The sequence below is a fragment of the Oryctolagus cuniculus genome, chromosome 4 (genome assembly GCF_964237555.1).
Source record: "Oryctolagus cuniculus chromosome 4, mOryCun1.1, whole genome shotgun sequence".
NCBI lineage: Eukaryota > Metazoa > Chordata > Mammalia > Lagomorpha > Leporidae > Oryctolagus > Oryctolagus cuniculus.
This window is the reverse complement of record NC_091435.1, coordinates 163036254-163180432: the sequence shown is the minus strand read 5'-3', so window position 1 is coordinate 163180432 and position 144179 is coordinate 163036254.

Below are 144179 nucleotides of genomic sequence, written 5' to 3'. Positions count from 1 at the left end.
TGGTTTCCAAAGGTTTTTACTATTTGTTTTTTATTATAAGAATAGACCCCTTATTTTGGAGAAAATCTCTTATGGAATTCAATATAAGAAATATGAGATAAGGCTATGGCATCCAAAGTATATCTATTTTGGTTACTTCTTGGGACCCTGCTGAGACTGAAAATCTTGGGGACCCAGCCCGAATCCCATGAACTTGGATATAATTCAAAGCCTTCCTTCCACTAACATGACACTAAGTTCCCAATTCTGATTTAAATTGCCCAGTGGGTCCTCCCTCTCTCTTCCTAAGGTACCAATTTTATGCTCTTCCTTTGGTCTCAATTCCCCGCCAGACAACAATAGTTTGCTGGCTTTGTCTACCCCTGCTGTCTGTCTTCCTTATTACTGACTGCACCTAGTAGTACAATCCTCATTTACCAAATTATTCTTAGGCTCCCTATTCATTTGTATGACTGCAGTTTATTGCTTTGCTTGTTAAATAGCAAATGGAATTGTGCTTCCAAGACTGTGTCCCTCATTAGGCATTGTTGGTAAATTTGCTTTTCTTGCATTTGTTTCCTCCTACATCTTTTTTTTTTTTCTACCCATCATAAATTTTTCAGTGGCTGGACACCTAACGAGACAGAGTCAGAAGATGTCTCCAAGCGACCTGGCTTCCCAGGCTGTGACAAGCCTGCCTTGGAGTTTCAATTAAAAGAAAGTTGAAAGAGAGAGGAGAGCAAGCAAGTAATTAAGCAGCAACAGGGTCTTGGCAGAAGTTGTTAAATGAATTATTTAATGAAACAGTTTGGTGCAAGGAGACCTGGCTCCCTCTGGCTCTCACTTCCTGAAAAAGCCCAGGTGGTTGCTTTGTGCCCTCTTTGTCATGCTCTGACAAAAAGGGCCCGGTGGGGCTGTGGGACCTGGGCAAAGCAGAGAATTGCGTGTGATAAATCCTTAACAGCAAGTTGTCAGCCAGATGAGAGTTCTGTCATCGAAAGGATTGCTGGGAAGGGGCTTTGTTTGGAATTCCCAACGCCCGAATGAGGGTTTCTAAGGAGGAGTAGCTCTCTTTCAGCAGCAGTCTGATATGACACCAGGATTTCAAGGTCCCAAGAATCCTGGGGCCAGGAGGGTTGACTGGGGAGAGAATCTGGAATTTCAGATCTCATATTTAATCTCTCTTTTTAGCAATTATCCCAAACACATTATTATACCCTTCTAGCCATCTGCTCACTAGTTTTACCATCTGAGCCACCAGTTCAGTTTGCAACCTTTGGGCTCAATCATGTGAATAAGGAGGGAATTCTAAAAAGAAAAAGGAATGGAAGTGAGGGAGGGCACATGTTGCTGAGCCTTAGCTTTCACTCCACTGGGCACCAGTGATTGAACGTTGCAACCTCCACCTCAGGAGGACCTCACGTGATGGCAGTTCTACTCCAGTGTCAAATGCTGGTGTCAGAGTAAAGGCTGCTCCTGGGCACATCTGAAACTGACATGAGACCCTGAGAGGTGAGAGTGATACTGTGATAAGTGTTCATCAGCAAAGCTTCATACTGGGGATAACAATCTGTAGACACTGCTTTGTGGTTTATGTGTGCATGTGTGTGTGTGTACAGCACAATCTTCCAGAGGAAACAAAAACATGGCTGAGTCATGAAGGAAAATAATGGGGCACTGGAAGATATGTGAGTGGCTTAGAGAGACCTCAGCTTTCCATAGGGAAGCCTCCATGTGCCAGCTTGGAGGCAGGTTCCCTGCACATAACAGGTACCCAAGAAATGTGTATCGGTTGTCCATGAAGGACTACTACTAAGTTCAATGCTAGCAGTGTGGTTGAGGTTACAGATGTCCATGTGAGACTTGAAACAGGGGAACCTATCTTAAAAAAGGTAGAAATATTAAAAAGACTGAGTATTTGGAAGAAAAAGAGAGTGTGAACACGGTGGGGGGGTCACTAGGAGAGCAAGCAGCCGTATCATGGGTGACAAGGGAATGTTGAGAGATGTTTGAAAGATGCTCTCAGGGACTGTTCACTTCTAGGTGGTGAGGTGCTATGAAGGCAGAGATCAACTCCTGAGCTGCTAATGAATAAGAAGCAATACCCTGGAGACTATGCATAGTTGATTCCAAGGCTGGACGCACCTGTGCTTACATGTGTCCAAAGAACACTATAGGTAATGATGGTAGGGTTGCAGCAGACAAAAACTGACATGTAAAAGGAGCCATATGCCGGCCCCAGTAATAATGGCTTCTCTTTCTTCTAGTGATCCCTAAAATGCAACAAGGAATTTTCCTGTATTTGCTCATTCCATTTCTGTGGTACAATACAAAAGCACTATTTTCCTTATTTTGAAGATGAAAAGAGATGGTCTCAGATAAGTTAGTTTCTAGTCCAAAATCACTCAACCTGCGAGTGGCAGAGCTCCATTTTCTTTGACTCCAAAGGCAATAATGGATAATAAACTATGATTTTATTATACTATCTTTGTCAAAGGCATGTATGGGTGTGGTTAGCAAGAAAGGATGGAGATTTTCTGTTATCAAAAAAAGAAAGGGGGAGGGAGGAAAGGAGAGAGGGAGAGGGAGAGAGGGAGAGAGGGAGGGAGAGAGAAATGAAGATCCACTGGAGCTTGTAAGTCCAGGAGAGCTCACCCAAGATTTCGTGCTGCCTGACCAATAGGAAGAAGTAGGTGATGGGCGAGCAGAGAGGGTGTTCAAGGAAACTATGGTTTCAGCCCACTTACTTCAATCATTATGATTACAGTTGGTAGCTGAGAGAACAATACAGAGGCACAAGGAACAAAGCTGTAAAAGCCCTGCGGAAAGTATCAGTCTCCCAGTTTACCCTTTGCTTGGTTTTTTTTTTTTTTTTTTTTGACAGGCAGAGTGGACAGTGAGAGAGAGAGACAGGTCTTCCTTTTCCGTTGGTTCACCCTGCAATGGCTGCTGTGGCCGGCACACTGTGCTGATCCGAAGCCAGGAGCCAGGTGCTTCTCCTTGTCTCCCATGCGGGTGCAGAGCCCAAGCCCTGGGCCATCCTCCACTGCCTTCCCAGGCCACAGCAGAGAGCTGGCCTGGAAGAGGGGCAACGGGGACAGAATCCGGCGCCCTGACCGGGACTAGAACCCGGTGTGCCAGCGCCGCAGGCGGAGGATTAGCCTAGTGAGCCGCGACACCGGCCGCCCTTTGCTTTCTAACTCTTCCCCTTTCTTCCTTTTTTCTGTCTTGTTCCCCAACACAATGAACTTCCGCTGCCTTATAAATTGCAAGGCTTATATAAGAACAGTTCTTGAAAAATGCTGTTGTTTTTCAAGGTAGCCTGTGAAGAAGCATAAAGCCAGAAATAACCACCTTAAAACTCGAAGTTTTGGTTAAAGCTAACTGCTGCTTTTGCCTCAGTAGTAAGGACAGCTGCTCAGTTCTTCTTTCCTTGTCCCATAAAACCCTGCCCCTACTCCAGTTGAGAGATGTCCTGGCAGCAGGTGTAACCTGACGTGTATCATCTGAATTGAGCATTAACCTCAATTGACTCACTTAAATAATCTTTTTTAATAAAGATTGTGAGTGCCCTGTTTTCTGTGTGTTTCCAGGTTATAGATGGTCACTAACTCTCTGCTCTTCTTCCTTCCTCACAAAACACACTCCTCATCCCTGCTTACCAGGTTCTCCTTGTTCTCTTGAGTCTCCCTTTTGGTTTCTTCCTACATGTTCCCCCTCCACCCATTACCTTTCCTTTCCAAATGGCTTTTCTGTTACCTGCTGTGTTACTTCATCCCCTCAGCCTTCAGCACAGTACTGCCATGCTCTCCACTCTCCATACATTTCTATCACATTTTCCACAAAATCATTTTGTAATAGTCATCATTCAAGAACACTGATCACATGACATGTAGCAATGCCACGTGCTGTCAAAGTTTTTCCACAGTTAATCTCAGATTCTTTATATTCCTCATCAGTGACAAGTGAAAAAACACTGCCCAGACTGGTTTGGATCTGTATACCACAATGCAAGGTTCAGTGTCTCAGGCTAGCATATTCATCACTCATGTACAATTGATCAGCATATATTCAGATATATGTATATAGGCCCTATGTTCCCTAGTGGATAAATAATCTGAGATGATATGGACTAGATCACACATACATTTATAAAATCTTATTTGTTTATAAAATCAGTTTATAAAATTTATTTATAAGATTTTGAAGGACAGAGAGATCAACAGGGACATAGAGAATCTTACATCTGCTGCCTCACTTCCCATATATCTGCAACGTCCTGGGTTGGGCCAGGAACTCAATCCCTCCATGGATGACAGGGACTCAAATTCCTGAACTATCACTCACTGCTTTCCAAGATTTACACCAGCAGGAAGCTGGAATCAAGAGCCAGAGCCAGGACTCAAACCCACGCACTCCATTATTGGATGTAAGCAGCTCAGGCCATGTCTTAACTGCCTCAAGCACATTTTTATATTCTACCCAACTCAGCAAAATGGTCTGCCACAAATCTTTCTAGAGTGATAGCTTAACTGGATAATTGAAAGTCTGAAACATGCACTAACTAATAGTTCTTGTTATTTGATATAAAGAACAAATGACTTCATGTTCTGTCCCTAGAAGGCATTTTAAATTTAGACATGAGCTGTGAACTATGTTATAATTTCTCTTTGCTTCTTGCTTCTGCTTTTCCCCCTTCTTTGTTTAAATTAGGTTCTTGACCTTTCTTTATTGCTACCACTCCCAGCCACTGATAATAATCATTGAAAAAGCGAATTTTAGTAAGTGAAGTCTAATTTCTTTTAAAACTGGCATGTGGTAAATATTGATATTAAACAAGAAATGATCTTTGCTTGATCTTGAGTCTTTTATATTAATTTTTATTATTTTGCCTTATTACTCTTTTTTTTTTTTTTTTTTTTTTTTGACAGGCAGAGTGGACAGTGAGAGAGAGAGACAGAGAGAGAAAGGTCTTCCTTTGCCGTTGGTTCACCCTCCAATGGCCGCCGCTGCAGCCGGCGCACCGCGCTGATCCTGGCAGGAGCCAGGAGCCAGGTGCTTTTCCTGGTCTCCCATGGGGTGCAGGGCCCAAGCACCTGGGCCATCCTCCACTGCACTCCCTGGCCATAGCAGAGAGCTGGCCTGGAAGAGGGGCAACCGGGACAGAATCCGGCGCCCCAACCGGGACTAGAACCCGGTGTGCCGGCGCCGCTAGGTGGAGGATTAGCCTATTGAGCCACGGCGCCGGCCCGCCTTATTACTCTTAATGTAGGTATACTGTAAACTTATAGGTGGGCATCCTTATATATTAAGCAAACACTGAATTTTGCAATAAAACATTTCTTGTAGGATAAAAGAGTGTTTGGAAACCAGGTGTACTGCCTTGTTTAGTGTTGCTGCTATAAAAGAGGAATACAATTAAGCAATGTTTAGCACAACACTAAATCTAGTTTAAAAATATAAATGAGGCAGAAAATATTTTTGATTTTTAACTCCTGTCCCAAGAGGACCTCAGAATGTAAGGAAATGACTCACATTAATACCCTTCCCCAGGTATCCAAAAATCAAACATTGTAGGATAACATCATTTTTGGAGACTTTAGTTGGCCCTTGGAGTAGATAAAATACCAGAAGTCCTAAAAATCATAGTAATGGAGACCTGTGGACCCCAAGGGCATAACTACCTGCTAGTGGAGAACTACATGGGCTTATGTTGGAATATGTTGGTCCTTGAATGATATTCCTACCTTAAAGATTTTCTGCTAATGAGATTCCCAAGCTCATTTGCCACTGGTCATAGTATTGAAGAGAAAATGGCCTCCAGGAATAAAAAGTATAAAGTAAAAAACAACAACAACAACAACAACCAAACTTTTCCTAGTTTTTTTTTCTTTTAAATAGAAGTTATCTTTAAGAGAAGTTTTAGATTCCTAACAAAATCAAATAGATAGTACAGAGTTCCTACATTTCTCCTGTCCCTACCCACAGCCACCTCATACCCCACCTTTTATCAAAATTCACACTAGAGTGATACATTTGTTAAAATTGGTGGATCTACATTGATGCATCATTCCCCAGAGTCCATGGGTTACGTTGGGGTTCACTCTTGGTGCTGTACAGTTTATGACTTAGGACACATGTATAGTGTCGTGCATCTATCATTATAGTGTCATACAGAATAGTTTCTCTGTCCAAATGTGTTTCATCTATTCAGCCCTTTTGCTCCCTAGCTCCTGGCAATCACGATTCTTTTTAATGTCTCCATAGTTTTGCCTTTTTCAATACCATATACTCAGGATCATACAGGATGTAGCTTTTTCAGACTGTCTTCTTTCACTTATTACTATGCATTTAAGTGTTCTCTCATTTCTTCTTAACTCTGAGTAATATTCCATTGTCTGAATGTACCACAGTTTTGGTTGACAATTACGAATAAAGCTAAAATGCTAAAAGCACTGAGTGTAAAGAGGAAAAAAAAATCTCTTATTCATAGGTTCACTCTTTAAATGCCCACAATTGTCAGGGCTGGATCAGGCTAAATCTAGGAGCCAGAACTCCATCAAGGTCTCCAGTGTGGGTGGCAATGATCCAGGTATCTGAGCTGTCACCTGTTGTCTCCCAGCCAAGGTGCACATTAGCAGGAAGCTGGATAAGAAGTAAAGTAGCCAGGACTTGAATCCAGCGTTTCAATGCATGATGTGGAGCATCCCAAGTAGTGTCTTTAAATGCTGTGCCAAACACCCACTTCTCTTTGTGCAGACTTTCTGTAGATGTAAGTTTTCATCTCATTTGGATAAGTAACAAGAAGCACAATTACTGGGTAATATTATGTTTAATTTTATAAGAAATTGTCAAACTGCTTCCAAAGCAACATTTTGTGTTCTCACCAGGAATAAATGAGAGTTCTTTTGGCTTCATATCCTCTCAGCATTTCGTGTTGCCAGTTTTCTGGATTGTGGACATTCTAATCGATGTGTGTATGTATCATATTGTTGATTTTATACTATTCCTTTATTTGACATGGGACGTGGGTCATCTTTTCATTTGGAATTTTCAGTGTGACAAACTTGGAGGAGGGGCTCTCTCCTGAGGGTATGGCTCATGTTGGCCGAAACCACTTGGGGATTCTGCCTTCTGAACTCTCACTTTATGAGATGCAAGAGAAATCTAAATTAGCTTCAGTGTTCAATTTTGAAACTTCTATGTTAACAATAATTTTTGAATTTGCTTGACTCTGCCAGTGAGGAGATTTCCATAAACCTGAATGGACTAATCTAATCATATCCAGACAAGCAGAATGGTAGGAAGGAGAAGGCTTATTTGTCCTGTTCTTCTCTCAGCTCCATCAATGACAGAGCAGCCTTGGCTTTCCTGGTTCCCTATGGTGACTGGTAGTCCCGAGAATGAGAGGAAGTGGCAGGGAAAAAAATCTTAAATAAAAGACAAGGAAATGCAAAAAAAAAAAAAAAAAAAAAAAAAAAAAGGACTTTAAACCAGTAAAGTTTTATAGAATGCAATGAATTTTTGTGAAAATAATTTTTAAGTAGAAATATGTTAAACTATAAATCTTTGATATAAAAGGAGTGATTTAAGAAAAAATATTTAAGAGTTTAAGGAAACAAACTAATGATATTTTTAATACTATCTAGTAGAACAAATAGTAGATTGCTTAGCGTTTGCCTGGGATACAGCAGGAAGTGTGTCATTTATATTCAGAGAGATATGAACTCAAAATCAGCTTCTATTCTTACAGATTATGTGAAATTGTATTCTCTTCATTTCTGTTTCAAGTGAAATTAAAAGACACATGAAGGAGATAGTTCATGTCAATCAATACACCAGCTGTCTGCATGGTATAAGAATTGATATTAAGCTTAGGGTCAGTGTTGGTATTAAAATTTATAATAGATTTGGCATTGGTGTTCTTATTGTAGATATTCACACTTAGCTCTTTTTTTTTGTTTTTAGGATTTACTTATAATTTTGAAAGACAGAAAGAGAGAGAGAGAGAGAGGGAGAACATTTCCATCCTCATGTTCACTTCCCAAATGGCTACAATGGCAGCAGCTGAGCCAGCCTGAAGCTAGGAGCTTGAAATTCCATCTGGCTCCCCACTTGGGTGCTAGGGGCCCAAGTACTTGGGCTATCTTCTGCTGTTTTCCCAGGCATATCAACAGGGAGCCGGATTGCAAGCGGAGCACCCAGGACTTGAACCAGCTGGTGGCTTAGCCCACTGTGCCACAATACCAGCCCCCTCTTAAGCCTTTCTGAATATTTTAAGGCAAGTGGAGATACATGAGGGGGTCTTCAAAAAGTTCATGGAAAATAGGTATTATGAAAGAACTATGTATAGAGTTCAAGATTTTGGGCCAAAATAAACTTATCTTTTAATTCCATTTCCTACGAACTTTAAAAAATAAACTTTGTATACATATTTGTATTGTTTGTAAGGAATACAGATTAGAACGTATCCTGAGATATAAATTTATATTACATGGGAAGTTGACAACACCAGTTCTATTGTTATTCTATGTGAGTGAGAACTAAATTGTATAAAATTTTGTTAAAATATACCTCAATATAGAGTTATAAAAATAAAGGAAAAAGCAGGGCAGTGTTCAGTTATTGATATGGTTTGGATGAATATTAGTCCCATTAGCAAAAAAGATGAAATCATTTTAGCATTTAAAACAAAGTAGAGCCCTCAATTGAGACATGAACATGTGTTTAATTTATTGACTATATCTTTTTAGATTAAGCTGGAAAATGAAAATAGTTTTCATACATCAAATTTTAGTGTATCATTTAATGGATATTTTCTAAAGACATATTTGACAATTGGTAAACATTATGCATAACAATGATGTTGCCAAAATTCAACAGTTTAAACAAAATGCTTTTCTTTTTTCAAAATGCTTTTCTTTTCATATTTTGCACAGATGGATTTGAAAAATACCCCAACTACAATTATAAAAATTTATCATATACAAATATAAAACTAACAAGTGTATTCTTACATTATACTTGTGCAGGTATTTTGAGTTGTACTTATTCTGAAGGATAAATGGTGCTCTTTGGGTCATGAAACTCTTGGTATTAATATAATTAATATAATTACTATTTCTCTGAGCATCTCAGGATCTCTGGAGAGTTCATTTTCATTCACTTTTCCTTAGCTTCCACTCTGTGTCCCATATTCGTTACATACCTAACATGTACATTTTTTTGACCTTGCAAACTTTAGTTATAAATAATCTTGTGAAATGAAACAATCATATAATTTGGGGAGTAATTATGCAGTTCCCAGTCAAATAGTGAGCATTAGCCATTATGTACATAATTTTTACTGTGGCAAAAATGTAGAATATAAATTTACAACATGTTGATGAGTTGCCCAGGACATCCTACACAGGAGCAATTGCATAAAATGTGAATTATATATTCAGTTCTTAGACAAAAGTTGAACATTAGCAATGATACTTATTTTTACTGCTGTGAAAGTTTTATGAAAAGATAAAATTACTGTACATTGATAAAATAGACTTATATCTTGAGGAAATTAATTTAACTCTGACCAATAGTCTCATCTTATTTCTGGAAGTTATTTTTGACACTGGCCTATAATAAGTACATACCATGATCAATTATTTAACAATTTCAGAATTAGATCATTGTTCAACTCTTTCATCAGTTCCTACTCCACTCATCTTCAGTCTTCATGTGTCATTTCTAATGACAATGAAAATGAATATATCTTCTTTTGTGAAAAGATGCTAATTTAAAAGAAAACTTGCAAGGTCTACAATCTTATGGTGGCCTTGAGCTTCTAAAATACTGCATCAGGAAAGAATAAGGTAGAAATTTGAAAGAAAACTGTCACATTTCATTTTCTTTTATGTTTAAGAATAATGTAGGGGAGTCTTTTAAATGAATGGTATAGCGGATACATTACAAATGAGGATGATTATCATATCACTGTTTACAAGATTTAGTAGCTCATAGGCATGAGCTCCCCTTTTATTTTGCATATGAAAAAGAAATGCTAGGCCGGCACTGCGGCTCACTAGGCTAATCCTCCGCCTAGCAGCGCCAGCACACCCGGTTCTAGTCCCTGTCGGGGCGCCGGATTCTGTCCTGGTTGCCCCTCTTCCAGGCCAGCTCTCTGCTGTGGCCAGGGAGTGCAGTGGAGGATGGCCCAAGTGCTTGGGCCCTGCACCCCATGGGAGACCAGGAAAAGCACTTGGCTCCTGGCTCCTGCCATCGGATCGGCGCGGTACGCCGGCCGCAGCGCGCCAGCCGCGGCGGCCATTGGAGGGTGAACCAACGGCAAAGGAAGACCTTTCTCTCTGTCTCTCTCTCTCACTGTCCACTCTGCCTGTAAAAAAAAAAAAAAAGAAAGAAAAAAAAAGAAAAAGAAAAAGAAATGCTATGTAGCTGCAAGGGTTAGAAATGAAATTTTGAAATTAATAACCTTAATAATTTTTGATATATATTCTATATCTTTATTATTAAGTACAGGATATAGGACCTAAGTGCAGGGAATGAGGAAGAAGATTCTACTATGTCCTAAAATTACTAAAAGGATATTGTCAAGTCTTTGTTCTAATACTTGACAAAATTATGTAGCTGACATGGCATTTCAGATTATACCAGTGTTCAATGCTCAATTTTTAAGTCAGAAAAATGGAATCTCTTAATACTTCTAAGCCTAATTTTCCTTAATGCTACAATAGCAATGATTATTTTCTCTGTCATGGGAAGAAATAATTGAGAATCAAATGATGATATTTGAAGCACATAATACTTGATTGATGATAGCATAAGTACAGTCAAGTTCAGAAATATTTTCAACTCCATTACCCATTCTCCATTTGCTCCAAATAAGTTAACGTTTAGTTGAGAGAAATTCTAGAATAGTATCAAATTGAAAATCAAGACTCAAGAAGGCAATACATTGTAGGTAAATAAAACACAATGGACTATAACAATTTGAACCACTTACTAGCAAATGACAGGGAATGAAAGAACATGCTTTTGAAAATTCAGAAATAATAGCAAATCAAATCTAGGTTTTGATTCAGCATAGCGATATAATTAAAATTAATTTTTGCCTAAATTAGTTTCTATAACTAATTTCTTCTATAACTTCTATAACTCAGTGATAATATGTTGATACTCAGGGTTATACAATGTGTTTCACATTTTTATTGCAAAAGCTTTTAATTTAGGTAAATGAAAAAATCATACTGGATACCTTTGTATTATTTCAAAATATCCTAAGATGGGCAGTGAGATATTAAGCATTCAATCTAGTTACATTTTCAGCATTGTCAGCCCTTAAAGAATAATTTGGCCCTAAGACTTATTAGTGCTAGCATTTTTATCAGAAAATCCATACTCAGACTTTCAGCTATTTTTATTTCTGATTAATGTCAGAAGCACTACTAGCTAGCATATGATTGTTAGAAATGGGTTTCCACTCAAGAAATTAATTAGTGTAATTAATTAGCCTATTAATTAGTATCATGTGTGTTACAAATGAGCTTTCATTGGTGAAATGGTTGGAATTCACAATGCATGGAAAGGCTAAAACATTTGTAACAGAGTCTACACATAGTGTGAATTGGGGGTCAAAACTAGAAAACCATGGTCTTTATTTTTCTGTATTTTCTCTCCCTCCCTCCCTAACCCCTTTCTCTCTCTCCTCCACTTTCCCCCTTCCCTCCTTCCCTCCTCACCTCCCGCCCCTCCCCTCCCCCTCCCCTCCCCTCCCCCTCCTCTCCTATCCCCTCCTCTCCGCCCCGCCCCTCCCCTCCCCCCTCCCCTCCCCTCCCCTCTCCTCCCCTCTCCTCTCCTTCTCTCTTTACCCTCTTCATACCTCCCTCCATCCCTTCCTCTTTCTTCGTTCTCATAGTCTTTCTTTTTTTTTCCACTTAATTTTCAGTCAGTTTAAGAATTATTTTCAAACATGACAATTCTGTAAGAAATATCCAACAGGTTTGTGGGGTAAATTTTTCCAAGTGTTTCATTTTTTAAAATTTTTTTTTTATTTTTTGACAGGCAGAGTGGACTGATATGTCATTCACATGGTTCCTGTGCTAATTGAGATAGATTAGATAAAGTTCCTACATATTGGCTTTTAAATAAATGCTGACTTGTTTCTGTCCCTTATGTGTTACTAAAATTAACTCTTGCTGGTTAATTTTATGTGTCTAAGGCTGCCTGGCTAGCTGGTAAAGCACCATTTGTGAGTGCATCTGTGAGATTGTTTCCAGAAGAGTTCAACATTTCATTTGTGAGTTGAGTAAAACAAATGGCCTTGCCCTAATGGATGGGTATCAGCAAATCTGCTGAGGACCCAAGTCATGCCAAAAGAGGGAGGAGGGGTGAACTCACTCTCTGAGTGACACGAGACGTCCCCACTCTCCTGCCCTTGGAGTAGGCATTCTTGGTTCCCAGGCTTTGAAACTCAGACTGGAACTTACGTCATTGCCCCCGCCTCCCAGGATTGATTGGCCTTGAGACATGAACTGAATTATAGCATCAGCTTTCTTGGATGGCTTGCACACAGCAGATGATGGGAATTGGGGGCCTTGTAATCTCATGAGCTGATTCCTATAATTAATATCCTCTCACAATTATATATTTACATATGTGCCATTGGTTTTATTTCTAGTATATTTTCTTTGAGAATATAAATTATATCCATGCACATACACACATATACATATGTATATATGTGTATATACTCAAATGTTCAGATTAGTTGAAGGCTAATTTCGCATATGTAAAGTTTACAACTCTGAGTTTCAGCACATTCACACATCTGTGACAACTTCTTGCCCTTACAAACTACAAGCCTTTCCATCTACAATCCTTTCTACAAATTGTGATTAGCTCAACTTTTTTCCCCATCTTTTATTATAGCTGTTTAAATGGTCCCCAGGGTTTATAGAGTCTGATCTGAACCTGACTTTGTTCTGGGATTTGGAGTTTGCCTTCTTCTCCAGCTTTCTCTCCTTAGCGCTCTTTATTTTAGCAATGAGTCTATTTACTCTTCACACCTTGTAGAAGGGTCATATTCTTCTCTCTAGAATCTTGCCCTTCCCTATGACAACTTCACCTGTTAAAATCTTACCCTTCATTAAAACATCATGTGTAATCTCACATCATTTATAAAAGACTGTGGGTGTCTTCTTGGAACTGTCCACATGGAATCCATAAAATCTTTCCCTTTATATTAATACACAATTTAAAAAACAATAAATACAGTGTGCTACTGTATAATAATAGTGACTTTTTGAGAAGAAATGCTGATCATGAAAATGTGTTGCAGCAAACCTTGGTAAAAAAAGGTAGTAAAATTAACTGGCTATCTGGTAAATGAGTTTTAAGACCTTAATGAAATAGCACAGTACATCTACCAACATGACTAAAATAAAAACAAAGAAGATATCAGGGTTTGTGATGTGAGAAAATCTACATTTTATATTCTGCTACTGGGCATGGAAATTTGTGCAGCTACCTTGAAAAGCTATTTCTCACTATCTGCTGAAATCTGACCTACCTTCAAACTCCAGGAGGTGATAATTCCATTCCTACATATATACTCAGTAATATATATATATATACACACACACACACACACACACACACACACAATTTGGTAAAAACAACAAAAAACATATACCAAAAATAGTCACAGTTCCAATAGAAATAATATTATGAAATAATCCTAAGAGCCCCCAAAAGGAAACTATTCAATTACTCATCAGTAGTGAGATGGATAATTAAAATGTGATGTACACATACTACTACTAACCATCAATGAAAGTGAATAAACTTGAACTATTATCTGCAATAGTATGAATGATTACCACAAACATAGTATTATATGAAAAAAAACCAGAAGTACACAAAAATATAACTGTTTCTTTCTATAAAAAAAGATGAATTAATCTATATTATTGGAAGTTAAGATAATATTGGTTAGCCTTAGATTAGCATTGGAAGGAGGTACAAATGGGGCTTTTTTTATTTAGTAAATATAAATTTCCAAAGTACAGTTAATGGTATACAATGGCTTCCCCCCCATAATTTCCCTCCCACTCACACCCCTTCCATCTCCCGCTCCCTCTCCCATTCACAAATGGGGCTTTTTAACATGATTTGTTTCTTGATCTGAGTACTGGTTAAATGTTTGTGTTCAGTTGAAAAAAAAAAAAAAACCTGTGGGCGGCGCTTCGGCTCAATAGGCTAATCCTCTGCCTGCGGCGCCGGCACCCCGGGTTTCTGGTCCCCGTCGGGGCGCCGGATTCTGTGCCGGTTGCCCCTCTTCCAGGCCAGCTCTCTGCTGTGGCCGGGAAGGCAGTGGAGGATGGCCCAAGTGCTTGGACCCTGCACCCCATGGGAGATCAGGAAAAGCACCTGGCTCCTGCCTTCGGATCAGCGCGGTGCGCTGGCTGCGGCGGCCATTGCGGGGTGAACCAACGGAAAAAGGAAGACCTTTCTCTCTGTCTCTCTCTCACTGTCCACTCTGCCTGTCAAAAAAAAAAAAAAAAACAAAACCTGAAAATATTTTTAAAAAGAAAACAATGAGTGAGGACAGGAGAGGCTTCTGCTTGAATTCAGCTGCACCTGCTCGTTGCTACGTGGGAGATAAGGCTTTCCCAATGTTGTCAGATTTGATTTTTCAAGTAGAACTAGAAATTTGCGTTTTTGAACATGCTCTCATTTTACAATGTAGGATCAAGCTTCTTAAACATGATTTTGGCCAAACGAAATGTATCTGAGGCAATGAGTCCATCCTTCAGGACATCAGTTTTATGAATTTTGCTTTGCTGTCTCAGACAGTGTAATGCCTACTCACCTGTGGAGAGAAGGGGCCTTCCCTTGCTCACTGAAGGAGCATGTGTGACATAGCTGAGAACCTCTTTCTGGTCAACTTCCCTCTTCCTTGCTACACTCACCCTCTAGTGTCAGAGCTTCTCAGGCTTCCACAGTCCACGTGGGGTCAGGGGTGAAATTCTATTTAACACCATTTTTTCCTTATTTAGACAAAATGGGTTTCAGAATGTAACTGTATATTATATGTATGAGATACAGTCAAACATAAAGGTTGGAAAATTGGAGAATTACATCTACACCAGGGAAATACAAACACAAAGAAATTAGGGGTGGATATACCAATGTGACATATTATGGAAATCAAGATAAAATCATAAAATGAGGAGAGCATATTATTAAGTAATGGATATCATCCAACAAAGACAATATTTATAAATATCCATATACCAAGTAATGTGATATCTGTATTTTTTATTATGCACAAATAGTAAACAAATAAGTTGTGTGTAGGGGGAGAGGGTATGTGTATTTAATTTCCACCATATGAGAGAAAACTTGTGGCATTTTTCACTCTGTCTGGCTACTTTCACTTGGCACAATGATCTCCAGTTCTACTAATTTCATTGCAAATGTCAGGATTTCATCCTTTTATATGGCTGAAGAATTTTCCATTGTTTGTGAATACCATGTTTTTTTTTAATCTTTTCATTCATTGGTGGATATCTGGGTTGACTCCATGACCGTGCTATTGTAAATAGTGCTACAGATAAGGTGGGTGCATCTTAGAGAATGGTCAGCAATATTTGGACATCTTAGCCTTAAGAGATTTTGAGAAATGTAGTTTTAAGAAAACACAATTTCATTTAATTGTATTTTGTATTATTTAAATTTGCCTTTAACATATAATTTTATATAATATCATATTGTTTACTTAAAATGAACATATGGCTGTGATATTGCACAATGTACTGAAAGCACCTACCTTCCATATTGGTCACTTTATCATCACAATAAGCCCTAATGCCATATGTAAACGTAATACCTGACAAATGCTTGTTGCAACCAACATGTTTCATATCCTCCAATTACAGGATTAGTGCAGATTTGCTCTAGTAAGTAGACTACACTTTGAACACCAATGGTAACTGGAGTCGCCACTGAATTAATCTATGATAGCAATACACATTTTTTCCAAAGAATACATAATAAATGACCATAAAGTATATGAAAAGAGATTCAACATCTCTAAGCATCAGGGAAATGCGTGTAAAAACCACAACTCATTTGTATCTGTTAGAAAGGCTATTATGAAAAATAGAAAACCAAAAAGAACAAGAGATAAATGTTGGGAAATACTTGTACACTGTGATGTGAATGTGTTTTGATTTGATCACTGTAGGAAATAGTATAGAGGTTACTTAAAAAATTAAAAATATAATGATTGTATGACTCAATAATCTCTGCCGATTATATTTCAAAAAAATGAAATCCAGGTGTTTAAATGATTACTATACTTTCATGTTCATTGCTGTGTCATTCACAATTGCCAAGATATGAAACCACTTATGTGTCCATTGATGGATGAATTGATTAAAAAATTGTGAGATTCAAGAGAATATTATTCTGCCTTAAAACAGGAGATCTCTCCACTTATGACAACACAGATGAACATGAAGGGCATTATGCTAAGTGAAAGAAGCCAGACACAGAAAGAGACATACTGCATGATATCATTATGTTGAAATTTAGAAAAATGCCCAGATTCGAATATGCAGAAACTGAATAGAATGATAGTTACCAGGGGTGGAGAGGGAGAGGCAAATGGTGAGATGTGGATCAAAGGGTAAAAAGTTGTAGTTACATGGGATGAATAAGTCTAGAGATCTAATATACTGCATAGGAACTATAGTTAATGGTTATTGTATTGTGTATTGGAAATTTGCTAAGAGAGTCGTTTCAGTTCTCTTACACACCCAGAAAAGATAACTGTATGAGGTGATTGCTAAGTTAATTTGACTATACTAGTCATTTGTGTGTGTTTGTGTGTGTGCGTTTAATGTTTATTTATTTTTCATTTACTTGGAAGGTAGAGAAACAGAGGGGGAAAGAGGGAGGGAAGGAGTGAGGGAGAGAGGGTGGATGGGAGAGAAAGAGAGAGAGATCTTCCTTGTACTGGTTCTCTTCCAATTCCCTGCAATAGTCAGGGTTGGGCCAGTCCAAAGTCAGGAGCCAATAACTCCATCAAGATCTCTTGTATGAGTGGTAGGGGTCCAAGCACTTGATTCACCACCTGCTGCCTCCCAGGATGCGCTGGAAGGAAGCTGGATTTTAGGTAGAGCAGCCGGGACATTAGTGGACACTCCTATATGGGATATGGGTGTCCCAAGTGGTGGATCAAGTCATCGTGTCACAGAGCTCACCTTTATACTAGTCACTTGGATATGCATAACAAAACACCTTGTTATTAACCCTACATATATGCAATACAAGAAAATAATTGATGAAAAATTAGAATTATTAAATTTTTAGAAGATAATAGCAATAAATATTTATGACCTTGGTTTTCTTAGATATAATATCAAAAAAGGGACAAAATAAATAGTAGAAACAGTATACTTCAAAACTAAAAAGTTTTGTGCTTAAAATGGTATCACTAAGAAAATGTAAAGACAATGGATAAAATGGAATAAATATTTTCAAATTATATATTGATAAAGACTTGAATCTGGCATGAATAAAAATTCTTGAAACTCAATGGTAAAAATACTAAACCAGCAAAAGTTTTGAATAGACACCAATAACATACACTAACAGCCAAAAAGCACATAACAAGGCACTTAATATTATTAGTCATCAGGAAAATGCAAATCAAAACCACATTGAAGTGCTCCTTCACATCCACTGTGATAACTCAAATGAAAAAGACTAATAAAAATATGGGTAACGATGTAGAGATTTGAACCTTCATATATCATGGATGAGAACTTAAAATTACATAGCTGCTTTAGAAAAATGTCTGGCAGTTCTTCAGAAGATTAAACATGTAGTAATCAAGGGACATGTGTTTGATCTAGCAGTTAAAACACCAGTTAAGACATCTGTGTTCTGTTGTCAGAAGCCTGGTTTTGCATCCCAGCTCAGCTCCTGCTTCCTGCTTCCTGATAGTGTAGACCCTGGGAGGCAGTGGGTAGGCAGCTCAAGTATTTGAGTTCATACCACACAGAACTGGATGGAGTTTTTGGCCTATCCCAGGCCCTTGAAGATATTTGAGGAATGAATCAGTGAATGGTAAATCTTTCTCACATTCTGTACTCCTCTTGAATAAATTTTTAAAAAAGTATCAAGTTGTTGAGACACATGGTTTCACTCTTATTTGTATAGGATTTATATAGACTGAAAACATAAATCCACCCAAAACTATGTACAAATACTCACAGCTATATTATTAGTAATAATCAAAAGTAGAGACAATCCAAAAAGTCAGTTACTAAAGACTATATATCATATGATTCTATTTGTATAAAGCATCCGGAATAGGCAACCTCACCAGCATATGAAGCATATTAATGGCCATCAGTGTCTGGATATAGGAAGAATTGGGATAAAATGGGCAGTGAATTGTAATGGGTATAGTGTTTCTTTTCAAGGTAATGACAATATTTTGAAATTGATTCTGATGATGGCTGTGCAAACTTGTGAATATAATAAAAAATCATTGGATTGCTTGGTATTCAAATTATATCTCAATAAAGTTGCTATTTATTTTAAAGACCCAGGTTGGGCTTGTACACCTCTTACTCACCTTATAACCTTGGATTCAGCCTATTTCAATCTGTTTTCTTATCCATAGAATAAGAAAAGTAAAACATCCACTTTCAAGAGTTCACAAGAGCTAAATGAGGGATCTTACGTAAAGCACGTGATCAATCAGCAGATAATATATAATGTGAACTTAAATTATTAGCTGTTGTCTTGTTCCATGTAAATAAGCATTTATCTATATTATTTTTCAATGATTTAGTATTTGTCAGAGTTATATGGGAATATTTCAAAAGATTTACAGGAAACTGAATTCAGAGGTAGATTTGTTTTTTGTGGTGCAGAAAGTATTTTGAGATCCATGCACAAAACTGGTCTTCAAAAAGCTCATGGAAAATGCTTATTCTGAAAATACTATACATGGATTTCAATTTTTTTTTTACAAAGTAAACTGACCTTTTAATTCTATGTTTCCATGAATTTTTCAAAGTGCCCTCATATACCTTGATTTAACTAGCCAATAGAGTAGATGCTTTAATTTTATCTCCATGTTTTGCTCTTCTAAATAAAAATTATATACATAATTCCTCACATATATAAAATAATAAATGCATGTATAATTAATACACTATGAAAAGGAATGCATAATTAATAAATATTATGGGCACCTTTCAATAATTAGTTAGGATGAAATTCCAGAAGTAGAATGTACGGTTATTCTGAGGTTTATTTATATGAACTGGATGACTGCCACAGAAAAATTTACCAATTTCCATTCCCTGTAGCTGACCAGTCCTGTCTGCTTCCCTGCATAGGGGATAAAGTCTCCTTATCCTCTGTAGCAGAAACATACGTGTTAGCTGAAATAACCATGACACATTATTGAAGATAATAATTTAAAGACCTTCTCTTTGGCTTCCATTACATTGTTTTATTACTGCCCCGAATCGCTGTCATATCTTCCAGTCCATTGGGATTTTCTCAAGCATTATGAGACCCAGGGGAAATTGGTTGTGCTATCAGATGTTCACCTTCTCCAGGTCTGGGAAGTCTTCACTGAGTATGGCTAGGTCTCTTGTGGCTTCCAGTTACACAAGGAGAACTTGCACACATGAGTGACAAAAGCTGTGACATCTGAAGGAGGGATATTCATCTACTTTGAAGGAAACTAATTGGTTGATTTTTGTCTATTTGTATGATCCTGAGAATTTATCAGTGTCTCAGTTCACAAAAACTTGTAACCACCACCTATTTTTAACAGCTGGGAATATGAATAAAGGTTATTTCACAGAAGTTCTAAATTTTGGCACTTTGTTAGCATCATGGTAATTGTGATGATGACGTGGGAGTGGGCTTAGCAGTTAATTTCAGCCACTATGAGACTGTTTTTTTTTGCTTAATTACCTTGCTTCATTACCATAAGGGTGAGTCATGGGGCAGCTGACAAGGGGTAAGTGTTTTCAGAAATTCAAGGATGAAAACAAGTAGCCAGTGAATGGCCCTGATATACCAAAAGTCATATGAATACAAAGGTTATCTTCAAGGTGTGTTTGGTTTTTAGAGCAGAATATCCTATTTTGTAGAGAGTTTTGCTCAACTACAGAGAGACTTTTGTATGAACAATGAAAGAGACATAGTACCAAATGGGAGAGGCATGTAATACCTTTTCAAATAGGAAACGCAGATATATTGCTTTTTGCTTGTTGCTGCCTATGAGATAAAATGGTAGATGCTTCCATAGCCTTGGAAACTCATGACTAGAGCCTAGGGAGATTTCTGACGCCATAAACAAGAGTGTCAAATTGTTAAGTCAACAACAGGAGTCACTGTGTACTTACTCCTTATGTGGGATCTCTGTCCTTAATGTGTTGTCCAATGTAAATTAATGCTATAACTAGTACTCAAACAGTATTTTACACTATGTTCTGTGTGGTGCAAACTGATGAAATCTTTACTTAATATATACTAAATTGATCTTCTGTATATAAAGATAATTGAAAGTAAATCTTGATGTGAATGGGATGGGAGAGGGAGCAGGAGATGGGAGGCGTGCAAGTGGGAGGGGAAGTTATGGGGGGGGAGCCATTGTAATCTATAAACTGTACTTTGGAAAATTATATTTACTAGGTAAAAGTTAATAAAAAAGGAAAAAAATGGTAGATGCAACATTGTGGACAAAGAACTTAAAAAGTGAGAGAAGGAAACAAGGAGGTGAGGAAGCCCATCCAGATCAGTTGTGTCTGCAGAACATTCCACACAAAATACATCTCTGAAAACACTAATTCGTGTTATTTTATTAGATTCACATAAAAGCATTGTAGAATACCAAATAATAAGATGATTCATTCTTTAAAGAACAGGCAGTGTAAGTAGGCAGAAGGAATGAATATGGGAAAACTAAAATTCTGTAAGAGTTATAAAAAGAGGGCTTACTTACAGTAATATCTTTGTCCAAATATTCATGCCTTTCTGTGGGGAGGATTCTCTTCTTTTAATTGAGTATAGCACCTGTAGTGGAATTATGTAGAAAGCAGAAGAGAGTAAAAACAAAGTTCCTCTATGAATACCATACATGCATCTTTAAATTAAATATTTAAAGAGCATATTGTAAACATAATAAACACAGCTTCAGTTTTCTTTGCACATTTTGAAGAGTAAACGCCAACTGATGAGCTTGTGACTAATTAGAGTGTGTAATTCAAGAGATAAACAGTGTTTGCTTGTGAGTTCCAGAAACAGGCTTCAAGATAGCCAGCTGAGGTTGCAATATGATCTTGATATGGGACTGGTCAGAGAGAGATTAGGTTCCTAACCTAGAGGCCACACCCGTCCCACCCCCATGTAATCTCACCTGTATCCACCCGCCTGTCAATCAGACTAGGTAACCACTGCCCTTTTGGATGTGAATAAGAGGCCTGGAGAGTGCTGGGCCTGGCCCTCTTGCTGGCCTGCTTGCCTGCACTCTCGCTTGCCCACTCTTGCTCCCTGGACTTCTCCCTCTCTCCTTGTGGACCCCTGGAATGACTGATGTAGATATCCCTAGTTACCCTTCTTGGCCCACTCGCCGTTAACAAATCCCCCATGCTCCTATGTATTCTTCTCACTTTCTAAATGAATTTTAAACTTTACCACACTGAATGTCATGTTTGAACCTGTGCTTACAATTCTCTAAGTAAAAAGAAAGAGCCTGAGATATTAGTTTTGAGGCTAATTTAGCCTACAACATGTTGGCAACCATGAGGGGACACTTTACCTGTTTAAAAAATGGTATGGTAAGTGGTTTTCTAACAGTTTCTGTCTCAGCATCACATGGTTTCTAAATCTTGCAAGGTTTTCTGTCTCCCTGTCTCCCTTCTTTCAGTGCTTGTGGATTCAGAAGGTCAGCTAAAATGCAAAGGTTAATGCCTCTTGTGTTTCTGTTTTGATAGTTTTTGCAGAGGAAAGACCAATACAGGCTGTTAGCGTTAATGGAATTTGGGCAGAAAGGTGGGAGAAAGAGAGGCCAATTTGTGAGTGTTTGTCAATATATAGCTGTATCCAAGTTGTTTGTAACTTCTTTTTAAGGATAATTTATATATTTGCAAAGGATAAAACTTAAGTTTCACAGATTTTTTGTTTTTTAAAGATTCTTATTTATTTATTTGAGAGGTAGAGTTACAGAGAGAGACAGAGAAAAGGTCTTCCTTCTGTTGGTTCATCCCCAAATGGCCACAATGACCAGGCTTCACTGATCCAAAGCCAGGAGCCAGGTGCTTCTTCCTGGTCTCCCATGTAGGTGCAGGGGCCCAAGCTCTTGGGTCATCCTCCACTGCTTTCCCAGACCACAGCCAAGAATGGAATTGGAAGAGGAGCAGCTGGGACTAGAACCAGCACCTATATGGGATGCCAGCACAGCAGACGGAGGATTAACCTACTGTGCCACAGCTCCGGCCCTCACAGATGGTTTAAGCTTACTAACAATTGCTTTGATTTTAGGTTTTTGATTGTAAAATCAGGAATACTAGAGAACTTTTCAATTGCTAATTTCTGGTGGGGAACAGTTTCCATTGCCTAGTAACTATGATAGCATCAAGAAGGAGGGACTCCAAACATGATAGATGTTTCACTTCCTACTGCAGAGGGTGGGACTTTCACCCCAATATGGTGGTCTTCATTAAAACACATATTTGCCAATATGGCAGCCTCCATTAGAAACATGTGGTTGCTAAGATGATGGCCCCCATGGGGATTTCCACCCTTACCTGAAGATGGGCAACAGACACCACCCCCAACACCCCCAAGATGGTGGCCCCCATGGCCAGTCACATGCTGCATTCCTGGTTAGCAGAGTGACTTTTTTATTTTGGCCTTTTTTTTTTTTTAAAAAAAATGATTTATTTATTTGAAAGGCAGAGTTACAGAGAGGCAGAGGTAGAGTGAGAGAGAGAGGTTTTCCTTCCACTGCTTCACTCCCCAGATGGCTGCAACAGCTGGAGCTGCACCAATCCGAAGCCAGGAGCCAAGAGCTTCTTCCAGGTCTCCTACGTGGATGCAGGGGGCCCAAGCAATTGGGCCATCTTCTAATACTTTCCCAGGCCATAGCAGAGAGTTGGATTGGAGGCAGAGCAGCTGGGACTTGAGCTAGCCCCCATATGGTATGTCGACTCTGTAGGTGGTGGTTTTACCTGCTATACCACAGTGTGGCCCCATATCTTGGGCTTTGTAATTTTAGCTTTATGCTGGTTCTCTATGCCTCCTGGGGTTCCATACTCCAGGAACAGCAGTGGCTTCCTGGTTCGGTATTCCTCAGGCACGGCAGTCCTTCCAAGATTTCATCTCAGACCTGTTGGTTTTCTCTTTGGCCTTCTGGGGATCTATGTTCCCAGCCATGGTGGGCCTTCTAAGATCTCATCTCAGACTAGGTGGCTTTCTTCAGCCTTCTGGATGGCATTTCCCAGAGCAGATGATGTTTTCTGTTTATTTTGGTGGGATGTTTTGACTTCATGCTGGCTAAAAATGAAAAAAAGAGAAAGAAAAAATATTTGGAAGCCCCCTCAATGGGCTGGGTAAAACAATGAACCCCATTTTATTTACAAATGGAGACCTTAAGGTGTCAGAATTACAGCTAATGCAATGTATCCAGTCACATGCCTAAGGATAATTAGGCTTGTAGAAAGCCATGTCTGTTTTTATCTTCTCAGGCCCTACAAAGAGACTGTTCAGCTATATAGTTATGCATATATTTCTATGGACTTACTGCTAAGGGTATAGTTTGAAAACTTGCCATGATATCTCATATCTCCATGAGCTGGATGGTAAAAGTAGAATTTTAAGTGTTTAGTGGTGATATAGATAGGATTAAAGAAGAGAGAATTCCTCAACATGGGAAGTAGTCCATACAGCAGACTCATAGAATGGTGATGGCTGTAAGTAGCACTCAGGGACCTCAGAGTCAGCCCATACTGCAGTCTGGTCTGGATGAAAAGCCCAGGAGAGCATTTCGAGTGTGGAAAGCCAGCACACTGTCACAAAGAGTGTTCCTAGATGAATGGCCTCTGTAGTTGAAACCCCAATGGAAAAAAGTGATCATTGAAGAACGGTGTACTCTTCTCTGAAGGGATAAGAGAACTTCTGATTTGATCATGGGATTTGTGGCTTCAAGAGGCTTCCACTAGGCATCTCAGGACAAGAGCCTCGGGTGATCACTGATGTCATACATGAAAGTATTAATTGTTAAAATAACAACAGGAGCCACTATGTACTAATTTCCCATGCAAGACCTCTATCCTCAAGGAGTTTTATTGTTAGAGTTAATGGTAAAATTTGCTCTCAAAGATTTACTTTTTTTAGTGTGATAAGTAGAGAATGTTCTAATGTCTTATAAGTTTTAGTTATTTTTAAGTGTCCATCTCCATTGCTTGTAAGAGATTCCTTATCATCCTTAGGTGCTTCTTTAAAGTTAATTAAGTTTCTGAAACATGGACTCTTGGATCCATGTCTCCCTGTAATACTCCTATCTTGTATGTTTTAAGGCCAAATGGAGAGTACACAATGGTTCAAGGCCTCAGGACTATCAATGAGGTAGTTGTTTCAAAGCATCCTATTGTGTTAAACCCTTACCTGAAGGATGTTTTCTTATGTATCCTATTAAACTTAGCATCTAGCAAAATAAGGATACAGAGTTTCCCCAACAAAAGCTCAGGTTTCTAAACAAGAAGTAGATTATCTGCAATATATTCTGGCCCAAAGAAAGCATGCTCTTTTAGTCAAGAGAAAAGAAGCTATTCTGTGTATAGGGTCACTGAAGATGAAAAAGCAGCTAAGGACATTTCTGGGAATGGCAGGATTCTGTAGAATATAGATACCAGGATTTGGATTAATAGCCTAGCCTTTGTATAAAGCTTTAAATGACCCTCACACAGTCCCACGTTGTTAGACAGGGGAGTTATGAAAAGCATTCCCAAGAATTAAAGAGCTTTTAACAGAAACTCTAGCATTAGGAATTCCTAACCTGAGTAAGCCATTCACCTCGTTTATCATAAGGTTGTGCTTCCAGTGGCCTCTCAATGGAAAGTTATTAAGAAAATACACAACTGTAACCATCTGGGAAAAGGAACTTTATTGCAAATAGTCTCTGAGTGTTTGGACGAAAAGGACCGAGCACTGTCATAAAGGAAGTAACTTGTTCTTGACCATTTTGTTTACAAAATAACTCTGGTGGGCATGTAAAGCCACCTTCTTTATTGACTCCTGTGCAAAGCAGAGGAACATAGACAGGTGAAGATTGGAAGATTGGCTTCAATAATAATATGCCCCCAACAAATAATTATAAATATCTTCTAGTTTTTATTGATACTTTTACAAGATGGATAGAAGCTTCCACAACTCGAACATAAAAGGCACAATAGGTATCCAAAGCCTCACTGAAGGACTTTGTGCCATGCTTTGGACTCCCATGGTCACTCCAAGGTGACAATGGACCTTCATTTTTATCTAAAATAGCTCAACAGGTAGCTTCTGCTCCAGGAGTAGGTAATCATCTCTGACTCTTGGAGACCTCAGTCATCAGGTAAAGCTGAAAAGGCTAATCCTCGTCTTAAGGAAATTCTGGCTAAGCTTTGCCAGGAGACCTCAGAAATGTGGCCTAAACTATTGCCTATTGCCCTTCTCAGGATGAGAATTGCACCCAAGACTGTGTTAAAGCTTAGTCCATATGAGATGCCATGTGGAAGGCCCTTCCTCACCTCTGACACACTCTTTGATTTAGATTCAAGATCGGATAAAGTATATATCAATTTATGCTAGATACAAAATTCGCTGATAGAGTATGATAATAAAGTTCTCCCAAGCCAGATCCTAAGATTCATGAGCAACCTATTTCCCCAGATTTGGTTTTATTAAAAACTTGGAAGGAAGGATCTACAGAGCAGTTGCAGCCTAAGTGGAAGGGACCTTGCCAGGTGCTCCTGAGCAGGCCTACCTCAGTGAAATTACAGGGCAACCCGAGTTGGGCACCTTTGTCAAGGATTAAACTTTTACCTCGTGAGGGGCCAGAGCAGTGGCGCACTCGGTTGATCTTCCACCTGCAGTGCCGGCATCCCATATGGGGGCTGGCTTCTAGTCCCAGTTGCTCCTCTTCCAGTCCAGCTCTCTGCTGTGGCCCGGGAGGGCAGTGGAGGACGGCCCAAGTGCTTGGGCCCTGCACCCGCATGGGAGACCAGGAGGAAGCACCTGGCTCCTGGCTTTGGATCGGCGTAGGGCCGGCCATAGAAGCCATTTGGGGAGTGAACCAACGGAAGGAAGACCTTTCTCTCTGTCTCTCTCTTTCTCACACTGTCTGTAACTACCTTTCAAATAAATACATAAAATTAAAAAAAAAAAAAAACTTTACCTCTTGAGTCTTCTCAGGTGAACTCAAAAGATAAGTCTGCCTATTCCTTTGAACAAATAGAAGATCTTAAATATCTCTTCAAAAAGCAGAACAATAAGTAAAGATTTTGGTTTTATCATATCAAGACTGCTGAACTTTAAGGTAGACATGTTGTACCTACCTCTTCTTTTGATTCTTTCTGGGAGCTGTTACTGGCAGAAAAACTCTTTAGTGAGTTTTTCTATTATAATACTAAAAGATCCTGGAAATTCACATGAAGCTGATTTTAAAAACCTGACTATTGCTTTAGGCAATCTGGCTTACACTTCAGGCCAACTTTTACAGCAAGTACTTATGTACTTGGACACTCTGTCCAAAGTAGTTTTGGAAAATAGACAGGCTTTGCAATATATATTAGTGGAACAAGGAGGAACATGTGCAGTGATTGATGGAATATGCCGCCTTTATTCGAACAGTAGTATGTTCACTGAAAAAGACATTAAAAATCTCTAAATGGCTAAACGGTTTTATAACTTGCATAGGATAACCTATCAGCACCCACTATCTGGAAGTTTATAAAATATATTTTCCATCGTAAAGGGCACTCCGCTTGCAATTTGTTTTGTTCCAGTTTTGCTCTTGCTGATTGATAAATGTGTGTCTTTCAGAACTCAACAAATTCTAAGAGTATCGATGACAATGTGGGGGACACAGCCATTGGTGCTGACTGAAAAGTGTCCAGCTCATGAAATGGATTCATTAGGTGAGATAGGAAGAAATCTGCAGACCTGGGACTGGCAGGGGCTACATTCATGATCAGCAGGAAGCAGATACAGAAGATATGATGAGTCTACACCATTTAGCATCCCCTTTAGATTAAGGGTCAGGAATCTCTGAGGGGGGAATGATATGGGACTATTCAGAGGGATAGATAAGGTACATGAGCTGGAGGCTACACCTCTTACCCATGTAATCGCACGTGTATCCACTCACCTGTCAATCAATATAACCACTCATGTTTTGGAAGTGAACAAGAGGCCTAGGGAGCACTGGGCCCAGCCTTCTCTCTTGCCTGCTCGCTTGCACTCTCGCTTGCCTGTTTGTGCTGTCTGGCTTGCTCTTTCTTGCCTCATGGGCCCCTGGAATGACTGGTATAGAGATTTCTGTTTACTCTTCTTGACCTACTCTCCATTAATAAAGCCCTCAAGTTCCTGTGTATTGTTCTCACTTTCTAAATAAATTCTGAACTTTATCATGCTACATATTGTGGATGCACCTGTGCTTAGAATTTTTCTCTAAATAAAAAGGAAGAGCCCAAGATACTAATTTTGAGGCTAATTTAGTCCACAACACTCTGGCCCTCCTTGGTCAGCATGGCCATAGGATTGGATTTATTATTATAGAATATAAAGGGGTACAAATAAGCATAGACTCCAGGCAGAGTGGGTCTCATCCTCGTTAATGAAGCAAATTTCTTAACACAATACTTCACCTCTTTCAGATTCCAGTCAAATAATATTTTACAGCTGCTTAGTGTGCAGAACATCATGTTATGCCTTTCTCATGATAAGGTCAAGTCATCAGGAAGTTTTGCAAGGAACTGCATTGATATCCACGTTTGAGAACATAACTGGTTATCAAACCTGCCACTGGCCACAGCACCTATCTACTGCTAACCCCCCTACCTCCAATTTATGCCATGCCATTAGCCATGGTTTCAGCCCTTCAATCTCCATTTTGCTTTCCTTAAAAACCCCAAACATTGCTCTTTGAGGAAGATGACATTTCTTGAAACGTCAGTGTGCTACTTTCTTCATCCAATGGTGGATTATGAAGTTTTCTGTTTCCTTTATCCTAAAACCTTGTCCTCATTATTCCAATTCAACACTGTTAACAAGGACTGGGCTTTAAGTAACAGTATCAGGTGTATTATGAAGAAGAAAATATGTGAAAAAGGTTTGAGATTCTTTTCTAAAACTTGTTCTCAAATAATATATGTTTGTGTGTGTGTGTGTGCAAATTGTTTAACTCTGTACTCAGCATAGAATTGGTCCTCTGTATACAAAGTTAAACTAAAAATGAACCACAATGAAGAAGGGGATGGGAGAGGGAGTAAGAGGTGGGATGGGAGCCAGGGTGGGAGGGTGGGTATGGAGGAAAGAACCACTATATTCCTAAAGTTGTACCTATGAAAAGTGCATTCATTAAATAAAAGCTTTAAAAATAAAAAAATGTTTATTAGTTTATTTGAAAGGTAGAGACAGAGAGGAAGAAGAAAGAGCACTAGAGGGAGAGGAGGAAAGAAAGAAAGAGGTCTGAAGTCAAGAGCCAGGCAATTCATCCCAATCTGCCACATGAATGGCAGTGACCCAACCACTTGAGCCATTGCCTGCTGACTTATAGGTGCATCAGCAGGAAGATGGATCAGATGCGCAGAGTAGCTGGGATTTGAAGTACGTTGTGGGTGTCCCAAGTAGTGGCTTATTCAACTGTGTCACAACACCTGCCCTGTTATGAGATTCTTTTAAACTCCCAGTATAAAGAAAGTAAAAGAAACTTTTCCTTTGGATCTTGGAGCATGTTTTGGGGCTTGTATTAAAAGGAAAAATAGAGAACACTCTTCAGGTGAAGGAAGTGTTGTGTAGAATTGTTCATTTGCAGAAGGCAATGAGTTATAGGATGTACCATCAATTTAATAATTTCTTCTGATGGGTTGGTTGGGGAAGAAACTGTAAATGCAATGTTTATACAAATGTTTAATAACTATCCAAATTTAGGAAACCTTGAATAAACTGTGAAGAAGCAGACACACACGTCTTGGAATTTCATGGCATTTCTTATTATAGATTAGGTAATTATGCAGTTACAACACTCTCCAAATCAAGTGAGTTAAAACAACCACAAACATAACAAAAATGAATTAATTTACTGAAAGGTCACTTCTGTTTTGCATGTTAGTGAAGGCTTTGCTTTACACTTCCACACCCAGATATCCCAACTAATGAGATTTCATTTTCTGGAATGTCTTGGTCATCTCAGTGTGGTCAACTGAAGGTCAGAATTGACACATATTATTTTATGCATGATTCACTGGCTAAGGCAAGGAAGTCAAGTTGGCCAGGTTGCCCAACTTTAAGGGAGCTGAAGAAATATAAGCCTTTTGCTGATGTAGAATCAGAATTATCGCTTGATACTGATGAATAAAAATCATAGCGACCAGATTAGCAAGTATGAAGAATAGATCTTCTGAGAAAAATTTGCAGTGAAAAACAATGTTTTTGGTGAATCTACCTTTGACTGTGTTACATTCCTTGAAATAATTATGTGTTACAGATTCATTAGATTTAAGGTGGTTATCCTTAAGATGTAAGTTCCCTATAAAATTAAAGACTTAGTGTGGAGGATTATATGTTGCTTTTCCTCAGATACCTGCTTTAGGCAGCTTTGGAGTAGAATGGAAGAGTTCATTTGAGATAAGTGTTGTGTTATGGGAAATCCAGCAGGGCATGGTAGGGCAGTGGGAGCCTGGAGAAGCGTGACGCGCAGGTGCCATTTCTACAAGTTGGGGTAATATGGCTCACAAACAAAAGTAAGATGCTCTCAAGGTATGGTGTTCATCTGGACAGTCATGAAGCAGAGTATGTCAAATTACAGACACTTACCAGTGATGAACTGAGAGAGACTGGCTGTTTTCCAAAAATATTTTAATACTATTTTAAAATTCAAGTGTAAGTGCTTTTAAATATAGCCTTCTTATTTCTTTTTCCATATATGAAAAAAGAAATGTATACATGTATATAAGGTCATGAATTTCATCTATTATAATATGTAACTTTTTCTATTTACATATAACATCATTGAAAAATTAGCTTCTTATTGTATTATCTATCCTACTCTAGGTTGTAAACAAAGTTATTTAGGAAACATTTGGAAAGCAGTTTAATTTTTGTTGAGAACCTTATTCAGTAATTTAGATTAAGTAAACCTGACCTCAGATCTATGTTTTATTAGCTGCATGATTATTAGAAAACTATTTAAACTGTTCAAAATTTATTTATATTATTTGTGAAATAGAGAGATAATTAAAGATGCCTACCTGGGGGCCAGCACTGTGCCATAGTAGGTAAAGCTGCCGCCTGCAGTGCTGGCTTCCCATATGGGTGCCGGTTCAAGTCCCAGCTGCTTCACTTCTGATCCAGCTCTCTGCTATGGCCTGGGAAAGCAGTAGAAGATGGCCCAAGTCCTTGGGCCCCTGCACCCATGTTGGGGACCCGGAAGAAGTTCCTGGCTTTTGGCTTCAGATTAGTGCAGCTCCGGCCGTTGAGGCCATCTAGGGAGTGAACCAGTGGATGGAAGACCTCTTTCTCTCTCTCTCTGCCTCTTCTTCTCCTCTGTGTGTAACTCTGACTTTCAAGTAAATAAATAAATCTTTTTTAAAAAAAAAGATGCCTACCTGATTGGATTATTGGAAGGCTTAAATGAGAACCTTTATGTAGATATGATGTATAAAAATCTTTATTATAAATGCCATGATTACTTAAAATGATCCCCATGTCCCCTCTTTCTCTGGAAATCAAACAGTGAGATAATTTACATGTAATAACTCATCATTTTTTAATATGCTTCAAATTATTTATTTATATATTTATTTTCATTTTGTTTGAAAGGAGTGGGGAGGGTGCAGAAAGTCAGAGAGATTTTTCATCCATTGGCTCACTTCCCAAATGGCCACAATGGCCAGAGCTGGGCCCTGTGATTCCATCTAGTAGCAGAGTCTCAAGTTCTTTGTAATATTGTATGCTGCTTTCCTTCCCAGGTGATTTGGCAGAATGCTGGATTTGTAGCACAGCAACTGGGACTCAGTCCAGCATTGTGATATGGGATGCTGTTGTCATAAGCAGCAGCTCATCCCCCTGCACCCCAGGCCAAGTTAGGTTAGTTGTGCTTGTTTAAAATTTCACATGGCAGGAATCACAGTGTTCACCTGCTTGAATCTGGCCCAATTTGTTCAATGTAATATTTTTGAGACTCACTCATGTTACTGCACATATCAGTGGTTCATTCTTATTTTTATTGCTTTTGTATGCAATCTGTTTATCAGCTCACCAGCTGAAGAATATTATTTCAAGTTTGGAGTTTATTGATAATTTCTTGAGTTCATTAACAGTTTAGGACTGTTATTAATAAAGCTATTCTGGACATTCTTTTGCGAGACTTTTGGTGAACATATTTTCATTTCTCATAGATGAATATTTAGGAATGGAATTTATAAGTGAATTTCAGGATGTATTTACTCCTTAAAGAAATTGCCAAATTGTTTTCTGATGTAGCTGTACTATTTATACCAGAAGCGTAAGAGAGTTTCAGTTACTCGATGTCATGGAAAACATTTGGTGCTCTCTTTTTTTCTGTTACACTGTATCATTCCAGTAAGTTATATCTTGCTGTGGTTTTGGTTGACATCTCCCTAATGATACCAATGTTGAGCATTTCATGTTTCTTTGCTTTTATTCTATTGCCTTTTGTGAATTTTCTGTAAAATCTTTTGCACATTTCTTCTATCATGTTTGTCTACTTATTCAGTTTTAAAAGTTCTTTATATATTCTGGATAAAAGTTACTGGTCAAATATGTGTACTGACAAAAGCCTAAGCCATTTCTTTTTCATTTTCTCAGCAGTATTAAAGTTTAATGAAATACAATTTAACAATCCTTTTCTTCTATGGTTTTTTTTTTAGTGTTTTTTCTAATAAATCTTTGCTTTCATCTGATTACAAGGATTTTCAGTAGTTTCTTCTAGCCGTTTCATACTTTTCCACTTATGTTTAAGTTTGTGATCTTGTTCTAGTTAATTTTTATATATCATGTGAAATAAAATTTAATGTTCATTTTTTCTAGTTGTTTCAGCACATTTTCAACAATGAAAAGACAATCCTTTTGTTGAATTATATTGGTACCTTTGTTGAAAATAAATTGTATGCACATAAAAAGCTTTGTTTCTGAATTTTATTCTTTTCACTGATCTAATTGTCTATTATTATGTCATTACCACATGTTATTAATTACTGTAGTTTTATATTGAGTCCTCCAATTGGTTACTTTAAGTACCTAACTTTTACACAATTGTTCTGCAATGGAGATGGAACTTAATGATTTCTGATGTTATTTCCAATGCTAACATCAAACAATTAATTGACATAAAGAGAGAAAATTGAGTAAGCATACTATTTAAATTTGTCAAAGTAACTTCTACCAGAACTGGAACTGGTAGTGTTTTATTTATTTAAAATGCATAGTTACAGAAAAGGACACACACACACACACACACACACACACAGAGAGAGAGAGAGAGAGAGAGATTTTCTACCTGCCGGTTCACTTCTCCAGTGGCTGCAATGCCAGGGCTGAGCCAGATTGAAGCCTCCCAGTCTCCCATGTGAGTAGCAGGGGCCCAAACACTTGGGCCATCTTCCATTGCTCTCCCAGGCTCATTAGGAGAGAGCTGAACCACATTCATATGGGATGCCAGCAGCGCAGGCAGTGGCTTTACCTACTATGCCACAACACTGCCCCCCGCCCTCTCAGCAGTATTAATTTTTGATCTGTGTGTATCAGTCACTGCCAGGGAATGGAGTAGAAAATGAGGGCCAAACAAGTATGCATTGGTCATGGTAGCCAGATGGGATCCATGTAATCTAAACATTGATCCACATCTACAAAATATGAAGCTTAGGGGCCAGCGCTGTGGCATAGTCAGCTAAGCCTCTGCCTGTGGCACCAGCCTGTGTCCCGGCTTCTCCTCTTCCAAGCTAGCTCTTGGTCATGGTACGAAATCAGCGGAAGATTGCCCAAGTGCTTGGGCCTCTACACCCATACGGGAGATCTGGAAGAAGCTCCTGATTCCTGGCTTAGGGTCAGCTCCTGCCATTGCAGTTATTTGGGGAGTGGATGGAAGAACTTTCTCTTGCTCCTTGTCTCTGTCTGTAACTCTACTTTTCAAGTAAATAAATACAATCTTTTAAAATGAATCTTAGCCTCATTTCTCATGTTTCTGCTGCAAGGTCAGTGTTTAGGAGTATGCCTGATGTAATAGACACTTAGCAAATATTTGTTTAATCAATTCGATTATTGATTTAATAACAGCTAGAGAAGTATGAAAAAAAAAACAACCTCATTGTGACATGGGGAAGCTCCCTTCCAGGTTTGGGTTTGGGTATCAAACTAATGACAGCAACCCTTTGGGGAGAGCACAGAAGTAGTTCTTACTCCCAAATGGGGAGCTTTCAGACAAGGAGTAGAAAAGCTCCCCTGGAATGGAGATACTGGAGTAGAATGAACACCCACAGGTCTTTATGAAGGGACAGTTCCCCAGATGGTGGGAGATTTGAAGAAAACTCCTGCCTCAAGCTCAATTTTAAAAAGGCAACCAAAGGACAGATGTAACTTGTCTGTGCGTCCATGTTTGTGTGTCTGTGTGTGTGTGTGCATGCATGTGTATATGTGTGTGTGTGTGTAGAGGAATCTAATATTTCTTTTAGTAGAAAAGATAATTTCCAGATTAGCATTAAGTGAACATATTTATATTTCTCCATCCCCACTTCCTTAGCTCCTGTTATCGAGTGTCATGGCACTCAATCTTTTTCATCTCATGGTGCCTTTTGATCAAAGAAAACATGCCTTAATATTAACTGACATTGAAAAGTACAATAAATAATGACTAAAAGTAAATGAAAATGGCTTTATCCCATTGCTTATGAAATGTAGGACAATTTTTTTCCAGATAAAAGTGACTCAGTGTGGCTGTCATCCTCATTCTACAGGGGGCTGGTTTAGGAATTTGGGGATGGTGACCCTGTGAAGCTGTCCCCATGTTCCATGACCTACGAGTGATTAGGACTGCAGTCCATCTTTCCAATCTTGAGTTTGAGTTTAATTGCTTGGAGGATGAAAGCTTATAAACCATGAAGGTATCTTTCCAAGATATTCAGAGCTAGTCAGTTATCTACCTTTGTGATGTATGTATACAGATAGAACTTCTAAGATAACCATTTATGTACATAAAATTCTGGGAGGTGATTTAGAGGTCATGAGATCCAGCCAATTACTGTTCCCCTGGGACTTGAACTACGTCCTTGCTCTGTCCCTCCTTTTTCTACCCACACTGATTTTGTGATAACTTTAAGTTGGCCACCCCAGGCTGACCAAGATAAATCCAGAAAAGAGTCTCTAAGCCTGGGTGCAAGACATTAAGCTTTTACAGATCTACAAAGGCCTTTGAATATTCAATTAATATCCCTGGCAGATGGAAGGGAGGGACAGAAGGGCTATTTTCTCTATAGAAAGCAACCTTTCAAACTCCATCCAAGTTCCTCATGGAAAGATTCATATTTTATATCTCTTAGATATATGATGTTGAAGTTAAATTCTGCTAAGTGGTTGGATTTGTAAAAAATGCCATTCATTCAGTGGAACTCCAGACATTTAGTGATAGGAACTAAATTTTCTTACAAGATCTGAGTTACTCTCAACTCTATACACTGAAAAATGTGTACCTAAAAATGTGCCTTTCTATTTCAATGCATTGCATTGAGAATAGAGTTCAATGTCAAATATTGTTATGAGTAACTGACTGCTGGTTGGCATCAATTTTGTGAATGTGATCAGCATATAATAAAGGAACTACAGAATTCTGATTATGTGAAGTTCTTTGCTATATAATTGCTCAAATACCAGTCAGGCTACACATTCTAGAATATCTAAAGCTAAAATAATTGCCCTTGTGGTAAAGTTATGTTTTATACATATTATTGTTTTGTTATGTAACAAAAATAGTCTTTATTTTATTCGGGTTAATATTGACAACATGCAGTTCAATAGACTCTGTAGATAAAAAAAAAATCCTAAAACATGGATGTTCTAAAAAGTGCCTGAGAAATAGAAACATTTTAATGAATGCATAAATCTAATGTGACACATTTGTGTAATTGAATACCACTTAGTAATAAAAAGCTATGGAACACTGATAACATGCAACAACATGGATGAATGTCAAAAACATTATGCTAAGTGAAATAAATCAGGCAAAAGAGATAACATAATAATGATTCCACTTACATGAAGTTTAAAGGCAAAAATTAATGTGATGGGTTAAAATAACCATAGATTCCTTTTTTCTTTTCAAAAATGTATTTTATTTAATTGAAAACAAATGGAGATGGAGAAGGGGAGAGAGAGATTGATTTCCAATAAGTTGATTCACTCCCCAAATGCCCACAAGAGCTGGCGCTAGGGCTGGGACTGGGGCTGGGGCTGGGGCTGGGGCTGGGTCAGCCTGAAGCCAAGCGCCAGGAACTCAGTCCAGATCTCCCATGTGAGTGTCATAGGTCCAAGTACTTGAATCATCACCTGCTTCCTCCCAAAATGTGTGTTAATAGGAAGATGGAGTTGGAGACAGAGCCAGGACTAGAATCAGAGTCTCTCATAGGAGAAGCAGGTGATCCAAATGGTGTCCTCACCATTAGGAAAAATGCACTCCTCATCCCCCACCCCAATTGTTTAATTACCTTCCTTTCAAGTTATTGTTTATAGCCCTTGTCTACAATCTTGAGGAACAGGGGTCTTTCTGCTAACTACCTGTTGAATTCCTTATTTTGTGGAGGGTTAAGTTTGTGACTATAAAATAAACTGAAAGTATGTCATTGTAAAAATGAAAATAAAAAGTAATAAAGGTAGGAGGAGGGAGTGTGGGAGCGTGGACAGGAAATAGGATGTGGTGGGAAGTATCACTCTGCTCCTTAATCTGTACATGTGAAATACGTTAAATTTGTTCACCTTATGTAAACAAATTAAAATATTGCCAAGTAAATACCTTTTTTAAGTTTAAAAAAGACACAGAAACTGTTTGTCTCTTCACTGAATGTGGGCTGAACTTGATAACTCCCTGTTAATAAACAGGAATAGCAGAGATGTCAGTGTGCTACTTGGGAGGCTAGGTCACAAAGGGCCCCACAGCTTCCTTCCTGTGTGTGCCCTGTTACAGAACAGGTTCCAGAGGAAGCCAGGTGCCCTGGCATCAGAACACCAGGGCAGCCATGTGGAAAACCAATGTGCTGAGGGAGCGAGGCCTTCTGCCAACAGTCAGGGGAGTGAGCCGTCTTGTTGGTGGATCCTGAGGGCCTGGTAGTGTCTTCACTGGCTGAATCCATGCCCCCCACCCTCCTCACAAGAGAATCCCAGCCTGAACTTCCAGTCAAGCGGCTCCCTGGTATCACTCTCAGAATCCATTAGAGATCATATGTTTCTTGTTTTAAAGTGCTGAGTTTGGGGGATAGATTGTGACACAGTAAAACATAACTAAGACTTAGAGTGAAAGAAAACTGCTTTGTAGTTGCCTAGGGCCAGAAGTGTTTAAAGGTTAGAAATTGACTGCAAAGAGATAAAAGACAACTTCTTGGGGCAACAGAAATAGTCAAAGCTTATATTGTCATGGTCGCAAGAATGTAGACATTTGCCAAAATTTGTCAAAGTGTCCACTACAAATGGCTACATTTTATCAAAAGTGTACCTCAATAAAGCTATTAAAACTTTTAAAATATGAAGAGCACATCTGTATTCTTGATACTAACTCATATAAAATGCAAATAAATGAAGCAGGAACATGTTTTAGTCAATGACTGAATGTCTAGAGATTTTTTAATTATGTGCTGGTGGTATTTAATGTAGACCAACTTGAGGCTCCTGGTCTACCAGGGCCCTTGAGAAAATTTTCTCAGGATATGGAAGATATTTCTTTACTCTCTGGATTATCTTCTGTTGCCAGGGGATGTTTACAGAAAACTGCCTTTTTACCTTCCTTACCCAGATCAGATAGATAGTGAATAGACCTGAAAGTGTAAGCAAGGGTAATTATAATATAATTAGAACACAAAAAATATCAGATCAATTATGTTGAGGTCTCTGAAATTGAGATCACTTTGCACCCAGAAGTGGCTGCGATGAAGGTCAAAAAATAGCAACAACTGGCCAGTGCCACGGCTCAATAGGCTAATCCTCCGCCTTGTGGCACTGGCACACCAGGTTCTAGTCCCGGTCGGGGTGCTGGATTCTGTCCCGGTTGCCCCTCTTCCAGGACAGCTCTCTGCTGTGGCCTGGGAGTGCAGTGGAGGATGGCCCAAGTGCTTGGGCCCTGCACCCCATGGGAGACCAGGATAAGCACTTGGCTCCTGCCATCGGATCAGTGCGGTGCGCCGGCCGCAGCACGCTGGCCACGGCGGCCATTGGAGGGTGAACCAACGGCAAAGGAAGATCTTTCTTTCTGTCTCTCTCTCTCACTGTCCACTCTGCCTGTCAAAAAAACAAAACAAAACAAAACAAAACAAAAAAACTGATACCTGGAGAATCTGTGTCAGATGTGGGACTTAAGATGCTCGAATGGGAGAAATAGATCTGTCTGAACATCAAAATTTCAAGAGAAAGCAAAATTGTAAGTGGCTATAGTGAATGACTATCATAGTTTTCAGAAAGTATGAGCACATCAAAACACCTATGGGAAAATAGAATTGAAAGATAAATTTATTTGGGTGCCAAAAATCTTTGAAATTTATGTGTAGATTTTTTCATATTACTCATTTTAAATGAAATTTTTGAAGTTATCTTACATGTATGGGTTTTAAAAATGTTTTCAGCAAAATAGGCTTATCCTTTACTTTCATTTCCACAATTTTTTTTGATGTACCTCATATTAGAGCCTCCATTTCCTTGCATAAGTCTCAAGGAGGCAAAAATCCACATGTTGTTTTGGAAGGAATTTTCAGCCAGACGTCATGGTAGACAGGTTTTATGACTACTGAAAAGAAAATTTATAGATATTATGAATGGGATTTCTTTCTTGATTTCACTTTCCAGGAGTTGATCACTAGGGTATTAAAAAAAAACTATTATTTATATATGCTTATTATGTGACCTGAAACTTCACTGAATTGGTTTATCAGTTCTGCTAACATTTTTGGTGGAATGTTTAGATTTTTCTACATATAACATCCTGTCATCTGCAAACAGGGATATTTTTATTTTCTCCTTTCCAATTTTGAGGCTCTTTATTTCTTTCTCTTCTCTAATTGCTCTTGCTAATACTTCCAGTATTATATTGAATCTGAGAAGTGAAAGCGGATATCCTTGTCTTGTTCCAGATCTAAGAAGAAATATTTTCAGCTTTTCCCTGTTCAGTGTGATATTGGCTGTTGGTTTGTCATAGATAGCTTTTACAATTTTGAGGTGTGTTCCTTCTACACCTAATTTGTGGAGGGCTTTTATCATGAAGGGATGCTGGCTATTATCAAATGTTTTCTCTGCATCTATTGAGATGACCATATGGTTTTTGTTCTTCATTCTGTTGATGTGATTTATGACATTTATTGACTTGTTGATGTTGAGCCATAGATCCCACTTGATCATTATATATTATTCTTTTAATGTGGTTTTGGATCTGGTTTGCTAATGTTTAGCTGAGAATTTTTGCAACTATATTCATTAAGGATACAGGTCTATAGTTTCTGTTCATGTTGTATCTTTGTTCAACTTTGGTAACAGTGAGTGATGCTGGCCTCATAAAGAGTTTGGAGGAACTCCGTCACATTTAATATTTCCAAATAGTTTGATAACTATTGGAGTTACTTCCTCTTTGGATATTTTTTAGAATTCAGCAGTAAAACCATGAAATCCTGGACTTTTCCTTGAAGCAAGACTCTTAATTACTGCTTCAATTTGCTTGCTTGTTGTGGGTATATTTAGGTTGTCTATATCTTCTTGATTTTATCATGGTAGTGTGCAGGCATCCTAGAATTTATCCATTTTTTGAGGTTTCCTGGTTAGTTAGCATATAGTTTTTAATAGTGTTTTCCTATGATCTTTCATATTTCAGTAGTGGTGTCAATTGCAATATCTCCTTTATCATTTCTAATTTTGTTTATTTGAGTTTTCTATCTTTTTTGTCCTTGTTAATGTGGCTATATATATTTTAGTTTCCATTTCATTTATTTCTGTTCTGGTCATTATTGGTTTTCACCTTTTGTAGATTTTGGGTTTGGTTTGTTCTTGTTCTTCTAAGTCTTTGAGATACACTATTAGGTCATGTATTCAAGACACTTCTCTTTTTTTAATGTAAGCACTTAATGCTATACACTTCCCTCCTAATACTGCTTTGGCTGTGTTCCATAGGTTTTGATTTTCATTAATTATCTATTTTTAAAAACGATTTACTTACTTATTTGAAAGTCAGAGTTACAGAGAGAGATGGAGAGAATCACAGAGAGACAGAGCTCTTCAACCTGTTGATTCACTCTCAAAATGCAAGGCCTTAGCCAGGCCAAAACCAGGTGCCAGGAGCTTCATTTGGGTTTACCATGCAGATAGCAGGGGCCCAAACTTTTCCTGGGTGTATTAGCAGAGAGCTGAATCAGAAATGGGGCATTCAGGACATGAAGTTATGCCTATATGGGAAGTTGGCATCACAAGTCAGCTGCACTACAATACTGTCCCTTATATATTTCAAAAACAGTTTTTGACTTTTTTTTTCAATTTCTTCAATGACCCATTGGTCATTCTGTAGCAGGTTGGTTAATTTCCATATATTTGTGAATTTTTATTGTCCTTGTTGATTTCTAATTTTATTCTTTTGTAGTCTGAGGAGACCACAATTCATTTGAATTTCATCTTCAGAAAATGCCGGTTCATGAGCTTTGCCTACTTCTTATCTGGATTGTTTGTTTTGTTGTTGTTGAAGTTCTTGAGTCTTTATAGATTTTGGATATTAATCATTTATCAATTGCATAGTTTTCAAATATATTCTCCCATTCAATAGATTGCCTCTTCACATTGTGAAGTATTTCATTGGCAGTGCAGAAGCTTCTTAGCTCCAGGTAATTCCATTCGTCTATTTTTGTTTTGGTTGCCTGCACTTCTGGGGTCATTTGTAAGAAATTTTTGCCTATGAGAATGTATTGCAGAGTTTCCCCAATGTTCTCTAGTAATTTGATGATATCATATTGAATATTTAGATTCTTGATCCATTTTGAGTTGATTTTTGTATAAGGTGTAAAGTAGGCATCTTGTTTTGTACTTCCATACGTGGAAATCCAATTTACCCAGGAGCCTTTGTTGAAGAGTCTGCCCTTGCTCCAGGGATTTGATTTTAGCTCCTTTTCAAAGATTAGTTTATTGTAGGTTTTTGGATTGATTTTTAGGGATTTTATTCTGCTCCATTGATCTTCATGTTTGTTTTTATTTATTTATTTTTTGCCAGTATCAGTCTGTTTTGATTACAACTGCCCTGTAGTATGTCTTGAATTGTGGTATTGTGATGCCTCAGGCTTTGTTTTTGTTGTATAAGGTCACTTTAGCTATTTGGGGTCTCTTATGTTTCCATATGAAATTTAGCATTATTTTTTATAGACTTGTGAAGAGTGTTGCTGGTATTTTAATTGGGATTTCATTGAATCTGTAAATTGCTTTCAGCCCAAAGACATTTTGATGATATTATTTTTTCCAATCCATGAACATGCAAGATTTTTACATTTTTTGGTGTTTTCTACTATTTCTTTTTTAAATGTTTTATAATTTTCACTGTAGAGATCTTTTACCTCTTTGGTTAAATTTATTCCAAGGTATTTGAATTTTTGGATCTATTGTGAATGGGATTGATCTTAGAACTTCTTTTTTTCAGCCATGACATTGTCTGTATATACAAAAGCTATTATTTTTGTGCATTAATTTTATACCCTGCAAATTTACCAAACTCTTATGAGTTCCAAGAGTATATTAGTGGAGACTTTTGGTTCACCTATACATAGAATTGTATCAGCTGCAAACAGGGATAATTTGAAGCCCTCCTTTCCAATTTGTATCACTTTGATTTCTTTCTCTTGCCTAACTACTTTGGCTAAAACTTCCAGGACTATATTAAATAGCAGTGGTGAAAGCGGGCATCCTTGTCTAGTTCCAAATCTTTGAGGAAGTGCTTCCAATTTTTTCCCATTCAATATGATGATGGTTGTGGGTTTGTTGTACATTGCCTTGATTGTGTTAAGGAATGTTCATTCTATATCCAATTTGCTTAAGATTTTTATCATGGCAAGATGCTTTACTTTATCCAATGCTTTTTCTGCATCTATTGAGATAATCACTTTTTTCCTAAATTTTATTTAAGGTATACAAATTTCATGTATTTCACATATACAGATTCATTAAAGTAGTGATACTTTGTACCCTACTTTCCCTCCTGTCCATGCCCCCACCTCTCTTCCTCCAATCTCCTATTCTCATTCTTATTTTTATAAAGATCTATTTTCAGCTAACTTTATACTCCTAAAGTTAACCCTACACTAAGTAAAGAGTTCAGCAAATAGTATGAAGAAAAAATACCACTGTTCCTCAACAGTTGAGACAAATGCTGTTACAAATCATCACATCTCAAGTATCATTTTAACAACAATGAGGTTTCACCTCACCCCAAGTAGAATGGCTCTCATAAAGAAATCAAGAAACAACAAATGCTGATGAGGATGTGGGGAAAATATGTGAGCTTTATTCTTCAATTTTTATTGTGATGTATCACACTTACTGATTTGTATATGTTGAACCATCCCTGCATACCAGGGTTAAATCTCACTTGGCCTGGGTGAATTATCTTTCTGAGATGTTGCTGGAATTATCTAGTATTTTGTTGGAAATTTTTACATCAATGTTCATCAGTAATACTGATCTATAGTCCTCTTACTTTGTTGTATCTCTTTCTGGTTTTGGAATTAAGGTGATGCTGGCCCCTAAGAAGGAGTTTGGGAGGATTCCTTTCCTTTCAATTATTTTGAATACTTTGAGAAGAATTATAATTAGTTCTTCTTTAAAAGTCTGGTAGAATTCAGCAGAGCAGCCATCCACTCCTGTGCTTTTCTTTTTTTTTTTTTTTTTTGACAGGCAGAGTGGACAGTGAGAGAGAGAGAGAGACAGAGAGAGAAAGGTCTTCCTTTTGCCGTTGGTTCACCCTCCAATGGCCGCCGCTGCAGCCGGCGCACCGCGCTGATCCGATGGCAGGAGCCAAGATCCAGGTGCTTTTCCTGGTCTCCCATGGGGTGCAGGGCCCAAGCACCTGGGCCATCCTCCACTGCACTCCCTGGCCATAGCAGAGAGCTGGCCTGGAAGAGGGGCAACCAGGACAGAATCCGGCGCCCCGACCGGGACTAGAACCCGGTGTGCCGGCGCCGCAAGGTGGAGGATTAGCCTATTGAGCCACGGCGCCGGCTCCTGTGCTTTTCTTTGTTGGGAGGCTATTACTGACACAACCTCCATCTTGGTTATTGGTCTATTTAACTTTTCAGTGTCTTTGTGCCTCAATTTTGGTAGATTGTATGTGTCCAGAAATCTATGCATTTTTTCTAGGTTTTCCAATGTGTTGGCATATAGCTGTTTGGCGATTCTTTCCCATTCCACTCCCCATTAATATTCATTGTTCTGTTTCCTTTTTTATCTCTGATTTTATTGATTTGGGTCTTCTCATTTTTTTTGTTAGTTGGGCCAATAGTGTATCAATTTTGTTTATTTTTTAAAAAACATATCTTCATTTCACTGATTTTTTGTATTTTTTATTTCAATTTTGTTCATTTCTTATCTAATTTTTATTATATGTTTGTTTCTTCCTAGTAATTTTGGGTTTGGTTTGTTTCAATGGATCAGGAATCTTGGATTCTTTTTTTAAAATTTTTATAAATTAAGTAATTTATTTATTTGCATGCATTTCATAAATATAACTTTAGGAACATAGTAATTTACCGGATGATTCCAGCTCAAGGCATTTCCTTGACTGTGGTTAAGACATTAGACAAGGCTGTAGTCATCTGAACATTGCTGAGGCTCAGGATCCACCCTCATGATGGCTTACCTACATGAATGATCCACCCTCATGATGGCTCACATACACGGATGATCCAACCTCTTGATGGCTTACCTACACGGATGATCCAACCTCATGATGGCTTACCTACACGGATGATCCACCCTCATGATGGTACCTACATGGATGATCCACCCTCATGATGGCTCACCTACACGGATGTTGCCTGGCGTTAATCCCTGCATGCAAAGCTCTCCATGGTGCAGTTTAACCATTTTTGCAATGTGGTAATTAATCGCTCTCAGAGTATGTGATGAGAGAGACACACACATTGAGAGAAACAACATATTTCATGATCTAGTCTTAGAAGTCATGCATGGTTCCTCCAGCCATATTTTCTCCTTTAGAGGCCAATCATAAAGTCCAGTCCACAGTCAAGGGGAGGGAAATGTGTTCCCAACTTTTCCACACCCTGATAAACCTATTTTCTTGCCTGTGGGCAAGGTAAGAAAGAAGAGCTTTGCAAGTAGATCCAGAATAACTGAGCTAGAGATCAAGCTGAATGGACTTAAGCAAGTCACTGACTGGCCTAGGCGTCAACTTTCCTAATTTGTAAAATATAGAGTGGAAGGGGCCATATTAGATAACCCAGAGGTTCTCTTCCAGGTCTAATGTTTGTATAATTTTTAATCTAAACTTCAAGGAATTTCTACTCTAATCAGAGTTAAATATACCATACAAATGACCTTAAGAGGTCAAACATTATTAAATGTTGCTAGAGATACGTAAGTAAATGCTCTGTAAGGGAACCTGGAGGAAGAGGAAGTAGCTGGTAGCTAGTGAAGTGAAGACTGCCTTCTTCACTTTCACCTAGGCAAACATGGAATCAGATTCCTGGACTCCGCTATCCTCTCAGTCAGGGGAGCTTGGGGTCACGCGTGTCCCCTTCAGCACCCTGGCCCTCATCAAAATGCCCAGTGTATGGTGTACATTTATAACTTTATTGAATGAACCAATCAATCAGTGCTTATGAAATTAAGCACTCTGGTAAATGAATTCATGTTGAGGTGCTAAAGAAAAACAGGACTACTTTTGCCAAGGGACTAAAGTGTTGGTATTCCACAGACATAAATTCCATACCTCAGTGAGCTGGTGAGGGTTTTTCTAGACCAGAAGTACTTTTTGTATCTCAGAAATACTAAATCTTATTTATCCGCATAACTCCTTTTGAAGCTATAGAAAGGTTATTAGCATTTGCAAACTTGCATTCTGCCATGAATTTCTTTGTTTCTTCTTAAAGCCCTAGCATAATTCTTCCTAACAGAGTGACATTGGCACAATACTTGCAAGATGTGATTGACATCTGAACTGTAGAGCACAAAAAAAGAGAAAGGAGGGTGTTTTTTTGCCTACTGTGTTGCTGTTATAGTACAGTAGACTTCCTCTTTTCTTGGGAACTCAAGCTATTTCCTTCTCTTCTTGTCCATTCCCTAGTAGTTCCTCAGACTACCTCCACCTTCCACCTCCTCCACCTGTTTTCAGGCCCTGAGCCACTCTCTCATTCAAATTCCAAGCAGAGTTATGAGTTTCGAGATATTCTGACCTTTCCATCTATTTTTCTCTTCTTTCATAGCTCCTATTATATCAGCTGCAGACAATCTGATCAGGCTTTGTGACACCAGAAAAAGAAGTGTATTGGATACTTTTTACCTGTGTATTCAGTGTGTGAGCATTTTTAGATGGCCAACAATTATAAAACCTCATGATGTTATTCAGTTCTGCCTAAGTGCTTGCTGTCCATATGCTAACTATACATTCAGGAGAGGGGAAAATCAATTAACATTTGCTTTGGAAAAGTGCCAGAATCCATTTACACAAAATGAAACACCTGAGGCTCACTGCCAGCATACCTCAGTTGAGCATTTAGCTTTGTATGTAAGTGTGTATAGATTTGGCTTGTTTGATTTTTCGTTGGAGGAGTAGAAATTCTATCCATCAATATACACCAGTATCTTATTATTTAGAGATCTCATTAACCTGGCAGAACAGGAGCAAAGCAGGGCTGGTACTTGAAGGAATAAAATAAACACTGAAGCCAGTTCTAGTTCTTCCTGTACATGCTGTTAGTTTTCTTTAACTAAGCTGAATGCTGTGTTTTTTGTGCTAATTTGTGTGAATACCACCTCTGCTTCTTGGGGTGTGCTTCCTATCACCATGTCTGGGTATGAGATTCTTTCTTCCTTTATGCTCCAAATCAATTGTTTTCTCCGTGAAGCCATAACCATGAGCCATTATCATGATGTCCAGATGTTTGCCCTCTCCTCTCTGATCTACACGTCTGTGTTCTTTTCTTTATGCCCTTTTAAAGTCTTGCTTTGGAGTATATTTATCTGCAAACATGTTATTTTCTCTGCCAGGTATTAAGTTCCTTGAGAATAGATCCTATGCCTTATTTATCCACATAACCCCTTTTGAAACTATAAAAAGTTTATTAGCATTTGTAGTCTTCCATTCTGCACGAGTTTCTTTGTTCATAAAACTGTCACATAACACTTTGAAATACTGCTGCATTGGTATAATCTTTGGGAGATACTATGCATATCTAAACTAGGGAGCACAAAAAAAGAGGAGAAAGGAGGATGTTCGTAGCTTGTTATATTCTCATAAACTAATCAACTTGAGCATTAGGCTGATGACGGAAGAGTACTTACAGCCAACATTTATGTAACTCTTGTCAAATGTTAGACTCTGTTCTAAGTCTTTTATCAGTATTTTTCTACCCTTGTTATTTAAGAATAAACTGACAAAGGAAGAAGACAGAGCTTGTTGGAGATTCCCACCCCGACACATGGTGGAGATGTGCTCCCAAAACCTTGCTTTCTAAATTTTTAAAAAATTTATTTAAGGCCGGTGCCATGGCTCACTAGGCTAATCCTCCGCCTGCAGCACCAGCACCCCAGGTTCTAGTCCTGGTTTGTCGCGAGTGCCTACTGTCGCGTAGCTCAACAGTAGCAAGTGCGATGTACGACTTATCAGTCACAGGGAAGAAAGGTACACATGGACACAACACTGTCTTTTCCAACTTTACTATTCACACAGTGGGGACACACCAGGGGGTTTTATATCATACTATTCATCAGCATGCTCATTGAGGTCAATACACTTATCAGTACCAATATACTTATCAATCCATCCTCTTTAATACACTTATCACTAAACTTAACACTACTATTTAAGGTGACTTAAATGGTTAACTACTTAACTACATAACTTAACCACTTCACTACCTGACTTAACCACTTAACTACTTAACTACATCTACCCAATCTTAACAATATCACTTGTCTGCCAGGCAATCAATATTATACCACAAGTCATAACAAACACTATTAAAATAATCTTAAGTGCTATCACAATGAACACTACAAGCACAGCAAAAGATTCTTAACATTGGTTTGCTACGTATCTAGGCTCGCATCACTGTCATGAATGTGCTTCTCCTGTGGGGAGTGTCCAGTGTCCAGAGTTCAGTGTCCCAGCAGGGACAGAACTCGGACCAGTCACTTACAGGAGGGAAGTCGTGGTGAGGTTATCACTCTGGGCAGTAGGCTCGAGGTTCCAGGTGGACAGCAGGTGAGAAGTTGGAGAGGTCCCCTGCTGAGAGGCCTGGTCCGGCTCTGTGGGCTCTGTGGTCAACTCTAGCAGCAGGCTGATAAGGACTCCAGGCGAGGGGGTGAGGCGGCAGCTCCACTGGTCAGACAGCAGCTGGGCAGCAACGCAGCAGCTCCAGATGGCCTCTTGATCCCGTCGTCACCTTGTGCCTCGTAGCAAAAGCTAGCAGGCTGGCTCTTTGACTCCACGTGCGAGGAGACCCAGAGGTTCACTCGCACTGGGCCGCACACACACACACACACACACACACACTCAGACAGTGGGGTTATAGCTCAGGGACAGCTCTGCAGGTCGGCTTGTGCTGCTACCTGCTCTGTGCAGAGTAGCAGGCTGCCACTTCAGCTCCGGATGTGTGGAGATTCAGAGGTTCACACACACCGGGCCATGATCCCCGAGAGGATGAAGAGTGGTGCAAGGGCTCCCTTTTTATCCTCATTTTCGGCAGTTCTCCAGCTTGCCATCCTCCAACTTGTCCAATCACTGCTGGTTCCTCCTTGCTTATGTTTGAACTGTCCAGTCAGTGTGGGTAGGAGGGTATTGTCCATAGCACACTGTTATCTGACTGAGCAGAGATGTCTGCTTGGTATGATTAGGAGTGTCTCCCTAATGGCCGTTAGGCATTGCCTTAGCTCCTGACTTATAACTCCACTTTACTTTTATTTTGTGGCTAGTGGTAACTTCTTAACTCAATGTTTTACTGTGTTTCCACACTTCATCTCCTTTTCAGGTAAGCGGTAATCTGTGACTCTTTTTGAGATTCCTGTGGGATTCCCCACACGGTTGGGCGCCGGATTCTGTCCCGGTTGCCCCTCTTCCAGGCCAGCCCTCTGCTGTGGCCCGGGAGTGCAGTGGAGGATGGCCCAGGTCCTTGGGCCCTGCACCCGCATGGGAGACCAGGAGAAGCACATGGCTCCTGGCTTTGGATCAGAGTGGTGTGCTGGCCACAGCGGCCATTGCGGGGTGAACCAGTGGAAAAGGAAGACCTTTCTCTCTCTCTCTCTCTCTCACTGTCTAACTATGCCTGTCAAAAAAAAATCTATTTAAGCTATACAAGTTTCATATATTTCATGTTCACAGATTTAGGAACATAGTGATACTTTGCCCCCTCCCATCCATACTCCAACCCTTTTCCTGCTCCCTTTCCCATTCCCACTCTCAATTTTCGCAGAGATCTACTTTTAGTTTCCTTAGTGATTGTAAGGTCAATTCTACACTAAATAAGAGTTCAACAAATGTTATGAATTAAAAAACAAACTGCTGTTCAATGGAAGAGGCAAGGGCTATAAACAATCATCAAATCTCAAAATGTCCATTTCACTACAATACATTACATTTTAGGTACTCTATTAGTTACTCATGGTTGGGGAAATCATATGAGATCTGTATTTTGGGGACTGACTTATTTAACTAAGTATAATGATTTCCAGTTGCATCCATTTTGTTGCACAAGTTAGAATTTCACTTTTTTTATAGCTGAGTAGTACTTCATAGTGTATATATACACCAGAATTTCTTTATTCAATCAACAGTTGATAGACATTTGGGTTGATTCCATACATTAGCTATTGTGAACTGAGTTGCAATGAACTTGGAGGTACATATAACTCATATGCTGATTTCTTCTCGGTTCTGGTAAATTCTCAGGAGTAGGATGGCTGGATCACATGGTAGGTCTAAATTCAGATTTCTGAGGTTTCTCCTTATTGTCTCCACAGTGGCTGGACCACTTTACATTCCCACCAACAGTGGGTTAGAGGACCTTTTGCTCCACATCTTCACCAGCAATTGTTGTTGATTTCCGTATGAGAGACATTCTTTTTTTTAAGGATTTATTTGAAAGGCACAGTTACAGAGAGGCAGTGGCAGAGAGAGAGAGAGAGAGAGAGAGAGAGGTCTTCCATCTTCTAGTTCACTTCCCAGAGAGCTGCAATAGCCAGAGCTGAGCCAAATTAAAACCAGGAGCCAGGGACTTTTCCCGGTTCTCCCACGTGGGTTCAGGGGTCCAACGACTTGGGCTGTCTACCACTACATCCCAGGCCATAGCAGAGAGCTGGATCTGAAGTAGAACAGCCAGGACTTGAACTGGTGCCCATATGCCATGCTGGCACTCCAGGCAGCGGCTTTACCTGCTATGCCACAGTTCCAGCCACAGAGAGCCATTCTAACTGGGGTGAGGAAAAAACTCATTGTGGTTTTGATTCATGTTTCCCTGATGGCTAGTGATTGAGAGCATTTTTTCATGTGTCTGTTAGCCATTTGAACTTCCTCTATTGAAAAATGCTTGTTTAGGTCCTTTGCCCATTTCTTAACTGGATTGTTTTGTTGTTGAATTTCTTGAGCTCTTTATAAATTCTGGACATTAACCATTTTTAAAGAGATTTTGTTTATTTTATTTGAAAGTTAGAGTTACAACAGTGAGAGGGAGAGACAGAGAGAAAGGTCTTCCTTCCATTGGTTCACTCCCCAAATGGCCGCAATGGCCAGAGCTGTGCCAATCTGGAGCCAGGAGCCAGGTGCTTCTTCCTGGAATCCCACATGGGTGCAGGGTGGACTTGGGCCATCTTTTACTGCTTTCCCAGGCCATAGCAGAGAGCTGGACTGGAAGAGGGACAGCTGGGACTAGAACTGGTGCCCTCATGGGATGCTGGCGCCACAGGTGGAGGATTAACCTACTGCGCCACCATGCTGGCCCCGGATATTAACCCTTTATCAGTTGCATGGTCTGCAAGTATTGTCTCCCATTCTGGCAGTTGCCTCTTCACTTTGCTGAGTGCTTCTTTTTCAGTACGGAAGCTTCTCAGCTTGATGCAATCCCATCTGTCAATTTTGACTTTGATTTCCTGTGCTTCTGGGTTTTTTTCCAAGAAGCCTTTGCCTATGTCAATGTCTTTCAGAGTTTCCCCAATGTTCTCCAATAACTTAATGGTATCATTTATAGATTTAGGTCTTTGATCCATTTTGAGTGGATTTTTGTGTAAGGTGTAAGGTAGGAATCTTGTTTCATACTTCTACATGCAGAGATCCAGTTTCCCCAGCACCATTAGTTGAAGAGACTGTCCTTGCTCCAGGGATTGATTTTGGCTCCTTTGTCAAAAATAAGTTGCTTGTAGATGCACAGCAAATCCTTGTCATTAACCTCTGCACTGTGTGCCCATGACAAGCAGAGCACTCCCAGATATTTTGTTACTTGGAAATTCTTCAAGAAGTGAAGCCTGAACAGTCAACTGTCCCTTACAAGTTCTTATCCTCACCCTTTTCTGGGAAGAAAGTGTACTTTAATGAATAGATTTATAGGAAAGGCATATTTTCTGGCAAGATAAATAAATACAAATAAGTTTAAATTCTCCAGTGTACTGATTCCAGAAACCTGGTCCCTGAGCAGTAGCATCCACATCACCCATGAACTTGTTAAAAGTGCAGCTCTTAGGGCTCTCCCTCAGATTTAACTGTGTTAGAAACTCCAGGGTAAGGCCTAATGATCTGTGCTTTTACAGACTCTGTAGGTGTTTTTGATGCAGTTAGACTCATGGGACTGTTGCTGTAGGCAACTGATTCTTAAACGTGCTTGCACATTGTGATCACCTGACTTTTTACCCAGATTTTCAGATTTCACTGGTAGGGTGTGGCCCTAGTACTGAAAATTGTAAAACCTCCTGCAGTGACTCAGATATTACACCCTGAGTGACAGCTACTGCTCTAGTCTAATATTTATGGTAATTTTGGTTTCTGGCTTATCACAGGCACCATTTATAAACTCAATTAGTGAGAGGCCTGCTCTGTCTTCCTCTGACTGTAACTTCAGAACCTAGAATAGCACTTGGCACTTAACAGAAGCTCAGTAAACACCTGTAGAATTAGGGGATGTTGCATAACATTGTCATGCTTTGTAATATATGTAAAATAAGAAATAATAATGTAGAGTTTATATTTTCAAAGAATATTCAGCAGCCGGTTTTGTGGCTCAGCTGATTAAGCTGCTTCCTATGATACTAGCATCCCCAGCTGAGCACCAGTTCAAGGCCCAGGTGCTCCACTTCTTTTTTCAAAGATTTATTTATTTATTTTGAAAGTCAGAGTTACACAGAGAGAGGAGAGGCGGGGTGGGGGGAGAGGGAGAGGGAGAGGGAGAGGGAGAGGGAGAGAAAGAGGTCTTCCATCTGATGGTTCACTCCTCAATCGCTGCAACAGCCGGAGCTGTGCCAATCCAAATCCAGGAGCCAGGAGCCTCTTTCCAGTCTCCCACATGGGTGCAGGGGTCCCAGGGCTTGGGCCATTTTCTACTGCTTTCCCAGGCCGCAGCAGAGAGCTGGATAGGAAGTGGAGCAGCTGGGTCTCAAACCAGTGCCCATATGGGATGCTGGCACTTCAGGCCAGGGCGTTAACCTGCTGCACCATAGTGCTGGCCCCTGGTGCTGTACTTCTGATCTAGCTCCCTGATAATGCACTTGGGAAGGCAGTGGAAGGTGTCCCAAGTGCTCAGGTCCTTGCCACCCACATGCGAGACCCAGATGGAATCCCAGGCTCCTGGTTTTAACCTGACCCAGCCCCAACCATTGCAGCCTTTTGGGGAATGAACCATTAGATGGAAATCTGGAAATCTCTCTCTCCCTCTCTCTCTCTCTCTCTCTCTCTGTCCTTCTCTGTAACTATGCATTGTAATTAAATAAAACAAATCTTTAAAAAACTTAAAAGATATTCAAATACTTTGTCCCCAGTGAACCTACCCAGATAAAGCCATGCTCAGATATTTCATTGTTAGTTTAAGTCTTGGCAAAACAGTGGCCTCTGCTTACAATAATTTTTGTTTCCCCTTCCAAACATTTCCCCCTAACTTCTACCCAATCTCCTGTTCTCAGACTCTCAGCGCCTCCCCTGGGAAGGAGGCTTTGATTTAGAAGTGCTACTTAGGAGATAGCCCTTCTGGTCTCCACCTGTATTATCTGGTCTCTTCCCTATTATCCTTTTAAGAAGATGAAGCAAAATTCCCCTTCCACTTGCTATTTGTCCTCCCTGGCCCATAGCCTTCTTAATGGCAGGTACTGTCTCTCCTTCACTTGGAATGTCCAACGAGGGGCTAGGTGCCTGGCACATGATAGTTGCTCGATACATGATTCTCAACGTTTGGGTGAATGATTTCTTCTTGCAGGATTGTTCTGTATTAGGCAGTCATCTTGTCATCGAATCAGGTGTTTCCTTTGATGAGGTGGAGCAACCTGCTCTGTTGGATGAACACTGGCATTGGCAAGAGGTGCTACTTTAGTTGCTGGCCATTTGAGGGATCAATATCAACCCTGCGAAATAGATGAGTTGAAGTTTTTCCTTTATCTGAGCCTGCCCTTGTACAGATGAGGTGTTTGGAAGTTTCAATCTCAAAACCAACTTGTTAACCCTGACCATCTGTTGAGGAGGATGTTATTTTAGATGAGAGCATCAGGGTCCCCATTTACATTTGCTGAGGTTAATAGATCTGACAGCTTTTCTCTGTTCTCAGCAGGGAGTACATCCGGGACTGCTTGGCAGGAGGCAGCTGAACTTTTCTCTGGTTGTTCTCAAGTGCACTCTCCCCACCTGAAGTTTCTATTTGTATTCCTTCTTAGTACTCTTAGTTCTTAAAGTCACAGCTTTCTAGTCCATGGATGGCACCTAACTGAAAAGTTGTCAGTTAATTTTAGGTTTAATGCCAATCACTACCACGTAGTAACTAGCTGGGTGACTTGGGCTCTCCCTCCAAAAATGACCTCTTTGAACTATGGTCTTCTCACTTAAAAATAGCATATCTATCCTTCAATTTCAGCATGAGAATTAAATAATATTTACTAAATGCCTAACACAGTGCTCAATGGTAGCCATCAATATTTTTACCATTCAATTGTTTTGTCCTCAAGATTCCACAGTACTTTCATATTCATTTAATTTGCTTCTCATAATAACCTGATACATGTTGAATTGTGTGGGAGTAGATCTGAGATAGTTTAGAGGGTAGGATGTTTATTATGGAATATTGGTAGGAATCAATACTTATAGAAGAGGGGGAATGAAATAATGGGGCAGAAGGAGAGGTTGAACAGCTATGCAGGACCAGTGAAAGCACTGGTGAACTCCATGGGAACTCTGGAGCTGGGATTGCATTATGAAGAATCATTCTGAGTTAGCTGTGTAACACTGCACCTGATAGTTATCGTGGGAGGGCACTTTGCCACATTTGATGGAAAAAGGGTCTTGAGCAAGGGCACTCTCTGCTTTGAGGCCATTGCTGAAGAGGCTGATAACTGAAGCCTATTCATTGACCATCCCCCAATCTCTGTCTAGGGGATCTGGTTATTGGCAATGTCCCAGGCTGCAGTGTCTCTCCTAAATAAATCAGAAAGGCACATAATTCTTTTAAATGAGATAGATAGATTTTGTGCATGTGTGTTTCAGAAGAAGGTAGAAGAAAGAAGAGCAGAAAGAAGACAGAGAGAGTACAGAATGGAACGCAACAGCATTCTATTAACTGGAAGCTTTGGGAGAGCGAAGGAAACTTGTTCTAAAAAGCACAACTTGCTTTAGACAAGACCCCTTTGAGTATGCACTTCAGTGACCATCTCAGCTTTCTAGGGAGATGAGGGAGTCAACTGGGAATCCTATTTGCATTTGCTTAAAAAATACTGATTCATAAAGAATTAAGCCCAGAAAGAAGCTGGAAGATGTCGAAGTAAGAATTGATGTTGAAAAAGTTGAACAGGAAGACTTTGTTTAAAAATATGGTACCAGGGGAGGGAAATTGATCACAATTGGAAGGTTATCACAGGTATCCAACATGAATTCACAAACCTTTCTCAATGAGAGGTTTTTGAGGACTGATAGAGAAATTATAGGCTGCATGTATTTACTAATGGGATTTACCCACAGGACAAGCAAACTTTCTGTGTCTTTATGTCAGGAATTAGTTTTACCACTTGGAGCAAGGGGCCCACGGGGGTTGGGCTCCTCTTGCCCCACAGAGATTGGCAGATAGGGGTCTCTTAAAATGTTTGCATTTTGAAGAAATGATTCCAAAGACTTAAGAAAGGCGTTTCCTGGATCTTAAAACTGCCCAGCTTCTAAGGAGATTGATTTCAAAGGAGCAGGGAAAGAATTTGCAATTACGAGTTTTGAATAGTGAATTCTCTAAAGAAAAGGAGGTCAGGGACCTATAGTCAGACAGAAACCCATCTAAAGTCCAGGCAAGCAGCGAGAGAAACATTAAAGCCATTCTGCTCAGAGATTTTCCTTTGGTTAAATGTCTTCAGAGGAGCTCGAGTCAAAGTGACTGCTTTTGACAAGGCAGGCCAATTAAATCTGCTCACAGTTAGCAGTGTTCTGGAAGTGAGTCCTTGTTGAGCTGCCTTCAGATAGATGATCAGATGCTCGCTACCTAGATAGATCTTCCTGAGCCTTGTTACATAACAACTTTTAACTACCATGTTTAGTAGGCTTTTTTTGTCTTTTCAAACATATAATTAACATGTTTTGAGCTACCTCAGGGCTCAGACACTTGAGAAAATAATCTAGATTTTCATAGTAAAGAATGCATATGCAACCTTGGAATCAAAATACCATTATATATGTGGAAGAACCCTTTATGACTTACCAGGTAAGTTCAGACAAGCATTTGTAGAGGTGTTATCTATCATCAATATCTATAATTACGTATTTATTGTGCCTGCTATATATCCAGAATTGCTTTCTATATGACATTGTAATAGCAGATTATATAAATAAATAAATAATCTTCAAATTAAATGTTTGCTTTATGCTTTGGCCAATTCACTGGATAAACTATTGCGGGAACAATGCACAAGAAGACTGTATTTTTCACATAACACCAACAAAACTGGTCAAGTTCATGAAGATATTAAAGTAAATCCAGATACAGTAGTCCTTCTTTATCATCAGTTCCAAATACCTGCATTCAACTGTGACTCAAAAATGTTAAATGGAAAATTCTAGAAATAAGCAGTAAATTTCAAATTGTGCACTGTTCTGAGTGGTGTGATGAAATCTAATGCCATTTCATACCCCGCCTGGGATGTTACTCATCATTTGGCCAGGTATCCACACCGTATGTGCTACCTACTTATTAGTCACTTAGTAGTCATTTAAGTTGTCTAATTGCCTATTGAGCTATCAGTGCTGTGTTTGTGTTAAGTAACCCTTATTTTACATAATATGACTCCAAAGCAGATGATTAGTGGTGTTCACAATATGGTTATGTGAAAGAAAAACCCAACAATGTTTCCTTTAAGTTAATAGGTTGAAGTTTTGGATTTAATAGGGGAATAAACAACATATGCTAAGGTTGCTAAGATCTATGGTAAAAACAAAGCTTTCATGCATGAAATTATGAAGAAGGAAAATGAAATTTTTGCTCGTTTTTCTGTAGCACTTCAAACTGCAAAATTTATGGCTAAAATGAATGATAAATGCCTAGTTAACATGGGAAAATCATTAAATTATAGTGTTCAGAGCTGTGTGTTGTGTCAGGCACCCACTGAGGCTATCAGAACATATTCCCTGTAGATAAGAAGGGACTACTGTACAAGTCAGTTACCATCTCTGAATTTCATTTTACCTGATAAATTAGAGTAATTTTAGCTAACCTGGTGACTAACAGAATTAGTTCAACATATATGGAAACAGTGAAACATGATCATGATCAGAGTGGTAAGGATTAAATTAGATTCTATTTCACATCTGTTAATATTGTGGTATCACAAGGAAAGTAGCTATTTGATATGTTTAATTATGCTTAAGTTATGCTGTTTAATTATGCTTTCTGCTATGAAATTTACTGTTGAAAGTTCCTTCCCCTCAAAATGATCCATAACACTCATTGGGCAACAGTTGCATGTGAACATTTAAATGAGGTAAGCATCTGACAATTCCTTGTTAAATACACTTCTAGCATCCTGACTTTGACTAGACCAACACCTACTAAGAATTCTGTTACCTTAGCTGGGGAACACATGCAAAAATAACATTTTAGCAGAACTTTCACTCTTTATTGATTTAGTCTGAAATCTTCATCTAAATCTTGCTGATATGAACTTTAAGAGGTAAAATGCACAGATTTCTATGGAAGTTCTGTGTTCTCTATATTCTAGAATCTTCCTCCCCCTCTTTTTTTCTCCTCCATCTCCTTCTCCTTGTCTTTCTTCTACTGTTGTTCTTGTCCTCTCTCCCTCTCCCTCTCCCTCCCTCTCCCTCTCCCTCTCCCTCTCCCTCTCCCTCTCCCTCTCCCTCTCCCTCTCCCTCTCTTTTTGCCTATGTGAACCAGAGGCAGGTAGATGCATCTGGCACCAGGAGACTCCCTCAAACCACCTTATCTTACTCACTTCACTGAAGAGGGGAGAAAATACAGACATCAATTCTGAGAAGAGAATCATGGTTAAATGTTGTTCTACTTAGAATCCTTTATAGCTCCCATATACATATATCTTAAAAAGTAGCAACAGAACATGCTCTCTTCTTTTTTATGATGACCCATTATCTGTATTTCATAATTGATTTTCCACTTATGGGGGGTAATGCTAGCCAACAGGGGGAAGAATAGAAGGCTTTAGTGGCTTATAGAGGATATGGACTTTTAATTTGGAAAATAAAGTTCCAAGTATGGAAATGATGATTGAAATGAACAAAAGTGAACTGAAATTTTTCTTTAGTTTTGAGACAGTCTATGCAGATTTTGTGGTTAACAATGTCCTAGGGAATGAGTGGGAAAGTACATAAATGATTATGCCTGCAAAACTGGGAGCTCTCTGGGATCCATGCTGTGGGCATGTGGGTAAATAAAGTTCTCCATGCCTGGAAGCCTGTGTGCATGTTGTATATAGCAGGAGGGAAGCAGGCTGGTGGGAGGAGGCTCATTTACAGGCCAAGTTGTGTGGGCAGAACCATTTTGAGGAAACTCCCATAACATTCACGAGTTGCAGAACTCCGTGTATTCAAGAAGGGCCAAATTTACACCCCATTAAAATAAAATTAACAGAATCAATGAGAGAGTTTTCAAATGAAACCCTTCCTACATCAACAGTCTATATATCCAAACCAATCTAGGCTCAGACGAGGGGACAAAATGTTCCAGTAGCTAATACCCAGATAAATCATGCATGGAAACCATTGTTGTCAATTCATTGAATAACAAAGATTCATAACAAGTGATCAGAAAATGCTGTTTCCAAGAATCCGCCCTGTGTTCAGTCCTGCTTTTAGGTGGAAACTTAGCTGGAACTTCAGGATTTTTCTAGTCACTCTTATAAAAATGTTCTGGTTAAATTAAACCACAATTGGCCAGCGCCGCAGCTCACTAGGCTAATCCTCTGCCTTGCGGCGCCGGCACACCGGGTTCTAGTCCCGGTCGGGGTGCTGGATTCTGTCCCGGTTGCCCCTCTTCCAGGCCAGCTCTCTGCTGTGGCCTGGGAGTGCAGTGGAGGATGGTCCAAGTGCTTGGGCCCTGTACCCCATGGGAGACCAGGAGAAGCACCTGGCTCCTGCCATCGGATCAGCGCGGTGTCCCGGCCGCAGCGCGCTGGCCGCAGCGGCCATTGGAGGGTGAACCAATGGCAAAGAAAGACCTTTCTCTCTGTCTCTCTCTCTCACTGTCCACTTTGCCTGTAAAAAAATAAAAAAAAAATTAAACCACAACTGCCACTCCATGTTAATAAATGAAAACCTGGGGTTGGTGCCGTGACGTGGTAGGTTAAGCCTCTGCCTGTGGGTACTGGCACCCAATATAGGCACCAGTTCTTATCCTGGCTGCTCCTCTTCCAATCCAGCTCTCTGCTGAGGCCTGGGAAAGCAGTGGAAGAGGTCCAAGTCTTTGAGCCACTGCACCAACATGGGAGACCCGGAAAAAGCTCCTGGATCTTGGCTTCAGATTGGCACAGATATGGCCATTACGACCATTTTGGTAGTGAACCCGCAGGTGGAAGACCCCTCTTTCTCTGTCTCTCCCTCTCTCTGTCTATAGATCTACCTTTTAAATAAAATCTTAAAAAATCTAGGTGCAGAAGTTAACCGAAGTTTAGATCATCTTCCCTACCCCAGAAGAAAGACTGCAATGGACGTGGAGCACATTTTTTTTCCCTCTTTCCACTTTTACTTTCTCTTCCATTCTATCTCAGTCTTGAAGGATCAGTAAGCATTTACCTGGCTCCCAAGGTGCAAAGCTATCCTGGATTTCCTTGGGTTTCTGTGATATTTCCAGTGAACTCTTCTCACTGGTGCTTTGCTGAACCTTCAGGAGTCTTCTATTCTGGGCCTCACTAATTTGGGTAGTGTTTCCCCTACTGGCCGTTCCTTATCTCCCAGTAGCTTCTTCCTGGGGTTGGGGTGGGTGGCCACTACCCTTCCTGTGGAGAGATGTTGTGAGCCTCCCCTTGCCTTTTCAGGTCACCTTCTTGAGTGATTCCTGCAAATGTCTTGCTCCTGCAGTGATGTCATACTTTCAACATGAGAAAAGGGAACAGTAGATTCACTATTAATCAGCAATTTCAAAGTAGAATAGGTAAAACCAAGGGTAGGAGAGAAAAGGCAATAGTAAAACAAAGAGGTGAGATATTATAAAAGAATGATGGTGATTACTTTGCCTTCTTTCCTCTTAGGTGGCTTTGAACTTACTTCCTTATAATAGAGCTGTTGTTGTGGATATTTGGTAGTGCTGATGGTGTAGAGCCATGGATAAACAAAGATGGGGATGATGGAAGGGCTTTCCAAAGGTAAAGGGGTTAAGGTAGGTTTCTTTGCCTTTTCACCCTGAGCCAGGGGGAGAAAAGAAGTGAGATAAAGGTGAAGTGTTGAAGGTGGGTTCTCATTTCACAATATGGGATGGATCCCTCAAACAAGAATTGTGAGGTCAGGGCAGACCTAGGAGGAGAAATGAAAAACGAACATAACATTGAAAACACTTCACCCTGGAGTGGAGGAGGGACGAAACACAGCAGGCAGGGAAATAACTGGAAATGCAGAAAGAACAAGTCTGGATTCTCATCTCTAAAATCTTTAGAGTATAATAATCTGCCTTCTTCCCAGGGACTTCTCACTCTCCAAGTTAGCTATGTTCCTCTCTTGGTCACCACCTGGCTTTGGGACAGTGGCCACTGTGACTTAGAGCTGTTGGTGGTAGGCATGGCATAAAACCCAACTTTTTGGAAATTTATCTTGAGACTAGGTAGAAAAACAGAAGGCCGCAGGCTCCAGAAGGAAATACAAGGTTCCCAAGATCATGATCCCTTTCAATGCAATCCAATTCTATATTTTTTCATGATTTTCCTTGTCTGCTGTTCTGGTATTGAGTACATTTGATCTATGCACAAATGAAGTGTAAGCTTTAGATGCAGCCTGAACTCAGCTGCCATAGGTATCCTCAACTTTCTCAGGTCCAGTCCCCTAAGTCCCCTGTTTCAAGGATGCCTATAAAGCACTCCCAGGATCACGTGAAAGCTCCCTCACAAAGCATAGGGTTGTGAGGTTCCAGGCTCACTTCCTTATTGGAATATGGCTACAAGGTTCAGACAACTCTCAATCCAAATAAATCCTCCTAAATCTATTGTCTCTCCTGTTACATCCTCCTTGGGCTGGTCCTTATTGAAGACAGTTCCATTGATTTTCTTCATGTCTTATCTAGAGCTGAGTTACATTATCTAAGTTCTGCGTTAGCTTTGTCCAGTTCCCCAAGACATTGACTTGGCCCTGAAAATCCATCTTAGTGTGTAGGTGGAGGGCAGGTTGAATTTAATCCAGTCTATCTAATCCCCTTAAACCACACAGAAAAGAAATACTTGTTCAGACTCAGTACTTCTTGTATTTGTGTCTGATTGAGGTGACTCATATTTCCTCATCTCAGTTGAACTTGGCAAAGGAAGTCAACGGCCCTCTTTCCTGAGTCAGAGGTTGTCACTAATAAGGTGGTCTTAGATCTGTTGCTAGGCACCAATGAGCCTGATTCCATTGCTTTTTCTCATTTCTCCTGCAGGGAAGTCAGCTCAGTTTCCATTATTGAAGGCCCCAATCACTCAAAGCAAACATGTCCCTTCCAGCACTGAATTCACCTCTTTAGCAATTACAGAAGTGTTCAGGGAGTTCTTTGTTGACACAGTTTCTGAAAGCTCTCTCCTGTGACCCGCTAGATATTTACCAGTATTTATTAATGCTTTGCCAAGTTAGAGTCTAAACTTCTCCTAACTATATTAGGATCAGATTTTTAAGCTACTGAGTATAATGTTGCTCAAAGAGGAGAAACCATCAAAGTGCAATGGGACATTAGCGCCATGTCTTTGAGCCCTGTAGACATTTCTCATTGAACCCTTTTGTCTTATCATAGAACACTGAAACCTCAACTCAAAGCCTCTCTGAGGGTTAACTTAGCTCCTTTTATGTTTTATTAGCACATTCTCATGCATTTATCCTCATTCTAAGTTTCAATCTTCTCCTTTTGTAAATGTCTTAAGGAACAAAGAAAACATTTTCTTTTTTTTAAAGATTTATTTATTTATTTTGAAAGTCAGAATTGAAGAGAGAGAGGGAGAGACAGAGAGACATCTTCCATCTACTGGTTCACTCCCAGATGACTGCAAAAATCAGAGCTGGGCCATGCTGAAGCTGAGCCAGAAATTTCATCTAGGTCTACCATACAAGTGGAGCTAAACACTTAGGCCATCTTCTGCTGTTTTTCCCAGGTCTGTAGCAGCAAGCTGGATCAGAAGTGAAGTGGCTGGGACATGAAACAGCACCTATATGGGATGTTGACATCTCAGGCAGTGGCTTTATATGCCATACCACAATGCTGGCACCTGAAAACATTGTCTTAAAATAAACCGCTTCTGAATTCTTCTACTTTCTGGCAATGTTGATGTTCCTTACTGTTTCTTAGCCTCAGCTTCCTCTCTGTAAAATGTAAATAATTTTGACTGACTTATGGTTGCCTATCCATGTATGACAGATGCAATTTTGGGCCATTTTGGAAAGCATCATCTTGGCAGCCTAGGGCCAGCAGGTTGTACCCTGCAGCTATACCTCAGCCTCTTGTAAAGACAGATGTTCCAGATGGGACCTGGCAGGACAAGGCCATGCAGCAAGACTGGGGTGGAGAAAAGCTCTCACCCATTCTTCTTGCCTTACACGCAATGCACTTATTGTTCCTATTTGTTAAACACCATGGTTTCAAGATATTGTTACTTTTCATCTTATCTCGCAAATTTGTAGAATATCCTCTGGAGGAATGTTACAACTAACTTAATACATTTAAAATTTTGTGAAATATATTTTTATTGAAAATTTCAAAAGGGAAAAATTCCCCTAACCTTTTTTTTATTTTTTTTAACTTTTATTTAATGAATATAAATTTCCAAAGTACGGCTTATGGATTACAATGGCTTCCCCCCGATAACGTCCCTCCCACCCGCAACCCTCCCCTCTCCCACTCCCTCTCCCCTTCCATTCACATCAAGATTCATTTTCGATTCTCTTCATATACAGAAGATCAGTTTAGCACACATTAAGTAAAGATTTCAACAGTTTGCTCCCACACAGAAACATAAAGTGAAAAATAATAGATGATTTTTTAAATGATGATGGAATCAGATCAGACCTATTGTCATGTTTAATCCCAGCGAGAGTCAAGTTGGGAATTGATAATTTCTTCTTTTTTTTTTTTTTTTTTTTTTTTACAGAAGATCAGTTTAGTATACATTAAGTAAAGCTTTCAACAGTTTGCACACCCATAGAAACACAAAGTGAAATATACTGTTTGAGTACTCATTATAGCATTAAGTCTCAATGTACAGCACATTAAGGACAGAGATCCTACATGAGGAGTAAGTGCACAGTGACTCCTGTTGTTGACTTAACAAATTGACACTCCTGTTTATGGCATCAGTAATCTCTCTATGCACCAGTTATGAGTCTCCAAGGCTATGGAAGCCCCTTGAGTTCTCTGGCTCTTATCTTGTTTAGACAAGGTCATAGTCAAAGTGGAGGTTCTCTCCTCCCTTCAGAGAAAGGTACCTCCTTCTTTGAAGACCTGTTCTTTCCACTGGGATCTCACTCACAGAGATCTTTCATTTAGGTGTTTGTTTTTTTTTTTTTTTTCCAGAGTGTCTTGGCTTTCCATGCCTGAAATACTCTCATGGGCTTTTCAGCCAGATCCGAATGCCTTTAGGGCTGATTCTGAGGCCAGAGTGCTGTTTAGGACATCTGCCATTCTATGAGTCTGCTGAGTATCTCACTTCCCATGTTGGATCACTCTCCCCTTTATTTACTCCATCAGTTAGCGTTAGCAGGTACTAGACTTGTCTATGTGCTCCCGTTGACTCCCAGTCCCTCCACCATGACCAACTGTGAACTGAAATTGATCACCTGGAAAAGTGAGATGGCATTGGTACATGCCACCTTTATGGGATTGAATTGGAATCCCCTGGTATGCTTCCAACTCCACCACGTGGGGCAAGTCAGCCTGAGCATGTCCCAAATTATACATCTCTTCCCTCTCCCATTCCCACTCCCATGTTCAACAGGGATCACATTTCAGTTAATTTTCAACACTTAAGAATAACTGTGCATCAATTATAGAACTAAATCAGTCATATTAAGTAGAACAGATAAAAAAAACTACTAAGAGGGATAATGTATTAAGTTGTTCATTAACAGTCAGGGCTATGCTGATCTAGCCACCGTTTCCCATACTGTCCACCTCACTCCAACAGGTTTCCCTCTTGGTGTTCAGTCAGTCGTCACCGATCAGGGAGAACATATGGTATTTGTCCCTTTGGGACTGGCTTATTTCACTCAGCATGATGTGTTCCAGATTCCTCCATTTTGTTGCAAATGACTGGATTTCGTTGTTTCTTACTGCGGTATAGTATTCTAAAGAGTACATATCCCATAATTTCTTTATCCAGTCTACCGTTGATGGGCATTTAGGTTGGTTCCAGGTCTTGGCTATTGTGAATTGTGCTGCAATAAACATTAGGGTGCAGACTGCTTTTTTGTTTGCCAATTTAAATTCCTTTGGGTAAATTCCAAGGAGTGGGATGGCTGGGTCGAACGGTAGGGTTATATTCAGGTTTCTGAGGAATCTCCAGACTGACTTCCATAGTGGCTTGACCAGTTTGCATTCCCACCAACAGTGGGTTAGTGTCCCTTTTTCCCCACATCCTCGCCAGCATCTGTTATTGGTAGATTTCTGTATGTGAGCCATTCTAACCGGGGTGAGGTGAAAACTCATTGTGGTTTTGATTTGCATTTCCCTGATTGCTAGTGACCTTGAACATTTTTTCATGTGCCTGTTGGCCATTTGGATTTCCTCTTTTGAAAAATGTCTATTGAGGTCTTTGGCCCATCTCTTAAGTGGGTTGTTGGTTTTGTTGTTGTGGAGTTTCTTGATGTCTTTGTAGATTCTGGTTATTAACCCTTTATCTGTTGCATAGTTTGCAAATATTTTTTCCCATTCTGTCGGTTGTCTCTTCACTCTCCTGACTGTTTCTTTTGCAGTACAGAAACTTCTCAATTTGATGCAATCCCAATAGTTGATTTTGGCTTTGACTGCCTGTGCCTCCCGGGTCTTTTCCAGAAATTCTTTGCCTGTGTCAATATCTTGAAGGGTTTCTCCAATGTTCTCTAATAACTTGATGGTGTCAGGACGTAGATTTAGGTCTTTAATCCACGTTGAGTGGATTTTTGTGTAAGGTGTAAGGTAGGGGTCTTGCTTCATGCTTCTGCACGTGGAAATCCAGTTTTCCCAGCACCATTTATTGAATAGACTGTCCTTGCTCCAGGAATTGGTTTTAGATCCTTGATCAAATATAAGTTGGCTGTAGATGTTTGGGTTGATTTCTGGTGTTTCAATTCTGTTCCGTTGGTCTATCCATCTGTTTCTGTACCAGTACCATGCTGTTTTGATTACAACTGCCCTGTAGTATGTCCTGAAATCTGGTATTGTGATGCCTCCGGCTTTGTTTTTGTTGTACAAGATTGCTTTAGCTATTCGAGGTCTCTTGTGCCTCCATATAAATTTCAGTACCATTTTTTCTAGATCTGAGAAGAAGGTCTTTGGTATCTTGATTGGTATTGCATTGAATTTATAAATTGCTTTTGGGAGAATGGACATTTTGATGATATTGATTCTTCCAATCCATGAGCATGGAAGATTTTTCCATTTTTTGGTATCCTCTTCTATTTCTTTCTTTAAGGTTTTGTAATTATCATTGTAGAGATCTTTAACGTCCTTGGTTAAGTTTATTCCAAGGTATTTGATTGTTTTTGTAGCTATTGTGAATGGGATTGACCTTAGAAGTTCTTCCTCAGCCATGGCATTGTCTGTGTATACAAAGGCTGTTGATTTTTGTGCATTGATTTTATATCCTGCCACTTTGCCAAACTCTTGTATGAGTTCCAATAGTCTCTTAGTAGAGTTCTTTGGGTCCCCTAAATAAAGAATCATATCGTCTGCAAAGAGGGATAGTTTGAGTTCTTCCTTCCCAATTTGTATCCCTTTAATTTCTTTTTCTTGCCTAATAGCTCTGGCTAGAACTTCCAGAACTATATTGAATAGCAGTGGTGAGAGTGGGCATCCCTGTCTGGTACCAGATCTCCGTGGAAATGCTTCCAACTTTTCCCCATTCAATAGGATGTTGGCTGTGGGTTTTTCATAGATTGCTTTGATTGTATTGAGGAATGTTCCTTCCAAACCCAGTTTGCTTAGAGTTTTCATCATGAACGGGTGTTGTATTTTATCAAATGCTTTCTCTGCATCTATTGAGATAATCATATGGTTTTTCTTCTGCCGTCTGTTAATGTGGTGTATCACATTGATTGTTTTGCGAATGTTGAACCATCCCTGCATACTAGGGATGAATCCCACTTGGTCTGAGTGGAAACATACCAGGGGACTCCAATTTAATCCCATCAAGGTGGCATGTACCAATGCCATCTCACTAGTCCAAGTGATCAATTTTAGTTCACAATTGATCATACTATTTTCCAATCAGTAGCATGCCATTGGAGGGTGAACCAATGGCAAAATGGAAGACCTTTCTCTCTGTCTCTCTCTCTCACTGTCCACTCTGCCTGTAAAAAAAAAATAATAATAACAATAGCCTACAGTACTCATGCATTTTAAGACAATGATACATTTAGCCTTTAACTATCATGTAAATTAAAAATATGTCATCTAAAAATAATTTAAAAATTAAGTTAAAAAAATAAGACTGTAGTAACCCATGAGGTTGTAAATACATAGATGACATGTTGATCCCTTATACTTGTTCACTGAGAGAGATCACTAACCGGACACAAAAGTTTCTCCCCATGCAGTGTGGGTACAGCTACAGAATTCTTTGTTATACAATTCCCAGAGCAGCCATCCAACAAATTGCATGAGAATAATCCTTGCAATCCCCAACTTAGGTTATAGATGAAACAAATATAAATGCATTCTATGTAACTATAATGCATATGTAGAAAAATTTTGCATATCCCATGCAAACACTATTTCAGTTGGGAGTTAGGAGACATGAAATCTAGAAGATATTCTGGCAAAAACTGTGTGGTTTTCTGCCTCCTGATTTCACACTGTCTTGACAAATTGATCTTTGGTCCAGACTGCTCTACAACTCTTGCTGACAAAGGTAATAAGAAGAAAATGGGAGAATGCAATTCTCTGTTCACTCACCATGCTTGCCCAACTTTTCCAAAGATTGGGTTGAAATGGACAGAAATTTATCACTGATTTTCTCTTTTATAAAAAATATTTTATTTATTTGAAAGGCAGAGTGACAAAGAGAGAGAGATAGAGAAAGAAATCTTCAATCCCCTGGTTCCCTCCCCAAATAGCTGTAATGGTTGGGGCCATACCGGGACCCAAGTGCCTGGAACTCCATCTGGGTCTCCCATGTGAGCCAGATCCTAAGAACTTGTCAGTCTGGTGTTTTTCCAGCTGCACTAGCAGGGAGCCAGAGCAAGCAGAGCAGCAACCACACATACTGGCACTCATACGGGGTGCCAATGTCTCGGGTGGTGGCATAACCCCCTGTACCAACACAGACCCAGTTTCCTCTTGTCCAACTCTCTCAACCTGACACATGCTGTATTTTACTTGCCAGATTCTTTCTAACTGCACTGAGTATAGTGGGGTTTGGGCAGTGATTATATCGAAAAAAATTGGCATGGGGGGCACAGAAGGGCAGTTCCTGCTTTCTGGTTCTGACAGACTGTTAATAACTGGAGCAGTGTACAAATGGCATGGATGCCTCTGAGAAATTTGTTCCTACTCACTCTGTTGACTGTAGGAAGAACCATGTTTATGCCAGATAATCCCTTTGCAAACCATGTTGCAAAACATGTGCAAATCATTTATTTTTTTCTTTCTGGCATTCATGGGCCTCTTGCCTTAGATACAAAAACTTAGTAGTTATGATAAATGCCAATAAAAATGTTGCATTAAAATAGCATTGATCTTGATTAGTGAGTTGTCTTGACTCTTATATTGCCTGAGGCAAATTGATTGGAGCTCTAAGATTTTTAGAGTCATTTCTTTTTCTTTCTCTCTTAAACCCAGAATGTTTGAAGTTTGTTCTTTTCCTTGAATATGTACATATAGTATTTCTTCTTGAAATGTTTTTACATCAAATTTATCCCAGCTTAGAAATACCTAGCAGGGAACAGCAGGCCAGTTTTATGGGTAACAATGACCATTCAAAGTATGAGAGCTAAAAGGGCAAGAAAATACAAAGAAAACTTTGTGAGGGTGTGTAGTAGGGGCTATGTAGAGAAGATTTCATTTTGTGAAAATGAAAAGTGCTCAATTCTTGTATATTTAAAATTTATAAATTTCATAAAATTATAAAGAAGAAAGAGTATTCCTTTCTAAGCCATCTTGACTGCAAATAGTATGTTGGTGAATATCTCTGCATTACCTAATATCTCTAAATTATCTCAAATCTCTTAATCTTTCTCTCTCCCTCTCTATATACTTATTAATTTTCTCTTACATGTAATTTTATATGCACAGTTTTACATATTCTCTTTTACACTTATAATTTAACATTTTCTTATATCAATTCAAACACACTTTCAGGTTCAGAATTTTGATAAGTATCTGTATTATACTGCTGTCTATTGATATACTAACTTTTAGATACTTTCTTCTTGCAATATATGTAACTCCGCTTTTTGGTTATTGTGAATATTACCCAGTGTAAATCTTTTGTCATTGGCTAAGTGTCGCTCCCCCTCTTCGTGGAGGAACGACACTAAACCCTGCCTAGGCTTCATATCCGAGTCACGGCACCATTATGTCGCTCCCCCTCTTCGTGGAGGAGCAACACAGGACCCTGCGCTGTTCTTTTGTCTGCTCAGCCCTCCCCGGGTTTGCTGCTGGTTCTTCCCGGGTTGGCTACCATCCTTCCACCTCCGTGGAAGGGCGGTTCCCCCTGCCACTTTCCCCACTTCCGCGGGGGAGCGGCACACCACCGGCCGGCTCTCTCGGGGGTTGCTCAGGTGTTCCTTCAGATGTTCCTGGTGCATGTTGTCTCTCTCCTCCTTTATAGTCCTCTTCCACCAACCCCAACTCTGCTACCCACACGCCGAGTACGCTGCTCTCCTCCAATCAGGAGCAGGTCCTGCTGTTTATTGGTTGAACTGGAGGCAGCTGTATAGAAGCTGTTTCCTCCTCTCCCAGCGCCATATTGTGGGAGAGCAGATGCATAGAATAAGTCTTAATTCGAGTAACAGTCTAGTCCGAGTTGCTCCCCACAGCTAAGGATATATTTTTGGGAGTTAAACCATAAACTCAAATAAGAGCCTTTGAATGGTTAATGATGATGGCTTCTGTCATGGTCTCCTTTTTATAGAATCATTGACCGCTTTTGCCTTTTTACACTTATTTTTAATTCTTAGACAGTTCTTTCCAAATATAGTATGTATTATTCTCTTAGGTTTTCTTTTTGTTTTTTATATAGTCTACTTCTGATATTTAACAATATAATCCATTGGAGCTTAATTTCAATATAAAGGACGAATGTTTTGGGGCCTAGTTTAATGTAAAGAATGCATAGATCAATGTACAAATTGCTTACTTGACTTGTGTAGTACTCCAGGTATAATTCTTGATTATGGATTAGATTTTTTTTTCCTAATGGACACGTACTTTATGATGTTTAGTGGCTTACTTTGTATTGAATTAACCTAATATAAATCATATTACTCCTACTTGTCTTTGTTTTTCTTCCACAAATACATGTATGCTTATCTTTTAGTTTTACTTTTCAAGGAAACTTTATTTTCAGCTCATTTGCTACATCAGAATAGAGTTAAGATAAAATATTTAAGCTATTCACATTTATCTTAATATTTCACCCTTTCTGCCATATTTTTACATTTGTTTGTTGATTTTGTCTTTCTACATAGATCACACTTTTCTTCTTAAATTATTTCTCTAATATTTTTGTTTTTATTTTTAAGAGATACAGCTGAATCCATATGTACTGGATGACTTACATAAAAAGTTGAAGATGTTTGGGGTTACTTTTTCCAGGCAGTATGGAATAGTAATCTTCTGATTGAAATAAAAAAAAAAAAACACAGAACGAAACATAAAAAAGAAAACATTTCATGACAGAGGCACAAAAATAACCAAGGACTGTGATCCTTGGAGGAGAGACAGGAAACAAGTACTGTCAGCCCTAGACTGACCGGGCGGCTTCAGGCCATGGGGCAAGGGCAGAGAGCCAGGAGGAATCCAGTGCACTGTGTTTGTTGAGCAGACAGAACTGGGGATTTGGAGGAAACAAGGAAGCCAGGGTTCATAGCACAGGGTATGGGACAGGAGAGAGTTTCACAGAGAGACCTGTGGAGACCTCCAAGTTACTGACCAGTGCATGCACCTGAGAAAACTACTTGAAGCTGGAGAAATAAACATTTTGGAGGAAAGAAACAGTGCTGAGTGCTCGCACAGAGTCAGGAACAGTGCCTGTTTCTACCAGCCAGACTGGAAACTCAGTGAGCGTTAAGTAGAGCACCTGGAAGTGTTCTGCTTCCGTGGTAGGAAAAAACTAGCCTTGGATATAATGTGATGATAGGTCCCATCTGATCATTCCTTTATTTCTTCTAACTTTTAAAAAGTTATTTTTGGTTTATTTTCGTTTTTATATAAAAGGCAGAGAGCCTGAGATATATAGAGAGGTCTCCCATTCAGGGGTTCACTCCCCAGATGCCCACATCAGGCAGGGCTTGCCAAGGCCAGATCCAGGAGTCTTCACTCGATCTCAGCTGCTTGAGGCATCACCTTCTGCTACCCAGGGTGTGTATTAGTATGAAGGTGAAACAGGAACAGAATTAGGACTTAGCAACAGGCACTACAATATGATATATGGAAGACCCTAGCAGCATCCTAGCTGTCGCTCCTCCGCGGGCTCATGGGAGAACAACACCGGACAGGAGGCTGTTGGTTAAGTGAATGACTGCGTTGTGCGCTCAGGTTTGCTCCTGTGCTAACCGCATTCTGACCGCATTCCACTTGGTGTGTGTCCACATTCTTGTTATTCTTCCGGTGTGTGGTGTGAGATGTCTGCGGTGCCTCGCGGCGCATAAGCGAATCCCCCCGCCTCGCTTCTATCTCGCCTTTATAGTCCTCTCCCACCAATCCGTGCTCTGCTGCCCACGTGCTGAGCACGCTGCTTTCCTCCAATCAGAGGTGGGTCAGCTCCTGCAGCTCGTTAGTCAAATTTGTGAAGCAGCCTAAGCCGCTGTGTAAAGCTTGTTTACTCCCATTCAATGCCATGTTGTGGGGGCCGGGCCCTGCTCCCCATACCTAGCCACTGCCACAAATGTCCCTCCCCATCTAACTAATCTTAAAAGCAACACTTGAAATATTCAAACTGTTTTGAAGTCATTTAACCTGGTCTCGAAACAAAGTTCAAGAATATTTATGGCAGTGTAAAATTATCCAAGAAGATCATGTGCAATCAAAATTATTTTCTAAGGAAAAATTAGCAGATATAAAATAAACAGAGTAATATGATAGTGTCTAAAATATCGATTCAAACTTTTCCAGAACTGACACAGTTGTTAGTAGGAATGAATATCAAATTTTTACTCTAACTGTATTATGTAGACTGAACAAATTAAATAAAGACACAGAAGATACTGAAAAGACCCAAACTGAGATGCTAGACATAAAATTTGTGATGTCTGAGATGAAAAATCAGTTGAATAGAATTAATGGTAGAAAAATATTCATGAAATTGAATGTATATCTATGGAAATAATCTAAAATGAAAAATAAAGAGGAAAATAAAAGTTTTTTTTTTTTTAAAAGAACATAGTAGCCATGAATTTTGTGACAACTTTGAATGGCCTAATTGGTGCATAATTAGATTCCCTGAAGGAGAGAGAAATGAGGACAGAAAACAATATTTGAAGAACTAATAATCAATTTTTTTCAAATTTCGTGCAAACTGGACATCCACACTTCCACGGATCTCAATGAACCTATACAAGATGTGAGACATCAAGAAAACACCTGTAAGGTACAGTCAAGTCAAAGTTTAGTTATTGCTACAAAATAAAAATCTTAAAAATGACTCAGGAAAAAGCAATACATGTGCAGAAGAACACATAAGGATGAGAGAGACTTGTTGGAAAGAGTGCATGTGGAAGTGGAGCAACATCTATAAAAAACCAAAAAGGAAAACCAAGACCCAAAAACCAGTCAACCAATCAAGCAAGGAAGACCCCAAAAAGTATCAAACCTAGAATTCTAGAACCAATGATAAATAACAGTTTTCTGAGCATACAAAATCTGAGAGTGCAGCAGACTTTATCTGTAGGAAATGTGAAAAGAAATCTTTTAGGCAAAACAAAAATTGTATCATATGAAAATAATGGTATATGTGTACATAAAAGAAAATTTAATAACATAGGTAAAGATGTGATATTTTTTATTATTTAAATATCTTTAAAGGATCATTAATTTTATAAAAATTATCACAATAGAGTGTCAGATTAATAACATATGAAGAAGTAAAGTAAATGACAGCAATACTAGAAAGGCCACAAAGGAGAAATGAAAACATATTATGTAAAGTTCTCTTTAGATTTTTTAAAAAATATTTACTTATTTATTTGAAAGAGTTATAGAGAGAGAGAGAGAGAGAGAGAGAGAAATAGAGATCTTCCATATTCTGGTTCACTCTCCAGATGGCCACAATGGTCAGGGGTGAACCAGACTGAAGCCAGAAGCCAGGGGCATCTTCTTGGTCACCCATGTGGATGGCAGTGGCCCAAGCACTTGAGCTGTCTTCTGCTGCTTTTCCTGGGCCACTAGCAGGGAGCTGAATGGGAAGTGGAGCAGCTGGGGCATGAACCTGCTCCCACATGGGATGCCGGCTTTGCAGGCAACAGCTTTAACTGCTACACCAAAATGCTGGTCCCACTATGTGAGGTTCTTTATAATCTATGAATTGGTATGATACACTTTGATGTTAGAGTGTGATAAACAAAATATATACTCTAAACCCTAAAGTAATCACTAGAATAACAAAACAGAATTATAACTCATGAACCAACAAAAGAGTTAAAATGATTTAAAAAATAAGTACAGAAGAAGGCATAAAGAGATAAAAAGAGACATAAGAGAAAACAAACTATCTGTTTTGGCCTTTTCCAGAACATAATGTATTCGGAATCATGAATTATGCAACCTTTTCAGATTGCCTTCTTTCATTTAGTAGTATACACTTAAGCTTCCCCCATCTCTTTTTCATAGTTTGGTAGATCATTTCTTTTTAGACTATTCCACTGTTTGGATGTATCACAGTTCATCCACAGATGAAAGCCATCTTAATTACTTCTGCACTTAGCCAATTATGAATGAAGCTTCTATAAATATCCGTGTGCAGCTTTGCATATGGACACACCTTTCTCACTCAATTGGATAAATGCCAAGAAGAGTGGTGGTAGCTTCTATGGGAAGAGTATGTTTAGCTTTGTAGGTAATGAACTGGTAAGCTGCTCTACAAAGTGACTGTACCATGTTTGCATTGTCATCAGCAGTGAATGAGAACTCCTATTGTTCCACATCCTCCCAGCATCTGCTGGTGTCAGTGCCTTAGAGTTTGGCCACTCTAACAGGTGCGTAGAGGTATCCCATTATTGTTTTAATTTACAGTTTGTTAATGGCATATGATGTTGAGCACCTTTTCACATGTTTAATTGACATCCATATATCTTTGATGAGGTTCAGCTGTTTTTTCTCCTTTTTATTTTTAAATTTTATTTTATTTAAGATGCAGACAGAAAAAGACACCTCTCACCTGCTGATCCACAACTCAAATGCCCACAAAAGTGAGGATTGGGCGAGATCACAACATGGTTGGCAGATACCCAGGCACTTGAGCCATCACCTGTTTCCTACCACAGTGCAGGTCAACAGGAAGCTGGGATCAAGAGAGAAGCTAGGACTCTAACCCAGGCCCTCCTGATATGGAATGCAGACATCCCAAGTGGTGTCTGAGCTGCTGTGTCAACCACTGATCCCTTTTTCCAGTTTTAAAATTAGGTTGCTCATTTTCTTTCTAACATTTAAGCATTCATTGTATAATTTGCATGAAAGTCCTTTATCAACAATATGTTTCACAAATATTTTCTTCTTGTTGGTGGCTTGAATTCTTTCTCTCTCTCAATTGTGGTAAGAATATTTTCCATGACATATTTTAGCAAAATTTTAATTGTAAGCCTTGTAACTACAACACTATACATAACATGTACTCTATATCAAAATTTTAAATGTAGTATTGCTAACTACAGACACAATGCTGCTCATTAGATCTGTAGACCTTCATTTCTCATAAATAACATTTTATACTTATTGAACATTAACTCTCCCTCATTCTTCCCTTCTCCCTCAATGACTGTAACCACCATTCTATCCAGTGCATGAACATGAGAGAAAGCAATGAAAGGCATCCAGATTGGGAAGTAAGAAGAAAAGCTGTCTCGTTTTTGTGTGTGTGTGAATAATGTGATTGTTACGTAGAAGATGTTGTAGAGTCAAAATCAAAATGGAATGAGTGCGGCTAAAAGCTAATTGCAGATCTCTTACTTCTATACAAATTAGCTTTGCTTGCTAAAGGCTTAGAGTATATCTTGTGAAACAATGTGGGCCCAAATTCCAAGAAACTGAGAAAGGACTAAGTTGACAGAAACTTGTCCTGCACTGTTATATTACAAATGTATCTTGGGTTTATTATTGTTCCTGGGTTTGCTATTGTTAACTGTTATCTTACAACCATATTCTGGGTTTTTTATTTTTCACTGCATGCCAGGGATTCAAAATTGTGAGCCCTAGTGGACAGCATACTATAAAAAACGGTGTAACTCGCTTTTGGGGGCTGCATTCTGGTAAGGAGTGTTGGTCCCAATCGGTTGCCAGTCCCGATCCGTTGCCGGTCCCAATCAGTTGCCTTGCCTCTCATTTTCAATAAAATGCTTGTGTGACTGTCACTGGTTTTTGTAATATTCTATTTTAGCTGATGAGTGGATGCAACAATGTGATGGAATCTACACAAAAGATACAAGAACTGAAACTTGGAATTAACAACTTTATAAAGTAAAATATAAAACATATTCCTGTATAGCAACAATTCATAGATGTTTGATTTTTAAAATAATCCTAGTAATATGGCACAGAGAAACATGAGATAACTAGGAATAAATCTGACAAAAAGAAAGATGTTTGAGGACTATATAATGGAAATTATAAAACCTTACCAAAAGGCATTGAACATGAACTGGCATGGGGAGATATCTTATGTGGATGGTTTGGGAGACTGAATACTGTTAAAGCGTGAATTGCCCCTACATAATTGTTTTGATTCAATCACAACCAAAGTGCCAACAGGTGTGTTTGTAGAGTTGATAGTGTGATTTTACAAGCAATGTTTATATTTATTTCATATTTGTAAATGCAAGGTACCAAGAACAGACAAAATAAAGTTGAAAGATTAGCACTACACAATTTCAAAACTTTTTATGAAGCTGTATCAGTTAAGAAAATATCTTATTGCTACAGAATAGACAAACAGATTAAAGGAACGGTTTTGGAGTCCAGAAATAGAGTCACACATAACTAGGGAACTGATTTTCAACACAGATTCAAAGGCAAGTCAGTGAAGAAATGGTAGCCATTTTTGTGTGACAGTAGAATAGTTAGATACAAAAATGCAAAAGGAGAGAAAGAAGGCATGAAGGGAAGAAAGGAGGAAGAGAGGGAGGGAAGAGGGAGGGAGGAGGGGAGAGAGGAAGGAGCTTCATATTTTGTACCACATACAAAGATTAAATCAAAATGCATTATAAATCTAAGTATATAACTTGAAAGGTTTAGGAGAAAATATATAAGAAATAAATATTTGCAATGTGGGCAAATACTTCTTGTGAGACCAAAAGTACAAATTACATAAAAAATTGATACACTGAACTTCATCAAAAAAACTGCTTTGACAAAGACATTGTAAAGAACATGAAAATAAAAGAAAAAGGACAGGAGAAAAATCTTCAAAAAAATGTACATCTGAAAAAGTGCTGTTTTGTAAAATGCATAAAGTACTGTCTATGTATAGTAAGACAAAAATTACAAATGGGTAAATATTTCAACAAGCACTTTGTCAGAATGCTATATGGGTGACAAAACGTCACATTAAAGGGTGCTTGATGTGATTTGTCACTGGGGAAACGAAAATGGAAACGACAATGATATTTTGCTACCCATCTCTCTGAATGGCTGAAGTTAAAATGAAAGATCTCATTTGACAAATATGTGAAGGAAATGGAATTCTCATACACTGCTGATGGAAATGTTAAGTGGAAAAACAATTTAGAATATTGTTTCAAAATTTTCAATAAATGTATATATAACAAACATACGGGTAAAAAAAACAGTTAGTAGATGTTTTCTTGGTCTCTTACATTGCCTACTTGTTTTTGTCGAATTATTTCCTGAGATCCTGATGCAGAACTCTATTGTCAGTGACCTAGATGGATATCCATGCTTCGGTTCTCCATTGAGACTCACTGAGCTCAGTGAATTCCATTGTGTTTTTACCAGACTGTAAAATTCCAGGTAATGAATTAGTTCTGGGGTTCTTGGGGTTATTTGTGCTGTCTGGCACTGTGGAATTGTTAGAACCCCCGTTTGTACTGGATTAGTAGAAATGGATCCTGGCACCTGTCTGATTATAGACTGAACATTCTTCATTGCAGGTCCTTTGGTTCATGTATAATTCAATAGGACCCTGTATAGCAGGGTGAAATCCGTCTTTGCTAGCCTGTTCCTCGAAGCCTAAACTACTTTTAAGTATTTATCCCTTTTTCCCGTTCTTTTCTTGTTTTTTAAATGTCATGTTATTCACAGAATGATTGAAAACAGCTCCTAATTCCTTTTCAAGAGCTGCCACAGAGATGTTACTGTGGAAGTTCCCTGATGGAGTTGTTTTTTAAAAAAGAAGTATTTTTTTAATATTCAGATAATTGCTTGGAATCTTCATTGTGCTAACCCAGAGCTGTTGGATGGATATGTGTTTTCTCTGATGGGAGTTTTAATAAAGACATAGGCTTCCAATTTTGTTGTCAAGTTTCATTATTATGACTTGTGACAATTCTGGGTAGACTTTTCTGACTCACAAAGAGCTGACTTCAAGTGTCTGGCATGCTTCCAGCTGGCCTGTCACACGAATGTTACAAACAAAGCCACCATCATCCTCAGGACCATTCCCCAAGTCTGCTTTCTGAGGAGATCAGGAAATAAGCCCATGCTAAATCACCCTTTTCTCCAAAAGGCTTGAAATTTCATGGCTTTGAATGGCACTTAATAACCATTTCTAAGACTGCCAGTTCTCTAATCCATTCATTCAGCAAATATTCATCTATGACTTATTAGATTTCAGGTACAAAATCTCATTCCTTGATGAAAAAGGCCAACTAGGACACGCTCTCATGGAACTCACATTCAGTTGAGTGGCAGATACTAAAACACAAACAAATAAAGTAATTTAATAAATTTTAAATGCTGAGAAGAGAGAATTGGAGGAGGAGAAAACCTTTGCATGGGTGTCATGTGATGGACTGACAGAGGAGAAAGATACCATTAGATGAGGCAGCCATAGAATACTCACCGAGATTAAAATTGAGGCTGAGACAAGAATGGTAAGAATGAGTCATTCAAACACAAGCAGGAAAAGAGGATTCCGGGCAGAGGGAGTTGCAATGGGAATGGAACAATCCTGGTGTTGTGTGTTTAAAGGGCAGGAAGACCCAAGTGGTGGATGAACACCAGGGGGCAGAGCAGGGTCTTCAGTCCATGATGATGATTCGGGATTTTAAGTGGGATCCGAAAACTGAGCATTTTAAAGAGAAGGGTTTCATGATCTGATTTACAACCTTAAAAAATCCTTTTAGCTGCTCTGTGGGAAAATGATTAAGTGAGGGGACCAGAATTTAAAAGTAGTAGCTCAGGGACTTGTGATGCTGGCTTGTGTGGCACTGGAAAATGGAGCGATAGACAGATGGGACATGTATTTTTGAGGTAGAGCCGACAGCATCTGGTATCCAGAGAACGGCTGTTGGCTAAGAATAGCAATCACTTTTTATTTCCCAAACAATATTAAAAGAAACTTTTTAAAAGATTTATTTATTTATGTGAAAGGCAGTTACAGAGAGGTAGAGGCAGAGAGAGAGAGAGAGAGAAGTCCTCTATCCACTGATTCATTCCCCCAGATGGCTACAATGGCTGGAGCTGCACCGATCCAAAGCCAGGAGCAAGGATTTTCTCTGGATCTCCCACATGAGTGCTGTGGTCCAAGGACTTGAGCCATCTTCTGCTGCTTTCCCAGGCCACAGCAGAGAGCTGGATCGGAAGTGGAGCAGTTGCGACTTGAACCAGAACCCATATGGGATGCCAGTACTGCAGGCTCTACCCACTACACCACAGTGCCGGTCCCAAAAGAAACTTTAAAGAAAGATATTTGCCCACTTTTTCCTACAAAGTTGTTGTATTTTTTGTATTACATTTCTGTTTAAATTCAGAAAGTGCTTTTCTTTTTTATAATCCTCATATTTTGCATAATACAACCATATATTATTTCACTTGATCTTTCCCCCTACATTACAGATATTCTAATTATGGATTTTATAATGAAACTGCTTCAGAAAGAATAAAGCGACTCACTATAACTGCCTAGCAAGAAAAGCTGTAGTTTAGGATTGAAAGCATTATTTATCAGTTGTTTTTCCTAGGTTGATGTCTTCATGGAGTGATGGATCGGATGAAAATGTCTCCATTTTGACCTTTCCTTTTTCGGTGCTTTAGAATTATGTCACCCTGCTTCGCACAGTCACCTCTAGCGGGATGTTCTTTGGGAGCAATGTGAAGAAACGTGGTTTTCTCTTCTAGTCCTAATTTTCAGAGCAATGCACCCACAGAACATTTCTCTTAATGCTTGGTTCCATCATAATGTGGCCAGAAATTCACACTCAAGAACATTGCTTTGAGAAGAGATTACAGAAACAAGGAATCCACAGAAAAAGGAACCATGACAAAAAGCTTCTGGAGATGTGAGAACACTCAACAGGGAGAAACAGGAGTGAGCAGTGTATACTGCAGAGCTGTGATGTGCACAAGAGATGAGTGAGAAAATTAAAACAAAAGGACAACATTCATTTTAACAGTCAAGGTTGCCTAGAAATAAGTTAAATTCACTAAGTTTAACTGGATTAGCTTATATTTTAAAATAGTCATTACATTTATTTGATAGGTAGCTATATATATGTATAGAGAGAGAGAGAGAGAAAGAGTGAGAGAGCGCTTCCAATTGCTGGTTCACTCCTCAAAAAGCTGCAATGGCAGGGTTGGGTCAGGCTGAAGCCATGAGCCCAGTACTCATGGTCTCCAACATGAGTGAAGGGGGCTCAAGCACTGAGGCCATCTTTCTTTGCTTTCCCAGGCATATTAGCAGGGAGCTGGATAGGAAATGGAGCATGTAGGACTTGAACCGGAGCTCATATGGGATGTGATCATTGCAGGTTGTGGGTTTAACCTGCTGCACTAAAATACTGGCCCCATAATTTGATTTTCATTGAATGTAGCCCATTTATTTTCAGATACTCTGTTTCATTAAATCCCAAATTTCCAAGAAATACAATCGAATTTCTGATCATATCTTCATTTTGCAGAGAACAGCTGAGTAAGTTTCTGCCAGAAAATATGCTAGATCAATTAGATGAGAATAACAGTTTATAAATCATATGTATTCTTACACATTGATTACTAATTTTCAATTATTCAACAAATAACAGCTTAGTACTTTCTCTATTCTAGGTGCAGCACCATTGAAATACTCTAACCTGTTCTCTGCCATCATGCTGTTTCTGCAACACATCTGATATGTGTACTCCTAGGTACTGAAGCCTTAGCAATGCCTGGACCCTTTTTCTCCAGAATCTTATTTTACTCAACACTCACTTTTTTGAGGTATTCTTCAATGAGAGCTTCCCTGGATATCCCTTTAAAATTTCATCATCACTGGGCCCTCCACTGCCATGGTGCACAAATATTTCATATCTTTCTCTGACTTCCCCAAATGTAAGCTTCCTAAGGGCAAGAAATACTGTCTATATCTTCAGGACCTGGAACAATGCACTTCACCCAGCAGGCAATAACCTATTTTGAATGAATGAATCAAATTAATATCTGCATCAAATAACCTGTAGTCCAAATGGGGAATGTCTTTGCAATATGATCAGCACTATGGAAAGGTGTGTGATGGAGCACAGAGAAGGAGTTTTCAGTTCAGGGAAGATAGCTGGGAGGAGATGTTACTAAACTGGTATACAAATATAGACTGAGAATTAGCCAGGCGAAAGAAAGATACGGGTTAATTTGGAAAGTCTTGATGTAGATTTGGTCCTGGCCATAAAGTAAGGTATTACTATCCATTTGTATTTACAGTTAGAAAAATGGCTTTGACAAGTACATATAAACAATAAATAACTAGAAGAAAACTTTTGAATTGTAATGAGGTATCATCACATTCCAATCCCATGAATGGTAGTATTTGTACAGATGAGACACGGACTTCAACTCATGTCTGGAAAATTAGTCCAGAAAATTTCCATTTGTCTTTCTTTGAGTTAGATTCTCAATTTTATTGCTTGAAAGCTTCTATTTCTTTTTGGCACCCTATAACTATATAAAGGTAATATATATTCACAATAATTTTATAAAGAAACTAAAAACTGAGTGGCAAAAAATCATTGATTTGCTGTTATTGAATCCTTCGCTTCAATTATTTCCGGCTACAAGGGAATCTACCAGTTCTCTCACTTATTTCGGCATCTACTTGGGAATAAATCTTTCACCACGATTGAGAGTAGATCTGTTATTTGAATCTTAGACTAGCTCAGTTCTCTAAGGAAATTCCCAGTAATTCACATTCCTTAAGAAAAAGAACTGCAGTGCTCCATAGATTAAGGGCTACAGGAAGAACTAAAAAAAAAAAAAAAAAAAAAAAAAAAAAAAAAAAAAAAAACCTCCCACTTCTCTTTCCTATCTCTCGATAGTGACCATGCTGATACTTGTGACTGAGGCAGAAATCAGAGAAGTCTTAGTGACATAAATGCACCTGCCAGCAAAGAGTAAAATACTCTTTTCCAGGCACCAGGGAATTACGTTCTAGTTTCTGCTTAAAGAAACAAGAGAATGACCTTCTACAGAGTGCATCTAGCTGTGGGCTGCTCACTCAACATTTTTCCTCTGCTCAGCTGGTTTCCCTGGTAAATTGATCACCCCTAGCAACCTCAATGTCCTCCCAAACTGTTGTCTTTTGTAGAGCTGGCAGTTTTAAATCCAAGTTCATATTGTATCAGGGTGGTACTTAAACAGAAAATACACAAAATTATGTCCTTACTTCTAACATTTCATGATTGTGTTTTCTGTTGATTGATATTTTCTGTGTTAAAAATACTTTTCAGAACAGTAATTTTCAATTCTGTTTGTACATTAGAATTACTTAGGGTGCTAAACAAAAAAGCAATGTATAGGTCTTTTCCCTGAACTCATGCTAGTTGATCTGCATGTAACCTAGCTTCAGTTTTTATTTCTCTGACATGAGAAACCATCGGTATAATATGAAAGAGTGTGTGTATGTGTGTGTGTGTGAGAGAGAGAGAGAGAGAGTCAGAGAGAGTCATCTAAGACATAACTCAGAACACTTAGCTTATGATACAGATGCCACCATCTTCGATTTACATGGCTTTAGCCATATTTCTTAGCATCAGTGAACCTCAACTTTCTCACCTTGAAAGTGGGAATTCTGATATGTTCCTGTCCTTTGAGTTTGAGTTTGTTGAAATAAAAAACAATTGTAGCTTTTAAGTACTTTAACCAGGCACAGAAAAGACAATTTTCACGTGATCTCCCACTTATACATGGACTGTATTAAAGTTGATCTCAAAGAAGTTAAGAGTAGAACAGTGGTTACCAGAGGCTGGGTAGGGCAGGGTATGAAGGGTCTGGGGAGCAGGGAGTCCGTGGGCACCATGTTACAGATAGACAGGGGGAATACGTTCTGGGGTTCTATTGCACAATGGTGTGCCTCTAGTTAGCAATATTTTATTTCCTATTTCCAAAGAGCCAGAAAAGAATTTTTAGTATTCTCACCACAAGGAAATGATAAATGTTTGATTAAATAAAAAATGATCAATGTTGAAATGATGGATGTGCTAATTAAGCTAGTTTGATCATTACCCAATGTGTGCATGTATAGAAACATTATTGTGCCCCATAAATATGTATGTATAATTATATGTCAATCAAAAAGAAAAAATAACTTGAAAGTACATTTTTAAACGTCCCAAGGTAGACGTTTGTTGTTCATTTGACTTCCTGCCATCTGTTTTATCTTGGGGCTCTCCCCAAGACACCGGCTCCCACTTTGCACCTGTGACCCAAATCATGCCCATCCCAGCCACTGCCTGCAAGGCAGGAGATTTCTGGTGGCTGAGTTTCCATCAAGTCCCAGTGTGACCTTTCTGCCTGAGACCATTGTCAGGGCTTTGCTGTCCAGCCTGCAAAGATGCTTTGGTGTCAAACTTCATTTTCCATCTTCTTTCTGTCATTATGCAATTGCAACTATACTCCTTTACACCAAGCTAAAATGATTCGTCTTTGGTCTTTAACAAACATCTCAGTTCCTTGACATTTCCTCAAAGACCTGTTTGTCTTGCTGACTCAGGCAGTCTGAAGACATGGGTAGGTGTTACACTGCCACCCTCTACCCCTGCTGTCTGACATGATTTGTCCTTCTTTTTATATTCTTCATGGCCTCCTCTGAGCACGTGGTCTTGGGCCCCTTTTCCATAGTGCACATCCTTTTGTTTAAAGTGGCCTGGAAGAGAGATACAATCTTTTGAAAGCAGAATTGAGGAGGAAACAGAAACTTCCTTGGTACATTGAAAGGGGAACCATGGTTGTGATAGAGCAACCAGCATGCTCCTGGTTTCCAGTCTTAGACCCATCACTGCATGAACTTGGACAAGTAATGTAACCTCTCTGTTCCAACTTCCACATCCATAAATGGAACTCATGGGTTTATTGTGTAAAATTACTAAGTGTTGTAAGTGAAGACCTAAAAGATACCAGTAGACATTGTAACAATGAATAATACTACTCATGGCTATGATGAGAAAGAATAAACTGGGGTGTACATTTATTTTTTAAATTAGTTTTAATTAATGTCAAAGGTAGAATGAGAGAGAGAGAGAGAGAGAGAGAGAGAGAGAGAGAGAGATCTTCCATCTACCGGTTTACTCCGGTAGTTGCTGCAATTGCTGGGGCTGTGACAAGTTGAAACCAGTAACAAGAAACTCCATCCTGGTCTCCTATATGTGTGGCAGGGATCCAAGTTCTTGGACTATCTTTCGCTGGTTTCCCAGATGTATTAGCAGGGAGCTGGATCAAAAGCAGAACTGGTGCTCTGATATGGGATGCAGGTGTTGCAGGCATTGGTTTAATCCACTGCACCACAGCATTAACCCCTGGACTGTACATTATTTTAAAGATTTATTTATAGAGAAAGGAGAGAGAGAGAGAGAGAGAGAGAGAGAGATTGTCTATCTACTGATTCACTCCCCAAATGGCTGCTAGTGCAGCACAAAACGCAGAAAGATTCAAAGCCTCCAGTTTTGCCAGCGCCATTTGTTGAAGAGATTACCCGTACTCCGCTGTATGGTCTGAGCAATTTTTTCAGAAATCAATTGGCCATATATACGTGGATTAATTTCTGGGTTCTCTTTTCTGTTCCATTGACCTATGTATCAGTTATTATGCCAATACCACACTATTTTAAATACTTTAGCCTTGTAGTATGCTTTGAAATCAGGTATTGTTATGCTTCCAGCTTGGTTTTTCTTGCTTATGATGTTAAGTAATTTTAAATGTTATTTCAAAAACTAAAAAGAAAGGGAGAAAGAGGGTGTGAGGGAGAAAGGGGGAGGAAGGGAGAGAGGGAAGAAGGGAATATCATTATGTTCTTTGAATTGCATCTACAAAGCACACTGAACCTACTAAAACTAATTACAAATTAAAATTAATAATTAATAATTCTAAAATAATGTATTGACTTCTGGCCTTGTGCCTCACTGGGTTAAGCTGCTGCCTGCAATGATGGCAATCCCATATTGCAGAGGTTCCATTCCCAGCTGATCCACTTCCCATCCAGCTCCCTGCTAATGTACCTGAGAAAACAGCAGAGGATGGCCCAAGTCCTTGGGCCCCGGCCACCACGTGGGAGGCCAGGATGGATTTTCAGGCTCTTGGCTTCAGCCTCTCCCAGCCCCAGGCTTTGGACCACTTGAGGAGTGAACCAGTGAATGGAAGACCTCAATTGCTCTCTGTGTTTCTGTCTCTCTCTCCTCTCTGTAACATTGCCTTTTAAGTAAATAAAATAAATCATATATATATATATATATATAAAGTGTATGACATCAGTTTCTTTTTTTAAATTATTTGAAAGGCAGAATTATAGGTAGAGAGAGGCAAAGACAGAAAGAGAGGTCTTCCACCCGCTGCAACGCCGGAGCTTGGCAGATTTGGTATATGGTGTTGAGAATAATGTTACTAATACATTTGGCTGTGGAATATATGAAAATACCAAGCACTATCTTTTTAATTTTCTGTAAATCTAAACTATTCTCAAAAATAAAGCTGATTGAAACAGAACAGAAAGCTTCAAAATCTTCTAAGGAAAACTTGCCCAGCATTATCCTGCACAACACACCATTGTGAACTTGTTCTCAAAAAATCTCTGTTTTATCTGCTGTGAGGCTCCATTTGGAGAACAGAAAAAAGGATATGGCCTCAATTTCCAGCTTCCACAAGTTACAGCATAGTTTTTGTTGATTTTGATACCAGTCGGGAAAGAATATGTCTTGTATTTTCCATTGGGTAGGACATGCACGGCAAAAATCTACCTGAATTTGACAACAAGAATGTGTGGTGGGGTTATTAATGACGAGCTCTTTCCATCTCCTGATATTTGGACTGGGTCAGACATGTATTGATTCTGGCTGCTGTTTGACAAGATTGGGTTACAGTTAGAGAAGAGACATTCTTTGGAGTGTGGGTACTCAGAGAAACGGCCTGGGGGATTCTTTTGTTTGAACCTTAATTGAAGGAATAAGGTCGTGCAGTCAGGCATTTGACACTTGGGTAGTTTTCTCAGGAGAAGGTTCGGATTGAAGTGGTCCTGGGAGGCAAAGAGGGGTGTGGATTGAACAAGAAGGGTTATGAGGGCTAAACTTACCCAACATTATACAAATAACTGAAGGTCAACAAAGGCTCACAGATGACTCAGTCTCTGATTGGGGTTCCCTGTGTGCCTGTGGCTTTATCTAGACATAATAGCTAATGTCTCTGTCTCCTGCATTTGACTTGTGTTATCATTGAGGTCTTGGAAAAGTTACTTAATCACTTTTAAATTGCTTCAGTTTCAAAGGTGAAGATGTAGTGCCTAGAACACAGACAAGTTTTATGTGAAGAGAGGATTCCTAAAGATTTTATTTAATTGTAAATGCAAGTAATGGAAGATTAGTCCTGTAAAATAAGGCCGGCATTGATTAAGCCTGGAGCCACTGGAAGGAGTTCAAATTCTCTCTACTACTTACTAGCTGTACATCACCTTCCTTTCTCCACAAATGTGGATAATAATAGTCCTAACTCATAGCACTCAAATATTTTTGTAAAGAATAAATAGCTTGCTGTCTGTGAAGTGCTCAGTTTGTATTTAATATTATTAGCTTTTATTATAATGATTATTTTTCAACAAAAGCAACACACCCACACATGACCAAAGCATAAATATCATTTAAAGTTCTCTACACTTAACTTTGTAAATTAGGTAATTTTCACAATATTTTTAAATTGGAAAATGCCTGCTATATTTGACATTTTGTAAATAAAGTGCAAATGTGTTGTTATTTTTATATTAAATAATTATAGATTTGCATAATTAAAATGCGTATGATCCAATTTGTACAAAGTGACTAGCCCTGTAGCAAACTGGGCTGTCATGAATATTAACTACACTCATGTACACCAGCCTCATTTAGCCCAGGGCCTGACATTAATAATAATGATCTCCAGGCAATGAGAAACAAGATTGGGCACTTGGGACAGGAAAAAAATGCTATTGCTTTCTCTCGAGTTATCTTGCAATAATTCATTGGTGCTTGACTGTATTTTTCATTCTAGCACAGATCGGATTTATATGACAGCATGAGTGAGGAACTTATAATTATTGTCCCTGTGTCAGGAATGTTTCAGAAAACCATGGTGAATTTATGAATTCCATCAGAATCTTACCACTCCACACCAAGAAATGATGATAATTGAGGATATTCTTATCTTTACTACTTGAGCAAAAGTGTGTGGAACTTCAAGTCATGAAGAGAAATATCCTAGTATTGGCGAAATATTTGGTATAAGATAAAGTCCTTAGGGCTCCAGCTTTTTCTATAACACTGCTCCTGACCAATGGATATCAGTTCCTGTTTCTCACAGACTACAGGACTTTACTAGGATGTAATCGCTGCTAGTTACACAGAAGTTACTTCCTAAGGCAAAATCCACAAGATTTACGTGAATATAGTTATACAAATTAGAAACAAATGTTGTATTCAAAACCATAAGGATGTATCCTGATGCCCAAGTGATGCAGGCTGGAGTAAATGAGTCTGCACATTTCTTTCAGGCAGTTGGAGGGTTTGTGGGCCACACAGCTGTCCATGGAATGCAAAAATCAAAGAACTGCTCTGTGCAGTCTGCTTCTGTCTGTGATCGGGAGAACCCACGCTCATCACAGTGCTCATCACTTTTCTCCAGCTGCTCACATTGCTCTCTCATAGTTGTTAGGGGATCTGCTACTTCCTCCTCTTTCTCTTCTTCCTCCTGGTATCTCTGGACTCGGTCAGCATCATTGGCTCATCTTCCAGATCCGTGCCTGCCGACGATTTTGGGTTCAATACTACCAGTCACAAGTACCCACCAAACTTGGATATCAGTTTTAATAGTGTTGATTCTAACATCAATTTATTTACTGAAGATAAAGATTTGTTAAGGGTTAATTCCAGAACACAAAGGGAACACTGACTGTCATTCCAGAATGAAATTGTATATCTGTGTATATATCTACCTATTCATTTATTCATTTTTTCACTTATTAGTTAAGCATGTTGAATCTACTATAAGTCACTGTGCTAGATTCTGGTAAACAACAACAAAAATCTATAAATGTATGAGTTGTGGGCTCTCAGCGTACATAGAGTCTAGAATGGGAGGGCCTGGAAGTCAATTGATGTAGAAGATAAACTCAGTGATAAGGGTTGTTATGAAAACCAAGTGAGAACCATTTAAATAACTCTGAAAGATGAAGGACCATTAACTGGAAGAAGTTATGTCAGATCTACTGGGAACACAATAGCCCATGACAGATTCTGGAAAAACAGATGGTTTTTAATGAACTATCACAGTCAGTTTGATCTGTAAGATATATTCATTGGAAAAATTGAAACCTAAAATGTATCATGTCTATTGGAAAAGCAATCTATGTTCATGATCAAGATCAAATAGTGGGGGCTGGTGCTGTGGCGTAGCGGGTAAAGCTGCTGTCTGTAGTGCCGGCATCCCATATGAGTGCCTATTTGAGTCCTGGCTGCTCCACTTCCAACCCAGTTCTCTGGTATGGCCTGGGAAAGCAGTAGAAGATGGTTCAAGTCCTTGGGTCCCTGTACTTGCATGGGAGATCAGAAGAAGCTCCAGGTTCCTGGTTTGGATCAGCACAGCTCTAGCTGCTCTGGCCATTTGAGGAGTGAACCGGCAGATGGAAGACTCTCCCTCTCTTTCCCTCTGCCTCTACCTTTGTGACTCTGCCTTTCAAATAAATAAATAAATCTTAAAAAGAAAAGATCAAATAGGGTTTTCAAAATAAGTAGTTAACACTTTTGTAGGAAAACCGGCTCCCACCAAATGATAAACCAAAAGGACAGTAAAAAACAGATTAATTCAAAACCAGTAATTCCTAAAAAAAAAAGTCATGGAAATTAAGAACTGGTTCTTTCCATAATTTGTATTCTATAAGCTTAATGTGGTTTCCTACAACTTTGGAAGCAAAATGGCTACACTAGAGTTATTTGTTCATGCATTACTAAACAAACAATTTTTTAAATTCTGTATCAGGTGCCAGGTGTTTTTTGCTGAGAATATAGCAATAACCAACAACAGGCAGTAAAGGTTGCCCATGACACCACACTGCTCACCATATTGTATATGAACATAGTGATACAAAATATAAGTATGTTTACTTTCTATGTGGAAGTAAGACACTACTGAGGATAAATTGTGTGCATGTTTAGATGGCCCTTGGGTGCAGATTGCAGACAGAGTTAGTTGACCCTGGTCAGGTCAGTGTAACCAATACATCATGGTGAATTGGCTAGGGTACAGGCAGGATGCTGGAATACTCTTCTTCAATAAATTATTTTCCAGTCAGAGCCATCAGGCTATTGCTAAAATATTCTTTCGTGTTTGTTTTTTTTTTTTAAACAAAAAAGCTTTATGTTATTTATATGCAGAGTTACAGACCGAAAGCGAAACCTAGATAGGGAGAGAGATCTTCCATCTGCCAGCTCACTCCCTAAGTGGCCACAACAGCTGGAGCTGGGCCAGGATGAAGCCAGGAGCCAAGAGTTTCTTTTTGGTCTCCCACATGGGTGTAAGGATCCAAGCACTTGAGCCATCTTCCTCTGCTTTCCCAGGCCATAGCAGAGAGCTGGATTGGAAGTAGAGCAGCCAGGACTTGAACAGTTGCCCATATGGGATGCTGACACTGCAGGTAGCGGCTTAACATGATATTCCACAGTGCCGGCTCCTTCTTTCTTTCCTTTTTATGTTTCACGGTGATCGCATTGTTTCAAGCCAATGGGGAGAACAAGTACTTAGTCAACATGGAAATCATCCCAAGATATTCATTTCAATATTAAGTATCTTGCTTATGAAACCACACCCTAAACAATGAATTTCATTCTATAGGTGACTTCCCTTCCTGATAGATAGTATTTTAATAATTACTGACATTGACAAATGCAAGCATCCTATTTAAAGATAGCCTGTGGCTTGGGATCCAATGGTGACATAGAGACATATAAATCTATATAATTCTCATCTGAGAACAGCCATCTTTTATAAGTGTTCATCTCCCCCATGAAAATGTTGCCTTCTCAATCTGGAGACCAATTTGAGTGATTTCCTGGTCACACTAGGAATTTTCTACCAGACAACACCCCCTTCCCCAGACTTAGACTTTCTTGTCACTTAGATCTAAAAAGGCATTTTCAGACCAAAGAGTATAATAGATGAGAAACTTGCATATAAATTTCTGGTGCCATGTTTCATTAACACCTTTCAGTGGCAGCAGAAAGAGTAGTGTCAGAGTGTAATTTCACTTACAAAATCAAGCAGAAAATGAGTTTCTCCCTGTGCAGCATCCATATCAGTGTGCATGACTGTTCTGAGCCCAGCTCTGAAATCAAGGGAGATAGTTCAGGGGAGCATTAAATTACCACGAAAGGAAAAACAATTTGCATCATTGACTTGTAATAGGAGTGGGGGAGGATTTTTGTATGATACACAATCTTTTTTAAAATTTGTTTTATAAAAAAAAAAACTTTAAAGCTATTGTAATGCTGTACTAACCCTAATATCCTGAAGCTATTATAAGGCTATATTATTCCCAGATTCCTAGATCTTATTGGCATTCTATAAGGTTTTTAAAAATTATGATGGGGCTTGTGCTTTGGCATGGCTGGTGAAGCCAGCAGCCCATGTTACCATCCTAGTTGTTCTGCTTCTGTCCCAGCTCCCTGCTGATGCTCCTTTAAAAACAGTGGAGGATGGCCTAGATGCCTGGGCCCCTGCACACAAGTGGAAGACCTGGAAGAAGCTCCTGGTTCCCGGCTTCAGCCAGGCCCAGCCCTGGCCTTTGTGGCCATTTGGGGAGTGAACCAGTAGATGGAAGCTCTCTATCTCCTTCTCTTCCTCTCTCTCTCTCTTTTTCCTCTCTCTCTCTGTGACTCTGCCTTCAAATAAATAGATATTTATACAAATAAAAAAGTGACATTTTTCCCATTAGTGATAATAAGGTGATTAATGACTGAAAATTGGTACCTACTCCAAGTTGCACAGGGCCTAGTGGAAGGCCAGGCAGAATTGTGCTCCACTCACCTGTGTTGTCAACATGAAGGATTCTTTCAGGACTAGTCAAGGGGAAAGAAAACTCTTGGGCCTTGGGGTCTTGGTTTAACACTTCAACTTGTGCAGTTATGGACTTTGTGATACAGGAAAGTTTGGTACTTTTGTTCTTTTAGAAGAAGAGATACAGAGGGAGGAAGGTAGGGAGGGAGGGCAAAAGAGAGAGAAAGAGGGAGAGAAAGACATACAGAGAGATGTCTCATTTCCTGGCTTACTCCTTAAATGCTCACAATGGCTAGGATTGGACCTGGACAAAACCGGGGATCAGAAATGCAACTGAAGCCACCTACCTTGTGTCTGGGGCCTAACTACTTGAGCCATCACCAGCTTCCAGGGTCTCCATTAAAACGAAGCTGAAGTCAGGAGCCAGAGCTAGGTATTACATCCAGGTACTCTGACATGGGATGTGCGTGTCCTAACGAGTATCTTGACTACTATGACAAACATCCACACACCCCTCTCCCTGCCACATTTTCCAAATATTTCAAGTCTCAACCTTCTTATGTGGAAAATGGCAAAAATAGTGTCCTCCTCATGATATTAAGGTAAATTAGTTGTCATTTGTAAAATATTAGCACAGTGCCATATTGGCAAGTAATGCTTACGTGCGCCTGAGTCTGCTTACATGTAAGTGACCGGTCTACTCCATCTAAGGGCACTGCCACAGGTCAGTGCTTTAGTCTCCAGAGAATGAGGCAGAGGCCTATGGGACATCTTTATCCTCTCAAGGATGGATTATGAAGAAGTTGGAAAATAATGTTCAACGTCATATGAGAATATTGTGGGAATGTAAAACATTAATGTTCTCATTAAGATTCATTAGTAGGATCTTGACTGTGCAATTTGTACCATGCCTTTCAAGGACCATCTTCAAAGTCCCTGGGTTTTTAAACTTTACTGTCATCGGATGTCAAAATCCTTCCTTTTTCATTAACCAGATACACAGGATTTCAAATTTCAGCAGGTACCTGTGTATGTGTGAGTGTGTGTATGTATGTGAGTGTGTGTGTATGTATGTGTGTATTTTCTCTTCCCAGTTTCTTTTACTCTCTGTTACAAGTCAGAAAACATAGACCAAACTATAATGCACCTCTTTAATGTATTCTGCACACATGTGGTTATGATGACCGAGAGAGAGAGAGAGAGAGAGAGAGAGAGAGACCAGTTGAGGAGTGTTTTCCTGTGTAAAATCTTCAAGTGGATTCGTTTACACTTAGAATGATATCCAAACCTCTTACCATGACATGATAGACCTCCTATGTATGTCTGACCTCATTACCTCCTCTGTCTCTTTCAGTCACCCCCGCTCCAACCATCCTGGTCTTTCTTTCTCTCCCTGGGTTATTCTGCCAGCTGTGTGCTCTCACCCAAGACCTTGCCTCCACTGAAGAGAGCAATCTTCGTCAGGGCCTTTTGTGGCTGACTCCTTGGCATCCCTCATCCAGCTTTCAGTATGAGGGCTTCTGCTTGAGACAGAGCTTCTTTTAAATAGTGTCCCTTGTTCTCTTTAAACAATTTATACAGAGGGAACACATTTATTGTATTCCATATATATAGTTTAAGAACATAATGATACTTCCACACCATCCCAACTCACTCCCTCACTCCCACTCTCCCTCTTCCTTTCTTTCTTATTTTTCTTTTAATTTTTGCATTCACATGCTTTTAATGTATAGTTACTTTTTTTAAAAAAAGATTATTTATTTATTTACTTGAGAGGTACAGTAACAGAGAGAAGGAGAGACAGAGAGAAAGGTCTTCCACCCACTGGTTCACTCCCCAGATGGCCTCAGTCTGGAGCCAGGAGCTTCTTTCAGGTCTTGAGCCATGTTCTACTGCTCTCCCAGGCAATAAGCAGAGAGCTGGATCAGAAGAGGCGTAGTCAGGGCACAACCGAGACCCATCCCCTTCCCCTCCCCTTCCCCTCCCCTCCATGCCAGCGCCACAGGCAGAGGCTTAGTCTACTACACCACAGTGCAGGCCCCAAAAGTAATTACTTTAATTCTATTTTCTTTACTTCTTAGTAGCCTATTTAGTAATCTATTGGTAACCTATTATGTGAACCTATTGGCTTATTTATTTATTGTCTGTCTCCATCCTGTCCACAGTCACTCCCTTCCCTTTGAAAACTGAATCCAGTTTCCTCAAAGGAAGAGAATTTACAGCTCTAGTACCTGGCATGACACATCCGGCTTGTTAAGTGATTGCCTAAAATGAAGGAATTATCCTCTCCTGTTGTCAGCATTCATGCTTGACATTTTTGTCTTCATAAGGATTGGCTCATAAACACCTGGATCAAAAATGAATTTAATGGAAGAAAAAAAATTGAAAAGCTACCTCAACTTGCCTCTTCTCTCCCAATAATGATTGAAAGGGCTTGGGAACAGGAATCAAAAAGTGCATGTGTATCAGTTGGGGTCTGGTATGAACCACCTTGGGTTCGTTCAACTTGCCTCTCTAGGACACTGTGTCTACATCTGTCAGTGAGAAAGTGGGTGGATCCTAAGAAGCTTTCCACTTCTACTCTTTTGAACCTAATGCAAGTACATCAGGTAGGAAGTTTGATGTTAAAGTAGGTGTCTAAAATTTTCCTGAGGTTGAGTTAATGAAGAGATAAGATATTGTTGAAATGTCTGAATTTCACTGCAGTTCATTTTATAAGAGTTTCTCATATACCCTACACTAATAGAATAGGAGATGGGGAGTTATCAATCCTAAAATGCATCCTCTGCCTGGTAGAGAAAGCCAGTCTTTTCAGATGATATTTGCGATCCAAATAGCATTGTAACTTCCAGCCGTGCTGTTTATATAAGGGGTAGGCCATTGATCAAAGCACTCTTTTCACTTTTCAACCGGCTGCTCAAGCATTGCACTGACAGGCAATTCAACGGGTCTGAACAACTGTAACACATTCTAGAAGGTCTGGAGCATAGGTTCACTTCCACTGGTACATAGTTGTATGTCCCAGGGCACTCTGGATTGCAGTGAACTTGTCTTTGAAGTAATTCCAAAGGCCTTGAAATTCCCTGAAAGGGAGATTTTGAGTTCTAGTTTTCTGTGATAATACTGTTAAGCAAGACTTCATTTATATATCCTTAAAATTCCATAAAAAGGAAGCGAATGGTTAAAAATGAGACACAGTAGAATTTTCAGGAAGAAATAACATTGTAATTATGTCCATGAAGGGATCAGTCTTCTTTGGGGTGGCAGAGAGGCTGGGCTGAAGGCACACAATGCAGCAGTGTTTCTTTCTGCCTTTTTTGAGAGGAGATGTAGCTGGGGGTGGCCAGAATACAGATCATTACTACAGGCCGACTATTCAGTGACCTGTATGAAATGAGCTGATTTCTGGTCTGTGGAGTGAACTCTTACATAAAATGAAGAAGACAGAGAATAATAACATCCCGATTAGGAAACCTAAACCCTGTGAAAATAAAAATACCTCTAACTTTATAAATGGAGCCAGCAGGGATCCACTGACCAATGTAAGAAAATCAATTATTAGCTCATAATTCTACTCTTTCTGGAAAAAATATGCAGGAAACTTTTCCTCTACAATTCCTTATTTTTGACACAATGAACATTTACAACCACATATTTTGTGTTACCATTTGTTCTGTGTGCTTCTCTTGATCTTTGCTTCTATCTTACACAAAGACTTCTTTGTTCTCCTACTTTTGCCCCCTTTATTCCATTGCTTGTTTTTGAGGATTTATTTTTGGTTATTTTTTATTTCTATTGGTTACTCTGAAATTTTTAACATGCTGTTTTTTACCCATTAAGTACCAAATTTTCAATTCTGTCAATATTTCAACAAAATTGACACAGGTGCATTAAAATACATTGAACATCATAATCTAGAGCTTACATATACTTTATGATCATTAACAACGAAATTATGGATTGCCCTCTAGAGCCGAGGGACAACACAGTATCTATTGAAAAATAGGCCATTGGACAAATATGACACCCTTTCATATACACATATATATGTGAACATGTATGTGGAACTGAACTTAATGACCTGTTCATTAATTATTTTTGGTGGAAATGAGCAAAACACTTCACACAGAAGTTCACCTTACATTTATTACAATATATTATCAGTTTCATATGACATGGTTTATTTTGACATCTTTTGTTGTTCTTACCATTTGAGAATAATATGAATTTTCATGTCAAATTTCTTTTTTTAAAGATTTATTTATTTATAAATAAATAAATACAGAAAGGTAAAGGCAGAGAGAGGGAGGGAGGAAGAGAGAGAGAGAGAGAGAGATTGAGAAAGTCTTCCATCCGCTGGTTCACTTCCCAGTTGGCCACAACATCTGCAGCTGCACCAGTCTGAGGCCAGGAGCCAGGAGCTTCCTCTGGGTCTCCCACACGGGTGCAGGGGCCCAAGCACTTGGGCCATCTTCTACTGCCATCCCAGGCCATAGCAGAGAGCTGGATTAGAAGTGGAGCAGCTAGGACTCAAACCAGCACCCATATGGGATGCCCACACTGCAGGTGGCAGTTTTACCAGATATGCCACAGTGCCAGCCCCATTCTCATGTCAAATTTGACATTATCTTGGATACTAGTAAACCCAGAAGTATTATCTTTTCTTCCTTCAGATGTTTTTTCATTGCATCATTGTAGGAATACTAAGTAGATGTTTCCTTTGAAATCCAACAAATTTATGAGCTCTTTCTTCTCTGTGTTCACAAATTTATGAATAATCCATGCATTTATGATAAACATATAAATTATTCAAGTGAACTAAATCAATACCATTTTTTACCTTTAATGGAAGTGGGATATTTGGACAGCAATCAATTGTGTTTATTCATTGCATCACTGATGTTGCTATAGGTATCCGATACCTTTGTGTGAGGCATATTGGCTCTACTTTTTTCTCGTTTCCATCATCAAATTTTATCAGGTAGTTACACTGTATCGTAGTTCATTCCAATGATGACACATTTATTACATTTATTATCTAACTAGTTTACAGTGAGAATTTGATTATTTGTATGGACTCTGTAATCTTAGGACCCTCTTACTTGTTCTTCATCTGTGTTGTTAGTTTCAGAGGATACCTTTTTAATCTGTTTTCCCTCATGGCATCTGTGGCTTGGAATATAATATTTTGAAGATGTGCCAACAAGTCATAATCAGGAAGTATATTTTAGAAACATCAGTGTTATTGTAGATTCTCTACCACTTCATGCATTTGTGGAACTACCTTACTCTGGGGCCAGCATTGTGTTGCAGTTGGTAAGGCCACCTCCTGCAATGCCAGCATCTCATTTGGGTGCTGGTTCTGTCCTGGCTCCTCCAATTTCTATCCAGTTCCATGCTAGTGGCATGGGAAAAACAAGGGAACATGGTCACTTTCAGGATACATTGTCCCAGTGTCTTATTTATCTGACAGTGATTATTGAATATCAGTAATTTTAAATACAGTATATCCTTCAAAATAAAATGACAACCTAGTTCTAGAAAATAATTTCATGAATGCATTTCTTGTATTACATATCAGCTATGTATATAATTATTTGCTCATCTGAACATTTAGTAAAAGTAACTTTTGCTGCAGAATTTGTACCATTTTCACAATCAATTTTAATATATTTTCAAATGTTCTAATCATTCACCTGTTACTTTTCTCAAAAGAGTAAAACCTTAAAAACATAGTTATTTTCAAATTACCATAAGTAGATTTATTGCTCAATTTACGTTTTATAGGTTTCTTATGCATAGGATGATGGAGTATTGAAGGTTAGTTATAAAATATAAAAATTTTCTAATTAAATCTATAGATTTTCTTTCTCTCAAAACAGAAAATACCTTTTCTTGTATTAATCTTTACTGAATTTCTCTCCTCTTTTTGTCACTGTGCAGAATTATATCACTGTTTAATACATTTTTAAATTATATAAAGATTGATTTAAATTAAAAGTACAATTTCATTCACAATATAAAATATGAAAAGGGGTACTAAGTGTGAAGAATGTTAAATTTCAAGCTTCCTGTAATTATGTGCTTGGTGACTGAGCTCTACTCTGCTCAAGGTAGCTCTTGTACCTGAGCCAAGGAAGAATCATTTTCAGAACCCAGTAGGATGATAGAATAGCATCATGGTTAGGGTACAGACGAGAATCAAAGATGCTTTATCTTAGAGTCATTTGTTGATCTTTTGAGGTATGAAAATTTTAAGCAAAATAGTACAGAGGTCAGTGTACTATGGCCCTGTGGTCCAAACAGAGAACGTGGGTGATGTCTCTATTTCTGAGACATGTATTCCAAAGGCTGTTTGCATTTGTCCTGTAGTCATGTGTGGAAACTTAGAGGTAATTCAGGGAAGAAGTTGCTTTCGGCTGGGCCCTCAAAGACCTCTCCAATGCGAAGTGAGTGTCCAGACTTTACTAGAGAAGATATTGTAGGTGATCTATAAAAATTCAAGTGTCTCCTGGATAACTGCATCCTCGGGTTCTTAGAAAAAGTTAGTGGAGATTCCACTCCATAAGAAAATAGGGAGAAATAACGGATGTCAAGTTCTTTCCGAAACTCTTAAAATAGCATGTGCAGAAGACAATAGACATGTTGCAAGATATGCCCTAACAGATGACAACATGAGCAAGATAAAGAATAAAGACTACACAACAGACACAAACCCTTAGGCCACTTGTAAACATTGATCCAATTGTGACCATTGTGTTTCTAAGTTTCATTTCCCAAAAGCCCAGCTACCCCTGGGGGAAATTAGGACAAATCCTAAGCATACTTAATTTTGAGAAGAAAATCATTTTGTTCAGCGTCCTAAACATTTCTTCATGGAAGAATAGAATTTATATTTGTTTGCTCATCTGTATTCTCACCAGAGGAAAGGGGCAGCATTAGCTCCATGGGAGGCACTAATCCATTGGCTAAATCCTTGCAGATGTGCTCTCAAAAAAGCCTGAAATATGGGGCTGGGCTACATTCGTTCAAGGCTCTTTTATGGAAATGCCAAAGGCCATACAGATGCAGACTAGCTTGAAATGCATATTCTGTATGTCCATTTTATTTTATGTTACCCTTCTCTGCATGGTCTCCCTAGCCAACTTAAGTGGATTTGTCTGAAGTAAAACAATAAATAGACTCATAATTATATATAAACTTCAATATCTTTGAGATATAAGAACTGTGTTCATATTCTTTTTCTACATATATACATCTAAATATTTTCTCTCTAAATGTATATCTGTCTCCCTCCTATCTTTTTCTTTTCTCCAAGCCTCATTCTCTCTCTGTTAGTTCAGTAGAATTACCATAAACATAACGCAGAATTCAAGATACAAGCTCATCACTGACATATCCATCCCCCTCTTTCATGTATTAAATTTAAGAAATTATTTTTATGTAATATAAAACATGAATTCACCACCTTAAAATGCAAAAACAGCAACACTACCTGTTACTGGTACTTCCCTATGTGTTAGTGCTTCTTTCCTAGTCTAACACCCTAGCATAGTTTAACCTCCAAGATGTTTCCTCCATTCTAAACCATGTGATGATCATTCCCATTGTTCTTGTTTCTTGCTGAAATTTCCAGTACAAGAACACAGAATAAAAATTTCTACTTATCTGGTTAATATTTAAAGCAATGAATTTATTGGCCTAATAAGTTATGGTTTCCCACTACTTGTTTTAATCAAAATTTTTAGAACTGAAAAATGACAAAGTTTTACATACTGGATAGTCTTCCATTAAAATAAAAAACACAACCACTGTGCATTGAAATATTGAAGTCATCTCTGAATTTACCCTTTCCTCACTTCCAAATTCTATTCTGATTCTTCATTAGTACTCAGAAGAACATGTGTGCACATGTGTACACAATCCTGACTTGAAGCAACTTAGCTTATATCTATTGTCTATATTCTACTGTGCTTTTTTGGAGTTTGTTAAATTACCAATACTTTTGATAAGTCCAAGGCTACAAAGACGTGAACCTTGGGAAAGGTAATGTGAAGCTTCTTGGCTTCCAAGATCCAAACTTCTTGAAAGGAAATCGCATGGACTCCCTATGTGGAACCATAAGAACAATATGACCTCTGTGGTTACCAAGGCAACGGGCATAAACATAGTAGCCACATTTAGTGACTAGACTTCAAGATTATGAGAGACTAAGATAAAGCGCATGATAGTCATTTCAATAATAATTATCCTACTAATATAAATCCTTTAAATAATCTAGGGTAATATATTCAGCATCATAATTCCAACTATGAGGCAGAACTAAGATTTGAAATTAGTAAACTTTAATAATGAAGAATTAAATAAAATTTAATCAAGTCTTTTTAGACTGCAGAGTGTTGATCTAGATGGAGCCCTCCCAAAGGTTAACATTCATTTTCAAGAGTACATGTCTGTCTTAAGTCAGTTTCCCAAAGAGAACCTGGGAGAGTCGTTAAGAGAAAAACTATAATAGAGTCAGAGAAGCAAAATAGAGAAACATACAGACTTGAGCAAGGTTTCATAAAGTCAAGTCCTGGCCTCTCTACCTGTTCCCTTGATCATTGGTTGGCTCTAGATGAGAACATATTTTGCATCTCAACAGTGACCTCCTAAGACAAGAGAGCTAGGTTTTTGTACCCTCGAGAGTTAGTCATTGACCACTTTTAGTGGCTGGGAATAAAGTGTGAACTCTCCGAGCATCTCCCATTGAGGGAACTCACTCAGCAGAGGGCAATCATAGATGAAACAGTCAGCTGCAGTACCAGCTGCAGAAGCGGATCTGGAGTGGCATCAACAGTGTCTACTACCATTTCTAATACTTGTAAACTTAAAACTCTTGAGTCTTGAACCAAAATACCCCAATGCTCACTACTTTCTTCCCATCAATCCATCATTTTCCCAACAGTGTGAAGCAGGCCAAAAAATGAACCCCTAACTTTGAGTAGAGACATTGAGTCACACAATGTGTTTAAACTCAACTTTCTGAAATACACTGAATATCATGTACATGTTGATAGGTTTTGACTAAAAAGGGACTTTAATTCCAAAGTCTGCCTTCCAAAACTGCACAACTCCAATCTAATCATGAAAAAAAGTGCCAAAGGGACTCCTGGCCAATACTCCTCACGACTTTAAAGGTAAAGAAAACAAAGGAAGCTTTAGAAATTGTCACAGACTGGAAGAGACTGTGAAAACATGACAAAATGCAGTATGGTACCCGGAATCAGACCTTAGAACAAAAAGAGTTAACAGAAAATCTGATTAGGGCAAGATGGCAGAATAGGAGGGAGCACACTGATAGTCCGGGGAGAGACAGTTTAATAAAAGTGGAGATACTGCAGGTTCAAGGAAGAGTAGGGGAAGAAACAGCAGAGGAAACTCTTCTGGAACTAGTGATTCACAGTGGACCTGCATGGAGAGCGTGGGAGCCCACAGTTCGGGACACCAGCAGCAGACTCAACACACCAGCGCTGGAACGTGAGGTGAGCCGAACCTCAATAGCCCGAGACACCGGCAGGCAAGCTGAGAGAGGAGACTAGAGGAAACGAGGCCTGAAACCCCGTGGGGAAAAGTTCACCAGGCTAACTAGAAGAGAGAGAGAGAAAAAAAAAGTGATCTATAAGGACACAAGTTTCTCTCTCTCTGCTCACCTCTCAAAGGCAAGCAAGACAAAGAGCAGACGCCATCTTGGACCTACGTCATAAGCAGGGCGACCTCAGGTCTGCACCGGCCCTGAACCTAGCAGAAAAACCTGACTCGGGGCGGGGGGAGGGGGGGTGAAATAACAGGAGATCAGGACCTAGTGAATGAGTGGTGTTACTGAAATGAGACTGTGAAAAAAGAGACGGTGGGGGAGAGAACTCACGGAATTCACGTGAGTACTCTCCAGAGACGCTACAATTCCGTAACTTTGGCAACCCAGTGGGAGACTGCAGGAGAATTTGAGCCCACACTGACAGCAGGACAGATTCCCTGTGCAGTCCTTGGGAAAGAGCTTCTGATCTCTGGCTCCTGTGGGTATATCATTTGCCTGCTAACTACCTCCAATTCCGTTCAGCTGTGGGGAATTACTTCCCTTTTGAATCAAAGAAAGAAAGAAAGAAAGAAAGAAAGAAAGAAAGAAAGAAAGAAAGAAAGAGATTTACCAAGCCTAAGTTGGGAGTGTCACCTTTGGCACACCCTTAACCCTGAGGAACCAAACAGAGCTCTCAGGCCACACCCATCTCAAGCCTCTAAGGCTCCCTCAAAAGCAGACAGTCCACTTAATACAGTCATAGTATAACAAGAAATATATAAAATCACTCTGCAAACTTAAATTTAAAAATGACAGACTATAAACATGACACTATGAAGTTAAATAAACAGAGATAGTAACTGAAATTAACAACTTTGAAGCTTAATTGAGATTAAACATAGCTAAAAAGAGAATTAATGATCTGGAATATAAATTAAGGAAAACACACAATAAAGTGCACTGATAAAAATTTTGAAATACTGAACACAGTGTAAGTGATGCATTGATTACAACTAGAGGGTCTAATCATGAATAGCTATAATCTTAAAAGTTCCACTATAGGTGGAAGTGAGTTAAAAAGTAGGCAGAAGGGAGCTTGCTGTATCCCAAATATTGTGGGATAATTTAAAAATAACCACATCCAATAAATATTTAGCAATTAAATTATTTTTTAGTGTCTAAGACAAAAGGAATAAATGGAATTAAAATATTCTGAAGAGCCTGCATCATTGCATTATCTAGGAGGTGGTTAAAGATAAACATATATATTAGAGTTTGTTAAGACAGGATGTACAATTTCTGTATTAGTAATTGCAGTAAAGATAGATTAACCTTACTGAAATAAACAAGCAAACAATTTCCTTGAGTTATATGATGATTACAGCATACACTATGAAAGCATAAGTATATAGAAATGGTAAGTGAAAAGTACTTGAAAATGTTGTAGCACAAAATACGACTAACAAAAAAGGCAACTGCTGCATTAATGCTAAATAATTTTATTTTAAAACAAATCCTATATTTATAAGTCAAGAAAGTTACTTTAGGGCTGGCGCTGTGGTGTAGCGGGTAAAGCTGCCACCTGCGGTGCAGCATCCCATATGGGTACCAGTTCTGGTCCCGGCTGCTCCACTTCCAATCCAGTTCTCTGCTATGGCTTGGGAAAGCAGTAGAAGATGGCCCATGTCCTTGGGCCCCTGCACCCTTGTGGGAGACCTGGAAAAAGCTTCTGGCTTCTGGCTTCGGATCAGCGCAGCTCCTGCCATTGTGGCCAATTAGGGAGTAAACCAGTGGATGGAAGACCTCTCTCTCTCTGCCTCTCCTTCTCACTCTGTGTAACTCTGACTTTCAAATAAATAAATAAATCTTTAAAAAAATAAGTTACTTTATAATGATAAAAGTGTTAATTGCCAGAAAGATATAAACATTTGGCTACCCAATAATAGAACAATAAGTTATATAAAACAAAAATGGACATAATTACAAGAAAGATAAACAAGGTATGGTCAAACAGGTTGATTTTAACACATTTTTAGAAAATGGATTAAGAAAATAGACAAGCTAATAAGAAATTAGTAGGAGGGAACAATATCACAAATTTGATTTAACAGCACAAGTATATAAAAATGTATACTTATATCCTACCGAATATTCTACTCATATTTGGTGGAATACCCATTATGTTTAAGAACACAATAAAAATTTATAAAAATTGGGTTCAGAGTTGTTGGTGTGTCAGGTTAATCTTCTGCTTGCATTCCAGGCCTCTCATATGAGTGCCCTTTCCAGTCCTGGTTGCTCCACTTCCAATTCAGCTCCCTGCTAATGTGCCTGAGAAAGCAGTGGAGGATGGACCAAGTGCTTGGCCCCCTGTACCCACAAGGGAGACCCGGAAGAAACTTTTGGCTCCTGTTTCTGACTTGTCCCAGCCCCAGCTGTTGTGGCCATTTGGGGAGTGAACCAGCAGATGAAAGACCTCTCTCTCTGCATCTCTCCCTCTTTCTCTGTGACTTTATTTTATTGCAAAAATTCACAATACGGTGTCATAAATAAAATTTCAACAAACTTAAAGTTCTCTAGCCACAATGCAATTAAAATAAATAAATCACAAAGGGCATAAAAAATTCCACATATATTTCCAATACATTTTAAAACAATCCATAATTAAAGAAGAAATAAAAATGGAAATTGGAAAATATCTGACACTAAATGAAAAGATGACTTATGAACATTTCTTGATTCTGAGGACAGAATCTGGAGAGGTTAATATAAAATATCTAGCAAAGTGGTCTTTCATTAATACCAAGACCATTTTCTTCAACCATCTGCCTGTAGGAAATACTGAAGCTATTCTTCCAATTTTAGTAAGTTAATTTTTATGTTAAAAAAGTTTACATTGACATTTACTGCTTATATATTTTTATAGGGTGCAAGGCAATGTTTCCACTCACACACAGAGGATAAAGTGATTCTACTAAGCAATTAAGCATTTCCATTTTCTGTTTTTAATTTTTTTAATTTCAATTTTTGAATTGTTAAGAGATTGAACACAGTTTATAGATAAAATTGTACGATTATAATGATATCCCCTTCCTCCCTCCCTCCTCCCTCTCTTCCTCTCTCCCCCTCTCTGCCTCCCAGCTTTCTTCCCTCTCCCTTTTATCTGTCTTTTTTCATTTTTGAGATAACATATTTTTCATTTACATTACAGTCAAGGGCTTAAGGCTTCACAGCATTTCCATTTTCTTCTCTTGTGCTTGGAGTCTACCAGCTCCTCTATTGTGATACCCATTATCCAAATTACCCTCTCCAACCACACTACTTACCCTTCCCAACCTGGAGTAGTTGCTATCATGAGATAAGACCTATTACTATTATTTTTTTGACTTTTATATATGAGAGAATTTTAATATTTGTCTTTCAGTATCTGTGTTAGTTCGCACAACAAAATGTATTTATTTAATCTTTGTTCATTTTATTTTTTAATTAAAAGAAATTTTATATTAACTTGCAAACTCAGATCAAATTAGAGAAGATGGCATCATGGACTCCCATGTTCTCACCAGCAGCAGTGGTGAACTTCATTGCTGTTGCAATCACATTTTTGTATGATTTGCCTTTTTAACTGCGTTCATGTGCTATGTCGTTTAAGATGCAAGAAAAATTTTAAAGCAAACTAATACTTGTGGATAGTGTTAAGTGCCATGAAAACAATAAAAGAAAGTAACCTTATGAGTTGAAATGGTATCTATGTGGGTTTAACTTAAGATGTGACTGGCAGTTTGGGCTTGTCAGAAGGGGTGATTTTGAGCTAAAATCTGAATCATGACTAGAAACCAGCTATGCAAGGAGGAATGAGCTATGCATGCATGAGGAACAAAGGAAGGGAAACTAGTTAATTTTCTGTGATTGAAGGCAACACACATTGGACAGGCATTTGGCCTGGTGGTTAAGATGCCACATGAAATGTCTGCATCACTTATCAGAGTGCTGGGTTAGGGTACCAGCTCTGTTCTAGATTCCAAAGTCCTACTAATGCACACCCTTGCGAGGCAGCAAGTAGTGGCTCAAGTAGTTGGGTCCTGCCAGCTGTGGGACAACTGGATTGGGTTTCTGGATCCTGGTTTTAGCCTTGCCCAACTCAGCTGTTGTAGGTATTTTAGGAGTGAACCAGGAGATGTGCAATCTCTGTGTCTTTCTCCCCCAGTCTTTCTCACTGTCTCTCTGTCTCTTTGTCTTTCAAATAAATAACATCAATAAATAACAATGGGGAAAAAAGCAACACACATTTGTTATCTACAACTTTTTGTGGGTTAAGATGTTACCACATTTTATCTGGAGGATCAAGCCTCAATTATGGCTGCTGGGCTGTGTTCTTATCTGGCAACTGAGGTTGTGGTCTAATCTCAACAGCTGGCAGAATTTACCCCCTGTGACTGCAAACCATTTCATTTCCTTGCTGGATATTCACAGGTTTTTTTTCCATTCCTAGGAGTAGCCTTTATGACTCTCATGACATGGCCACTTCCTTCTTCAAGGAGAGCAAGAGAAACTCAGTCTCCATTCTATTAACACAGAGATGATTTTTCATAAGTTTTATTAATTGATTTTTAAAGTCAGAGTTACAGAGAGAAGGGAGAGATAGAGAGAGATCTATCTCACTGGTTCACTCCCCAGATGGTCACAACAGCCAGCACTGGGCAGGCTGAAGCCAGAAGCCAGGTGCTTCATTTGGCTCTCCCACATGGGTGGCAGGGGCCCAAGTATTTTGACTATCTTCCACCGCTTTTCCAAGGCCATCATCAAGAAGCTGGATTGGAAATGGAGTAGCCAGGATATGAGCCAGCACCCATATGGAATGCCAGCACTGCAAGTGCCAGCTCTGTCCACGATGCCATGACACTGGCCCCTAACATGGAGTCTTAGGTAATGTAAGTTAACCATGGAGTGATAATGACATCATCTTTGCTGTGTAACATAAAGTATTCAAGGGAGTAACCATTCCATCATATCCAGGAACTGCTCTTACCCGAGGGTAGAATGTTATACATGGGATATACATGAGTACACAAAAGTGTCGGTGGGCATCTTAGAATTCTGACTGCCTCAGGCCGGTGCCGCGGCTCACTAGGCTAATCCTCCGCCTTGCGGCGCCGGCACACCGGGTTCTAGTCCTGGTCGGGGTGCCAGATTCTGTCCCGGTTGCCCCTCTTCCAGGCCAGCTCTCTGCTGTGGCCAGGGAGTGCAGTGGAGGATGGCCCAAGTGCTTGGGTCCTGCACCCCATGGGAGACCAGGAGAAGTACCTGGCTTCGGATCAGCGCGGTGCGCCGGCTGCAGTGCACCGGCTGCAGCGGCCATTGGAGGGTGAACCAACGGCAAAGGAAGACCTTTCTCTCTGTCTCTGTCTCTCTCACTGTCCACTCTGCCTGTCAAAACAAAACAAAAAAAGAATTCTGACGGCCTCAGGCATGATACAAGACTGTAAGGAGTGAGATACAAGCTTCTACAGGCAATGTAGTGTCTTCTCAGGCTTGGTAAGGTGGCTATATTTTATCGTAATTGCAGTGGGAAGCAAATGGAAGGCCAACATATCCCACAGTAGAGAATAGACTTTCCTTAGGGATGTTGCTTTATGCATCAACTGTTAATTAACTGAAGCACTGATTATAATCCAAGGGAATCAAATTTGTATGTCTTGTTTTGAAATTCAAATGGAATTAAAAAACATTTAATTTAAAGGTATTTTAATTTACTCACAGAGAGTAGTGATTTTCATAATAAATCTATTTTACTAATAAAGACAACAACAGAAAAACACAGAATTTGGCATCTGGCATTTGTTGTATTTGCTAAATTTGCTCCCTGCCCTGGGTTTTAGTTGTTGTTTATAGCATGGATATATTATACCTACTAGATAAACTGTGAGGTCTTTCATAGAGAAAGACTAGTTAAGAAACTCTACATAGTACCTATACAGTAGCTACATAACTGAGGATATCGCTTGTGGCTCTTTATGAGCAGATCCGTCTCCTTACAGGTCACAGTGATGGTGATTTTCTGCCCTTGCTGTGTTTCTTCAGTAGGTTTGTTTGAAGCACCAGATGGCCCTTGGTCATAGCTGGCAATTCTAGTTATCTTTAAAGACTCATGAAAGTATTCAAGGGTATAAATCACTTACATAAAACCTCTTACTTAGTAAAGCTATCACTTAAAGTTACCATATGCTAGCCAGAATTTGGAGTTTGTTTTTTAAGTAATTACCAAATTGGGGAGGTTTTTTCCCCTAAACAAATTATCTGTTTAACTTCAGGGATTTATTAGTTTGTGGACTGTAAGAAGCACTCATTTTCATTTTCTCTCTCTTCCTTATGGACCTGATCCTCTTTCTCATTGATGTTAAATGCTATATTGCCATGTAACAAGATATTGCAGTAAAATAATGAGATTTTTGCTCTTATTTTAAGGTCATTTAATATAAAAAGTAAAACACAATGTTTTCCTTTTGACTTCTCTGATTTTGCAATTCAAGCATTGGCAGTCGAAAGAAGCCAGAGTATACCAACCAAAATGTGCATTACAGATAAAATATGAGGGATGTACTTTGGAGCCTTTGTATACCATACTTACCTCATATTATTTTCTTACCATACTCTACAGGTACTTTTAATGACCTAAAGAAACTAGAAATCAAAAGGGAGATAAAGGGCACCAGGACTGAACCCCTCTCCTCTGGCATAGAGGAGTAGAACACATGGTATCAGTTAGCTAAATTGTTGTAACAGTAATAAATTCACACCACAAAGTCTAATCAGCTGAAACCCCTAGAAGCTGATGAGTAGTTAGTTACCTGAGTTGTAGCAGGAATTAAATGTGATGAAAAGATTAACTGTTCTAAATTTGGTGACCCAGACAATCCCTGGAAAGAACAACTGAAACATCAATATTAACTGCCTTTTAGTATTTACAACTCTTGCAAATCTCATGTTTCCCTCAGGTGAAACAACTCTATTATTCTTTCGACATGCCACATCTGAATCAAATGTAAAACATGTTAACTTCCTCCTTTGTTTGATATAGTCACATTTCTTAGGATTCTAGATTTAAAACCTAATAGATTTTTTTTTTTTAATTTGAGTGGTAGGGAGGCAGCCATGGCATTATTCTGATGTGAATCTTGGTTGTCACTTGTTGCACACTGCACTGGCGTTTTGATACATATAACCACTGTAGGTACAAAGCAATATGTTTTCTTTTTCTCTTTTATATTCTAGGCTCATGCTTATGTAGCCAGGGAGGTAACTGAATAACTGATAAAGGAGAGCCCAGGTCTCCAGCAGTTCCCTAAGTTTGTTCTGCCACTGTAGCTCTGCCTGCATTGTTCAGTTCCCTCTCTGTGTATCACCAAACTCCCTTCTCCTCACCATAAGCAGAAAATTATGGCTTCCATAGTTTTGTCACTTACAACCAGTGCCAGCTACAAATATCCAACATGTTTTGTTTTTCTTTGTTTTGTTTTCAATGTTAGGCTGTAGCTTACATGGTCCCCATAATAACATTTATCTAATTATGTCATTAAAGTAAAATTGCCTTGATTGGCACTCCCACTCCCATCATTCACCCAAAGCCATGGCACTTCTAAGGCTTCCAAAAAGGTGCAAGGTAATAAGTCACACTCAAATCCCACTCCCTTTGAATATTCAATTAATCTCTGCCCAAGACACCACTCTGTACACCTCTAGGTTATATGAGGAGATGCCCCAAATCCGATTGAGAGCACCCCTCTGTCAAGCATGCCTGCACTCCTTCCAGAGTGTGCAGTTTTGCTTTGCACGTGGATACATCTTTCTTCTCTTGTGACCTTTACTACCTCTTATCCTTGCATTTCTTCTTGTGTCAGAGACAAGAGTATTGAGGCAACCACCCCAAAACTTTAGATACAACCCAATTCTCATGAACTTAGATAGATTTTTATAAATCTGATTTGATTCCTTTTTATAGCCTTTGGTGTTTTGCAAATCCTTGACTTTAAAATGGTGCAGATGGGGGCTGGCGCTGTGGCATGGCAGGTAAAGCCGATGCCTGCAGTGTGGACATCCCATATGGTGCCGGTTTGAGTCCCAGCTGCTCCACTTCTGATCCAGCTCTCTGCTATGGCCTGGGAAAGCAGTAGAAGATGGTCCAAGTGCTTGGACCCCTGCACCTGCATGGGAGACCTAGAAGAAGCTCTTGGCTCCTGGCTTCAGATTGGTACAGCTCCAGCTGTTGCGGCCAACTGGGGAGTGAATCAGTGTATGGAGGACCTCTCTCTCTCTCTCTCTCTCTCTCTCTCTGCCTCTCCTTCTCTCTGTGTGTAACTCTGACTTTCAAATAAATAATAAAATAAACCTTTAAAAAGAAATGGTGCTGGTGATGTAGGCCACTTACTCTGCTGACTGCCCTAAGACCCATTGTGTGAGTACATATTCAAACTGTTAACATTATTTTTTCTTTTTCTTTCTTTTTTTTACAGGCAGAGTGGACAGTGAGAGAGAGAGAGAGAGACAGAGAGAAAGGTCTTCCTTTGCCGTTGGTTCACCCTCCAATGGCTGGCACACTGCGGCCGGCAAACTGCGCTGATCCGAAGGCAGGAGCCAGGTACTTATCCTGGTCTCCCATGCGGATGCAGGACCCAAGCACTTGGGCCATCCTCCACTGCACTCCCTGGCCACAGCAGAGAGCTGGCCTGGAAGAGGGGCAACTGGGACAGAATCTGGTGCCCCGACCAGGACTAGAACCCAGTGTGCCGGCGCCGCTAGGTGGAGGATTAGCCTATTGAGCCGCGACGCCGGCCTAACATTGTTTTTTCTTAAGCCAATAAAATTATCATTTTAGCCCCCAGATAAGTGGATGTCTAAAGATTAAATGAAAATACATGTTTCTGGCTCTTCTGAGATGACTTTGTTTAACAAAGCAGAGCGCCCAGAGAAACCTGAAGGACTTTTGTATCTTGAACATGATTTTTACCAGTTCATGTCACCCTCTTTCCTTGAAGTCCTTATTCCTGCCTCTTACAATGAAAACTCTCTACAGAGAATCCTCTTGGGCCCTCACAGCATACTCTCAGATCATATCCCTTGCAAAATTGGAATGATAGGAGGATTCCTTAGGGTCTTGATAACCCTGGCCAATACTGCTTTGAAAAAACAATTTCCAGATTTTGTTAAATATGACATTAGCTCAAATTTTCCCTTTGTCCCATTCTGAAGTACTGCTACAATACCTTAAAAAGAAATAAATAAGAAAGGGATAAATCTAAAAGGACAAAATACAGGACAGCAGCAGCAGGTGAAGCCCAGTCTCAGCTAGGAGAGTGTGAATTGACATTATAGGTGAAGCTGGATCCTAACAACACACAAGACAGACGCTACATGGAAATGGATCTCCTTTTCTTGACCTGGAAAGTTCTGGAAACTGCAGAACAAATATGGAGACCGACGTTTGGCCTAGTGGATAAGATACTGATTAAGAATGCTTGTGTCCCATATTGGATCGATTGGGTTTGATGCCCATTTCCACTCCTGACTCTAGCTGTCTACTAAGGCATACCTTCTGAGTCAGCAATGATGGTGCAAGCCGTCAGAAAACAAAGCAGAAATTTGTTGTTAGGGAAAATGGAAGCAAAATCTCAAAGCTTTGATACACAAAATACGCAAAAGGTCAAAGATAAAGTACCAGAATCAAAACAATGGCATTACATTAAATTGTGGGACGCTCAGCAACCATTCTTCCCTGTCTTCAGAATGTCAGCTCCAAGATATGTGACTCCTAAAGAAAGGGAGGACTGCATTATCCTCTAGACTAATGGGCCCCCTCACTGAGGAGCTGCATATGATGGCATTGTTTCGCAACACTGAAAATAGTATCTATGTATGCAAGGTTGAATTTGTTCTATATCAACTGCAAATTCCCTAGCCTCCCTTCTCAGTGCACAGCTTCTAGACTCTAACTGCATTCCGGATTTACTAGAAGTCTTTTTTGGGCAGAGACCTGTGCAATACAGACTCATGGGTAAAGGATTTCAGCTTAGCCTTTCAAAGTGTCACTTTTATAACTGAAGTCAAGAAGTACTGATGATTCCATTTGTGACAATGAAATCTCTGAACAAATGCAGAGTAGAAGAGTGATGGTTCCATCATGTCTTCACTTGGGACCTCCACAGGCAGAGATTAAAGAACATGAAGTCTGTGTGGGAAGTGATTGCAGTAAACACTAGAAAGGGAGTGAGGAAGTCAGATAGGAGAAATAAATGGCTGGGCATCAGCCAAGTGGTCACTGTGGGCCACCAGAACTTCATTTTTTGCAGACCACAGGGCCCAGCATAAAACATACATCAGCATCCTCCCTCCAGTGAAGTGAGGGAAGATTTTTTTTTTTTTTTTCACACAACTCAAAAATTTCCATGGTGGAGAGTGTCGCTCCCCCTCTTCGTGGAGGAGCAACACAGGACCCTGCGCTGTTCTTTCGTCTGCTCGGCCCTCCCCGGGTTTGCTGCTGGTCCTTCCCGGGTTGGCTGCTGGTCCTTCCACCTCCGTGGAAGGGCGGTTCCCCCTGCCACATTCCCCACTTCCGCGGGGGAGCGGCACACCGCCGGCCGGCTCTCTCGGGGGCTGCACAGGTGTTCCCCTTAGATGTTCCCCTTAGATGTTCCTGGTGCATGCCGTCTCTCTCCTCCTTTATCGTCCTCCTCTGCCAATCCCAACTCGGCTGCCCACACGCCGAGTACGCTGCTCTCCTTCAATCAGGAGCAAGTCCTACAGTTTATTGGTTGAACTGGAGGCAGCTGTGTAGAAGCTGTTTTCTTCTCTCCCAGCGCCATATTGTGGGAGAGCAGGTGCATAGAATAAGTCTTAATTCCAGTAACAGTCTAGTCCGAGCTGCTCCCCACAGAGGGCTCTCTGGAGTATCATTAACCTCCTGATCCTTCCAGTCTTCCAGGTAGGCAGCAAAATGAGCTCCTCTTGGAGCCCAAAAAAGACTTCTAGTAAATCCGGAATGCAGTTAGAGTCTAGAAGCTGTGCACTGAGAAGGGAGGCTAGGTAATTTGGATGGGGCACTCTACATGATGAAATTTTAATTTGCTCTTATTTGTTACATAGATTATAATAAATTTAGGCCCCACAGATGGTTAAAAAACTAACAATATGCAGTAGACTACTTTGTCTTGTGTATTTAAAAATGAATAAGGAAGTGGGATGAGAAATGGCTTTTGCATTCAATGGGTGAGGCAGGAGCCAGAGTGAGAAGCAGTTGGGTGGGCACTAGTGCTGGAGTAACCACTGGCTAAGTGCCAGATCCAGGAGCTGCAGCAGCAGCTGGTGACACAAAGGAGAAGGCAAGAGCCTTCAGTTGGCAGTGAAGGTAAAGAGGACTTAGAATAGTCATAGGCTGATGTGGTCTCCACGAACTGAGCATCCAGCTGAGTCAAAAGGGTCTGGACTCTGAATAGCGACTGACTTGCAATAAGTGGAAAAAACTGATGATGAGCATGAGAGAGGGATAGAGATTATTGAAAACTTGGCCATAAACATTGAAGAGGAGATCCAAGATGGAAGATGGCTGACTAGAAAAAAGTCATGCTGATTTTGACCTTGGGAAGATAGCAGAAGAACAAGGGAGGAACTGCATCCCCAAGGGATAGTTGAAGAGACGTTTTCAGTGGAAACTGCAAAAAGAAGAGACTGCTGAGCAGCAAAAAGTGTACAAACACTCAACAGGTGGCAAGACTCCACAAGTGGCTCCTGCAGCCAGTGGCTGGTGGGGATGCCATCTTCCCACAGTGAGGCAAGAGGAGCCTGCAGCCCATGAACCACTGGTGATCTTGTCTGACTGCGAACCCTGCAGTCCCCACTGATTTTGAGTCCAGCATTAGTATAGAGTTGGTCTTCTGTGTACAAAGTTAATTAAAAATGAATCTTAATGGAGAATGGAACTGGGAAGGGGAGAAGGAGTAGAAGAGGGATTGAGGAGGGTGGGACAGCAGGTATGGTGGGAAGAATAACTATATTCCTAAAATTGCAGGAACTTTATTCCTAAAGTTGTACATATGAAATTTGTATTCCTTAAAAATAAATTAATTAATTAAAAAAGAAGAAAGCTTAAAGCACATCAAACAACTGGAAGGACCTCAGATAAATGTTCAAAAAATGAATCTCCAAAACCTAGAAAAACAAGAACAAAACTCTAAATTAGTAGGTGGAGAGAAATAATAAAAAATAGAGAAGAAATAAACAAAAGTGATAGAAAAAGATCAGTGAAATGAAGAGATGGTTTTATGAAAAAATAAACAAAATTGATAAAACATTCACTCAACTAACCAAAAAAAAGAAGATTCTTATTAATAAAATCAGAAATGAGAAAGGAGATGGATACCACAGAAATAAAAAGAATCATCAGGAATTACTACAAATAGCTATATGCCTACAAGTTGGAAAATCTAGAAGAAATTGATAGATTTCTAAACACTTACAATTTACCAAAATTGAGGCATAAAACATAAAAAATATACATAGACCAATAACCGAGAAGGATTTTGGATCAGTAATAAAAACCTTCCAACAAAGAAAAGCCCAGGACCAATGGCTTCACTGCTGAAATCTACTGAACTTTTAAAGAACTAATCCAATTCTTCTTAAACTATTCAAAACATTTGAGAGAGAGGTAATCCTCTCAAACTCTTTCTATGAGGTCAGCATTACCTTAATTCTAAAACCAGAAAAAGATTCAAAAAAGAAAGAGAACTGTAGAGCAATATTTCTGAGGGACATGCATGTAAAATCCTCAACAAAACACTAGCTGATTGACCACAACATATCAAAAAGATCATCCACATAGACCAAGCCTGAAGTGTGATTCTTCCCAGGGATGCAGAAATGGTTCAAAATGTGCAAATCAATAAATGTGATACATCATATTAACAAATTGAAGGATAAAAACCATGTGATTATCTCAATAGATGCAGAAAAATAATTTGATAAAATACATAATCTTTTCATGATAAAAACCTCAAACAAATTAAATATGGAAGGAAGATACCTAAAGAATCAAAGCAGTATAAAAAAATTCACAGTCAGCATACTGAGTGGAAAAAAAAACTGAAAGCATTTCCACTAAGGTCCAGAACCACACAAGGATGTTTACTTTCACCATTGCTATTCAATAGAGTTCTGGAAGTTTTAGTTACAGCCATTAGGCAGGAGAAAGATATCAAAGGGATAAAAATTGTAAGGGAGGGAATCAAATTATCCCTGTTTGCAGATGACATGATCATACATATAGGGGAATCAAAACAGTCCACTAGTAGATTACTGGAATGTGGTGGAATGAGGAGGTGAAAAGGTCATGCCAGAATGCAGAGATGAAAAGTTCATGCCAAGATGGCCATTGAGGTGAAAAGGTCATACCAAGATGGCCACTGAGGTGAAAAGGTCATGCCAAGATGGCCGCTGACAACAGAAACTGCCTGGCAACAGGCCGTGATTGGATGGCTTCAGAAACCACATGGCAACAGAGGAAACCACATGACAACAGAACCTGCCTGACAGCAGGCCATGATTGGATGGTTTCAGAAACTGCATGGCAACAAGAGCCTGACTGGCAACATGTTGTGATTGGATGGCTTTGGAAACTGTCTGGCAACAGGCTGTGATTGGTCAGGGCATAGACTGCCCCTTGACTGGATTGGCTGCCTTGGCTATATAAGCAGTTGTAGCAACTGAAATAAATGAGTCTTTAGACTGCTCCCCTCTGGCCTGCTTTCACACAACTCCCGGGGTCTGTGTGGTGACTCCACTCCGCGCCTCTTGCCCCCACCACGCTCCTTCTCTTGCCCCCACCATGCTCCTCCTCTCAGAATGAATCCTCTCAGAAATCAACCTCAACACTGGAACTCATAAGAGAGTCTGGCAAAGTTGCAGAGTATAAAACCGAGAAATAATATCAATAACATCTGCACAAAAAATGCCATGACTTAAAAAAAAATTTGTAAGATGAGTTCCATTCACAATAGCTATAAAAAAGTCCAAATATCTTGAAAAATTTAATCAAAAACCCAAATGAGTTCTACAATGAAAATTACAAATGTGATACCAAGGAAAATACAAATATCATTCTTCTTGGATCTATTAAAAAAGACCTTAAATTTCATATGGAAACACAAAAGACCCCGAATAGCTACAGTGATCTTAAACAACAAAAACAAAGCTAGAGGCATCACAATATTAGATTTCAAGGCATATTAGAGGGCAGTTACCATCAAAACAACCTGGTTTTGGTACAAAAATAGATGTATGGACCAATGGAACATATTAGAATCCCTAGAAACTAGTCCATGCATCTACAACCAGTTAATCTTTGATGATTCAGCTAAAATCAGTCCATGGCGAAAGGAAAGTCTGAAACAAGGACCCATTTATTACACCCTATACAAAATCAACTCACAATGGATAAAGGGGCCTAAACCTAAGACATGACACCATAAAATTACTAGAGGAAAACACAGGGGAAATATTGCAAGACATTAGCATAGGCAAAGACTTAAATAAGACTTCAAAAGCTCAGGCAATAAATGCAAAAATAAATAGGTTTACATCAAGCAAAGAAGGTTCTGTACAACAAAATAAGCACTTAACAAAATGAAGAGGCAACTGACAGAATGGGAGAATATATTTACAAACTATGGATGTGATAAAGGATTAATATTCAAAATATATAAGGAGTTCAAAAAAGTCAACAGTAACAAAAGAAACAATCCAATTAAGAAATAGGCAAAGAATAGGCAGTTTTCAAAAGATGAAATACAAATGGCCAACATGAAAAGATGCTTGTGGGGAGCAACTGGGAGCAACTCGGACTAGACTAACTTACTGGAATTAAGACTTATTCTATGCATCTGCTCTCCCACAATATGGCGCTGAGAAGGGAGTAACAACTTCTACACAGCTGCCTCTCGCCAACTTGAGTGATGACCTGCAGGAGCTGATCCTGCTCCTGATTGGAGGAGAGCAACGTACTCGGCGTGTGGGTAGCAGAGTTGGGATTGGTGGAAGAGGACTATAAAGGAGGAGAGAGACAACATGCACCGGGAACATCTATCTGAAGGAACACCTGTGCAGCCCCCGAGAGAGCCGGCCGGCGGTGTGCCGCTCCCCTGCGGAAGTGGGGAAAGTGGCCAGGGGGAACCGCCCTTCCACGGAGGTGGAAGGGACGGCAGCCAACCCGGGAAGAACCAGCAGCAAACCCGGGGAGGGCCGAGCAGACGAAAGAACAGCGCAGGGTTTAGTGTCGTTCCTCCGCGAAGACGGGGAGCGACAGATGCTCAGGATCACTAGCCATCAGAGAAAATCAAATCAAAACCATAATGAGGTTTTATTCCACCCATTAGAATGGCTATTATCCAAAAAAAAATACAAATTCTAGTGAGGATGTGGAGAAAAAGTTACTCTGATACAATGTTGGTGAGAATGTACACCTTCTATTTAAGACAGAATGGAAATAATTCACCTCACCCCGGTTAGAATGGCTCACATGCAGAAATCTACCAACAACAGATGCTGGCGAGGATGTGGGGAAAAAGGGACACTAACCCACTGTTGGTGGGAATGCAAACTGGTCAAGCCACTAGGGAAGTCAGTCTGGAGATTCCTCAGAAACCTGAAGATAACCCTACCGTTCGACCCAGCCATCCCACTCCTTGGAATTTACCCAAAGGAATTTAAATTGGCAAACAAAAAAGAGGTCTGCACCCTAATGTTTATTACAGCTCAATTCACAATAGCTAAGACCTGGAACCAACCTAAATGCCCATCAACGATAGACTGGATAAAGAAATTATGGGATATGTACTCTTTAGAATACTATACCGCAGTAAGAAACAATGAAATCCAGTCATTTGCAACAAAATGGAGGAATCTGGAACACATCATGCTGAGTGAAATAAGCCAGTCCCAAAGGGACAAATACAATATGTTCTCCCTGATCGGTGACAACTGACTGAACACCAAAAAGGAAACCTGTTGAAGTGAAATCAACACTATGGGAAATGGTGACTTGATCAGCATAGCCCTGACTGTTAATGAACAACTTAATACATTATCCCTCTTAGTAGTTTTTTTGTCTGTTCTACTTAATATGACTGGTTTAATTCTGTAATTAATACACAGTTATTCTTAAGTGTTGAAATTTAACTGAAATGTGATCCCTGTTAAACATAAGAGTGGGAATAAGAGAGGGAAGAGATGTATAATTTGGGACATGCTCAAGCTGACTTGCCCCAAATGGTAGAGTTAGAAACATACCAGGGGATTCCAATTCAATCCCATCAAGGTGGCATGTACCAATGCCATCTCACTATTCCAAGTGATCAATTTCAGTTCACAATTGATCATAATGAAAGGACTAAGAGTCAAAGGGAGCACATAAACAAGTCTAGTACCTGCTAACACTAACCGATAGAATAAATAAAGGGGAGAGTGTTCCAACATGGGAAGTGAGATACTCAGCAGACTCATAGAATGGCAGATGTCCTAAATAGCACTCTGGCCTCAGAATCAGCCCTAAAGGCATTCGGATCTGGCTGAAAAGCCCATGAGAGTATTTCAGGCATGGAAAGCCAAGACACTCTGGCAAAAGATCTCTGTGAGTGAGATCCCAGTGGAAAGAACAGGTCTTCAAAGAAGGAGGTACCTTTCTCTGAAGGGAGGAGAGAACCTCCACTTTGACTATGACCTTGTCTAAACAAGATAAGAGTCGGAGAACTCAGAGGGCTTCCATAGCCTTGGAAACTCATGACTGGAGCATAGGGAGATTACTGATGCCATAGACAGGAGTGTCAATTGGTAAAGTCAACAACAGGAGTCACTGTGCACTTACTCCTCATGTAGGATCTCTGTCCTTAATGTGCTGTGCATTGAGATTTAATGCTATAACGAGTACTCAAACAATATATTTCACTTTGTGTTTCTATGGGTGTGCAATCTGTTGAAATCTTTACTTAATGCATATTAAACTGATCTTCTGTAAAAAAAAAAAGAAATTATCAATTCCCAACTTGACTCTCACTGGGATTAAACATGACAATAGGTCTGATCTGATTTCATCATCATTTAAAAAAATCATCTATTATTTTTCACTTTATGTTTCTGTGTGGGAGCAAACTGTTGAAATCCTTACTTAATGTATACTAAGCTGATCTTCTGTATATTAAGATAATCAAAAATGAATCTTGATGTGAATGGAAGGGGAGAGGGAGTGGGAAAGGGGAGGGTTGTGGGTGGGAGGGACGGTATTGGGGGGAAGCCATTGTAATCCATAAGTCGTACTTTGGAAATTTATATTCATTAAATAAAAGTTAAAAAAAATATGAAAACTGATCTACCATATGACCCAGCCTTTCCACTCATTGGAATTTATGCAAAAGAAATGAAATCAGCATATGAAAGACTTATCTGTGCAACCCATGTTTATAGCAGCTCAATTCACTGCAGCTAAGGTATGAAAACTACCCAGATGCCCATTAACTGATGACTGAATAAAGAAAATATGTTATATATACACAATGGAATACTACTCAGCCATAAGCAAGTAATGAAATCTTGTGTTTTGTAACAAAATGGATGTGGTTGGAGACCATTATCCTTAGTGAAGTAAACCAGACTCCAAAAAGACAAATAAGCCATCTCTGGTTGCAGTAGCTAATATGTAGAGTCCAAAAAAGTGTAATGTATATGTGTGAAATTGACATCTTAAGCCTTGACTATTGTTTATAGCCCTTGTCTATATTCCTGCAGAATAGTGGTCCTTTTACTTTCTACATGTTGAATTATTTAGTTAGTGGAGGATTAAGCCCATGTTTACACAGTAAATCAAACATTTGTTATTGCAAAAATTAAAAGAAAAAAAGAAAGAAAAGAAGGAGGGATGGAAATTCGATGAGTATTGTCATTGTTTGCTTGAAATTGTATATGTGAGATACATTAATTCTGTTATCTTTATATAAACATTATTTTAAAAGATGAAGAAAAGATGGAACTCCAGGCAATGCAGCTCAAAGAAACTAAATACAAGGTAAAAGAGGCAGACAGGAAGTATGAGGAGGTGGCTCACAAGTTGGTGATTATTGAAGGAGACCTGGGATGCCTGAGAGAGAAGCTGATTGGCAGAGTCCAGCTGCCCAGAGTTGGATGAGCAGGTCAAACTGATGAACCAGAACCTGTTGTGTCTGGGTGCTTCCGAAGAAAACACTTTGGAAAAGAAGACACAGATTGTTTCTGATAAACTCGAGGAAACAGAGATCTGTGTTGAATTTACTGAGAGACTGGTCAGCAAGCTGAAAAAGACAATCAATGATCTGGAAGGTAAACTGAAATGCACCAAAGAGGAGGACCTTGTACACAAAGGATACTGTACCAGGCTGCTTCACCTGAACTAGACGTGGAGCACCCCTAATCCACACCCCTACTTCTTCCACTCTCTTCCTGCTGACCCCAACTCATCATGAGGTCAGCCTGCCCAAAACGGACATGTTAAGTGAGGACTGATCTTAAACTGGAAGGTTGCTTTCTCCTTTCACCACCCACTCAACTCTCCATGTACCAACATCCCTACTCCTGTCTCTTTCACCAATTCTTTACCCCCTCCCAAAGATTCCAACGCCCTAGAGGGTGAGAACCCTGTGGGATATTGTTTTTAAGAGTTACAGAGAACAGAAAGAGAGAGAGAAAGAAGAAAGAGATTTTCCATCTTCTGGTTTTCTCTCCAAAAGACCATAATGTTCAGGACTGGTTCTGGCTGAAGCCAGGATCCTGGAATTTCATCTGTGTCTCCCATGTAGGTGGCAGGGGCTCAAACAATTGGGCATTCCTTGCTGTCTTCCCAGGTGCATTAGCAGGGAACTGGATTGTAAGTGGGGCAGCAAGAACTGGAACTGCTGCTTTTATTGGATGTTGATGTTGCAGGCAGTGGTGGCTTCACTAGTTGTACCACAATGCCAATTCCAGGGAACAACATTTAAGGGAATGTGAAACAACACAAAGTATCTTTAAAAGCACATTTTGATGCATACATTTTGTCATTACTATTGTTGAAAGCACATTTTGATGCATACATTTTGTCATTACTATTGTTGTCATTGTAGCCATCATTTGCAAAACATGCCAAGGCATTGACCACTCTGTAGCAGCCACCTAACCCCTTCTTCACTTCTGAAGGGTAACTTTTCAGCTGAACACATATTGCCCTTTCTATAAAGGAGGAAAGAAGGTAGGTCTCTGCTTTTCAGAGAGCCACGCAGAGTCCAGGAAGACTCTACCATGGAAAAGGTATCAGAAAAGTCAGAAAGGTGATCCCAGAAGGAGGTGGCCAGAAACAAAAGCAAATGTGCCATCCAGGTTTTCAGCTTTAAGGTGTCTTTGGAAAATGTTATTTTTATTTTTTTAGCATTTTCATCAGATGTGACCAAAATTAGGTGGTGAGACCTCTGAGACCAAATTGTCTTCTCATTTCTATTCCTTTCCCAACAGTTCAGAGAAAGGTTCATGTACCCCTTGGGTTGAAGTGGCCACTTCATTCCCCTGCCCTCTTGGAACAAAGAAAATTCTGTTTTTGCCACTGACTTAGCCTCATGGAACTTACCTCATCACACTTTCCAGGGTCTGAAACTGCTGTTTCTGAGAGTACCTACTCGCCATGCCTTGTCAGTGCTGGAGAAATCTTAAATAACTTATGTACAAATTTCTCAAAATTTAATATCACTTTGAAATTTACTTCTCTGGGGTTGAGGACCCTGGCTATGCCGTCTGGCTGTGAGTGCTCTGTACAGTCTGTGGGCTGGCAGGGTGTTGGTTGTTTTGAGTTTCTGTCTCTACTCAGTCCCCATTTTTGGTGAAGTTTCCATGAGGTCAGTTAGATTCACATCCTGAAGCTTATTGGCATAAATGGACTCTTCTTTGATATGGTCTCTTTGGTCTTGGTTGGGAGTAAGAGATATATTTATATAAATTTTATATAAATTATAAAAATTATATATTATATAAAATATATTTATATTTATATCTCCAATCTCTTTAAAAATACATAAAGAATCTTTGCACAGGAATCCTAATAAGTCCACTCAAGTGGAAAATACAGATTTCAATTATTTTTCATGATTATTTTCCCCGAGTACTTGAAAATAAAGTTTAATCCACTTGATAGTAAATGGTTCTTCTCTGGATCCCATATTCATTGCCATAAAAGCAACTTTCAAGAGTAGAGATGGTGCTGATCCTGATTCGAGTTTATTATAAAATGAAAAGTCCAGAAACACTTCATATACATAGAAGAGGATTCTAAGGCTGAAATGCCACTGGAGGAGAAAATTAACATAGCACAATAACCTTAGGCTGTAAAGTACACAGAGGAAGAATTAGCTAAAATCCTCTGCTACTTTTGAGGATGAGAGGTAAATGATTTGCTTGGAGATATGCTGATTTAGTATAGCCCACACGTGCATGAAGAACATTAAATGTTTAGCTGAGAGCAATATTATTCTCACCATATATCTTACATTTTTCTTGTCATTGGTTACATCCTGGGTACAAAAGTGGTCTTTATTTTTGTTGAGTTCTAGCAGGAAAGAGAAAACATTTCCTGGGGAAAGCATGAAAGGTTAAGAACCAAGACCCTTTTTCATATTTTCAGCCTTGTTGTGTGTGCCCTGAATATCTTAGCTACAATACTGGAAAAAGAAACTATCTTCTTCTTCAAATTGAGATCTATTTTAGGAGCAAGGAGCAGCCTGTATGTATCCTCAGATTAATTTTTCTTCCAAAGTATTCTTCCCATAGAATTATTTCTGTGAAGCTTCTAGATACAATATCTGATTAAGTCATTATTTTTCATTATAGCCCTGTAGTTTTTCCATATTTCTCAAAATGAAATTTATCATGATATAGTTGGTAGTTGTTTTGTTCATATTATTTGAGGCATAACTTTAAAACACAATTTCATGAAATACTTTGAAGTGTTAAAAGATGTTTGGAATTATTCTCATTTTGGTAACTGAATAGTGGTTATATGATTTTACTATTTACTATGTTAATTGTCTACTTTGCATTAACTGCTTTAAAACATAAATAACTTATCTTAGTACGTTCCAGGCACTTTTCTACATGCAGAATTTTGGTTTTTGTATTTCTTTCATCTTATTGCATGTTATATTGAAGGAAAGCTTTAGAGCAAACAATAACAAGCAAAACTATTAGAAATATTCCTCCAATAAACTTGTCTTTGTTTTAAAGAAAACATTTCCTTGTACTTTTTGAGGACTGAATGTTTTTTTTTCCCTCCCAATTTTATATTTCTTATATTGCCATCCTAACCCCCTATTGAACTGTATTTGGAGATAGGATCTTTATGGATATAAAGTTAAATGAAGTCCTAAGAGTAAGGCCCTGGTACAATAGGATTAGTGCACTTAAAAGAAGAGACACTACAGCACCTGCCCTCTCTTCCCCTCCCACCCCAACCATGCTCATGGCCTGAGGAAATCCCTTACGTGCACAGAGAAGGCATGCACCTGCACCTCAACTGGAAACCTTCACCACACATCAACCCTGAAGGCTCCTCTCACTTTGCAGAACAGCGAGAAAATAAATTGATCTCTGTCTCTTACACTCCCCTTCTCTCCCTTTTTTCCTTTCGTCACCCCACCCCTCCAGTCTGCTGGTTTTTCCCCAATAAACCTTTTCCCTTACAAAAAATTATCTTTCTAAAGCCACCTCTATGGTATTTTGTGAGAACACTCTGACCAGACTAAGTCAATGCTATTTTAATTTAATGTTTTATAGAGGTAAAATTTCTATGTAATGGAACACACATGGCCTAAATGTGTAGTTTCATGGGTTCTCACATCATCTCAAATAACAAATAGAAGGTCCTATAACCATTCAAACCAAGACAGATAACATTGTAGTCACCCTAGAAAAATCTCAGGTTTCTATTCTGTGATCTAATTATAACACCCACCAGTAACTGCTTTTGCATTTCTATCACCACAGATCAGTTTTACCTGCTTTGTACGTATGTAAGTGTGATCACATGGTATATATTCTTCGGTGAGCATTATCTTTTGTTAAACAAAATACTTTGAGATTTTTTTTCTGTACTGTCTCTTGTGTGAGAAGTTGTATTTCTTTTCGTTGTTGAGTAGTATTCAACTCTGTCCTTATACCACAGTTTATGAGTTCTGTTAATGGCCATAAGTTTGCCAATTTTGTCTATCATAGATAAGACTATTAACATTTTTACACAAACCTGTTTTCATTTCTCTTGGACCTAAATCATGCCACATGATATATATTTAGCATTAAAGAAGCTACCATATAGTTTATTAAGGTGGGTGTGCCACTTACAACTTCACTGAGAATTCATGTTGCTATACATCTATACCACCATTTGGTATTATCATTTATTATTTTAGACATCTTAGTAAATTATAAAACATGTACATTTAGTTTGAATTTCCCTGATGGCAAATTGATGTTGAGTGCTTTTGTGAAGGTGGTGTTTGTGCATGCAAATATTTTGTCCATTTTTTTTGAGTTGTTTTCCTCATTATTGTTGATTTTAAACATTTCAAAAAATATTTATGCTGTGTGAGACCCTCTTGTTAGATGTACTTATATTATAAATTTGTATTATATATATTCTATTACAAATTTTCCTAGTCTGTTACTCATCTACATTTTCTTAATATGATTTTATAATATAAAAATTGTTAGATATGATTAATTCTAAGTTATCAACATTTCTAATTGTTGTTAGTGGGTTTTATGACTTAACAATTTTCTGCCTATCTTTGAGTCACATGGTTTTTTCAATATTTTCTTCCAGATGTTTTATGTGTCTTCCTATCTTTTTACATCTTTTATATTTAGGTCTGCAGTCTATTCTAAATTTATTCCTTGTATATGGAGTGATGTAGGGATCAAAATTAAGTGTTTTTCAAACTAGATATCTGGTTTTTCCAACACCATTTGTTGGGAGTAATTTTCTTCCTTATTGAATTGTTTAGATGCCTTGTTCTTAATCTATTTCTGATCTCTATTGTACTCTAAAGATATATTTGTCTATCATTTTGCCTAAAGTCATAATTTCTTGATTAATTGATATTTCTAGCATGCCTTGAAATCAAGTAGTACAAATCCTTCAATTTTGTGATAAAAATTCAGAGTCAGACAGTGCTCATGCCTTTTGACCTCAGGCATGTAACTATAGACTGATATCTGAACTTTCCATGGCCTGGTGGCCAGGGGACTATCCCTGCCATTCTTCTCTAACCTCCAGCAGAAGGCGGGAGCAAGACTCCAGTCAGTGGGGAATAGGTCAAGAGAGAGAGCTTAGGATCCAGCATCTGATACAACCAAAAGTCATCTCACCCCCAGTCCTATGCTCACAATTTTTTTTTATTTTTTAAATTTTTATTAATATAGAGATAACAGATTTCATGTATTTCATAGGCTTTTATTCTAAGAAGATAACCATATTTCCCCAAAAACCTCTCTTTAGACTTTTTCCAGCATAAGGCAGGGACATGGACTCTGGTAGGATGGATATCATTTTGCTGTGTATCACTGTTAGCCACAAATGGGCTTGATGTGCCCCATGAGATTTGGTAAGACCAGGTGTCAGTCTGGGTGGCCAAGATGTTGCCATGATCATCCCTTTCCCAAACATGGGCAGACAGTAAACAATAACACAACTATGTCTTGGGACTCAATGCTAGTCTGGTAAAGCCCAACTCTAGACAGGTCCAAATGGTCCCCCTCCACAGCTAGTGTCTCTAGACTAGCCCCAGTTCCCAGACCAGTTTAGATGTGTATTACCATCAGCATTTTATGGGCCTGCAAAGCACCCTCAAGGTTGCACAGGACCTAATGATTGTGACATATAGGTGCAATCCGTCTAGAGCCTCCTTGGACAGCTGAGAATCTGCCTCTACAACCTTTCTTCTGACCTTGGACAGACAGTGATGAACCACAAGACTGTTTGGGGACTCAGTGTCAGGTTGGCAAAATCAACACTGATCTGATCTTTTTTTTTTTTTAATTTATTTAATGAGCATAAATTTCCAAAGTACAGCTTATGGACCACAATAGCCTCCTCCCCCACCCCCCGTGTTTTCCCTCCCATCCACAACGCTCCCCTCTCCCACTTCCTCTCCCCTTCCCCTTCACATCACAATTAATTTTCAATTATCTTTATATACAGAAGATCAATTTAGCGTATCTTAAGTAAAGATTACCACATTTTGCTCCCACACAGAAACATAAAGTGTAAAATACTATTTGAGTACTAGTTACAGCATTGATTAAACACCTAAGAGTAATTGTGTATTAATTACAGAGCTCAACCAATAGTTTTAAGTAGAATATAAAATGCATCTTTTGTATTGTTGTGGCTTCCCCCCGACCTCCCTCCCTCCCGTGGCCCTCCCCTCACCCACTTCCTCTCCCATCCCGCCCTTCATCACGTTTCATTTTCGGTTACCTTCATATACCGAAGATCAATTTAGTATATACTAAGCAGGGATTTCAACAGGTTGCACTCACACAACCGAACCAGGTATAGGGTATTGTTCGACTAGTAGTGTTGTTTTTGAGTTTCATAGATAAACATATTAAGGACAGAGATCCTGCGTGGGGAGCATGAACCCAGTGACTCCCGTTGTTGATTTAACAAATGGCACTCTTATTTATGACGTCAGCAATCACCCGAGACTCTTGCTATGAGCTGTCTAGGCTATGGAAGCCCCTTGAGTTCAGCAACTCTGAATTTGTTTAGTCAAGGCCATATCACAGTGGAGGTTCCTTCCTCCCTTCAGAGAAAGGCGCCTCTCTCCTTGATGGCCTTCTGATCAGATCTTAATTGTCCCACAGATGGAATCTCTGGATCTGCTTCAGTGCCAAATGGATTATTGTGTCCCAAGTTGATCAGTCTTACACTCCAGCCAGCATCACCAGCGGCAGGGATGAACAGCACTGGGCAGTGAGTCACCTTCAGCAAAAGATGGACCGCAGCACAGTTGACTCCAATCTTACCCTCATGTTGCATTAGGTTTAGTGGTCTGTGGCTCCAACTGTGATCTAACATCATCGTATTGGTGGCATCAGGAGCAGGCATCTGAGCCTACCCAAGTCTCATGAAGAGTCTCACAGGCATGGACTCTACCTCTTTAAGCACTTCCCAAGTTCATTCTGAATACAAAATCAACTGAAGATTTGTGAAAAACCTGATCTCAGGGAGTATTGTTGGATGAAACCGTGAAAACACACTAATAGAGGAGCTACAGCAACCATGGATTGGGGTGCTATTTGGTGCTGAAATAGCAGAAATGTCAGTAGGCTCGGAGAAAATAGACTGATCAGAATTTCAGAATTTCTGAAAGGGTTTGGGGTCAGCACTGTGGCATAATAGGTTAAGCCTATGCCTGTAACACCATTATCCCATATGGGCTCCAGTTCTAGTCCCAGCTATTCCTCTTCGGATCCAGCTCTCTGTTTATGGCCTGGGAAAGCTTGGGCCCCTGAACCCATATGGTAGACCCAGAAGAAACTCCTGGCTCTTGACTTTGGATCGGCCCAGCTCTGGCCGTTGTGGCCATTTGGGGAGTGAACCAGCAGATGGAATACCTCTCCCTCTCTGTCTCTCTTTCTCTCTGTAACTCTACCTCTCAAATAAATAAATAAATCTTTAAAAAAAGAATTTCTAAAAGGTCAGCTACAAAAAAGCCAGATTACTCTCACTAATCTTTCACTGTGTGAAAGACATTGTAGGGGCCAGCGCAGTGGCACAGTAGGTTAATCCTCCGCCTGTGGCACCGATATCCCACATGGGCACTGGTTCTATTCCCAGCTGCTCCTCTTCTGATCCAGCTCTCTACTATGGCTAGGATAGCAGTAGAAGATGGCCCAAGTCCTTGGGCCATTGCATCCGCATGGGAGACCAGGAAGAAGCACCTGGCTCCTGGCTTCAGATCGGCGCAGCTCCGGCTGTTGCAGCCATCTGGGAGCGAACCAACGGAAGGAAGATTTGTCTCTTTCTCTCACTGTCTAACTCTACCTCTCAAATACATAAATAAAATCTTAAAAAAAAGGAAAGACATTGTAAACCAACAAGTATCAAGGATGTCCAAAGAATATAATGAGCAAAATAGGAAGCCAGAAACCAATCATCCAGGAATTAAAATTTTCAAATGTTTAGATGAGGATTTCAAAATAGTTTTTTGAAGGACACTCCGTGAACTGGGAGAGAACCCATCAAAATGACTTCACACACGATCACAGAGACCTGGGAGAGAGGTGGGAGTAATTAAACAGAATCAAACAATGCTGGAACTGATAAGGATATTAAGCAAGTTAAAAATGTACTAGAATACGTGAGTATGCTAGAGCAAACAGAATAGAATGTGTGCACTTGAAGACAAGCTATTTGACAATATAAACATTTGAAGGGGGAGGGGAGAAAAGCAATTAAGAAGGTAGAAAGCTCTTGGGAATATTGAGATAGCATGAGAATGTTAATGTTCAAATTATGTGAGTTTATGAAGGACCTGAGAATGCCAGATGAGTGAAAAACACATCCGAAGAGTTAACTCTCTGTCTTGTCCCTCCCTCTCTCTTTCTGTAACTCTGCCTCTCAACTACATAAATAAATCTTTTTTTTTTTTTTAACAAAAGAGGGGCAGCATGTTGGCATAGTAGGTTGGGATTTTGCTTGCTGTGCCAGCATCCCATATGGGAGCCAGTTCGAGTCCTGGCTGCTCCACTTCCAATCCAGCTCTCTGGTATGGCCTGGGGAAGCAGTAGATGGCCCAAGTGCTTGGGCCTCTGCATCTGTGTGTGAGACCCAGAAGCAGCTCCTGGTTCCTGGCTATGTATAGGCTTAACTCTGGCCATTGTAGCCATTTGGGGAGTGAAACAACAGATGGAAGTTCTCTTTCTCTGTCTCTGTTTGTCTCTGTCTGTCTGTCTCTGTCTGTCTCTCTCTCTCTCTGAAGTAAATAAATAAATCTTTTTAAAAAGAGGTAATATATGAAAATTTTCCAAATCTAAAGAAATATACAATTTTTTGGCTGGTGCTGGGGCTCAATAGGCTAATCCTCCACCTAGTGGCGCCGGCACACCGGGTTCTAGTCCCGGTCGGGGCGCCGGATTCTGTCCCGGTTGCCCCTCTTCCAGGCCAGCTCTCTGCTGTGGCCAGGGAGTGCAGTGGAGGATGGCCCAAGTGCTTGGGCCCTGCACCCCATGGGAGACCAGGAGAAGCACCTGGCTCCTGCCATCAGATCAGCGCGGTGCACCGGCCACAGCACGCCAGCTGTGGCGGCCATTGGAGGGTGAACCAACGGCAAAGGAAGACCTTTCTCTCTGTCTCTCTCTCTGTCTCTCTCTCTCTCTCTCACTATCCACTCTGCCTGTCAAAAAAAAAAAAAAAAAGAAAGAAAGAAAGAAAGAAATATACAGCTTTCTAAGTACAGCAAATTCAAAAGTCACCTTTATTCAACCCAACCAAGTTTACTTAATATATATACTCAAACTCACCAAGGTTAAAGAAAAGTCTCAAAGACGTAAGAGAAAAAAAGTAAATTGCACATGGAAAGGTACATATTCATTGACTGTAAACTTCTTGGTTAAAAACTGCAGGCCATGAAAGAGTGGCATAAGACTTTCATAGTACTGAAGGAAAAATTGCCAGCCAAGTTTATTGCAACTGACATAGTTGTCCTTCAGATAGGAGACAGACATAAAGACATTTGCAGACAAACAAACCCTGAGAGAATTTATCACTAGGTCTGTCTTATAAGAAATGCTAAAGGGAGTTCTTTGAGCTGAAAGGAAAAGATGCTAGTGAGTAAGGAGAAAAATTCAGGATACAGAAAATTCACTAGTTAGTAATAACTATACAGACATATTCAGGATTCTCTAGTATTATAAATATGGTCATGGAAATCCCAGCAGTAGCACGTGGGCAAGAGTAAGAAGTAAAGGACATCCAAATAAGAAGGGAGGAAGCCAAACTGAACTGCTTGCAGATGCCATGATCTTATATATAGAAAATTCCCAAATTCCACCAAATTAAGCACACTTTTAGGATACAAAGTAAATGTTAAAAAATTTGTAGCATTTTTTTTTGACAGGCAGAGTGGACAGTGAGAGAGAGAGAGACAGAGAGAAAGGTCTTCCTTTGCCGTTGGTTCACCCTCCAATGGCCGCCGCAGCTGGCACATCGCGCTGATCCGAAGCCAGGAGTTAGGTGCCTCTCCTGGTCTCCCATGCAGGTGCAGGGCCCAAGCACTTGGGCCATCCTCCACTGCACTCCCTGGCCACAGCAGAGAGCTGGCCTGGAAGAGGGGCAACCGGGACAGAATCTGGTGCCCCGACCAGGACTAGAACCCGGTGTGCCAGTGCTGCAGGTGGAAGATTAACCTATTGAACCATGGCACCGGCCAATATTCATAGCATTTTTTTGCATTCCAAGAGTGAATAATCCCATTTTCAGGTGTAAGAAAAATTACCTAGCAATAAATTTAATCAAAGACATCAAAATACCTACGAATAAAACTATAAATCATTGATAAAAGAAATTGAAGAGGACACAAAGAATTGTATTAGAAGAAATTACATCATTATAATACACATATAAGCCAAACCTCTTTGCAAATTCAAGGCAAAACCTACCAAAATAAAAATAACATTTTTCATGGAAGTAAGAAAAAAATACTCCTAAAATTTTTGTAGAACCTGAAAGATATCTTGGTCACAAATAAAGCAGGAGTCATTACACTGCCTGACTTTAAAACTTTTTACAGAAACAGGTGTTGTGGTGTAGCATGTTAAGTCACCACCTGCAATACTTGCATCCCATACTGCAGTCCCAGTATGGGTGCCAGCCCCTCTACTTCTGATCCAGTTTCTTGCTAAAGCTCCTGGGAAAGCACTGGGAGATGGTCCAAGTTCCTGAGCCTATCTCAGCTATGTTGAAGATCCCAATGGTGTCCCTGGCTCCTTGCTTCAGCCTGGACCAGCCTCAGCTGTTATGTGCATTTGGGAAGTGAACTAGTGGATGGAAGATCTCTTTTGCTCTCTTCCCCACTTCCAATCCCCCACCCCAGTGTCATTCTGTATTTCAGATAAATAGATAAGTCTTGGGGCTGGCGCTGTGGTGTAGCAGGTAAAGCCGCCGCCTGCAGTGCTGGCATCCCATATGGGCACCGGTTCGAGTCCCGGCTGTCCACTTCTGATCCAGCTCTCTGCTGTGGTCTGGGAAAGCAGTGGAGGATGGCCCAAGTGCTTGGGCCCCTGCATCTGCTTGGGAGACCCAGAAAAAGCTCCTGGCTCCTGGCTTCAGATCGGCGCAGCTCCGGCCATTGTGGCCATCTGGGGAGTGAACCAGCAGATGGAAGACATCTCTCTCTCTCTCTCTCTCTCTCTCTCTCTGCCTCTCCTCTCTCTGTGTAACTCTGACTTTCAAATAAATAATTTAAAAAAATAGATAAGTCTTTAAAGAAGCAATATATATATATATTTATACTTATTTTATTTATTTGAAAGACAGAGTTACAGAGAGAGGTAGAGACAGAGAAAGAGGTCTTCCATCCGCTGGTTCACTCCCCAGATGGCTACAACAGCAGGAGCTGCGCCAATCCGAAGCCAGGAGCCAAGAGCTTCTTCCGGGTCTCCCACATGGATACAGGGGCCCAAGGACTTGGCCCATCTTCTACTGCTATCCCAGGCCATAGCAATGAGCTGGATCGGAAGAGGAGCAGGAGGACTAGAACCAGCACCCATATGGGATGCTGGCACTTCAGGCCAAGGCATTAACCCATTGTGCCACAGTGCCGGCCCCAAAAGAAACAAAATGTATTACAAAGCCACAATAATTAAAGTTGCATGGTATTGGCATAAAAACAGATTCATAGACCAATAGAACAATACAGACCCTAGAAATAAACCCACACAGGTACAGCCAGGGAATCTTTGACAAAGATGCTAAGAATGTGCTTTCGAAAAAACAGTGTTTTTAATAAATTCTGGGAAATTTTCATATATACTTGCAGAAGAATGAGACTAGACCCCTAGCTCTCACCATGTACAAAAATCAACTGAGAATGGATTACAGACTTAAATGTGAGCCCTGAAATTTTGAAACTACAAATTAGAAGAAAACATAGGGAGATGTTTCTGTACATTGGAATAAGCAAGGATTTTGGTTTTTGGATCATACCCTAAAAGCACTGGAAAGTAAAGCAAAATGGATAAATGTGATTGCATCAACTAAAATGCTTCTGCACAGCAAGGGAAACAATCAACAGAGCCAGGAAACAACCTACGGATCGGGAAAATACATGTAACTTATATATATAACAAGGGAGCAACACACAGGATGCATAAGCAGCTCAAATAGCTCAGTAGCAAAAATGAACACAGAAAAATGCTCCAAATAATCTAGTGTAAATTGATGGTAGATCCAACCAAACATGCCTCAAAGGTAGACATGCAAATGACTAACAAGTATATAAAAATGCTCAACATCTGTAATCATAAGGAAAATCACAACCACAATAAGATATCACCTCTCTCCAGTTAGATTAGCTATGATCAGAAAAATACTGGTGAGACTGTTGAGAAAAAGGAAGCCTTTAAATGTTACTGAGAATGCAAAGTCATACCGTCATTGTGGGAAACAGTATAGAGGTTCCTCAAAAAATTAAAACTAGGCCTGCCAAATGATTCAGCAATCCCACTGTGGGTATGTATAAAAAAGAAATTAAATCAGTCTGCTGAAGAGATAGATTCTCCTGTTTATTGTAACACTATTCACTGCTGCCAAGAAATGGGAATAACTTAAGTGCATACGCACTGATGAATGGGTAGAGAAAATGTGGCACATACACACAACGGGATACTACTCAACTTTAAAGAATGATGAATCTTACCATTCCCAATAACATGAATGGAACTGGAGGTCACTATGTTAAAAGAAATAAGCCAAGCACAGAAAGGCAAATATCACATAATCTCAATTATATGTAGACTCTACAAATTGGAGATCTTTTAAAAGCTAAAAGTATAATGGTGGTTATCAGAGGCTGAGGATAGAATGGATGAAGAAGAGTCGCGAAAAGCTCAGTTAATGGGTACTGAGTTATAGATGGGAGTAAGAAGTTCTGAAGTTGATAGCGTTAATGTGCTGTATTTTTGTCCATAAAAAATTAGAGGCCAGCATCATGATATAGTGGGTAAAGTTGCTGCCTGCAATCCCTGCATCCAATATGGGTCCCGGTTTGTGTCTTGGCTGCTCTACTTCTGATCCAGCTCCCTACCTACTAAAGACCTGGGAAAAGCGAAGGAAGATGGCCCAATTGCTTGTGCCCTTCCCACCCATCTGGGAGGCCTGGAAGAAGCTCTTGGGTGCTTGCTTCACCCTAGCCCAGCTTGGGCCATTGCAACCATCTGGGAAGTGAACCTGCAGATGGAGAGTCTCTGTATTTCCCTCTTTTTCTGTAACTCTGACTTTCAAATAAATAACTCTGACTTTCAAATAAATGAATAAATCCTTTTTTAAAAGACTAAAAGGATTCTGAATGTTTACACGATAAAGAAAATGTTAAATGTTAGAGGTTATATATATTATACATTGCATAATATGTACATATATTGAAAATTACTAGATGATCCATAAATATGTAGAATGTTCATGTGTCTGTTAAAAATGTAAATTTAAAAATATATACAATGGTGAAGCTAGAATGTATATTTTTTTCTCTAGCTCTGTTAAATTTCACAAATATTGACACTTTGAATTAGGTGAGTTGATATTTACAGTTATTATTTATTTACAAAGCAGAGAGAGTGAGAGATATACATATGTACATACATACAAAGATCTTTCACTCACTGGTTCACTTCCCAGATGTTCACAACTAGAATAAAACCAAGTAGAAACCAGAACTCTGTCTGAGTCTCCCACGAGGGTGGCAGGAACCTAACTATTTTAACTATCTCCTCCCACTTCCCAGCTCGTGTATTAACAGGAAGCTGGAAGTTGGAGCAAAACTGGGATTCAAACACAAGCACTCTAATACTAGTAATGGATGCCCCAAGTAATATCTTTACCACTACACCAAGTAGGAATCCTGAAATGCTCTCTTTTATTTCTCATATCTTTTATATTGAATTTTGATTGATTTAATATAAATATATCTATCCACTTAGGTTTATTACTTACATGAAATACATCTAACATTTTATTTTTACCTTTTTGGAGTCTTCATACTTAAAGTGGATCTCTGTTAAGCAACATGTAATTGAGACTTGAGTCTTGAATTAATACAAAAGACTTTATTTTGCCTTTCTTTAAAATTTTTATATATAATATATATGTAATTATATATATATATATATACACACACACACACTGTGGGTGACCATTTTGTTCTGTAATATTTTAAAAGATATTGTTCTGTCTGGACCGCACTGTTTATAAGTAGAGGAAAGTCTTTCATATTGGTGTTCTTGTCTGTGCAACTTTTCTCCAGGCTGTTTTTATAATACTCTTTCTCTTTGGTTTTCTTCAATTTTACTACCATTATGAGTTAGCATGCTTTTCTTTTCATTTATCTTGATTAAGGTTTATTTGAGGTTGTTTCCTCGATTTCTGCATTGATTTTTTGATAGGATTTGATAAATCTTCATTCATTCTCTTTTAAAATTTCTTATCTTCTTTTTTTTAAACCATTCTCTTGGTTCGCTTCTGATCCTGCAATTACTCATAGGCAGGTTGTTCTCTATTGTGCCACAGATCTTGCTTTGTTTTGTTTTCTGATCAGTTTTTCTCTCTCCAAGTGTTTCAGTTTTCGTGAACTATTGACTTGTAATTAGATCTTCTTCTTAAATTAACATTAAATTGCTAAGTCTAATGTGCTGTTCATTCCATGAAATTAAATCTCCATCTCTTATATTGACCTTTCATTACTAACCCTTCCATCTGATTCAGATAGTTTACAGTTTCCACATGGTTACTGGAATTTCTCATCCACTCTCATACTGTTCAGAACACTGTTGGCCTTTTCCAGTTGATCTTTTAATATATTCATCAGTTATTTAAAAAATTCTAACAATTTCAACATCTGGCCCATCTCTGGATCTATTTATCTTCTTTACCAAAAAAAAAAAAATCCTAAATTTCATTGTTTAGGTTTAAGGCACCTAACATGAAATTATAGGATACACATAGATAATAAAATAAAAGGTTACTCTAGTGACGCAAATTAACACATCCATCATCTCCTATAGCTACTCATTGTATGGTTTATTTTTGTAGTAAGAGCAATTAAAATCATTCCTTGAGCGTGAGTCTGTTTTATAGGATGTAGGATGAACAAGTCTATATATTACATGTACAACACAAAGACAATATTCAGCAAAAATGGTTGGTATGCAGTGCTTTTTCTGTTGAGAGCACTTTTACCTTATCATAGTCACATTTTTTTGCTTCTTTATGTGTCCTGCCATTTCCATTTTTGATACTAAACTTTCTGTGTGTAAAGAAATAAATAATATTTATTTCTAAAAAAGGGCTTACACCTGCTTTTGTACCATTGCACTTTCTTTGGTGTAAGGAATTTGGTATATTTAGTGTATATGTAGGTCTGGACCTTTCTGTGTGTAGTTCGTAAGATTCAGTCCACCATTGGCTCACAATGTTGTAATAATAAAATTTGGACTTTCCTTTGAGCAGAGCTTTGAGATCTGGACATCACTGAGATTCTAGCAATCTGTTTATGCTTTGCAGCTCTGCTGTCAGATTTCTAAATCAGAGTTAGAGCTGAGCTTGGTGCCACCTGATGTCTGGGTGTTGAGGGATTGTCTTTATTCTCTCTTCCCATCATTGTTATTGTGTTCCTGGAAAGATCTATCCTGCTGCCATATCTCTAACCTTAGAAAGCTGTATACAGTGCATTTGGTGAAGGCCTGGAGTATTCTGGAGTAATTTTTCTTTGTTATTTTTGTTGTTGATGTTTAAATATAAACAAGACTAGTGTCTGCTAATACTAACTGATAGAACAAAAAAGGGAGAGAACGATCCAACATGGGAAGTGGGATACACAGCAGACTCATAGAATGGCAGATGTCCTAAATGGCACTCTGGCCTCAGAATCAGCCCTTAAGGCATTTGGATCCGGCTGAAAAGCCCATGAGAGTATTTTAGGCATGGAAAGCCAAGACACTCTGGCAAAAAAAAAAAAAAAAAAATCTAAATGAAAGATCTCTGAGAGTGAGATCCCAGTAGGAAGAACGGGCCAACAAAGAAGGAGGTACCTTTCTCTGAAGGGAGGAGAGAACTTCCACTTTGACTATGACTTTGTCTAAATAAGATCGAAATCGGTGAACTCAAAAGGCTTCCATAGCTTTTTGGCAACTCATGACTAGAGCCTAGGGTGATTACTGACGCCATAAACAAGAGTGTGAAATTGTTAAGTCAACAACAGGAGTCACTGTGTACTTACTCCTCATGTAGGATCTCTGTCCTTAATGTGTTGTTCAATGTGAATTAATGCTCTAACTAGTACTGAAACAGGATTTTACACTTCATGTTCTGTGTGGGTGCAAACTGATGAAATCTTTATTTAATATTTACTAAATTGATCTTCTGTATATAAAGATAATTGAAAATGAATTTTGATGTGAATGGAAGGGGAGTGGGAGCGGGAGATGAGAGGGTTGTGGGTGGGAGGGAAGTTATGGGGGGGAAGCCATTGTAATCCATAAACTGCACTTTGGAATTTTATATTTACTAAATAAAAGTTAAAAAGAAATAAAATTCAGTGAAAGAGAAAAAAATTAAAAATTTCTTTATTTCGAAGCGTGACAGGTCACAAACACATTCAGAGATAGAGAGAAAGAGAGAGAGAGAGAGAGAGCAAGAGAGCGAGTTCACATCCTTCCATCTTCTAGTTCCTTCCCCAAATGCCATTATCTACTGTTTCACAGGCTGGAAGTGGAGATGGGACTCCATCTCAGGCACTTGGATATGGGATGTAGGCTTCTGATGTAGTGGCTTAACCCATTGTGCCATAATGCCTACCACTTGGAGGAATTTATCTTGGGCCTCCTGTGTGCCATAGTTTTCATCACATTTCCCCAGACACTCAGTGAAAGCCCAGGGAGAATTCTGGGGGGTGAGTGCAGGCCTGCTCTATGGATTCCGTTTGTCATATCACCCAATGAGCCACTGTTTTTATTTTCTTGTACTTCTTTTTCTTTGTTTAGGGTACACCCCTTCTGTTTTCGAGCAATGAAAAAGGTCATAGATAGCTTCTTTCCTGAGAATGTATTGCCACATTCCAGAAATTAGTTGATGTAGACTTATTTGCATCCTCAGGTCTCTGGCAGGTTTAGAAAAACTGTGATTTCATAGCTTGTCTAGATTGTCCTTGTTATTTTGGAAGCAATGGTGACTTCTGATTTACTCATCATTTTCAGAGATGAAAGTTCCCAGTACTTTAAAAATCCATGTGAAGACAGTTTTGACTTTATCCTAGTCTCATTTTGGAGAGTGGAATTTGCCAACTATAATTTGCGAACTGCACAGTATTTTGCTTTATGTCTGGCTGACAGCCATTCACTGCTAATGTATTCCAATGATTGACAAATTAGTAGATGTGATTCCACTGTCAGTAATGGTTCATTTACTCTAACACAGACACTGAGACCAGTCCGATATCTATTTTAAATTACTGCTGCTGAATATAATAACTTTTAGTCCTTGATTTTCTAAGATGTTTCATTGAAGCACTTCCATTATATTTAACTGAAATCCATTACATTTCTTGAACTTTTATTTTATAGTTTCGTTTGATCATGTTTATCTCAGGCTTATCCTAGTTTTTTTTTTTTTCCACTTGACATCTGTTTCCTTTTATATCTCATTAAAGAAACATAGCTGCATATATTAAATTCTATAAAATTAATTCATGCTTAATTCAGAGTTGATATTTTAAGAATTATTATATTAATAATAATTGTATATATTTATAGGGTATAATATAACTTTTTGATACAAGTATATATATTATAATGATAATGGGGTAATTAGCATATACATAACCTCAAACATTTACTATTTCTCTCTGGTAAAAATGTTCAAAACCCTCTTTTCTAACTATTTTCAAACATACAATACATTATTGTTAGCTGTAGTCACCCTACAATGCAACAGGACACCATAATATATTCCCCTAGCTAGAGGTTTGTACATGTTGACCAGCCTCTCCCTAAAGAGCTTATATTTTCAAAATTTATTTCTCATCTACCCTCCCCTTTAAGAACTGCCCCGGTAAATAAAGAGGCCTTTGCATGCCTCATTGCCTACATTTCCTAATGTGCCTCCTGATTTCCTAATCCTTTTTTCACTTGCTTATTAATTCAGTTACTTATCTTTAAACAGATGATAATTGAGCGCCCATCACGTTCTCTGCGTGTGCTCAAGGCTGATATACAACAGTGAGCAGGAAACAGTCAATGACTTTGATTGATTGCATTATCTTGTACCATATTTTTCCTGTTTCTCTCTTTTTAAATCAATAACACTGTGTGATGATTTCTATAGCTAGTAATAGCAATGCCTTCACACTCATTTTTCAGTATTCTTTTTGCAGAGCTGAGGTAAGTTGAAGAGAAAAACTTAAACATGGCACATTGAATCTTAAGAGACTTGTTGATTTAGTGTTAGTCCTCATAGACATCCTAGCAGGTGAATCCAGCCTACTTGAAGGATTTTTTTTTAAATATTCATATTCATAGCAGTTTTATTCGTAATAGCAAAAATCTGGGAACAATCTGAATGTCCTTTAATGAGTGAATGATTAAGCCAACTGGCACATCCAGAAATAAAGCACTCCACAATAACATGGATAAAAATCGGTATCGTTATTTAATTGTATTTATTTTTATATATTTAAAAGCTGAAGGGAGACAGAGAGATCTTCTGTCTGCTGGCTCATTCCACAAATGACCATAACAGCTGTGGATGGGCCAGACCGAAGCCAGGAGCCTGAAACTCAATTCAGGTCTTCCAGGTGGGTATCCAGAGCCCAAGTACTTGAATCAGCACCTGATCCTCCCAGAGTGTGTAGTACCAGGAAGTTGGAATTAGAAATGGAGCCTGAACACAAACCCGGGCACTCAAATATGGTATGTGAGTATCCCAAGTGGCATCTGATCCACTGTGCCCAAAGCCTTTCCCAGGTCTTATTCTTTTGTAACTCATACTGAGTGAGATAAACAAAATCACTGGAAGATAGTCGTAAAAAGAATTTTTTTGCATAAGAAATAGAACATAAACAACCAACACAATTTTATACTTATTCCCCATTTTCATCTCACTTCAAACACCATAAGAACCTGTATTTTCATGAACAAATATTAGCAGGACATATCTAGGAGAAGAGACTGCGGTTGTTGTTCCAAAGTCCATGTATCAGATGTCCTGAGAAATGTTTGTCTGTCTTCAGGGAACTTCTGGCATCTTGTGCCCCATTATTCATCACCATGGGTGATTACATATAGAGAATTTGTCAAGACTGCAAAATTTCTTTGAAAACTGAAAAATAAAGAACTTACTCTGTTAAACCCACCAAGTGAGCTTGCTAGGTGTGAACACTTCTTGATGATAACAGGTTTGTGCATGTTAAAGCCACATTTTGTGTGAATAAAGCACCATCAGTTCAAAAAGTATTTCATGCTTCACCAAATGTTCAAGAACTCACAATTTTTAAATCTTTAAAGATGTACCTAGTTGAGACACAGAGAGATAGAAAGAGAGATGTAGATACACAGAGAGAGCTCCTGCCTGTTGGTTCACTCCTCAAATGCCCACAGTGGCCAGGAATGTGCTGTTCTGGAGCCAGTAGGTAGGATTTCAATCCTAGTCTCCTAATTGGTAGCAGGCATTCAATTATTTGAAACATTGATGTTGACAGCCAAGTTCTGCACTAGTTGGAAGCTGGAATAGGGAGCCAGAGGCAAGTATGGTACCCAAGCACTCTGATGTGGGATGTGGGCATTGTAACCGTGGTCTTAACCACAAGGCCAAATGTGTTCTCCAATAACTCTTCATTTTTATTTTATAGAAATTTCTCCATAGTCCAGGAATTAAAGGTTAAAATGTAAATCTCAAATTATTCTGCAAAGTTAACTCTTATACCACAAATAATAAAGGGATGCACAAAATACTTCATTTTCTTTAACAGCTCAGCTTTGGTAAAAGATTTTATGATTTCTTTAGTCTACTAGGAAAAGTTTTATTTTCTTGAAATTTGTCTATATCATGTTTTCAAAAATGTTACTCTATTGACATTATTATATTTAATTTTATTGAAGAATTTAATTTTATGTGGAGTATCACAAATTTGCACTAAACACCTGTAAATAAAAGATCCATTAGAAAGTTTGTAAAATAATGGAATTAAAACATATGCTTAGTTTGATGAAAAATGAAAAGATTTATAAATTTATTTATTTATTTGAAAGGCAGTGTGCGTGTGTGTGTGTGTGTGTGTGTGGAAAATAAAGAGAAAGAGAGAGAGAGAAAGAGAGAGAGAGAGAGAAAGAGATCTTCCATCTGCTAATTCACTTCCCAAGTGGCTGCAATAGTCAGGATTGGGCCTGTCTTAAACCCTGAGCCAGGAAATCCACCCTACTCTCCCAAACGGGTAGCAAGTACCATCTTTTGCTGCCTTCACAGGTGCATTAGTAGGAAGCTGGATCAGAAGTGGAGCAGTTAGGACTTGAACCTGTGGTCCGATATGGAATATCAGAGTCCCAAGCAACTGCTTAACCTGTTGTACCACAATACTGATCCCTTGGTGAAAAAATGCAAATTTTTTCATAAGAATTTTTCATGAACTTTTTGAAGACCCCTTGCACAGAGTTCAAGATATTCCTAAGATTTAATTTTCTCATGTGGTAGTCATTTGTTCCAGATCGTGAACCCCAAAAACCATCCTTTTGCTCCTTCCCTGCTGTGGCTCCATTTTCACAAATCCAGAGACTGTATGTGATGGTGTGCTGCAGAGCTCTTTACTCTGACATCTGGTGTGTAGCCCACGCACTCTGAGTTCTGTTCCTTTAGACTGACATCGAACCAAGATTCTCCAGCATTGGTCTCCTTCAACGTGGTTCTGGATATCCCTGCCCTTTGTATCTGCACATGACCTGTAGGATTATTTTGTCAATTTCCACACATGCATGTATATACACAGTCCTGCGGGATTTCCACTGGAATTGTATTGATTTTGCCAATGAACTTAAGTAGAAACTTAATTTTTCTATTGCACTTTACAAGAAAATCATATATCTTTCTGCTTATTTATATATTTTTCAAATTTGTCACAATTCTGCTTTACAGTTTTTAATCTACAACATGGTATAATTTATTCTTACTTATTTGATTATTGCATACTATTGTACATTTTATTATTTTCTGTTTGTCAATGATATGTGGAAATCTAATTTGATTTTATCTTCTTGGTAAACCATTTTATTTTCTCCTAAATCTTTTTGTCTATAGTGGTGCTTTCTTTCTTTTTAAAAAAGATTTATTTCATTCACTTGAAAGGCATAGTTACACAGAGAGAGAGAGAGAGAGAGAGAGAGATTTTCCATCACCAACACCAACACCAAAACTCAGCTGGTTGTTACTACAATAGAGAGAGCATGTTAATTAGGAGAGATAATATATATTAAACATTTTAGAGCAGTATGTAGCATGAAATGATTGTTAAATGCTGGATATTTTTATATACACTAAAATGAAATCACCTCTAAGACATTGTTAACATACCAAATTGTAAATCAAGAGTTATACTTCCATTTATGTTTAAAAAACATGTTTATGTGGCCGGCGCCACGGCTCACTAGGCTAATCCTCCGCCTTGAGGCGCCGGCACACCAGGTTCTAGTCCCGGTCGGGGCGCCGGATTCTGTCCCGGGTGCCCCTCTTCCAGGCCAGCCCTCTGCTGTGGCCCGGGAGTGCAGTGGAGGACGGCCCAGGTGCTTGGGCCCTGCACCCCATAGGAGACCAGGAAAAGCACCTGGCTCCTGGCTCCTGCCATCGGATCAGCACGGTGCGCCGGCCGCAGCGCGCCGGCCGCGGCGGCCATTGGAGGGTGAACCAACGGCAAAGGAAGACCTTTCTCTCTGTCTCTCTCTCTCACTGTCCACTCTGCCTGTCAAAAAAAAAATGTTTATGTGAATAAATGCAGATTTACAAGAAAAAAATAGAAAAATGTTTGAGAAGACACCAAACCATATGTTCAGAATGGTCCTTCTGTGAATGGCAATGGAGTTTGGAAGTGTCAATGACTGTAATTTTTATATATACATAAAGATATTTTTAATAAGGTTGTAACTGAAGTTTTTACATCTTCTAACATTCTAACTTAACAATAGAAGATGAGTGTTGGTGTTGCGTGAAAAGCAGGCTAGAGATAATTAGATCCCAAATCAATATAAACTTAGAAATAGTTGAAAAGAATTTCTGGGACTTGCAATTAGCAGTGGCACAGGGAGTGGAGAGAAGGCATAGGTTTAAGACATGCGCACCTGCAGAGAGGATGTAGTTCACTGGTGAGTCAGACATGAGTGGTAAAAGGATTTGCCTGTTTCTGTTTTGGTGGCTGCCTGGATGGAGATGCTATTCACCAAGATGGCAAACCCCAAATCACAGTAGACCTATAGAAAATAAAGGTTATTTTGACAATGGGCCTGTTCAGTCTGGGGAATTTGCTCAGCAGTTGAGTGAATATTGTTAGAAGGCTCTTGGGAACCTGTGTAGGATGTTCAGCCGGGTGGTTTGAGCTGGGGATGGTTTTGGAGGGTCTGGGTCCAGATCAGGTTGTCCCAGCAAGGATGAGGGTTGGTGGATGACAAGAAAACTATGACCATGACTCTTCTCTCTCTCTCAATTAATTTTTGAAAGAAAGCACTTAGAATTCAGAACAGAAAAGAATAATGAAAGCCCTAACAGTAAGAGTAAGATTCTTTTTCCTTCCTTTCTTTGCAAAATCACCATTCTATACCTAGAGTGGAATGTTAAACTCCTTGTTTGATGGTGGTCTTCTTTCTCACAAAGCTGACTTGCTCTTAGGAAAAATAATGAAATACATTTTTGGTGTTTTTCTGTACAAACTAATAGGGTCCCTTGTGGCTGAGAAACATGTTCCTTTCTAACTTTTTGTGTAAGCTCCTCCTGAGTACACCTGATTCACCAGGTTGCCATTGAGAATGAGTGTCAAGTCCGAAGGCCCATTGAAATCTGAAGGCAGGGACCCTTTATTTGGCTGGCCAATGGTGTGTTGTCTCCATAAACACCTGTAACTCTTGGTTGAACAGTCAAAACAGAAATCCATTAATGTTGCTTTAGCCTTGTTGACACAAATTGATAAATGTATTATTTTTCACCCATCAAATTGATAATAGCAATATTTCATTATCCAAGAAGTTTTCATTAAATTCTTTACAAGTTCAGGGAACCAAAACAAGCATAATACCTTGGAATTGAATGTTATGTGTTCATGGACATTTTTATAGTACTCAGAAGAGTCCTATATGTTATGTAAGTGACCTACAACAATTTACAACAAACTAGTAAATACAATCTTATAATATAGAATGTGGAACTTGCAGAATTTATTTATAGATTAAATTTTATTTTTTATCGATATATTGAAAAAATAAAAGTTAATAAATAGAATCTTGTATTATAGAATGTAGAATTTGTAGTATTTATTTATAGATTGAATTTTGTTTTTTTACAAATATATCAAAACAACAAAAGTTAAATAAATTATCACTTTAAAACAGGAGCATCTCAGGAGCAAAGAAACAATGGGGCTTTTCTCTTAGTAACCAAGAAGAGAAATTTCTATTTTTTTTCTCAACACAAAACCCACAAATTTGACATTACCTGATGCTTCCTTTGTGTTGAGGTGTGATGATTTACGATAATTCAAAAACAAAAATCATTTAAGCTTCTGCTCAGTCTAGACCACTAGCAAACAGTGTACTAAAAAGAAATGTGGTTGAATGACACAAAAACAAAAAATGAAAAATGTGTGTCATGAAATCTTGGCAATGGTTTGCCAGAGATTGTATCTTAATACAGAGAAACACATCCAATACACAGATTTACTGGCCCTACTACAACCAATTAATATATCAGAATGGATATCTGACCTCTTAGACAGATACATAACCCATTATCTTAAATGGTAGGCCAAACACCAGATCCCAAAGCCAATGTTCAATGTTGAGGATAATTCCAGAAAAGAATTTCTTCCTGAATTATGAACATACACTTTTTCAGTTTCAAATAGATTTCCTCAAAAGCCTCAAAAATAAAAAAAAGAACATACAGAATCTTTTTGGAAATAAATTAATGTATTAGCTTTGTATTGTTATTGTAAAAATGATTCATATGCATCACAATAAATTTACCCTATCCTCAGATCTTCAAAGGTCTCAGTTCAAGCATCAGTTACATTCAGAATCTCATTGAACCCTCACACATTCAAAAATCTCAAACATCATACTAGGATTTTCTCTAAAATTGACAAATGGGATTACATCACATCGAGAAGCTTCTGCACTGCAAAGAAACACTCAGCAATGTGAAGAGGCAACTGACAGAATGGGAGAAAATATGTGCAAACTATGCAACTGATAAAGGATTAATAGCCAGAGTATACAAAGAGATCAAGAATTCAGTAACAAAACAAACAACCCTGTTAAGAAATGGGTAAAGGACTTAAACAGGTATTTTTTTTTAAAAGAGGAGATCCAAATGGCCAACAGACACATGAAAAAAATGATCAGGATTACTAGGCATCAGGAAAATGCAAATCAAAACCACAATGAGGTTTCACCTCACCCATGTTGTATTGGCTTTCATACAGAAATCAACAAATAACAAATGCTGGCAAAGACATGGGGAAAATGATGGAAAGGCAGCACGGATATATCTCAGAAATTTGAATATAGACCTACCATATGACTCAGCCATCACACTCCTGGGAATTCATCCAAGGGAAATGAAATCAGCATCTGGAAGAGTTATATGTACCCCAAGTTTATTGCAACTCAATTCACAATAGCTAAGATGTGGAATCAACCCAAAAGTCCATCAACGAAAGACTGGATAAAGAAATTATAGGTTATATACATCATGGAATACTACACAACAGTAAAAAAAAAGTTGAAATCCTGTCATTTGCAAAAAAAAATGGATGCAACTGGAAAACATTATACTTAGTGAAATAAGCCACTCCCTAAAGGACAAACATTATATGTTCTCCCTTGTCTGCGATAAATAGTAAAGCACACAAATGGTAATCTTTAAAAGTAAAATTGACACTTTGAGATGCAATGAATTTGAACAGCCCTTATCTTGACTGTTAAAGGACAGTTTTTTATTCATACTATTTGTTGAGCTCTTTACTTAGTATAGGGTTTATCATATGTGTATAAATTTAATTGAAAATAGATCTTAGTAAAAAATTAGAATGAGAATAGAAGAGGGAGGAGGAAGAAGGGTGGGAGTGTGAGTGGGAGGGTGGGTACAGTAAGAAGAATCACCGTGTTCCTAAAGTTGTATTTATGAAATGCACGAAGTTTATATTCCTAAATAAAAGGCTTCTGGGGAAAAAAAAGATTGCCTAAATTGCATAAGATTGACAGTGTGGATATATTTCATCATGGCACAAAACTCCTCTCCATCTGTGAACCTGACAGTTAAGACTAAGGTATCTGCTCCAAAAAGACAATGATGGGGTTGGAATATGATAACCATTACACATATCTGAGAAAGGAAAATGGAGCATCTAAGCAATTTCAAAATTCTACTGGGCAAACTGCTTGGTATGAGGCTTGAAATATCCCTCTGCTGCCAGTGGATCTGCACTCTGGGCCCAACATTTTGTCCTCCAAGTCAGGGGTTCTGCGATAGTATCTTCCGTGCACTGCTCACTCCTTGAAGGATAATACAGATTTGTAGTTGAGTAGTTTTATCATCCTGTTACCAGCCTGTAAAGTTTGGGGGGTGTGACAGCTTTCTTTAAAGTCATCCCCTCTCTGCTATCTTTCTGTCCAGCAGTATTTCTGCTGGCAAACATCTTCATGAAACTTTTGGGTCTCCTGTAATATCTCAAAAACATTTTCCATTAGGCAATATATTCCTCCACTGGTCTTTGTTAGATAATTTTATCCCTATTTTTTGGGTTCTGGTGAGATCCTGGCTGAGTTGACTCAGGACTGACAAAACTAGTCACCTCAAAGGGCACCCATGTGACTCAATGCTGTTGTCTTTCATCTCTCACAAGATCTAACAAAAAGCTGTACAATCCCCTTGGATTTCTCTCCAGAGCATGCTTTCCTGACAGTGAAGTTGAATTTTGGTATTTTCTGCAATCTGTGTGGACTCACATTTCCAAAATCATCAAGTGCTGGCTCATTTTTGCTCAGTGATTCTTCTCTCAATTTATCTCCTCACTTTTAACCTAGAATAGCAAAGAGAAACTGTCACTTTTAGCACTTTGCTTGGAAGTCTCCTTAGTTCACCATTTACAAAATTTTTTTCCATAAAAGAATCTATTTCTGCTGAGAGTACTGCCATTGTATGATAATAATGCCCTTGTCTCATTTTCAATACATTGCTACCATTTTTTTATGGTTTCTTTTTTTTTCTTTCTTTCTTTCTTTTTTTTTTTTTATTTTTTGACAGGCAGAGTGGACAGTGAGAGAGAGAGACAGAGAGAAAGGTCTTCCTTTGCCATTAGGTTCACCCTCCAATGGCCGCTGCAGCTGGTGCGCTGCGGCCGGCGCACTGTGCTGATCCGAAGCCAGGAGCCAGGTGCTTCTCCTGGTCTCCCATGGGGTGCAGGGCCCAAGCACTTGGGCCATCCTCCACTGCACTTCCAGGCCACAGCAGAGAGCTGGCCTGAAAGAGGGGCAACCGGGACAGAATCCGGCACCCCCACCAGGACTAGAACCCGGTGTGCCAGCGCCACAAGGCGGAGGATTAGCCTAGTGAGCCGCGGCGCTGGCTTCTTTATGGTTTCTTAGCAGCAGCCCTACTAGCCTCCATGTTTCTATCATCAAGGGTTTTTAATGACAATTTAATTATTCTCTGTGATATGTATTTTCCCTACCACGCTGCTTGCTTCCTTATTAGTCTTCCCTGGCAGTTACTTTAAGGTCCATACTTTCACAACTGTGTGTTCCAGTGACCCTCTCCTTCTCCTGTAACTCCTTCATTCTTCCAAATATTATTCAATTCCTAGCCACATGTTTAGGTCTTTGCTATAGTGGCATCCCGTTTCCAGTTCCCCAAATGCTTACTTTTTTATTGCGACTGCAACAAGCAACTAGCTTACTCTCTGAAACAACAAATCCCTGTTCTTTTATAGTTCCGGGGGCAGAAGCTTGATGTGAGTTTTATGGGATTACCATCAGGTGTTGGTTGGTTTCCTTCCTGTGGGAGATCCCAAGAGGAGAATCTGTTTCAATGACCTGTTCAGCCTCTGGGGTCCACCTGCATTCCCTGACTTGTGGCCTTCTCTCACATGGTTCTGAGCTCTTGCTTCCACTGTCTCTTTTCTTACCACTCACTATGATCTCCTGCCTTCCTTTTATGTGGACCTTTGTGACATCTTTGGGCCCACAATAATGACCCAGGATGATCTTCCTACCTTGAAATT